The sequence below is a fragment of the Symphalangus syndactylus genome, chromosome 3, assembly GCF_028878055.3.
Source record: "Symphalangus syndactylus isolate Jambi chromosome 3, NHGRI_mSymSyn1-v2.1_pri, whole genome shotgun sequence".
In the NCBI taxonomy this organism is placed as follows: Eukaryota; Metazoa; Chordata; class Mammalia; order Primates; family Hylobatidae; genus Symphalangus; species Symphalangus syndactylus.
This window is the reverse complement of record NC_072425.2, coordinates 142,737,084-142,879,965: the sequence shown is the minus strand read 5'-3', so window position 1 is coordinate 142,879,965 and position 142,882 is coordinate 142,737,084. Positions and strand designations below refer to the sequence as shown.

Genomic DNA, 142,882 nt, shown 5'->3' with positions numbered 1-142,882 from the left:
ACACTTACATACACCAGGCATGGGTTAGGGGTTCCCAACAACCCCATGAGAAAGCATTACTATTCATATTTTATGAATGGGCTCAAACTCTCCCCTATTTTCTCCCCGTGGCTTGATTTCCTGTGCCCCAGGTTGCTCCCCATCTTTAGACATTCTCTGGTTTGTCCCCGTCCACTCTGAGACTGTGGCTCACTCAGTCTGGCCAGGGGCCTGTGGAACTGCTAAGTCCCTTCTCTTCTGACAAGAATGCTCAAAGCCTTGCTCAGTTATTTACTGAGTTTCACGGATCCCCCTCGGCTAACATTTATCATGTATCAGGGCATGTTTGCTACACCGCATCCTTGAGGCCTCCCCTGGCTCTCGAGGATGGCTGGGCACACCTGGCTCTCCTGAGAGGAAGCGGCGGCTCCCTGAGTCTCCCTGTGTCTTGGGACGAGGCAGTGGTGCGGCTGGAACAAGCACCAGGTGCCTGCAGCTGCCTCCTCTCCAGGAGGTGCATGGGCAGCAGCTACACCAGACCATGGGTACTTGGTAAACCCAGGGACAGATGATGTTTGTCTCGCACCACATCCCTGTGCCTCTGAGCCAACCGACAGGCCCCTCCTTTTGTGCTGTGGGTTTTAACCCAGCTCTCCTGCCGTGTGACCATGTTGAATCCTGACTCGGAAGTCACAGGGCTTTGGAGCAGCAGCACGTGAAAGGACAGGGACAGCTGGGCTGGGGAGGGGAGCAGATGCTCCTGCAGGAAATGGCTTCTCCATGTGTGCTTCGGGCCAGCCCGGCCCTCCGGGGCCCCAGCAGGAGACCAGCCGAGGGCTGCAGAGGAAATGGGTTAGAGGCTCCACAGGCAACGTGTCCCCGGCTGTGTTCACGGCTAAGGAAAGGAAGGAGGACAACAGGGACAGAGGACAGGCAGGGGCCACTGCCTAGTCAGTTTGTAAACTGATCCTTAGAGACTAGAGAGGAAATGAAGGAGGCCCTGGATGGAAGGGTTGGGAACAGGAGGTGAACAGATCAGGAGAGGAAGGAAGGGGAGGCAGACGCAGGCCGAGGCTGAGGCAGCGACAGTGCTGGGAGAACACCTGTTGGGGCCGCAGGGAAGGAGGCCTAGTTTCTGGCACCAGCTTCACCTGGGAGCTAACCCTCCTTCCATCTGCTTTCCATTCCCGGAGCCCTTTCTCAACCAGCCCTACTTGGGCACGTGGAGCAAAACACTCATGGCTTCTGCTTCCTGACTGGTTAAAAATGTGATTGCAGTGCTCACCCTGACACTGCTCAGGGCTGTTGTAAGAGGCTGATGGTGGATTAGTAAGAGCGTATAAGCTGCTGTGCAGATGTGTCCGGAATTGGTGGGTTCTTGGTCTCACTGACTTCAAGAATGAAGCCGCGGACCCTCGCGGTGAGTGTTACAGTTCTTAAAGGCGGCGTGTCGGGAGTTTGTTCCTTCTGATGTTCAGATGTGTTCAGAGTTTCTTCCTTCTGGTGGGTTCACGGTCTCGCTGGCTCAGGAGTGAAGCTGCGGACCTTCGTGGTGAGTGTTACAGCTCTTAAGGCGGCGCATCTGGAGTTGTTCGTTCCTCTCTGTGGGCTCGTGGTCTCGCTGGCTTCAGGAGTGAAGCTGCAGACCTTCGCGGTGAGTGTTACAGCTCATAAAGGCAGTGTGGACCCAAAGAGTGCGCAGTAGCAAGATTTATTGCAAAGAGCGAAAGAACAAAGCTTCCACAGCGTGGAAGGGGACCCCAGAGGGTTGCCACTGCTGGCTGGGGCAGCCTGCTTTTATTCTTTTATTTGGCCCCACTCACGTCCTGCTGACTGGTAGAGCCCAGTGATCTGTTTTGACAGGGCGCTGGTTGGTGCGTTTACCATCCCTGAGCTAGACATAAAGGTTCTCCACGTCCCCATCAGATCAGTGAGATACAGAGTATGGACACAAAGGTTCTCCAAGGCCCCACCAGAGCAGCTAGATACAGAGTGTCGATTGGTGCATTCACAAACCCTGAGCTAGACACAGGGTGCTGATTGGTGTGTTTACAAACCTTGAGCTAGACAAAAAGGTTTTCCAAGGCCCCACCAGAGTAGCTAGATACAGAGTGTCGATTGGTGCATTCACAGACCCTGAGCTAGACACAGGGTGCTGATTGGTGTATTTACAATCCCTGAGCTAGACATAAATGTTTTCCACGTCTCCACCAGACTCAGGAGCCCAGCTGGCTTCACCTAGTGGATCCTTCACCGGGGCTGCAGGTGTAGCTGCCTGCCAGTCCCGCGCCGTGTGCTCGCACTCCTCAGCCCTTGGGTGATCGATGGGACTGGGCGCTGTGGAGCAGGGGGTGGCGCTCGTCGGGGAGGCTCGGGCTGCTCAGGAGCCCATGGAGTGGGTGGGAGGCTCAGGCATGGCGGGCTGCAGGTCCCGAGCCCTGCCCTGTGGGAAGGCAGCTAAGGCCCAGTGAGAAATCGAGTGCAGCGCCGGTGGGCTGGCACTGCTGGGGGACCCAGTACACCCTCCGCAGCCGCTGGCCCGAGTGCTAAGCCCCTCATTGCCCGGGGCCGGCCGGCTGCTCCGAGTGCGGGGCCCGCCAAGCCCACGCCCACCGGAACTCCAGCTGGCCCGCAAGCGCCGCACGCAGCCCCGGTTCCCGCTCGCGCCTCTCCCTCCACACCTCCCTGCAAGCTGAGGGAGCCGGCTCTGGCCTTGACCAGCCCAGAAGGGGGCTCCCACAGTGCAGCGGTGGGCTGAAGGGCTCCTCAAGTGCCGCCAAAGTGGGAGCCTGGCAGAGGAGGCGCCGAGAGCCAGCGAGGGCTGTGAGGACTGCCAGCAGGCTGTCACCTCTCACAGAGATGTGAAGAAAGAGGAGAGCTGGAATTACATCAGGGTTCAGATCTTGGCTCTGTTGCCCACTACCTGAGTGACGATGAACAAGTTACTCACCCACTTCAAGTCTTAGTTTTTCCTCTGTGAAATGGGACTAATTGTTTATTAGACAATATTAGAAGCCAGGTGTGGTGGCTCTTGCCTGTAATCCCAGCACTTTGGGAGGCCGAGGCGGGCAGATCACTTGAGGTCAGGAGTTTGAGACCAGCCTGGCCAATATGGTGAAACCCTCTCTCTACTAAAAATACAAAACTTAGCCAGGTGTGGGGGCGTGTTCCTATAGTCCCAGCTACCCAGGAGGCTGAGCCACGAGAATCACTTGTACCCAGATGGTGGGGGTTGTAGTGAGCCGAGATCACGCCACTGTACTCCAGCCTGGGCAACAGAGAAAGACTCAGTCCCCCCACAAAAAATAAGTTAGAAAATTAATTTTGTTATACGTGGGAATTGTTTTTTGATTATGTGAGACAATGTTTCTATTTTTTAATGAATACTAAAACATTCAGCAATGAGATGTCCCCATGTCTTTAGCTTACCTTAAACTGCTGCACAAAAATAGACCAGATGCTGCTTTCACCAGGCCTCTAGCCCTGCATTGCCATGGGGATTCTTGCAGGGAAGAAGCTGTACCTGCTTGACATAAACATTAACATCTTCCTAATTTCATAAAAGTTGCATGAGGTGTGCCGGGTGGTGGAAGGGGTGAGATGGAGAAAGGAGAGTGCCTTTGGGGGCAGTTAGAGCAGAAAGGAAGAGATTTCCCTGAGTTTGGGGATAGGTCAGAGGTCACTAGATACCTGGGAGAAGAAGAGTCTGGAGACAGCAGGCCAGGACCCCAGAGTGTACAGGACTGGAGAGCTATTGCTGACTGCACAGGCCCACAGAAGGCTTGGACAATGAGCAGGCCAACCACCACGATGGACCAGCAGTTAGAGGGCTTCCCTTGGTTTCGTCCCTCCTAAGTTTCTTAGTCAATTTGTGTGGCTATACTAGAATACCCGAGACTGGGTAATTTATAAAGAACAGAAATTTATTTTCTCACCGTTCTGGAGGCTGGGAAGTCCAAGTCAGAACTCCAGCAGGTCCAGTGTCTGGTGAGAGCTGCTGTCTTCCAAGATGGCGCCTTGTTGCTGCATCCTCCAGAGGAGACAAAGGCCGTGTCCCCACATAGTGGAAGGCAGAAGGGCAAAAAGGGATAAACTCCCTCTGTCAAGCCCTTTTATGAGGGCAGCTACTCCCATTCACAGAGGAGGAGCCCTCATGGCCTAACCACCTCTTGGAGACCCCATCTCTTAATACTACCACATTGGCAACACCTGAATTTTGGGGACACATTTAAACCATAGCAATAAGCCCCCAGGTTCTTGTGGGACACTGGAAAAAGGCAGAAGCCCCAGGAATGAACTCAACTCCATTTGATTTTAGTGAAATAGAGAAATGGATATTTTTGTGCACGTAAGTTTGTAGAGTAAGAGTCACACCTACTACACCACTACTATTATTATTATTAGCGTTGTTGTTGTTGTTGCTGTTTCCTGGGCTGTGACACTAGGCCTCAGTGCATTTGAGTGCTGTCTGATATGAGAAAAGTGCTCAGGACAGCTGCAGTTCCTTCCCCAGGAAAGACTCCTAGCCCTTCAGTTCCGAGGCTCTTTCTGGGTTCTGCCCCATCTGGCAATGGTGCTGCTACCAGGCCGGGAATGACAATATAGGGACAGTTCTCTGTAGTTGAGGGTCTGTTGCAGGGCCCTGTCTGGACCCAGCACAGGGGATGCCCACCAGGTCGGCCCTAGCCTTCAAGGGTGGGCCAGACTTTTGAGGTCTGTTGGGGAACCCAGGGCCCAGGGAAACTTCTAGTTGCTCTCTCCATCTTCAGGCTTGTCACCTCCCTTCTATCCCCTCCCAGTGCCCTCCACCCAACCTGGCTAGATTCTCCAAGTTCCCTGGCTGGGGAGCAGGAAGGAGTGGGGAGTTTCCATAATGTCTCTGTAGAGCTCCAGGGTGAGGCTTGGCAACTGGAAATTGTCAGCCGTCTCCTTGGCGACCAGCAGCCAAATAATTCTGGGAATGGAGGAGGGAAGGGAGCTCTCAGCAGGGCGGCCAAGAGAGGCAGCCCTCACTTCCCAGAAAACTTCAATTCCTCATTACCTGTGTCAACTGGGGTTCAATCAGGAGGCAGAAACCACACCAGTTAGTTTGAAAAGAGAATTCAGCATAAGGAACTGATAATGAGGTATGAAGTTGTTAATTAGGTAAGGAGAGGGTAAGGAGAGAGAAGAGTAAGGTTTCATGGGGGTTGCACCTGCAGGAGCAGCTACCACTCCAGAGCTGGAGAACCCTAAGGAAGAGTTTTGAAGGAGGGCTCCAGAGCCTGTGACCCAGACATCTGAGGAGGGGGCTCAACTCAGCGGGAGCTGGGGTCTCTGGGTGTGAAGGAAGGACTCCTGCACCCAGACCTCTGCGGAAGGGGCACCTGCCAGCTGGTGCTGCGGTCTCTCAGGTAGGGGTGCAGGGCTGGGGGTGGGGTGGATGAAGAAGTTGCAAGTGTTGGAAACACTGCAAACTGGATCAGGTGCTGCTCCAGGAGGGGCCTGCTGTTCCTGGGGTGAAGATGTGTTGCTGGGGTGACCTCACAGGGAACACACAGATGCAAACAGGAAGGAGCCTGTCCATACTTCCTGTCCCGCCTGCAGCCTCCTTCTAGTGACTGGCAAAGCAGAAATGGAGTTGGCAGGGTCCAAGCCCAACATCACAAGACTGGCTATAGAAGACACAGGTCCAGAGCTGAGAAATAAGAACCTTGTTACCACAGTGCTGGAAGTTCTGGTCTTCCAGCCCTGTCGTTAGTGGTAAGAGCAATGCTGAATGCATAGTGGGTGCTCACCTAATATCATTGTCTGGCCACTGCCTCAGTTGATTTCTGAAAAGGCACATGGGCAGGTAAGGGACAGGCCCTTCCCTCCCCTTCTTGGCTTTATTCTGGCCTATTTTGAAGTTACTGACATTCACAGGCTCTGATAGCTGAAAGGAATTTTTATAATGGTAATGATGAAAACAGCAGCAGCAAAGAAATATTACAAGTGGCCTAAGGAAAACTATAAAATTACTGGGATCAAATCATACATTAACAGTACAGGACAAGATAGATAGCCCCATAGGGCAGAAATAGAACAAAGTTCAGAAACTTATCCCCATGTGTATGGATTATAGGGTAAAATAAAGGTGGTATTTCAAACCAGTGGATTCAAACTATGGTTTCTTTAATAAATTGTATAGGCACAGTTGGCTCTATGTCTGAATGAAAAAAAAAAAAAGGTTACGACCTCTACCTCATTAAATTATTAAAACAAAATTTCAGAGCTGAAAGATTTAAATGTAACATTTAAAACAGTTTCATGAGGAAAAATATTAGAAGAATATATGATCTAGAGTTTGAAGAGATTTTTCTAAATAAAATAGAAAATCCATAAGCTACAGAGGAAAAGAGAGACATAAGATGCTTAAGTTTTAGAAAGATAAAATATACTGCTGGGATCATGAGGTCAGGAGTTGAACACCAGCCTGGCCAACATAGTGAAACCCCATCTCTACTAAAAATACAAAAATTAGCCAGGCATGGTGCCACGTGTCTGTAGTCACAGCTACTCGGGAGGCTGAGGCAGGAGAATTGCTTGAACCCAGGAGGTGGAGGTTGCAGTGAGCCAAGATTTCACCACTGCACTCCAGCTTGGCCAACAGAGTGAGACTTTGTCTCACAAAAAAAAAAAAAAAAAAAAAAAAAGAAGATACCGCAGGGTGCAGTGGCTCATAGCTGTAATCCCAGCACTTTGGGAGACCAAGGTGGTCGGATCACTGGAGCTCAGGAGTTCGAGGCCAGCCTGGGGGACATGGCAAAACCCCATCTCTACAAAAAATTCAAAAATTAGCCAGGTGTGCTGGCACACGCCTGTAGTCCCAGCTACTGGGGAGGCTGAGGTAGGAGAATGGCTTGAACCCAAGAGATAAAGGCTGCAGTGAGCTATGATCATACCACTGCACCCTAGCCTGGGCAACAGAGTGAGACTTTGTCTCAAAGGACAAAAGACAAAAAAAAAAAAAGAAAACAGAAAGATAAAAGATACTATATGTAAAGTCAAAAGACAAACTATAGACTGGAGAAAATATTTCAATATGTACCACCAATAACAAGTTAATATCTGGTACACGAAGATCCTGTCTGTCAATAAGAGAGAGAAATAACCTAGTATAAAAATAGGCAAAAGATAGAACTAGGTGATTCATGGAAGAGAAAATCCAAGTGGATAATACATTTATGGAAAGATGCTGACCCTCACTAATAGTCAAGGAAATGCAAATTTTAGAGATGGGATACTGCTTTTCATTTATCAGAATAGCAAAACTTGATAAGAATGATCATACCTAGGGCTGGAGAAGATGAGGGGGAAACCACTCTTAATCACAGCTGGTGGATATGTGAATTACCCCAGACTTTTGAGAAAGGGACCTGGTAAAATATATGAAAACTAAAAATATACATCTCTTTGAGCTACGTAATTTTTGGAAATTATACTATGGGGGAAAAAAAGCAAGCTTTAGTATTTGAGGATATGCATACAAAAATATAGCATTTTTTTGTAGTGGCAAAACCATTAGTATTGATTGAATGATATACGTATACCCATGTAATGTAATGTTATACAACTTTTAAAACAATACATGACAGAAAGACAAATGCTCTATGATTCCACTTAGGTGAGATACCTAGAGCAGTCAAAACCACAGAGACAGAAGGTAGAAGGGTGGCTACCAGGGGCTAGAGAGGGAGGGGAAATGGGGAGTTGTTTAATGGATATAGAATTTCAGTTTTGGAAGAGAAAAGTCCTGGAGACGGGTTACACAACAATGTGAATATACTTAACACCACCGCACTGTATACTTGAAAATGGCTAAGATTGTAAATTGTATGTTATGTGCATTTTACTATGATTAAAAAAAAAGAGAATAAATTAGAGGGATTTTCACAATGTTTTGTTAGGTGAGAAAAGCAATCTGCAGAGAAATCTATGTGGTATTTGTAAAATAAATGACAATAAAGGTAAATAAACGCCTTCTGGGTAATCCAGACCTGCCTGGCCGCGCCCTGAGTCCTCCAACTCCAGAGCACTCTCCAGGCTGGTCCAGGCCTAGGGCTCCGGGCAGGGGCTGGTGTTGAATGAAGCTTACTGGCTTTGCCAGCCCTAGGTGGCAAAGCACCCTTTAAACAGACTTCTGCCCTGGTGTTCTCCATCTCCACTCTCCTCCCCCAAACGCTAGGCCCCCACAGGTTCTGGCACAGCCAGCCAAGTCCCACAGCTGTTTTTAATATTCTGCACAAACTTTATTGAAATGAGAAGCCCCGTTTATCATCCTTCAGGCCCCTGCTCCTTCTGATTAGGTACAGATGACCTGACAGTCAGCGGGGCCTGAGCCAGCAATCAAAGAGGAGATTGTTCTGAGCCAGGAGGTGAGAGGGGCAGAGGCCTGGGAAGCTGAGCAGGGTCCAAGGAGACTCGGGCCAGCCAGGAGGAGATGGGGGAGGTTCTCGGGCTGGGGGAAGGAGGGGAGGGCAGGGCTGAGTAAATTCTTCAAGGACCCCTGGTTTGCTCATCTTCTCTGGCCTCTGAGCCTCCTTCAAAAGGCTTGCATTCTATGCCAGAAACATCTCCTCATCTCCAGTCTCCAAACTCAGCCCCCATTTTGCTTTACTTCCATCTCTCAACAATACCAGGAAACCTCTCCAGATGTAATTAAAAGAAAGGGCATCTCTCTAACCCTTGGCCTCTCCGTAATTCTACTCTTCCTAGAGCTACAGAATCAAAACTGAAATATTGAAAACAACCTAGAAATCACCTAAGTGTCAATCCTGCAGCCCCCTCTACAGCATCCCTGACCAGTGGCTATTCCAGTTTATGCCTGAGCATTCTAAACTGTGCTGTCCAATATGGTAGCCTCTAGCCACATGTGGCTATTTAAAATCAAACTCAAATTTCATTTTTTTGGTCACACTAGCCACATTTAAAGTGCTCAATGCTACATGTGTTAGATGATTGTCAAGAAATATGAAGGGTCGCTTTTTTTACCACAGTTGCAAACTAACAAGTTAGTCTGACCATTTCATGGATGCTGGCAGAAGACATGAGACTCCTGGGTCAGAGACAAAGAACTTTATTATTTATAGCAATATCAGTAACCAGAGTATCAGTATTTTCTTGCTTCAGTTTCCTGAGCTCCAATTCCCACAGGGCAACATGAATGAGGCCAAATGATACCCACACATACAGTGGGCTGCTGTACAAGAAAGGAACCCTGAGTTTAGGAAACCTGGTTCTTTTGCAATGTGCAGTAAGCATCTGCCCTTTGTGCTGGAGGAAGACATTGTCTTCCAAGACTGCTGGTTACATATTAATACAAAAATCCTTGAAAGGTGTCCAGAACAAAGGCAGTGCCTCTGCTTACAAAATGTGTAGAAATGCGGCCGGGCACGGCGGCTCACACTTGTAGTCCCAGCACTTTGGGAGGCTGAGGAGGGTGGATCAATTGAGGTCAGGAGTTCAAGACCAGCCTGACCAACATGGTGAAACCTCGTCTCTACCAAAAATACAAAAATTAGCAGGGCATGGTGGCGCGCACCTGTAATCCCAGCTACTTGGAAGGCTGAGGCAGGAGAATTGCTTGAACTCAGGAGGTGAAGGTTGCAGTGAGTCAAGATTATGCCACTGCACCCCAGCCTGAACGACAGAGTGAGACTCTGTCTAAAAAAAAATAAAAAATGTGTAGAAATGCACGAGACCCATGGGGAATTGTCTCCCAACACAGTGTGAATATGAAACATTGCCATCATTGCAGAAAGTTCTACTGGACAGCAGGGTTCTAGGGAACGTGGAACTCACTTATTTGCTAGGTCCTTTCCATCATTTCTGAATCCTGGCCCAAGGAGTCACAGAAAAATAAGCAAGCACTGCCACTTTGTTACAGGAAAGAGGTTCTGATCCAGACCCCAAGAGAGGGTTCTTGGATTTCACTCAAGAAAGAAAAGCCAAGTGCAAAGCAAAAGCAAGTTTACTTAAAAAGTTAAAAGAATGGCTACTCCACAGACAGAGCAGCCCTGAGGGCTGCTGGTTGCCCATTTTTATGGTTATTGCTTGATAATATGCTAAACAAGGGGTGGATTATTCATGCCTCCCCTTTTTAGACCATATAGAGTAATTTCCTGACATCGCCATGGCATTTGTAAACTGTCATGGAGCTAACGGGAGTGTAGCAGTGAGGACGACCAGAGGTCACTCTTGTGGCCATCTTGGTTTTGGCGGGTTTTGACCAACTTCTTTACTGCAACCTGTTTTATCAGGTCTTTATGACCTGTATCTTGTGCCAACCTCCTATCTCATCCTGTGACTTAGAATGCCTTAACCATCTGGGAATGCAGCCCAGTAGGTCTCAGCCTCATTTTACCCAGTGCCTATTTGAGGCGGAGTTGCTCTGGTTCAAACACCTCTGACAACTTTGCATGCTCATGTGTAAATTTCAAGGTGTTTTCCTTGAGGCAGATGTTCATCACATTATTATCACTGTCTTTCTGAACTCAGCCATGAAAGGCTGAGTCTGATTTCACCTGCTCTGTCCTCATAATGACACTGTGAGAAGAGGAGGTCAGAGTAATCCAGGAGGGGCAAAGGGCTCTGGCAAAGGCCCAGAGGTGGGGTGAGCAGGGCATGGCTGGAGGGGCTGGGGGGCACACAGGTGAAACGACCAGGACACTCTTAAGTGGTCAAACACTCTAGCAAAGCGAACCTTTACAGGCATCAGGATCACAGAGGAGTTTGAGAGAGAGATTGCTGAGCCCCACCCCCAAGGGCTTCTGATTCACAAGGTCTGTGGTGGGGCCTGAGAATTTGCATTTCTAAGAAGTTCATAGGGGTTGCTGCGCTGCTGCTGCTGATCTGGGGACCACATCGTGGGAACCGCTGCTCTAGTGTGATAGATGCACTTTGGCCAGCATGCTAGTGACACGTGGATGGACAATTCTTTTATTTGTTTTAATGCATATTGGAAAAATGCAACTAGCACATCAAACTAGTTATATTTTTAAACAATAAGTAGATTTAAGAATATATTTACATATACATGTAGCTGTATGTAGTATGAAGACTGGCGAAGATGGTGATGGTGCTACGGGAACGATTGAGGTTTGGGCAGTGCTGACGCAGGAAAGGGCCAAGAATGGGATTCAGATAGGCCCCAGTCAAATTCCATTTCCACTGTGTGATGGCAGATCCAGCCTCTCAGCTTCCTTGTTTATAAAATGGCATTACTATGTTTCCATGAGTGTTTCTCAGGATGTGTGAGGATCAACTAACTAACAACTAACTAGCTCCTTGCCCTCCTTTCCATCCTTCCCCAGGAGGAGGGCACAATCCCTGCCCCTGGACTGTTCTCATTCTAGGCGACAGGCTCTGTCACCTTTAAATGCCAAGAAATTGGGAGGGGCTATTAGAATCCCAGGTCCCCACCCTTAAGACAGAAACCACCCCTCCCTCTGGCTGAAGCCTGAGGATTCCGGAAGGGGAAGCAGGCTTGGACTGGGGAGCAGAGGGTCCCGCAACCGTCCCCCCGGATGGGCAGGCACAGACCCTGGGCCCCCAGCTCGCCTACTTCCCCAGGCTCAGGCTGCACAGTGCAGTCCTGTGGGGCAGCAGTGCCTTTTCTAATCTTGCTGTCTTAGGTTAATATCAAAGCTGCTTGGTGAATCCTGAGCCCGTGCCCATGTGAGGTGGGTGGAACTGGGTCTGGCCTAGAGAATCCATCCAGGACCAAATACACATCCCTTTTTCAGGGGCAGTAGGCCCCGTCACAGGGCCTAGTCTTAATGGTAGTGGGGCAGCAGCAAAGAAAACAAATGACTTAACAAGGAAAATTAAAATATTCTTGGGATCGTCAGCATGGAGAAACCTCTCTGGAGGCGCCCTCCAGGAAGCTCATACTCCAAGCAACTGGTCTTGCTCCTGTCCAAAGGACTACTAATGGGAGGGGTGACAATGGGAGACAGGCAGCGTTTTAAGTGAACCCCTAAATCCATGTTTTTGGTGGAGCCATCTAGATTCTAGTGGTGTTTCCATCCCAGCATTCATTCCACAGGGCTTTCTGCTCCCTGCCCTCTTCATTTTAATGATCTCAGACAGACATAAAAATGGCTGAGCTCAGCATAAGTGACTGAGACATGACCATTGCCTCAGGGTCCCCGTGGACCCCAGCTGGGTACCATGCCGCCCTAGGTTCTACTTTGACAGGATAAAGTGAACTCATATATTCAGTTGTTTTAAGTGAGCTAACGCTAGGCAGTGCCAGAGGACGAAGACATAAATCTTTCCTAGAGCTCAGAGTCACTGCCAAACACCTTGGATAAAACTTTCTGCTTGTTCAAGATGGTTTTCCCTCCCCTCTAAAAATGAGGAGGGGAAAAGTACTAAAAAATCTAAGGGGCTAGGGGGAGGGTGTTAGCAGATTCTGGGACTGACAAACTTGTCAACGCTTTGGCCTCATAAAAATTCTTTTTGTAAGAAAGGCAAACTTTTAAATTGATTTTTCTTACTGCTCTTAGTGGGTGCCGAGGGTGTCACTGGTCACCTGGTCTGCCTGTGTGTTAGCTCTGGCTGGGGAATGAAGGCTTTTCTTATATCTCCGCAGGCTGCATTTGCATCAGAGGTGGGACAGCTTGTTACATATCACCCTTGGCTGTGATCATAGCCTCCGATGCTTCTCAACTGGAGCAAACTCAAGCAGGCTGTTTGAAAACATTTTGAAAACCTCCCAGCCAGAAAGAAACCTTGTTCCAGCAGTGCAGAGCAGCTCAGGGAAGAGGCAATGAGTGGTGTGCCCCACATGGCCTCCGTGTGGCTGAGAATGAACTGCTTTTTTCCCTTTCGCTGATTTTCTTTGCAGTTTTTATTCTTTGCAGACACTTTATAGCAACAGACACGTGAAAGAAAGTCACCCACACCCTTATCAGCCCTATAATTTGTCAAATGGCTTTGTGTTTCTAAGTTTCTTGCCTACACACATACCTTTTATTTTTATTTTTTTATTTTCTGAGACCGAGTCTCACTCTGTTGCCCAAGTTGGAGTGCAGTGGCGTGATCTTGGCTCACTGCAACCTCCGCCTCCCGGGATCAAGCAATTCTTGTGCCTCGGCCTCCCAAGTACATGGGACTACAGGTATGTGCCACCATGCCCAGCTAATTTTTGTATTTTAGTAGACAAGGGGTTTCACCATGTTGGCCAGGGTGGTCTCGAACTCCTGACCTCAGGTGATCCACCTGACTCAGCCTCCCAAAGTGTTGGGATTACAGGCATGAGCCACTGTGCCCGGCCTGTACACATACTTTTAAAGCATAACTGTGACCAGGATTCTAGCACCCCTAACTCCGCTGTTCCTTTTTTCAGCCAAGAATCCTCACTTCGATCCGTGTTCTAAAACTTTCCTCTCAAAGTGTGGTCAGGAAACTAGTAGCAGCACCACCCTAGACCTACTAAACCAGAAATCCGCAGGTTAATGAGATCCCCAGCAGATCATATTTATGTTAAAGTTTGAGATAGAGTGCTCTCAAACAGAGATCCCCAACCTTTCTGGCACCAGGGACTGGTTTTGTGGAAGACAATTTTTCCACGGACAGGGGTGTGGGGGGAATGGCTTCGGGATGATTCAGGTGCATTACATTTATTGTGCACTTTTAATTTCTATTATTACATTGTAATATATAATGAAATAATTATACAACTCATCATAATGTAGAATCAGTGGGAGCCCTGAGCTTGTTTTTTGCAACTAGATGGTCCTATCTTGGGGTGATGGGAGACAGCGACAGATCATCAGCATTAGATTCTCATAAGGAGCACGCAACCTAGATCCCTCGCATGCACAGTTCACGATAGGGTTTTGTGCTCCTATGGGAATCGAATGGCGCTGCTGATCTGACAGGAGGCAGAGCTCAGGTGGTAATGTGAGTGATGGGGAGTGGCTGTAAATACAGATGACGCTTCACTCGCTCACCTGCCACAAACCTCCTGCTGGGCAGCCCGGTACCAGTCAGTGACCTGGGGGTTGGGAACCCCTGCTGTAAAACACATTAGCTAAGACAAAACTCTACTACGAATTGGGGTTACACGATTTCCTCCTTCCCTCCCTCTTGCCATAGTTGTGGAACATCTGGGGGGTGCTAGGCACTGGGTTGGGTGCTGGGCCTGACAGACAGCCAGGTCCATTACAAATGGTCTCTACCTTCAAGCCATGTAGGCCCGTCAGAGGCTGAAGCATGATAGCTCTGTGGTGTCGGGGAGGAATAGGATTGTAGAGCTGGAAGAGTCCTGGGGAGGTGGGGCCCGGGCAGGTGATATGGCTTTGTCCACAGCCACAGAGCAGGTTCACGGGCAGGCAGGACTCGAGCCCAAGCTTCCTCCCCTCACGTGCACTCACTCTGCCAGCAGAATTTGGACCCCCGGCAGACAAGTTGGCATAAGGGGATGCACAGAAATGGAATACCCGAGCTTGCTGCCAGGCCCTCCTCCGTCAGGCACGCCCCTGGAGACCACCTCAGCGCCAACCCTCCCTGCCTCTCCCCTCGGCTGGCACAGCCTCTTGCTCAGATGTCTAAGGGGCTTTGCTCCTAGCATATCTCCTGACCTTTCTGAGACAAGAAAGATCTAGCATTTGATTCAAAACTGTAAAGAAATCTATTCTCCACAAAGTAATGTATGGACTGAATACATTACTTCTGCCAAATGGATGCCATCAAATAAAATATCAGAGGAACTTTTGGAAATTGGTTAAATGGATCTAAAACTAATCTTGAGGAATAAACTGGTAATGACATTTTTTCAAATACGAGAGATTATGAAAATAGCCAAGGGGGGGAACAAGTCCTTAAAATAAAACACATTGTATAACAATAATACATAAAACTGCGGTGTTGGCCCAAGAAGAAACTGGAATTAAGTAGATACCCAGAATCTTGTTTTATGTGTCGAGGTATATAGAAATTTAATATGATAAGGAAGATATAAGAGTAGGAAATAGAGGTTTCTCAGTGTACACCTCACACCAGAACAAATTACAGCTGGACTAAAGCTGAGTATCTTTTTAAAGATAAAAATCACAATAACTAAAAATAAAATTAAACATGTTTTCTAGAGCAGTGCTAATATTCCAGAACCAGTAGACAATCAATTATTGATATATTTCATTACAAAAAATTAAATAATTTTGTGTGAAACAACTATAACACATTTTAAAATGCAGTCAGACTGAGACAGACAATATGTTGTCAGTAAAATAGAAGGTTCGTGTCTTTATTTGGATAAATAAATTCACACATGTATTTCACACAACTTGGCAAGGACAACATTAACATCCCACAAGGCAAAGAACACTACAGATGCTTTTCAAATGATGAACCACTTTAAAAAATATAATCTTGGCCGGGCGCGGTGGCTCACGCTTGTAATCCCAGCACTTTGGGAGGCCGAGGCGGGCGGATCACGAGGTCAGGAGATTGAGACCACGGTGAAACCCCATCTCTACTAAAAATACAAAAAATTAGCCGGGCGTGGTGGCGGGCGCCTGTAGTCCCAGCTACTCGGAGAGGCTGAGGCAGGAGAATGGCGTGAACCCGGGAGGCGGAGCTTGCAGTGAGCCGAGATCGCGCCACTGCACTCCAGCCTGGGTGACAGAGTGAGACTCCGTCTCAAAAAAAAAAAAAAAAAAAAATATATATATATATATATATATATATATATATTCTTTGTATTATATATAAATATATATATATATTCTTTGTGCTAAGAGAAACATAAACCAAAAAAGTTACCAAGCAATTTTAAAATGAAAATATCCCTTGCTGGTAAGCCGAGGTAAATTTGGTGTGCAACTATATATTGATATAGCCAGTCTATTGAATGCAATGTAGCTCTAACAAAACCTGTTAAATGCTGTTAAAATGCTTCTAGTTTTTGACCTGGTACTCGCACTTAACGTCTCTAATCTTAAGAAATAATTCGGAATATTGGGCGAGAAGATATTTGCTGCAGCACGATTTATAATTAAAGCTTTGGAAAAATGGACATCCCATAAATGTTCAACAAAGTCAGCTATATGCATATTCACTAGATAGGACAATCTGGTCAATTATTATTTTGAAAATATAATCCCAAAGACTGTGTGACAACATGAAAAAAAAAAACACTTGAATGTTTCAAATAAAAAGATATAATACTATAATTAACCACAGATGTTTATATTAAGAACAGGACTATATCAAGCTGATAATTTTTATGATAAAGTCATTGGATTGTTGATATTTTGCTCTACTTTGCCGTTTCATTGTTTTTATAATATGAACATTAAATTAAAAATAATCCACATTCAGCATAAGCTTGGTATAAAGAGATGGTCACATGGGGAAGGAACCAATGCATCTGAACGCTAAGACAGGGTGCAATTAGAAGTTAATCACCCCATTTTCATTTGTGGAAAACAATCTTCTTTTGTGCAAAGCTTCTCAGACTCATGTTCCTCTACCTGTGTAGCTATTCTGTGTAGGGTCATGGAAACATGGTATCTTAGAATGGACAGAGGCTCTGAGATCATTTTATTCTAAACTCCTGGTAATTCAAGAACCAGAACTACAGCATCTATTACAAGTAACTATTCATCTTCTGATTTATTGAATGCTCTCATGAATGGGGAGTTCACCACCTCACAAAGCGGCCTGCTCAGTCTGTGCCTTCTAAATCATGCCTGAGGCCATTATACATGACTATACCTCCGAATATAACAGAAAGCAGAGATTTCAAGCCATGATCACACACTAAGGAACTGGAGTGAGGCAGTACCATTCTTTCTAGCAATAGAAAAATATTAAGCTCAAAATAGGAGACCATCCTCATTTATGAAAATTATATTCTAGAAACTAGAATAGAGAAACCCATGGTTATTCTACTGAATAGAAATAATTATGGGCAAAGGTTAATTCCCAAAGAAAAATGCTGCAGATAGTTGCCATGCTTCTCTAGAGACTTATGAAAACTTTCAGTTCTTCTGAATACAAGAGGGAGAGAGCTCCCCTTCAGAGCTCATCTTTACTGTGTCAGAGCCTCTGGCTGTTTCTAACCTCAGCAGAAGTGGAAGGCTGATAAACTGGTAAAGGAGGGCCAGGCAGTTCCAGACATGGGCCCGTGGGCCCTGCCGTGGGTTTGCCAAACGCAGTGGGACATCTCTCAGCCAAGAATCATCCCAGTTCAGGTGTGTTTTCTGTATTTCACTAGAAGAATCTAAAAGTTTAATGTTTAAAGGGGGATGGAAAATCCACATTAAAAATGGAGAATGGTGCTTCAGCCCCACCCACATTTAAAACTGATAGTTTGCAAAGCAGTAAGAGAAACCAGCCAATGGCTCAAACAGCATCTCTCCAGGCAGACACCAGGCAACACAGTGAGGGGCAGTGAAGGAGGGTGCGGGAAGTCCAGGCCCATCCTTCTGAGGGACTCAGGCGGCACAGGAGGGTGGCAAGGGATAAGGCAGAACCCCGAGGGTGAAAACATCAACCTGGGGATGTGAGCAGCAGAACCGGAAGAGGAGTCAGCAGACAGAAATGAGAAGGGGAGGCTGGGTGCCACGGCTGACGCCTGTAATCCCAGCACTTTGGGAAGCCAAGGCGTGTGGATGACCTGAGGTCAGGAGTTTGAGACCATCCTGACCAATATGGTGAAACCCCATCTCTACTAAAATAACATACAAAAATAAGCCAGGCGTGGTGGCATGGGCCTGTAGCTCCAGCTACTCGGGAGGCTGAGACAGGAGAATTGTTTGAACCGGAGAGGCAGAGGTTGCAGTGAGTCGAGATCACGCCACTGCACTCCAGCCTGGGCAACGCAGTGAGACTCCATCTCAAAAAAAAAAAAAAAAGGGGAAATGTCAAATTCTCTCAGCCACGGATTAGCAAAAGTATAGAAAATGTTGGGGTTGAGTGCCTCTTGGATTCTTTCTAGGGCAAAAAGTTGGTATTCCCTGTAGCACAGAACAAGACTGTGATGATTTCATCGTCTGTGGGTTAATATGATATGAGGGTCTTGGATATACATCATTATTCCCCAGAAGTAATGGAGAGTTGAAGTGAGAGGGTTAGGATTGAAGAGGATCTGATCTTTCTGTTACTCTCTTGGGAAAAGCAGTTATGTGCCAGATGGCTGGGCTCCTGAAGACTCTCCTGCAAAGCTGAGCATGATGGGCTGTCTGTACAATGTGGGTGAGAACATAGTAACGCCCTCTGGTTCAGAGAGCAAAGTGCAGGCCCATCCCAACAGCTGGACTGTCTCTGCATGGGTTCTCTTTCTAATCTAGGTCCTGACTTGAATCAAAAGGAAGGAGACTGAGCCTCTCAGAGGACCAGGAACCAAGGCAAGGCTTGACAAAACCAGCCTCTCTCTCTCTGGTGTCTGGAAAGGTACTGCTCACCACCCACCACCCCCATCACTCCTCTAAGATTTTCCACTGTTGGTCATATGTGCAGACACTGCCAGCAGCTTTCACGGTGACCGAGCTTTGCTGAGGAGGATCAACACTTTCTCATGACCAAAAGCAATAATGTCTCTTGAGAAGCAGCTGTCACACATCCTACCAGACTATGACCAACTTATTTGCCTTTCCTATTATTAATGGTTGCCTTAGATCCAGCACCTAACATCATAGCAGCCGTGTTCCAGGTGAGGTGTTCACTCACCCACTGGAAATCACAGTCCTGCTCTACGTAATCATGAATTTCAATATGCTAACAGTATTAAGCTGGCCAAGATAAACTTAATAGATTTGGTTTAGTATTTGGTGCCAAGAAACATACAGCTGATTAACCCAGCTTACAGTTGCACTGAAATCACCTGGTGTTTCCTTGCCTCTCTATCTACTTTGTCCTCAGGCAGGCATTGAGAGAGATGACCTTGGCCAGGCCATGCAGGAAGACAGGAAAATTGCTTACAGCTCTGACAAGGAGCTGCACCCTGCAAAAAATAGCCTTTGGATTGTTGACTCACCAAACCAGCCAGTTCGTGTTAATGCAGCTGTGATACAGGATGGCTCTGCTGCCTCCTAGGTGGCAAGACAAAGGGACGTGAGGAGGGGGCAAAGGGGAACGCAGAAAAATACCTGGTGCATGCAGACCCGTGGGAACAGCTGCCAAACAAAAATTACTGAGGACATTTGTGAGGGTAACTGGCGGAGATCTTACCAGAGATTTGAACTGGAAAGGGAAGTGGTAAGGTTTTATTAAAGATACCCTAAGGCTGAGCTGAGCACGGTGAAAAGTCCAACTCGATTCTTGAATAGTAAGAGAACAAAGTATCTGGAAACACTTCCCATGCTCATTCATCCTGTGCCATATAATTGGGGTTCAAAACTAGGATGGAAAACCTAAAAAAAAATTATTAGTGAATAAGGAAGTGGCAAAAGAAAAAAAATTTACTCAATAAAGACAAAAGTTCCTTGGGCACCTAGAATGCACTGGGCACTGTGTTAGGGGTATTGAGTAGACAAGAGTGATCACCAGCTTCCAGTCCAGAGAGGAGGGCAGATGTAGGACAAGGAGAACCAGGATGGACACCGAGCAGCGGGAGTTCCGTGTCTTACAAGTTCTGTCCCCAAGGGCCTCTCTGCCTGAGGGTCTCCCCAGGGACGGCCGTCTTCATTACCACTGCTCTACCTGCGCCTGCGGCTCCCTTATGGAAGTGGGTATTTCTGGGCCCTGCCCTCGGAGAGTCTGGTTTCATCTGCATGGGGAAGGAAATCTGTATTTTTTTCCCCGGGCTCTCCAGGTAATTATGATGAGCTGGGTCTGGAACACTTCCTCTCATAGACTCAGGTTAGAAAGTTGCTGGGTGGCACAAAGTCCATGCTGAGAAGGCACAGTTGAATACATCCTGCTCTCCTGTAGGAGATCCTGAGTGTCCTCTCCTCTGGGAGCCGGCCTAGATGGTGTTAGGGTCCCTCCTCTGTGCTACACTAGTGACCTGGGCCCGCTTGCTTTAGCACAGTCTGTTATCATGCTGGCTTATTCTAGGTCTCTGCCATTAGGCTCTGAATTCCAACATGGCTGTTGTATCCCACTCACCTCCTTTTCCCTGGTGTTTAGCATAAAGGGTATACAATAAATATCTGTTGCTAAATGAGGGAGCGTGTTTTTTTTTTGAGATAGAGTCTCACTCTGTTGCCCAGGCTGGAGTGCAGTGGCACGATCTCGGCTCACTGCAATTTTGGCCTCCCGGGTTCAAGTGGTTCTCCTGCCTCAGCCTCCTGAGTAGCTGGGATTACAGGTGTGCACACCACCACGCCCAGCTAATTTTTGTATTTTTAGTAGAGAAGGGGTTTCACCATGTTGGTAAGGCTGGTCTTGAACTCCTGACCTCGTGATCTGCCCTCGGCCTCCCAAAGTGCTAGGATTACAGGTGTGAGCCACCGTGCCCAGCCACATGATGATATTTATGTATTTCTGAGCCCTGCTCTCTGGAAGAAAACATGGGCAGGGTGACATGGAAGAGGAATATCAAAATCGATATGCCAGGAACCACCATCCCACCGATGACAGGGCCACTCACTGCAGCCGCTGGTGCAGTTTGGTGCCGTGACGGAGCTGGTATTGGCGCTCTGGCTACAAGGTCTGCTCCAGCTTTCTGGGAGACTCTCCATTTACCCGTTTTCTCAAGCTCACTACACTTTACTTTTGAGTAGGAAATATGAAAAATTAAAAAGTATCTCAATGGGACTTGTGGGAAAATGTCCAGGATTCTCAGACATACCTTTAAATTCTTAAAAGCAAAAAACTTTTGCTCTCTAAAATGTTACTTCTTTAATAGGGTATGTGGGGTTTTTTTTACCCTCCCCTGACTGCTTTTAAGAAATGCCCATAATATAGCCACACTTCTAGAGACTATGAAATAACTGATGAGGGAGTAAGTCTTCTCTAATTTGAAGAGAAGCGAAATAGAAAAATATTCTGAAGTTCTGTATGTCCCTTGAAACATTAAAGAAGCAAAATACTCTTTCTTTCAAATGGTTTCACTTTTTAAAAGTTTTAATCTGTACTTTCACTCAAGAACATGCATGTGCATGCATGGGGGAGTTTAAGGCAGGGAGCAGGGAAAGGCGTAAATGGCTGGAAAGGGCACCTGTGAGTGAGGTCTGAAGACATGGGGCTTTTTCCTACCCGCTCAGCCTCCAAAATCAGCGAAGCTCTACTGCCCTCTCGTGACACAGTAAGATGCTCCCAAGAGGCACGATCTGCTCAGATTGTATAAACCTAATCCAAAAACACCCCCATAGCCCACATTGAGACATTACATGTACAAAGATTAGAATAAGAAATAATCTTGCTTTTTTTTTTTATTCAAAAGGATCACAAGCTTCACATCAATTTGGTTTCAAAAAGACCTCATGTCTTAAAACTAAGTACCGTGACATTTATTTTGCCATCTGTGACAGTTTCACGTTGAAAAAGCCTCAACATAAAAGAATTACCTTCAAAACCCACTGAGACATTCTCACATAAACTAGGATACTGCATAAACAATAAAGTTCTTTCTTCAATAGTCAATCTTTTCAATTTCATCCATGTCTTCAGCATTGAGTTGCTTAATACTGCTGTCTAAAAGAACAAAAGAGAACAGAACTAGTCTTAGGTCAGAGTCTAAATGGAACTTCATTCCATCCATCTTTCTGAAGACAGTGATACCTTGTATAGAAAGCCTTGGTATAGGAACATAAGGAAGGAAGGGTGCCAAAATCACTGACCAATACTAACTCAAACAGCATCAAATGCACCAGACCATGGAATGTATATATCTAGATACGCTGGGGCAGAGAAGGCCAGAGTGGAAGTGAGGAGAGCCTGGGAGGGACTGAGGCTCCTCTGCTGCAGTCACTTCCTGAGACCAGGGCCTTAGGAGCTCACCATAGCAACAGTGGCCTTAATGCATCTTCCTCGCCCTGTCCTCCCCAGTTAGCCTAACACAGGGGCACTTAACCTACTTCCCCGAAAGGTCGGTGGATGTGCTACACTCAGTCTGCCAACCTGTGAAAATTATATTCCAAATGGCATGTGTGTGCCTATGTGCACTTCCCTGGGGACAGTGCTTATTGCTTTCTACAAGGTTAAGTACCACTGTCCTAGAAGGTGTTCCTTCTCCCCTGCTCCCCAGCCACATCCATGGGCTTTGGGGCACGGGACAATTTGAGCCATGGGACCTTTTGAGTTTCCATCAGAGAAATCTGCCAATCCAGAGTTCCAGCAGGCCATCATCAGAGCCTGCCTTGTTTAGATGGGGGGCTGGAGGAAAGGTCACGGACTTCAGAATTTAGGACTTTCCTGTTTGGGAGGGTGGGCAAGAGGAGGGAAAAAGGGTAAGTAAAAGAGAAGAACTGAAGAGAATCTTAAAGGATGTTACACTTTGCTTAGGGGATTTCTTTATAAGATATTAAAATCTGCTCCTGTAATCTGCTCTGCCTTCACAAGATGTGAAATTCTGACTCTAGAATGAGTTATAACACGTAAATCTGAGCTCATATTTTTTTTTTTGAGACGCAGTCTCGCTCTTTCGCTAGGCTGGAGTGCAGTTGTGCGACCTCAGCTCACTGCAACCACCGCCTCAAGGGTTCAAGCGATTCTCCTGCCTCAGCCTCCCCAGCAGCTGAGACTACAGGCATGTGCCACCACGCCCAGCTAATTTTTGTATTTTTAGCAGAGATGGGGTTTTACCATGTTGGCCAGGATGGTCTGGATTTCCTGACCTCGTGATCCGATCACCTTGGCTTCCCAAAGTGCTGGGATTACAGGTGTGAGCCACCGCACCCAGCCTGAGCTCATATTAATTCTACTTGATCAAAATAATTTTTAATTACCATATAAGCATTATTTCATCATCTGTCTCACATTAGAACCCTGGTCCTGGTGAATTAGAAGCCTTCCAGCTCATGCATTCTGCTTCCACTACTCTCATGAGCCCTTGGACTCCAGCTCTCCAGCACACATCATCACTGTCAGACTGGCAGGTCTATAGTTCATATTGTGAGGGTGGTGCTACTTACTAAAGTGATCCTGGATTTTCATGAGCGAGGGCAGCTTATCCACTTCAATCATGTTGAAGGCAAGGCCTTTTTTCCCAAAGCGCCCTGTCCGCCCTATGCGGTGGAGGTAGGTCTCATAGTCTGGCTCCTCTCCTTGTTTTACAGGGAGATCAAAGTTCACAACAATTGTGACCTGCTTCACATCAATCCCTAGAAGAAGAAAAACACTGTAGGGTCCTGCAATGCTTTCCTCAGTACACGGGCCATTCAGCTACCATGTCTGCCGAGGGAATTCCTATTTATAGAGAAAATTTAGAAATCCAACCTGGGCTTATGTAACTGAGACAGGTACTTTGGTTAGGAAGTTTGCTTGCATGCTGTGATGTCTATGATAAGAGTGTCCATAGAGAATGCTACAGAAATGTAAATATACACAAGGTGTGTGTGTGTGTGTGTGTGTGTGTGGTGGAGAGGTGCCCTCACCAAGCCCACAGAGCCACCCTCTCCTCTCTGCTCCTGCTGTGCCAAGTCCCCAGCAGGCCCTGTAGTCTCATACCCGCTACCCATCATGGGGCTCTGGCTCTGCTCCATTTCATGGCTACTGTTCTGGTCAGGTCTTTTTAAGCCCTTGCCTCAGTGGTTACAACAACTTCCAGACTGGTTTCTCACCACTCTCTTCCCTACTCCTCTCATCTCTCCTACGATGGTCACCACAGCAATGTCCAGCACACTTAGGTTCAAAACCCACTGCCCAAATTGTACAGGAAAAGTACAAGCAATTCAAGACCTCAAACCACCTAAAGTCTCATCTCTTTCTCTCCTGACTCTCAAATACAACACTCCAGTCAAGGTCTGGCCATTTCCTGAACAAACGTAAATTCTCATTCAACTGAACTGCTACCCTTCCCGCAAAACTTTTTTTTTTTTTTTTTTTTTTTTTTTGAGACGGAGTCTTGCTCTGTAACCCAGGTTGGAGTGCAGTGGCACGATCTTGGCTCACTGCAACCTCTGCCTCCTGGGTTCAAGCGATTCTCCCGTCTCAGCCCCCTGAGTAGCTGGGATTACAAGTGCCCATCACCATGGCTGGCTAATTTTTGTATTTTTAGTAGAGACTGGGTTTCACCATGTTGGTCAGGCTGGTCCTGAACTCCTGACCTTAAGCAATCCACCCACCTCGGCCTCCCAAAGTGTTGGGATTACAGGTGTGAGCCACCGCACCTACCCCTGCAAAACCGCTTTCAGATTGAAGGCTGCCTCGGAAGACTTCTGCACTTCCCCTCCCCACTGTACCTTCCTTCTCAACATTTAACAAGCTGTCCGGGTCAGGATCCTTGTACTCCTTGCACTGTGCCTTGACCTGGAGCTCTCTGTGCCTTCCTTCCTCTAGGGTCTAGAGTTACACTGTCCAATATGATAAACGTTAGCACCATGTGGCTATATTTAAGTTAAATAAAATTAAAAATTCAGTTCCTCAATCACACTAGCCACATTTCAAGTGCTCAAGAGCTGATACGGTTAGCGGAAAAATTCAGTTCCTCAATCACACTAACCACATTTCAAGTGCTCAAGAGCTGACATGGCTAGTGGCTACCAACTGAAGAGCACAGAATAGAACATTTCCATCACTGCAGAAAGCTCTATTGAATAGCGCCAGTGTAGGGAGGCAAGAGCCTAGGCTGTGAGCTCCTAAGGGATAGGGACATCATCCTTTTTTCAGGATGCCCTTCCCAAGAGCAGAGCTCAGCATCCACTCCTAGCATGGCAGGTTGTCAGTTCTGTGTGCTAAACTAAGAATGAACTAGGAAATGTGGTTTGAGTATGGGGTCCAAGCGATGATTTAGGAGGGACGAAGAAAGCAGGAAGGCCCTTCTCTTGAAAAAACAAAGGATTTTTTTCACCAGTAGTCAACACTTTTAAAATTAGAAACTCCAGAGAGATGCTCAACTTCATTAGTTATCAGAGAAGTGCAACTTAAAACCACAATGAGATTCCAGTATACAGCCACTAGAGTGGGTAAAATTAAGAGTGACATTAGCAATTGCTGGCAAGAATGCAGACCAACTGGAAGAGTTTTACAGCTTCTTATAAAGCTAAACGTACACTCATCATAGGACCCAACAACCCCACTCTTAGATATTTACCCAAGAGAAATGAAAGCATATCTCTAAATAAAGACCTGCACATGAATTTTTATTACTGCCTTGTTAAATATAGCCACAAACTGAAAGCGATCCAAATGTCCATCAACTGGTGAACAGATGAACTATCAATAGAATACTATCAGCAATTAAAAGGAAATGAACTGCTGGTGCATGTAACAATACTAATGAAATTCATTAGTATTATTATGAGCATTATGTCAGGTGGAGGAAGTTACACAAAGGCTATATATAGTATGATCTGATTCGGTGTCTCCAAAAATATGGAGACAGAAATCTGATCAGAGTTGCCAGGGGCCATGGGATGGAAAGGGAGACTGGCTGAAAAGGAGTGTGAGGAAACTGGGGAGATGGAGATGCTCTGTATTTTGATGACAGTGATAGCTGCATGATTGCATGTTTGTTGAAACTCACGAAACTGTACACTTAAAAAGAATGCATTTTATCATATGCAAATTAGAACTCAAGACCTGACTTTAAACACACACCTCGAGCACAAACATTGGTTGTTATGAGAACCTTCTCTTTCCCATCCCGAAACCTCTGAATGATGGAAGCTCGCTGCTCCACGGTCAGCTCCCCGCTTAACAAAGACACCTGGTGGCCATCCTCTATCATCTCCACGGTCAACCACTTTGCGTTTCGACGGGTCTATGTAAAAAAGCAAAAGCCACCACAGCACCCCAAGATTAAGCAAAGCAGCCTAGCTGTGCTTGTGACACCATGCATGCAGGGCGGCGGTGGGAGAGGGCTGCAGAGGAGTTGAGCTTCACCTCTCCCTCAGTCCTCGAGGGCCTTAAAATATGGCAGGGCATCCTCCCTCCGTCTGTGTTTCTAAGGCTCACATCCTCTCCACCAGTCAGACCTCTGGCTTTCTCACACATGAAATGGAGAGAAATGTGCTACATCTGCCTCACATGTGCTGTGATGACAAAATGATATCATGTAACAATGGCAACAACAGACACTCTAAGAGTACTTACTTCCCATGTGCCAGGCATCTGGCTGAAATCTTTATGTGCATTATGGTAAGGGTCATGTGTTTTCACAACAAATTAGTGAAGTAGCAACCTAATTTCGTTAAAAACATTAAAAACAGGCCAGGTGCGGTGGCTCACACCTGTAATCCCAGCACTTTGGGAGGCCAAGGCGGGTGGATCACCTGAGGTTGGGAGTTCGAGACCAGCCTGGCCAGCATGGTGAAACCCCGTCTCTACTAAAAAAATACAAAAATTAGCCAGGTGTGGTGGCAGGCGCCTGTAATCTCAGCTACTCGGGAAGCTGAGGCAGGAGAATTGCTTGAACCCAGGAGGCGAAGATTGCAGTGAGCTGCGATCACGCCATTGCACTCCAGCCTGGGCAACAGAGCGAGACTCTGTCACAGAAAAATAAAAAATAAAAAAATAAAAAATAAAACAAATTAAAAATTAAAAACAGACAAAACTCCCAAAGCTTAAAAATGTTATGTAACTTGCCCAAGGTTGCATGGTTAGCCAGCAGCAGAGCTGAGCTTTCTTTTATTGTACAAATAAGTTTTTGGTGCTGTCCGTGTGCCAGACAGGTGCTGGTCTAGTGCAGTGGATATGGCAGTGAATGGGAGAGGGGAGACCCTGCCTGTCATGAAGCTTAGAGTGTTTACAGGGTAGTGAGAAAATAAAACAGATGAACATGAGAATGTCAGAAAGCAAAAACAAACATAAAAATGGGGTGCTGTTAATAGTGAGTAACATCCTTCACCTGATAAAGGGTGTCTGTACAAGGTACAATAAACATAAGCTGAAATGGGGAAGTGCTAGAAGCAGTCCCTCTAAAAGAGGCCCCGTGTTTAACATCACTTTGAAGATCCTATTCCATTACTTAACCTTTTTACATTTCACCCATAAAATACAGGTAATTTCTGTTTAGAGCTGTTCTGAAGATTAAACTGGAGACACACAAGAAGTGCTGAACATGGTGCCTGGCTCTAGGGCACTTATTATCATCCCCCACCTCGGCCTGTAGGCATATCTGGGCTCGATGAAGACACATCCACAGAGTGTACCTGGCAGAAGATGATGGCCTGACCAATGGTGATGCTGCCATAAATGTTGCACAGGGCTTGGTATTTGTCTTTCCTGTGCTCACACAGCACGTAATATTGCCGGATGTTGTTCAGTGTCAGCTCCTCTTTGCGTAACTTGATAACATTAGGGTCAGGGATGATTCGCTCAGCAAAGTGCCACACAGAGTCCTCAAAGGTTGCTGAAAAGAGGAGCATTTGGCATTCGGAGGGTAGAGCTCTGTGACAGAGGAGAGAAGGCTGTCACCGAGCTGCCATCCCGTCACTCTTCTTCAAGCACTTCATGCCACTGCCATCAGCCACTGCATGCACCCCTGTTCCACGTGAGGCGCTGCCTGCAACGACCAGCTGTATCTCCGGGCAGATAGCCAAGGTCCTGCCCCTCCTTGCCACCAAGAATTTAGAAAAGTATATAAACAGAATGTGGAGCGTAGGGCAAAGTTTAGGTATATATTGTGGAGGGTCTGAGGTTTCTCATGCCAATTTCCTTCTTAGGAGAGGCAGACTCACACAGCCACAAGAAGGGTAGACTAGATGCTCTTTATAATCTCACACAAAGGTAAATGGAGATGAAGGAAACAGAGCCAGTTATTTGACAGCAGGCATTATATATCTTGGGAGGGAAAGAACAGCCACAACTAACTTGATTCAGAATGGGAAGAACTAGATACAAATTAAAGGGGAGCAACAGGGGAAAGTACAGTGACTAAAATGTACGCATTCTGAACCCAGAATAATACAGGGCTGACTCACATAAAGTTAAAAAACAGGTGAAATAAATTTGTGGAGTTAGCAGTTAGGATAGAGGCTAATCCTTGGGAAAAGAGAGGGACCAGTGAGCAGAAAGGGGTTATTAAGGAAATTCTAAGGTGCTGGTAAAATTTTATTCCTTCATCTGGGCTGCTGTTACAAGAGCATGGCTTCTTGTGATAAATAACTCAGTGGTACACTTATCATTGGTGTATTTCTCTCTATATATTTCATACATCAATAAAACGTTAACTTTTTAAAACAAAATAAATGAGACCAGAGGCAAATCGGCTCTTTTGAGAGGGAGGCAGAGAACTTTGAAGAATAAACTGTTAGTGCTAAAAGGGAGTGAAAGAGACCATATAGTCCAGTGATTCTCAAACTCAATTTTAAGCCTAGGGTCTCGATCATCAAACAACTATAATAGACCTCTGGTCAATGATGTCAGACTGTCTACCTGTGTTATCTTCTCAGCTGCTCAAATCCCACTAATGTGATCATAAAGAGATAAAAAGAATCCACAAAAAACGTGGAGAATGGGAGAGGAGAAACTGCTGGATAAGTTATCTAAATACATTTTTGGAAGATGGAAGGGGTGGTAAATGAGAAAGTGGATGAAGCTACACCATGAGCACTGCAGAACACAGTGTTGATGAAAACGCAGCTAACTGTTCCCTCAGAACCACTGGGAGGTCTAGGATCTGCAAGCTCCAGGAACCAGAGAATCAGGGGGAAAGAACTGAAAACGGCATATGTTAGAAAACATGAGGAAAACTCTGCATTCCACATGCTAGAGCCTCTTGGCCACCTGCTGGGTCACAATCCTGCATCTGGAGAAAGATGGCACAAGGATTTATATCCTAAGGCTTGGGCCATTTTACTGGGATAAATATTGTGGAGCAGTAGTCTAGTTTGAAGCTTAGTGAAAGTTTAAGAGTTTGGATTGTTATTCACAAAGAAAAAATTTAAACAATACATAAGGAAAGAAAACCATGGCTGTTCTGTAGAACACACTGGATTTTGAAGACTTAGTATGAAAAAATAATGTAAAATATCTCTAATAATTTTTATATTGATTACTTGTTGAAGGGATATTTTGATACAATGGGTTAAACAACATATGTATTTATTAATTTCATCTCTTTCTTTTTGGATGTGGCTATTAGAAAATTTAAAATTATACATGTGGCTTGTATTAAGTTTCTGTTGGACACCACTGGTTTAACCTGTTTTAAGCAAATGGAAGGAAGACTGTAACAATGGAGGGCTGACCAACCAACATAAATGCTCTATCTAATTATTACTTAATATTCTCTTGAGTATAAAATAAAAGAGACTTTCTTAGAAAGCCCTTTTTGGGGCCAGGCATGGTGGCTCACACCTGTGATCCCAGCACTTTGGGAGCCTGAGGCGGGTGGATCACTTGAGGCCAGGAACTGGAGACCTGGCCTTGAACTTAATGTCACCCTGATATCCAGGCTTTTGTTTATTACCGTTTTTTGGTCATAAACAAACTAGCCAACATGGAGAAACCCCATCTTTACTAAAAGTATAAAAATTAGCCGGGTGTGGTGGCGCGTGCCTGTAATCCCAGTTACAGCTACTCTTGAGGCTGCGGCAGGAGAACTGCTTGAACCCAGGAGGCAAAGGTTGCAGTAAGCCAAGGTGGCGCCACTGCACTCCAGCCTGGGTGACAGAGTGAGACTCTGTCTCAAAAAAAAAAAAAAAAAGCCCTTTTTCACTACTAAATATTTCCTGGAGTTTTGAATTTTTCATTTGCAATTATATAAAACAAACCAACTTATTGGTAAGAGGATGACAAGAAGGGAACCTCCTTTGAACTCTGCTCAAAATTATTTTAAATAGGAAGGCTGAGGCAGAAAATATGTATAAGGAGCAGGTGGATCCCCCTACTTTAGGTAGTTAGGCCTGTGGAAGCAGAAGATTAGATGTTTATTCTGTGCAGAAATTCCAGATTTGGGGATACAAGCCTTAGTAGAAAGTGGGGGCAAAACATTTGGCTGAAAAGAGGAGATCAAGTGAAAATATGCATACTAAATGGGACGGCCCTCTCAGCCTATTCCCCCGCCTTGCTCCCAGAATGTCAGCAACCAAAGGTCTATCCCCCAGAAAAGAGAACAGAGACATTACATAGTCCTAAAGACCTCCAGATGACAATCATCACACAGTAGGGCTTCCCAAGTTACAGCCCCAGCCATGCACACAGAGCTGTCCATTGGAATTTTAGCTTCTCACCCTAGATCATGAAAGGCTAGCCAAGTGTCACCACATATGAAGAGGAATGTTCTGCTATGAAAGAGGCTGTAGCAAACAAAAAGGAAACTTGGATAATTCACAATGTTAAAACAGAAAAAATTTTAAAATACTAGAATTAATGTTCTCAGAGAGACAAGAGAAGATACTGCATCTGTAACGCAAGAAGAGGAAGCTCTATAAAAAAAATCAGAGACTACCACCAGTGTGATTGAGACAGACAGAAGCGGAATGCTCAATGACTCTGTTATTTTAATGACAAGTGGAAGGAAACACACAACAAAATAATAACCCTGTGTATGATTATTTCTTCTATTTTATATCATTTTCTTTTGGATTGTTATGATTGTGCCCCAGATGGGCTCTCTAAAAAGTTGGTCACTCTGGGGAAAGAGATAACTGAAAAAATTTTCCCAGAACTGGCAGGCCCAGGTTTTGAGAATGAAAGGGTGCAGTATGTGTTTAGTATGATGAATGAAAAAAGACCTGAACCAAAGTATGTCACTGAAAAGTTTCAGAATACCATAAAGAAGACTCCAAAGGCTTCTAGCGGGAGAAAAAAAAAGGTCATAAACAAAAGCTTGGAGATCAGCGTGACATGAAACTTTTCAGTAACAACAGTGGAAGCTGAGGATATTATAAAGTTATTTTTAAAAACTTTCCTGTTTTCAATATTTCTCTGAATTTAGAGACAGAATGACATAGGATTCCTATCCGGGCAAACTATTAGTCAAAAGATCAAATTTACAGGTACAATAAGGACATTTTCAGACATGTAAGGGCTGAAAAATGAATCTCTTTTATATTATTTTTCAGGAAGGCATTAGAAAATATACTCCAGCCTACTGAGGAAGTACTCCAAGAAAAACGACCCAAGATATAGGAGATTTAAAACTTAAGTGAGCAAAGGAAAGACCCATGATGACAGCTGTACAGCAGATCTACCAGACTGAAGCTGGAGAGAGGGAACTTGGAATATTGGCAGGAAAAAAGAGAAATGGATGGATTTTTTTTTTTTGAGATGGAGTCTTGCTCTGTCACCCAGGCTGGAGTGCAGTGGTGTGATCTCGGCTCACTGCAAGCTCTGCCTCCTGGGTTCATGCCATTCTCCTGCCTCAGCCTCCTGAGTAGCTGGGACTACAGGCGCCCACCACCACACCCAGCTAGTTTTTTTGTATTTTTAGTAGAGATGGGGTTTCACCGTGTTAGCCAGGATGGTCTCGATCTCCTGGCCTTCTGATATACCCATCTCAGCCTCCCAAAGTGCTGGGACACCTGGCGTGAGCCACCGTGCCCAGCTGAGAAATGGATGGATTTTTAAATTTTATTTTACTATTTGGAGATACCACAGACATATGACACATATGATAAAATAGCTAAGGGAAAATCAAAGATCCTTACACAGTGATACTAACAAAATGAAAAAAAAAAAAGCAAAAGCAATGATTACTTCTAGAAGAAAAAGCTTTACAAGAAAAACAGCCCTTTATATTAGTGCCATCTGTATCTGTGGGCTCTGCATCTGTGGATTCAAACAACCGTGGATCAAAAATATTTGGAAAAAAATTGTGCTCGTACTGAACGTATACGGACTTTTTTCTTGCCATTACAAATAATCTAGAAATGATTTAAAGTACACAAGAGGATGTCTATAAGTTATATGCAAATACTACAACATTTTACATCAGGGACTTGAACATCCACAGATTTTGGTATGTGCAGGGGGTCCTGGAAGCAATCCCTTGTGGATATGGAGGGGCAACTGTAATTATAATAATATGCTGTTTGGCTCAGCAGTGAACAATACTTACACTGTCACATGATATCAATACTGACAGTTACTGTAACCTAATTCATGACATAATTACAGAGAGGTGATGGGGGGATAGGAAAGGTAGAATGGGTGGTGTTTTCAAACAACTCAATTCCCACTTCCTATAATGGGAAATCAGTTGACAATGACTATACATCAGGAAACAGCAGTATGAAAATATTATTTAAAGGTATGAAGGTTAATATCAGAAAAGAGAAGTATTCTCTTCAGGTTGGAGCGAGGGTTTACTGTTTTTCATTACAAGTCTTTCAATACTAATTGAATTTAACATTGAGTATGTAATACTTCATTAAAAAATACGTGATACAGATTCCTAAATCCCACTTACAGAAACTGTCATTCAGTAAGTCTGAGGCTGGGTCCGGTAATCTGTAGTTTTAAATCCCTCAGGTGATCCTGATAGAGAGGCCTAGGAAAATGACAGGGCTTTTTACAAACTAGAGGGAAAGTCAGGACTAGATTACCAGTCTCCTGATCCCACATGACTGTGTCCTCTACTTTATCTCAATTATCCATTGTATTCTCACCAGGCTTTAACAGATCCTCTTTAGAATTTTGGCCAAAATATAGAACATATTGGCAAATTTGGTGCAGATGCATATATATTAATAGAGTCCATCTGTAAGCTGTGTTGCAGAGTCAAGCACTCAGGCAAGATTACAAACTGAAGAAGCTGGAAAACTATAGCAGTCTGAGGGGCCCTTGAACTGGTGAAAACAATGTAAAAACCCACATTTATTTTAGAGGTGAAGGTGGTGAGGAGTTAAGCAATAAAGATAATGTGGAGGAGTAAACAAATGAAATTCCCCATCTGGACAGAAGGCTGAGGAAGAGAGGAGGACTCTGAAGATTACCTTTGAATACGAATGCTATGATCTGAGAATCCTTGAGTGTCAATCATCACATCTGCTTCATCCAGGACAAACACACGAATCTTAGTCAAATCAATCAATTTTAGTTTAAAACACCAATCTAGGACAGTCCCAGGAGTGCCAATTATAATCTGTTTAGTGATGTCGGTGCCTCTGGGAACTGGGGAGAAAAGGGTTTTAAGCATTCCTTCAGATGCAAACAACTCCAACAGGTCAGCGCAATATAAAGCTCATAAGCAAAAATATAGTTTGTAATAATTTTCCAAGTGGAAACCCTGAGGGTCATTGTGGTTTTTGATTCTGCAGAATTTTTAGGATAAATTTCTGACTTTTTCTAACTGTGAAAAATGGCACTTCCCCAAACAGAAAACAACCAAAATGTCCATCAATAGGTTACATTAAACAAATCATGAAATATTGGGCAGCTAGTCAAACGAACAAACAGTATGAAAAAAAGTCCTCCCATTTTTGTAAACACTCAATGAAAACAAATATAAATATGGGCATTTGTATGTGCTTGTATGAGCTCAAAAAAAAAAAAGCAAAAAACAAAGGCTTGCCTGTTTACTATGTGATCTTTGGGATTACGTTTCTGGAGGGCAATGAAGAACAACTTTCACTTTTAATCTTTTTGTCTTTTAAAGTTTTTTCCCCATTATAAGCTTATAATAGTTTAATGAAAAATCCAAAAATAAAAGCTGTCCTGCACAAAACAACCAAGTGTCGAAGCAAGGACAAAGGCATCCTCTTGCAGGATGCGGAAATGATGTGGCTAACATTTAGTGGGTCCTTACTACGTGCCAGGCATTGTGCACAATGCTTTACCAACGTCATCTCAATTCTAATAACAACTCTATGACATAAGTGGTATTATTTCCCCCATTTAGAGATGAGAATGCCAAGAAGTTATATAAAATCCTTATTAGTGGTGAAGCCAGGATTTGAAAAATCAGCCAGGACTGGCTTACTGGTACATACTTCGATTCCCTCGAATGGCATACATCACTTGAACATCCACACAGAATTTTCCCATCTGCTCAACCACACGGCCAGTTTGCAGAGCCAATTCATAAGTAGGAGCAAGGCAGAGGCACTGTGGGATAGAGACAGAAGAGGGGAGGAGAAAGGTTCTTACAGGCATCTTTCAAATTTCAACTACAGTAAAAATTTGTACAGGGAGAGGCACAGAAAGGAAATTGAAGGTTTTGGTTGAATGAAATATTTTTAATTGGATACAGTTTAATAGTTGACAGATTTGAGGTGAATGTTGAGTATGAGAAGGGGAAGGGGCCGAGGAATGGAGAAACAGCTACCTTTTACATATTCCTCTCTAAAGGGTTATTTAGAAACACAAGTTACTAGTCACCCTTTGTGGAGTTGGGGAGGCATAGAAGGGGGAAGAATGGGATGCAGGGAAGCTGGGAATCAATGAATGCAAGGCAAATTACAGTTTGAGCTCTACTCCATAGCCTCTCATTTGCTATTAAAAGTCTGTCTATTTTTGAGGCTGGGCACGGTGGCTCACACCTGTAATCCCAGCACTTTGGGAGGCTGAGGTGGGCGGATCACCTGAAGTCAGGAGTTCGAGGCCAGCCCGGCCAAAATGACAAAACCCCATCTTTACTAAAAATACAAAAAAATTAGCCATGCATGATGGCGGGCGCCTGTAATCCCAGCTACTCGGGAGGCTGAGGCAGGAGACTCACTTAAACTGGGGGGGGGCGGGCAAAGGTTGCAGTGAGCCACGATCATGCCACTGCACTCCAGCCTGGGTGACAGGGTGAGACTCCATGTCAAAAAAAAAAAAAAAAAGACTGCCTATTTCGGGAACACTCCTTGCTTGATCCAATCTGTTTATATTAGCTGTATCTTTACAATACATAATATGATATATATAACATAATATATAATAGGTAGAATATTCCCCCAAACTCTGTTATTCCATACTCCATAAAAATGGTGGTTGCTGATGAATAAAGATGCTGATGGATAAAACTGGTGATATCTAATGCACTTATATGTGTCAATTAGGAATCTGTGATAGGGAAACATAGCCAAAGGGCTAAAAATATCTTTCACACACATTTTTCAAAATATGTTCAAACATAACTTATCCTACATAATTTTTATTGATAATATCAAACCCTAAACATAAATTTCACTGAACTTGTCTAAAATGCGTAAGATTTCCTATGCCTTACCTATAGCTGACCTGGCTGATCAGAGTGGAAGCTTACTGAGAGAGCTTTGGTATTCCCCACAGCACTTAATGCATATGGGTACTCAGCTTGTCAAGCAAATAGGGAGAGATGACCAGATACTTTTCATGAGTGGAGACTACACTAGGAGAATGGTAAACCGGGCACCAGTGCCAGTCTTGACTCAGCCACTCTCTGGGGACCTCAAGAAAGACACTTCCCTCTCCAAGCATCACCCTCCTCCTCTGCTAGAGTGAGGTGGACTACATGACCTTCTGGTCCTGTAGTTAGATGGCTATAATTATTGCATGCTTAATTTATGCCAGGCACTGTGCTAAAAACGTAAATTACTTCATTAAATCCATATGATGACTTTATTCAATGTTTAATGAGTGGTTTCTACAAGCCAGGCACTGTGCTAGGTATTAGGATTTAAGGGTGAACAGATCAACTATGATACATTCCTTTACAGATGCTATCTTTACAGACAAGCATTAACAGATTCAGATTTATTAACTTGCCTAAATTATTCAGTTAGTTAGTGGGAGGCTAGCATTGAAACCACTCAAGACTATAAAGCCTGTCCTCTCCATCACTGTCCCATACTGCTGCCCAATGCTCTATGATTTTATGAAAACATGTCTTTTCTAAATATTTTATCATGGTAGTAACCATATCATTGCACAGGAATATAGCCTATTACTAAATTAGCACTGGTAGTGCAAGCATTCCCAGTCTTCTCTCAGCCTTCCCTTACCTGTGGGAACAATTCCAAGGCATTAACTCTGCTTAACATTGCCAACACAAATGCCGCTGTCTTTCCTGTTCCAGACTGACTCTGTGCTATGAGGTTCTGGGGTCTGTAGAAAAGAGAAGACCACTGGGCATAAACTGAATACAAGAGAGTGGACATAAACTGAAAATAAGAAACTAAACATAACCAAGTTAGAATACCACTACCCTGGAAACTCACGGATGTGCCAGCATCATAGGGAGAGCCATCTCTTGGATTTTGGATGGCCTATTAAATCCCATTGCATAGACTCCTTTTAGTAACTCTTTCTTTCTGTCAAAAAAAAAAAAAATCAAACATTTACAGCTTATAGTTGGTCAGTAGCATCAGAAATACATACCTGAAAGGTGCATTCTAAATTAAGTCACTTTGCAGCTGAGCTTTAAAACTAGTATTTGGAGATGGATCATTCATACCTCAAATTCCAAACATAAACAATCACACCTGTAGAGCTGGACCACTAAAATAATAAGCTACGCCATAAGCCTAGGCGAAGGACAGTGGTAAAGGCCTTAAGCCAAAGCTTCTGTTGAACAAAGCAAAAAAGGTAAAACTCATCAGATAAAAAGAATATATCCGTTTGCCAAGAGAGTTATATTTTCTGCCTAAGCAGAAAACTAAGTGACATTTACTGTTTAGTTCCTTTTCCCGAATGATATTGACGTTTTTAACAGTAATTTTCAGAGAAGACAAATTTTTATTTAGGTGATTCTTATATTCTTTTTAGGAGTAGAAGACACAATATTACTTTATCCTTCTGAGGCAATATTTTAAAATGCAGCTTTCCTGAGGGTCTTAAGAAAAATGCTAGAATGAGGATAAATCAAGTGGACTACAACACTTCAACATTTTTTTTTTTTTTTTGAGACGGAGTCTTGCTCTGTCGCCCAGGCTGCAGTGCAGTGGCGTGACCTCGGCTCACTGCAAGCTCCACCTCCCGGGTTCACGCCATTCTCCTGCCTCAGCCTCCCGAGTAGCTAGGACTACAGGTGCCTGCCACCACGCCTGGCTAATTTTTTGTATTTTTAGTAGAGATGGGGTTTCACTGTGTTAGCCAGGATGGTCTCGATCTCCTGACCTTGTGATCCGCACCCCTTGGCCTCCCAAAGTGCTGGGATTGTAGGCGTGAGCCACCGCGCCCAGCCAACACTTCAACTTTTAATGACATGCACACTTGTGTGGACTTAATTGGTAGAGGACTGGCAGCCCATCTTAAATCATGGGTAGGCTTCTTCTACCATTTAGAAAATGTCTGGGAACTAGGATTTTGGATTTTTACCCTTTACATAAGTAGGTTTTGGTGCTTTTCTCTTTCTGTAAAAATACATTTTTTAGCGTCAAATGATAAATCCCTAGGGAATGCAAACCAATTTGGGAAAGTTATTCAGTTTAATATCATTTGAAACAAAATATAATCAGGAAAGTAAAAGCTTGTAACTTATCTACAGTGGGTGAAGGAGGATGTCTGGGTCATCAGAATCTGGGTTCTGATACGGAGAGAGGCAATCTGGCTGTGCCTAGCTTAGCTATCTATCCCCCTGAGCACTGCAGGATGAAAATATCTTACTATCAAAAATGTTCTCAATTTGCCAGGCAACTTGGGTATCCTAATGTTCTTCTTTAGAATATCCTTTTTTTTTTTTTTTTGAGACGGAGTCTCACTCTGTCACCCAGGCTGGAGTGCAATGGTGTGATCTCAGCTCACTGCAACCTCTGCCTCCTGGGTTCGGGTGATTCTCCTGCCTCGGCCTCCTGAATAGCTGGGATTACAGGTGTGCATCACCATGCCCAGCTACTTTCTGTATTTTTAGTAGAGACGGGGTTTCCCCATGTCAGCCAGGCTGGTCTCAAGCTCCTGACCCTCGGGTGATCTGCCCTCCTCAGTTCCCAAGTGTTGGGATTATAGGAATGAGCCACTGTGCCTGGCCTGAGCTATATTTTGATTGCATGGAAAATGTACAAATCTCACTTTAATACTGAATATTAAAAGTTAACTGGGCGTGGTGGTGCATGCCTGTAGTCCCAGCTACTCGGGAGGCTGAGGCAGGAGAATCGCTTGAACCTGTAGGGCAGAGCAGTGAGCCGAGATCGTATCACTGCACTCCAGCCTGGGGGACAGTGTGAGACTCTGTCTCAAATAACAAAAACAACATACTGAATATCAGAAAACAAAGAGGAGATCCTGATGGTTTTTATTATAAGCAGATGCGTTTGTTCTGTGGTTCAGCATTTTTCTCATATTAAAAGAGTAAAAATACTCACAGCCGCAGCTCTTCAAATGTCTTTACTGAATAAAGTGGAGAGCTGGGATCCTTCTGTAAAACTTCCACACGGTGACTGGATTCTACTAAGGATTGACGGATTAACTTGTTTAAGAGTGAATTAGCTGCCAAATCCACTAGAAAAGCAAAAATAAAAAAGAGGACATCAAGCTTCCTGAATGACATCAAATAAGTTGCTCTTTCTCTTTCAGTGGTTGTATACCAAGCAATTGCACCTATGCTCATTTTTCCTCTAAAAGAAGGTTCCAGAAAGAATGATATAGCACTGAGAATCCGTTCTTTATGAGGATTCAGTTTCTTATGCTCTGTTACTTCACCATCCTCTAACTTCAAAGTAGCCTAAGTCCATCTCCATGAGACCAAATCCTTGACAGCTGGAAATTCTGAACCCAATCCCTGCATATTCCATTTCAACTTTCTTTAAATAAATACACCTTATTCCTAATTTAGTGTGTCTCCTGATAATCACTATAAGAAAATAGAAGCAAAGACAGGCCTTTTCCAATTGAGATTATATTATTCACTCACACTATTAAAGTTATAAATGGAAACAGAATGCTAGTAGATAGATGCAAATGAATTAATCTCCTACCTATATCTTCTTCATCATCTTCTTTGGTGTTATTAATAGAACCATCTGGAAAGGATGGAAGAGAAACAATACAAGTAAAGACAAATGCTGAACAGAAATGTAAAGCATACTATTCAATTTTTTCTTCCTGACTCTTCAGTGTCTACTGGCAAGAATAGTCATTTCATGGAGGAATGGGCGAAACGATTGGGAAGGTAATGGAGAGTGTTGAATGTCACACTAATGAACCCGCAGTGTTTCACTTGGCAGGGACGTGATGAAAGCAAAGCAATACTTTTTAATCATGGAGGTCGCTCTGCTTTGTCCTAACAGCACTCACCTATGTTTCGGACTGCAGTACTCTTAATACCCCGAAGGTTCTTCCGGGGGTGGCTGAGGTTTGAAAACTATTGAGAGACACAAATTTCAACCAATATTAGGATGCAAGCCCTCAAACAGCCCAGTGCTTCCCTACCACAGGGGCCGGGAGGGATTCAGGGAAGGACACCCGGGTGTTGTTTCCTTTGCAATATTAGGTAGCAGCAGATTCCTTTCAAGGTTGGGTTTCCTGTATGAATCATCCTAAAACTGGAGATTTTCTGTATTCCCTGTACGTGAAGTTTCTCTTTCCTAGGCCTCTAGTTTAGAGTTGGGCAGTACTTGGGGCTCACGGCACCAACAAGCGGAGGGTGGCTAGGAAAGTGAGCTGGCAAATGGATGGAAGCGAGGTGAGGCTTAATGGGCAAATGGGCAGAGTAGAAAACTCGGGGTCTAGCTGGGACTACCAGCTGCGTTCCCACCCTGGATTTCCAGGGGTAGTCATTTTTGCCCTTTCTAACCAAAGGTCTTGCCTCTCGTGGGGGTGGGGACGGGGTCTCCCGCTGTGGCCCTCTTCCAAACCCTTCCCGCATCTCCCCTCCAGCATCTGACGCCCCACTTCGAACGCTCGCGGGCTCTCCCTCCCCTCCCGGCCGATCTCCCTCTGAGAGGGGGAGCTCCACCCCCGCGGCTGTGCCCCCCCCCCCGGCTCGGTGGCGGTTACGTGGCTGTTCAGCCGCTCGCTCTCCGCCGCCCCTGCGTCGCCTCCCCACAGTAACGACGCCATGGCTGCGATTGCTGCTCCCGCCCCCAGCACGTGCTTCCACCACAGGCGCGAGGCGGTGCTGGCCCCATCTGCTGGCCAATGGGCTTCCTCAGGGGGCAGGCGTCCGCGCCGGCGACCACCGCGGTGCGGCGCGCAGGCGCTGGAAGGCTGGGTGGCGCGCAGAAGGGGCGGAGGGCATAGAGCGCAGCGCAGGGCAGAGACCTGGGCGGAGGGCAGAGAGCTGGACGGAGGGCAGAGAGCTGGACGGAGGGCAGAGAGCAGGGCGAAAGGGCGCGGACCGGAGGGCAGAGGGGGCAGCCTCCGCAGAGTGGACAGCGCCCCGCCCCCGCCCCGCGGCCCGCCGCGCACACAGGCCTCCAGGCGGGAGCTCTCCGGACTCCCAGCTGCGCTTTACGCCCCGCGTCCGTTTCCCTGGAAATTTCCGCCTCCACATCACAAGATGTCAGAAAGGTTAGCGAATTGGTTAGGACAGTGGAGACAAAATCTGATGAATTTGATATGACGAATGACCTCGAATGCCACAGTTGCGGAAAGGAAGCAGAACTGTTCAAGCTCTAACTGCTGTTCCTGCCCTAGATGCCTGTGATGTTCCACATAGGCTTTTTAAAGCTTTTATTCTGAAATGTGGTCTCTTGTTAAAAACATTTCCTTTCGGTATAACCTCTACGTCCTACATGCGTTTGCATAATCCGGATCCCTGGATCCCTAGTACTAATGATTTAATGACTGCTCAATTTGGGCGAAAGAACCAAATTCCACTCCCTCCCCCGCCCCCCAGTTTTCTAATTGTAATTTTGAGATTTTGATCAGCATTTCTGGAATTGGGGGCAAAAATACAAAAACCCACAGGAAACTGCAGTCATGATCTCTCCGTGGTGCTGAAGCAACGCTCCCCGCTCTGTTCGGTCACTCTCAGGGCACCTAGTCGTTTGTTTTGAGATTATCATATTCGTTTCAGCTTTCAATTTGAATTATAATAGTAAATGTTTTCGTCTCTTAATGGTAACTTTCTTCTCATTTAACTAGGTATAAAATCGAGCCAAGATCTTCAATCTTTTAGTTTTCGTATAAGGCTAGCAGACATTTGAAAAATTACCTTTTTTCTATTATTTTAGAGTAGCACTAGAATTCCTCCTTCTATTGCTGTCCTGCCACAGGCCCAGATTCTCCCCTGTGGGTGGAGAAACGGTAGCTGGACCAGAAAACTTGAGGTAGATTCTAGCACCAAGCTCGGTTCTCAGAACTACATTTCCCACAAACTTGGACTACACCTCCCATGAGGGCTCGGGCGCGTGCGCAGAAGACGCACAGTGACAGCTTCCTGTCTCGGAAACGCGGCGCGGCCGGCTGCGGGAAAGTAAGTGTGGGCTTTTTGGAGTGGGTTACTTTCTGGGTTCCACAGGGGAAGGGACAAATGGACACACTACTGAACGGTTGTCTGTTGTCTTCTTTTTGCCCTCTTTCACATACTTTAGTCTTTTCAGGAAAGCACTCCTGTATGGAAATGAGACCTCGCTTAAGACTATATATTTTTCTTTCGTGCCTGGTACTTTCTGGAGCTCCCGGCGGAAACTCGCCGCAGTAGGGGCGTCTTTAATTCCGTTGTGACGGGAGATTCAGTGGTCCTTGTACTGTGGAGTACAAAAGTGCTCTGCTGCCCCACTTAGAATTGGGTGCTCATAAAACCGTAGAAGTTGAGAACCCAGGAGTATGTGGGAGGCTGTAGCAGCAATTTTCAAATTATTTTGGGGATTGCCTTACATATAGACCACGATTGCTTTCTAGTGATCATAGTGCGTGTCTGCTAATCCTTTGGACAGTACTCCCGCTTCTTCCCTTTGGATTAATATAAAGTTTATCAAGAGGAATGTTATTTATGTGTTAACCCACTGGTTCCTGAGATTAGGACCTTTTTTTTTTTTTTTTTTTTGAGACTGTCGCCCAGGCTGAGTGCAGTGGCGTGATCACTGCTCACTGCAGCCTCTACCTTCTGGGCTCAAGCGATCCTTCCACCTCAGCCTCCAACTAGCTGGGACTGCAGGCGCGCGCCATCTTGGCAGCCTAGTTTTTAATTTTTTGTAGAGACAGTCTCGCTGTGTTGCCCAGGTTGGTCTCGAACTCCTGGCTTCGAGCGATCCCCCTCCCCCCTGCCCCCACCACCCCGTCTTGGCCTCTCAAAATGTTGGGATGACAGGCGTGAGCCACGGCGCCTGGCCCAATGTATGGAACCTGGTGATGGCTGTTTTAGTTTGTAATTGGTGCTTAGGGGACACACGAATTCCCTCTTTGTGGTCACTTCGCAGCCCTGGCCAGGGTGTTACCTTAAACGTCTGCTTGGGAACTACTGCACTTCACCCTGAATTCGGGTAAGATATGCTGGAAAAAGCACTGTAGCGTACCAAGCCCTGTTTTTGCCACAAATCTGCTTTATGACCAACTAGACTCACTCCCTGGCCTAGTTCTTTATTTAGCACGGGAGTTGAACTAGGTAACTTTGGAGACTGGTGATGTTGGACTTTGAGATCCAAATAATCACTGGAGTGTTTTGCATGTTAAAATCACCATGTAATTTTTGACCTCATGAAAAGTTGAGGTGTAAATACAAATTACCTTTAATCCCACTACTCGAGTTAGGTTTTGATCTTTCCCTGTGTGTACTGAGATCATCCTGTATAGTTTATGATACATTCATGTCACTTAATTTTCACCTTCCCATATTACTTTCCCAAGATTCCCAATGACTAATATTCTAATATCTTTAAAGACATTTACTATTCCACTGTTGGTGGACAGTTTGCAGTTTCTACTTATTTGCGGTGAGTATATCCTACATGTACCTGAGTCGTTGATTACTTCTTTTCCAGACAAATGCCTAACAAATAGAACTGGGAGAATGTGTGAATTATGTGGCTTTAAATGTTACAGGGAAAATGATTTTCACAGATAGTAACGGTCAAGGTCATTCATCTTTATGTTAGAGCTTTTTCTCTGTCAACAAGCAAACTGTGCCATCATTCTTCTGGCCTCTGGTGTTAAAACTGACAACTTTCAGATTTTACATGGTCCCTGTTGGGTCAGAAATATCAAGAACAGATAAATTACAATTTAAGGTGAGCAGAATTCCTATTTTGATCTGCACCCAAACAGGCTAGCTTCATATTGGTATTTATGTTTGCATCTGATTCCAGATGTTACTAGTTTGAATTTCTACTGGAGTAGGAATAGCCTGCCAAATGATGCATAATTCCTACAAAAATCTCAGGGGCAAATTATAAAAAGCATGGTATTCCAGAAATAACAGCTGGCAGGCAAAATATTAATGAAATAATTCTGAAATAAAACAAGTTTGAATCCTGTATGTTATATGGTACTGTTTTGGGGCATTTATTAACAAGTATTTTAAATAAAGCTACTTGGATGTGTTGTACACCTTTTAGTAATGAGGCTTTGTTGTTAACCTCTCCCATCCTTTAGGACTATGTAAAAGGCAGGTTTTTGTTTCTTCTTTTGAGCTCTCATCATAGCCCAGGTTCAAGATCATCTTAGGCAAGTATTTCATGAAATAATGTTCAAGTTCATGAATTTCCAAAATTCTTTAATTGGTAAGTGTAATGCCCAGCAACTTAAAAAACACACATTAAAGCACAGCAACTCATATTCATAGGTAAAAAAGGTTACAGGACACAAAGGGCCCTTACTAACTTGACAAAATAGAAAGACCAGGTCTGTTGTTCTTTCTCTGATTTATCTTGCAGTTGCTGGATTTGAGTGGCAATTTGGAAGTATTATCTGATACCAATGTGATACATAGCTAGGAAAGACTAATGATAGGTAAAGTCCTTACCGTAAAATGTTTCTAAGAGCTTTTCAAGACAGTTGTTTCTATTTAAAAGGGAAGATATGAAGAGCTAGGTTATCTCAAACAATCATGTGAAAGAAGTTTAAAAAGATTTAAGAAGGAGAAAGAGGGAAGGGAAGCTTCCTGGGTATGACACCATTTGCAAGGTCACAACGAACACCCCAACGGAGTGCAGACCTTTTCTTCTCTGTTGGTACTAGATAATTGTTTGGGACATATATGTGCTGAGGTTTGGATTGGGGTTCTGCTCGACAAAGCATCTGCTCTCGGACACCCCAGCGTAATTCCTTCCTATGATCTTCACCAGGTAAACGTATTGAGTCCCAGTCCCGTTTGTACTCAAAATAACGGGCTACCCGGTCTGTCTTGCCCCGGTTTCGGCTTAACTGATCCAGCTTTGGGAGAATAAAGGACTTGGGTTTGCTGGCAACAATCAGGTCTTGTTCGTAAGCTGGAGAGCCCATTCCTTCTCTTTGTAGAGAGCAAATGAGTTGATCTTGAGAAATTCCTTGGTATTCATGTGGTAGGTTAAATTTTTGTGAAACATCAAATGAAGATTCCTTGTCTTCCTGGAACTGTATATTCATCAGCCTTTGTCTTAAGTCCCAGAGATCCTGATCATTTTCTGTACCAGATTCTGATTCACTGATAATCGACTCATCTGTTACTAGTACTTCCCCATCTGGCTTTCTGCGCAGCACCTTTCTCTTCATCACTGGCTTTCGGAGTCTTTGGGAGGCCTCAGAGACTGTTTCTGAAGGGACATTACTTTCTATATGTGGGTACTGTAGTTGCACAGGAAGAGTAGGTCGCTTCCCTGGGGCTACTGAAGCTTTACTGTAGGGATCATATTGGATAGATTGGGCTTCTCTCCTGACATCTCCTGCACCCTCCCCTGCACAGATGTGGGTAAAAGCTGTAGCAGCTGCCAACATTCGTTCTTCTGGATCCATATTGGCCCATATTTGTCCATCAGGTAGAAGTTCTTCCATTGCTTCCTCTACACTGTAGGACCTTCTGCAAGAGATAACATTGGTCAGTTTTCTGATAATAAATTCCCAGCTCATAAATTGCTCATTCCCTTATCTCCCTTTTATAGCAGTCAAATGGAGAAAGAATGGCTAAGGCCATCATAAATTCAATACAGGGTAGTATCAGAACAGTTTAGAGGGGCATTAACTCAGTTCTAGGGAATCTTATTACCTGCTTTCATTTCCACTCTTTCTCCTGCTTTCTAGTCTTGCCACCTTCAGGTCCTAAAACAGGACGGTATAGTTCTGGCATAAGAAAAGCTTGAAACTACATGATATGGCGCATACTGCTTAATGTACATGATGTAACAGGTACTTAGGGTGTACTTTATGTGCCTGCCATTGTTCTATGTGCTTTACATTTATTAATTCATGTAATTTTCAGCTATGGGATTATCTGCTTTTCACAGATGAATAACACGAGGCACAGAGAAGTTAAATAACTTGCCCAAGGTTACTCAGCTAGTAAGTAGTGGAGCTGAAATTCTAACTCAAGCAGTTTGGCTTCAGACTGAGTCCCTGCTTTTAACCATAAAAGAGTGATTTTATCTTAAAAAAAAAAAAAAATCACAAAAGCAGTGCTGTGTTCTCACACACACATATAATGTGTATATATATGCATACATATAATTTCTATGCTTTAATAATTTTTTTTTTGAGATGGAGTCTTGCTGTCACCTAGGCTGGAGTGCAGTGGCACCATCTTGGCTCACTGCAACCTCCACCTCCTGGGTTCAAGTGATTATCCTGCCTAAGACTCCGGAGTAACTGGACTACTACGGGTGTGGGCCACCATGCCTGGCTAATTTTTGAATTTTTAGTAGAGATGGGGTTTTACCATGTTAGCCAGGCTGGTCTCAAACTCCTGACCTCAGGCAACCCGCCCGCCTCGGCCTCCCATTACAGGAGTGAGCCACCGCGCCTGGCTGTCTTAGTAGTTTTAATGCATCTTCAGTTGCCAGCTAAATCTGTTTATTCTAGTGTCTGAAATAACTTAGTACCCACATCAATCAGCCACATACCCAATGCTAGTTTCCTGACTGGATCTGAGATAGGTATCTACTGTCCACTATTTCCTGTGTACCCACTATTTTTCTTTTTAAACTGAAAAACTAATACATGCACATGATAATTTTAAGCAAGGATTTTCCCTCCCCCACCAAGTTTTACTCTCAAAGGCAATTTCTTATGATTTATCTAGAAATTTTCCATATTCACATGTACATTTTTTTTTAATACCATAAAGGACAACACTACATAACTCTTCTGAACCTTAAAGATAATCTTGGTTATCCAGCTGTATCATCACAGGCCAGCCTTCATTTTATGTTGCGTGGAATTCCAATGTATGAATGTATCATAAATTTAGTCAGCCATTCCTTTACTGTTGTAATTTAGGTTTATAGGTTTACTGATGCTAAAACGAGTATCTTGCAAGTTTTTATCTATTTGTGCAAGCATATGAATGGATTAAATTTCTAGACATGGGAGAGGTGGGCCAAAAGGTATGTGTATATTCAATTTTGACAGCTGTTGCCAAAATGTTTACCTCCAAAGAAGCTGTACTGACCATACATTAATAAAGCTTGTTTCTCTATTCCCTCTCCAAAGTGGTATACTATCAAACTTTGTCTTTGCAGTCACTTCCTTGAAAAATAGTTCATATCCTTTTGCATTTATTTCAGCTGAGTAAAATTGAGCATTTAAAATTTTTTTAAAAAATATTTTTATAAGCTTTTTTCTTTTTGTTTGAAATGCTTGGTCTTTGCCCATTTGACTCTCAGGTTGCTGGACTTTTTTTACTTTTCCATTAAAACTGATTTATATATTCATGAAATATATATTAAGGAAGGTCACACTTTACCATCACTTATTTTTTTCTTCTCAGTTTGTTGTTTGCCTTTTAGTTTTTGCTGGCAGAAATTTTTACTTTTAGGTCACATCTTTTTTCTACAGTTTCTGGGTTTCTAGACTGTTTTGCTTAGAAAGGCCTTTCCTACTCCAGAATTTGAGAAAAAAGTTATTCCATGTTTTCTTCTAGTACTTTCAGTTTCATTTTTTACAATTTAAACTTTTAATCTATTATAGATACAGAAACTCAAAGTAAAAAACTAAGCTACCTACACTTAGATAACGTAGCCTTAGAACAGATGTGGAGATGGTCTTCTCTAACTAAAGTAACCATCAGTCACAGGTTGTCTAGGACCATCCCAATTTTAAGGATGTAGTACAGTTGTCCTCAGATTATTGAAATATTACAGGAATTTCTACACTGACATCTACATTACATCAGACTGACTTTTTAAACTATTAGAGGCACGGAAATCTTTTATCAAAATATGCATTTAATTCAGCTTTAAAAAGGGGTTAGAGTGCTTAATTACCTTTTTTTCTCCCATCAAAATTGCTTAAAGTGAGACAATCTTGTCTCTAGCTTCTACTTCCAACGTGAAATACAACCATCGGTAAGCTTCTTCAGTTAGGCTAGCTTCTATTGCACCACCTAATATTCATCTAATGAATATTAGATGATGGAACATACAAGTCATTTATTTGAGATAATGGAAAGCAATAGAAACCCAGAGCAGACAGAAGTAGCCCATATAAAGAAATCTTATGACTAGCGAATTGAACAAATACAATGAGAAATCAAATGGAAATGTTTTAGAGAAAAAATATCTGTAACATCAGTCCTCAATCAATTCAGTGAAGATAGAGAAATGAAATCTATAGACATTCTTCCTGAATTTTGACTGCTTTAATGAAACCTTAATAATGACAGCTGAATAATAGTTCTTTCCCTCTGTGAACTGGCCAGACAGGATGGAAAAGAATGCTATCTGTGGATGATCAACCCACAATAAAGCTAATGCTTGTATCCCTGGAAAAGCAAAAGTATATTCTTTGGGCATTAAATTAAATCTTATATACCACTGGAACATCATCAAAGGAACTAGCATTGAAACTGTTGTATCCCTTTGCTCTCTTTTCAGACAGGGCAGACCTGTATGATTTGTTTATTCCTGGGGTTGTCGTATCATGGCTGATAATGACATAGACAGAAACCAGACTGAGAAACTCCTAAAAAGAGTACAAGAACTGGAGCAAGAGGTGCAAAGACTTAAAAAGGAACAGGCCAAAAATAAGGAGGACTCAAACATTAGAGAAAATTCATCAGGAGCTGGAAAAACTAAGCGTGCATTTGATTTCAGTGCTCATGGCCGAAGACATGTAGCCCTAAGAATAGCCTATATGGGCTGGGGATACCAGGGCTTTGCTAGTCAGGAAAACACAAATAATACCATTGAAGAGAAACTGTTTGAAGCTCTAACCAAGACTCGACTAGTAGAAAGCAGACAGACATCCAACTATCACCGATGTGGGAGAACAGATAAAGGAGTTAGTGCCTTTGGACAGGTAAGGGCCAATACACTGTTTTCTCAAAGCAAGCAATACTAGGATATTCTAGGTATACACACTGAGTACTGAGATTATTTATGTCTCTAAAACCCAGTATCTTTGTCTAACTCCACAGGTGATTTCACTTGACCTTCGCTCTCAGTTTCCAAGGGGCAGGGAGTCTGAGGACTTTAATGTAAAAGAGGAAGCTAATGCTGCTGCTGAAGAGATCCGTTATACCCACATTCTCAATCGGGTACTCCCTCCTGACATCCGTATATTGGCCTGGGCCCCTGTAGAACCAAGCTTCAGTGCTAGGTTCAGCTGTCTTGAGCGGACTTACCGCTATTTTTTCCCTCGTGCTGATTTAGATATTGTAACCATGGATTATGCAGCTCAGAAGTATGTTGGCACCCATGATTTCAGGAACTTGTGTAAAATGGATGTAGCCAACGGTGTGATTAATTTTCAGAGGACTATTCTGTCTGCTCAAGTACAGCTAGTGGGCCAGAGCCCAGGTGAGGGGAGATGGCAAGAACCTTTCCAGTTATGTCAGTTTGAAGTGACTGGCCAGGCATTCCTTTATCATCAAGTCCGATGTATGATGGCTGTCCTCTTTCTGATTGGCCAAGGAATGGAGAAGCCAGAGATTATTGATGAGCTGCTGAATATAGAGAAAAATCCCCAGAAGCCTCAATATAGGTGAGTTCAAAAAATAAGTGGCGCATGCCTGTAGTCCCAGCTACTCAGGAGGCTGAGGCACAAGAATTGCTTGAAGCCAGGAGGCAGAGGTTGCACTGAGCTGAGATTAGACCACTGCATTCCAGCATGGGTGACAGAGGGAGACTGTCTCAAAAAAAAAAAAAAAAAAAAAAAGAAAGAAATAGCATATCTTCCTCTCCACCATAACTGTCTAAATAACAAAGTCACTGATTCTGCCTTCATGAAGCTTTAATCTGAATTGTAGAACGTTATGAACATGTAAGAGGGAGCAGTATATTCTAATTTCCTCTCATTGTTCTATCCCATGAGTAAAGAGGCAGGTGTTTTGACCAGGCTCCTTAAGTAAAAAGACATTAATTTCTACATCTTTGTTGTTTCTGAATTTATGTTAAGAGGTATTATTGTTAGGATGTGGTAAAATTAAAATGAACAAACTATTCATATTAAATCTTGCTTGTTTTATATCACTGAGTAATCATCCTACTGTACTTCTGAATTTTTCCTAATTTCCTATTTCTGAAATGGTAGGAATGAAAGAATAGTTAAGATACTTCTTTTGAGAACAGGCTGAGATAGATACCAATAATATTACTCATACTATACAAAATTGCAATGCCATTAACAAATTTGGAAAAAATCCCAGCTGTTTTAATTTTATAGCAGTATGATGGAGCCATGTCTCGTTAGCACTGACATTTACCTAACATAGATCACATTGATCTATGATTTGTTGCATTTTTCATTATGGTAATAAAGGTGTTCAAAGTTAGGGATGGTGAGATATTTTCTCAGCTATTAGTCAATATTAACATCAACGGTGGCCCCCTACCCAGCTCCCTTAACGCAACTAACCCTTAGTTTTTAAAGAACTGTTAGATGGCTGCTATGTATTCTCAAACTTTCTTTTCTCTTTTTCTCTAGTATGGCTGTAGAATTTCCTCTGGTCTTATATGACTGTAAGTTTGAAAATGTCAAGTGGATCTATGACCAGGAGGCTCAGGAGTTCAATATTACCCACCTACAACAACTGTGGGCTAATCATGCTGTCAAAACTCACATGTTGTATAGTATGCTACAAGGACTGGACTCTGTTTCAGTACCCTGTGGAATAGGACCAAAGATGGATGGAATGACAGAATGGGGAAATGTGAAGTCCTCTGTCATAAAGCAGACCAGTGCCTTTGTAGAAGGAGTGAAGATGCGCACATATAAGCCCCTCATGGACCGTCCTAAATGCCAAGGACTGGAATCCCGGATCCAGCATTTTGTACGGAGGGGACGAATTGAGCGCCCACATTTATTCCATGAGGAAGAAACAAAAGCCAAAAGGGACTGTAATGACACACTAGAGGAAGAGAATACTAATTTGGAGACACCAACAAAGAGGGTCTGTGTTGACACAGAAATTAAAAGCATCATTTAACCACAGACAATTTGCCAGGACCTAGGAACCACCTAATGGTAGGTGGACAGAAAAGGAAAAAAAAAAAAATTTACTTGCAAGTACTAGGAATTCAGATGATCAGTCTTAAAAAGGAAAAAAAAGAAAAAAGACGAAAGCCCTATTAAGGAAGTTATTTAATAAGAAATTTCAAATATTCTCTTATCCCGGTCCAAAAGGATTAAGCGACTAAAGCAGCAAAAAGCAGTCGTAAAATGGAGATGTATTTACGTACACCTGGAAACCTGTGCCTTGTATTCAAATTCATTAAAGCCTAATCCTGCAAGTATCTGATTTGTTGTATTTTTCTCCCCAAAGCAGATAAGATATTCACTACTCATCTGAATTTTCATAAAGTGCTTCATCTGAGTGTCTTATTTTCTAAGACAGAATTTAAGAATATTAAATTCATTTAATTAAAGATTGGATAAATTGGTTTAATGCTAGGCACAAAGTTACCTACCTAGAATAAAGCACGGTACCTTATCTTACAAAGCATATAAATCTAGTGCAGAGGTTGGTAAGTGTTTTCTGTGAAGGATTAAAGAGTACATGTTTTAGGCTGTGTGAACCACAAATGGCCTCTATTGCATACATGTTTTTACAATCCTTTACAAATGTAAAAAGCCCTCTTAGTTCATGGGCCATGGTGTTTGCCAAGCCTTGGGCTAGTGACTATAGGCAAGTTCTTATAGAGGAGATATTGAAGCTAAATCTTGCAGAACAAGTGGGAGCCAGTTAAAGTGAGGATAAAGAACCACTTTAAGTGTGTCTAAGGCAGAAGATCCAGTTTGTGTAAAGGGTTAGAGATGACAGCATATGCATTCAGGCAACTGAATTCTTTAATATGGCTTGAGAGTGACAAGAACGTAGTTTAAAAAGGTAAGCAAAGGTCACATTTGTAGAGCAAAGGCATGCCTTAAAAAGCTTAGATTTTGCAGGGCCACTGAAAAAATTTACATGCCCGATAGAATTGTGTGGCAAAAATTTTGTTCTGAGTATTCTGTGGATGGGAAGAGGGCAAGATTGGAGGCATTGTGATCAATTAGGGGGCTGTTGGAGTAATGGAGGCAATAGATGAAGAAAATGGCCTAGAGGAGATTTTTAGTGAGGCGAATGGAGAGCAGTAGATGAATTTAAGATTAAGAAAGTAGAAACAACAGGACTCTGAATAAATATGCCGTTCAAAACTAGGGAGGCTTTCTAGATAACTCCTAAGTTTCAGATGTGAGCAAAATGAGTGGCTGGTAGTACCACATACTGAGAGAGGAAAAATGAGATGGGGCTTTGCTTGTTCTCAAAGTTAATAAGTGATCCTCAAAATATTACTTATGAACACCAGTATTTATTCAAAAGAACTCAGAGTTGTCTTAAATACATTATCCTTTGCAACCATAAAAATAATAAACATCAAAGTTTGAACTCAGACCTTCTTCCTCAATAATAATTTTCATTACTGCAGCGAGTGTTAACCACATTTGGAATTTTTACAAATGCTACCTCAGAGAATGAGTAATTTTGCAAACTTACATTTGAAGGCTTTTTGTTTATTTTACCTATGATGACTGTCTTGACTTATGTAGTCACTAAATTCTTACTCTTCTAGATTGGACGGTATAATCTAGTCAACCTTGAAAGATTTTACTTAAGATCTAAGACCCTGATCCTCTAATTTACAATTCTACCATGTTTATGAGATCCAAAGTTTTACTTACCAACCAATAATTAGTTTTTTCATACCCGTGTTCAAGACTTCAGGTATACGAATATGTTTTCTATCCTCCAGCTGCTAGTGCAAATAACACATGGGACAATTAAAACAATACTAATATATAAATCATGAACTAATGCTGCATAATTGCTACAGAAGCCCAGCAGGGGGTGGACCACAGAAATAGACTTCACTGAAACAGTTCCAGATTTAGGAAGTAAAATAGCATACAAAAGGTGAGGTGACCCTGTAGTACTAAAAAGTACATTATAATAGCTGTTATATCCTAGCAGAGAGGGAACCAGAAAATATCCCATTTTAGAGATGGAGAATTAGTGGCACAAATTACTTAAGATTTATTCAAAATTGCCCCTTGTATGATCCGAGTCTTCTGGATTTGAATCATTATCACTGCTTTTTGGGACCCAGTCTATCAACACTTCATTATGCCCTGAGTATTCTTAAAATATAATTACTTTGGCCTTTAATTTCGATTTAAAGATCTTCTTTTTCATGTAATCAATGATCATGGTAGAATAACTTAAACATGGAAGTGCAAACCAAGGTTTTTTGTTTTTTTTTTTCAATTTCTTACCTTATGTCACTGTATCTTGATTGGCATTTACATTCAAGTAAAAAAAAAAAACCTAGAAAAGAAGAATAGAGTTTAAAAAAATTAACTCTGAAGCAGTGATACATGGAACAAAATGCACTAACCAAAAGTCATTGTTAGGATACTGTGTAGAAGCAAAGGAATCAGAAGATCAGGGTCTTAGATCTGAAGTAAAATCCCTTCAAGTTTGGCTAGATTTTATTATCCAATCTAGAAGAGTAAGAATTTAGTGACTACATTTTTGGTAGTTGCCATAGAAAAAGTCAAGACAGTCATCACAGGTGGAACAAATGGGAAGCCCCCCAATGCAACTTTGCAAAATTACTTGTTCTCTTAGGCAGCGTTTATACAAATTCCGAAGTCTCTGACCCATGGTAAGGATTAAATAAATGTTAGAATGAAGGAACTATTTAGGTTGTGAAATTTAAATGACACTTTTTATATATCTATACATAATAACGATTTGTGAGACTCTGTTGGGGCCAGGAAGATTTTTGGCAGTAAAGCCAAAAGTCAGTTTTTTTTTTTTTTTAATGGCATGTGTCCTACTATACAGTGATTAATGTGTTATTTCCTCTGCATTTCAACTGTGTCACACTCCTATTTTTTTCCTTGAACGTATGAAGATGATGTTTGCAAACAATAAATAAAATAGAAACTTTAATAAGGTCCATAGGTAACTGTCAGTTCCTTCTCTTTCTAATATAAAAGATCGAACAATCCTTTCTCTTTAGAGGGAAACTTTCACATAAAAGCTAGAGCAACTTGTATTCTGTAAACACAGACAACATTGACTGAAATACCTAACAATATCTTCTCTTCAAAAATCTTAGTGACTCAGCATCCTAGGGTTAGCTAGTTACAATCAAAAGGATTTCAAGGGTAGAAGGGGCAAAGACTTTAAAATGAGATAAAGGGACTGGGTCAGTAGACTGTTACAGGAAGGCTATTGCAGTTGTAACAAATTTCTCTACCTCTGGGGAGGTAAGCAAGCAGCTTAAAGAATCATAGTATTAAAACAAAACATCCTACCACAAAGGAAACAATACCATAATGAAGGCAAAAGAGACAACAAACTGGCAGAAACACTTGTAACACGTTTAAAAATCAGTAATATGAATTCCTCTTAGAAAGCTATTAAAGGGTACACATATCAGTAAGGTAAGGGAGAAAAGATAGATGCTTTGCCAAAGAAATAATAACTAATAAACAGGCTGGGTGTAGTGGCTCATGCCTGTAATTCCAGCACTTTGGAGGCTGAAGTGGGAGGATCGCTTGAGGCTGTGAAGGAGTTCAAGACCAGCCTGTGCAGCACAGCAAGACCCCCATCTCTCAAAAAAAAAAAAAAAAAAAAAAAGATTAGCTAGGCGTGGTGGCATAAGCCTGTAGTCTCAGTACTATGGGGGCTGAAGCAGGAGGACCGCTTGAACCCTGGAGTTTGAGGCTGCACTGAGCTATGATCTGGCCACTGCACTCCAGCCTGGGCACAAAGCCAAAGTCTGTTTCTAAACAGCAACAAAAATTAATAAACAGAAAACATGTTCAATTTCAGTAATATGTATAAAAGCATTAAGACATCATTTCAGATTGATAAGATTTTTCAGTACCCAGTGCTGGCGAGTGTGTGAAGAAATAAAAACAAGCATCCTTATTATGCCTTGTGTGTTGGGGATAATCCGTTTTTCTAGAGGGCAGTTTGGCATTATTATTATTTTTTTTGAGACGAGTCTCTCTCTGTCGCCCAGGCTGGAGTGCAGTGGCCTGATCTCAGCTCACTGCAACCTCCGCCTCGAAGGTTCAAGCGATTCTCCTGCCTCAGCCTCCTGAGTAGCTGGGATTACAGGAACCTGCCACCACGCCCGGCTAATTTTTTTTCTATTTTTAGTAGAGACGTGGTTTCACCATGTTGGCCTGGCTGGTTTCAAACTCCCAATCTCAAGTGATCCGCCCGCCTCCGCCTCCCAAAGTGCTTGGGATTACAGGTGTGAGCCACCGCGCCCGGCCCAGTTTGGCATTATGAATCAGAATTTAAACTGTACCACAACTTCTAAGTCACAATCCACTTCCAGGAATTTATTCCAAGGACATAAATTGGACAAGAATGCAAACATGTATACATACAAGTGACCACTACCATACTATTTTATGATTATGAAGAGACTGGAAACAAATGTACATTAGTAGGGGACTGGTTAAATAATATATGATACAATACAGCCACAGCAAGAAACACCACGCATCCATTAAAAATGGTAATGCATATCGACACTGACAGAGAAATGTGTTCCCAATTTATTACTGACTCAATAATGTATAATCTGCTTAACTCACGTTCTTTTAAATTAACATACTTTATTATATTCGTAACATGCAATTATTTAAAATACATTTTATAAGGAAATCACATAAATATAAGGCATATATTCATTATGAATATATCTGAAGTAAACCTAAATGTGAACAGTGTTTTCTTTGATGGTTATCTGTGACTGATGAAATTTCGAGTATTTTCTTTTTTCTTTATACGTACTAAATGTTGCTCGGATTGCTAAAAACATGTACATACTATGTTTGCATTCTTGTCCGATTTATGTTCTTGGAATAAATTCCTGGAATTGGATCATGACTTAGAAGTTATGGTACAATTTGAATTCTGATTTATGTTTTTCTTTTTTGAGACACAGTCTTGCTCTGTCGCCCAGGCTGGAGTGCAGTGGTGCGATCTCGGCTCACTGCAACCTCTGCCTCCCGGGTTCAAGAGATTCTCCTGTCTCGGCCTCCCGAGGAGCTGGGACTACAGGCGCCCGCCACCACGCCCGGCCAATTTTTGTATTTTTAGTAGAGACGGGGTTTCACCATATTGGTCGGATTGGTCTCGAACTCCTGACCTCACGTGATCCGCCCGCTTCGGCCTCCCAAAGTGCTGGGATAACAGGAGTGAGGCACCGCACCCGGCCTGAATTCTTATTTATAATGCCAAACTGCCCTCTAGAAAAACGGATTATCCCTAGCACACAGGGCATAAAGGTGCTTGCTTTTATTTCTTCACTCAGCAGTACTGGGTACTGAAAAATCTTACCAATGTAAAAAGATATCTTACTGTTTTTCTTTGCCTGCTTAGTGAGATTGTATACTGTTTAGAATAAAAAAGATTTATTTCCATTTCGGGGTGGGCAAACACCTTGGAGGTTCCATGCGGCAGTCCACAAAAGGTGCAGATAGAAGGCGACAAGACACGCTCCGCCTTTCAATGGCAAAGCTCGCAGTCGCCCCGCCTGGCCGTGGGCGTGGCTAGGACCCAGGTCGCAAGCGGCCTTCGGGACTCCGCTCCAGCCCTGGGGCAGTCCCCAGCCTCCGACTGATCCCAGGGGCGCGGCCCAGGAGCTCAGAGACACCACCGGGGCAAAGACCGCGGCGGCGGCCAGCGCACACCGTGACCTCCAGGGGCCGCGGCCCGCCGCGCACATCGCCTGCAGCTCACGCTGCCCGGGCCGCCTTCCTCAGGAACGCAGAGGTTGGGGACGGCTCGTCAGGCAGGACCTGGAATCCAGGGAAGGAAGCTGCCACTCTGCACCGTCCCGACGGCGGGAAAAGGAGGGAGGGCTCCCGCCGCAGTGGGCCGGCAGCCACCAAGTCCCCGCGTCCCTCCGCTTCCGGCCTTAGCCCGGCTTACCTGCGTAGCCGAAGTCGGCTCTCTGCACCGCGTCCTGCCAGTAGCCAGCAGAGCACCGCAGATTCTGTTAGCGTTCGCGCAACTTGCGCAGGCGCACTGCCGGCCCACGCGCCGAGCCTGGCGTTAACCGCCGGCCGCTGAGGTTTAAATCCAGCGAGCGAACCGGCACCCTTGGCCCCGTCCGCCCTCCCTCTTATTGGTCCTGAGGGTAAACGTCCTCCAAGTCTGCATCCTGATTGGCGCACATTTTCTCTTGGCCTTCTCCGCCGGCGGGAGCATGCCCGGGATTTCCAATGCGGCCTTAAAAATATCCGAGTCCGCCTAGCTGAGGCGCGCAGGCAGCAGCCGTTGCTGCGACGCCTCTGGTGTACTAAATCTGGAGGGGAGGTTGGGCTGTCCAAGAGAAGAAGACCCTCGAACCTTGGCTAATGGCGACGTTTGCAGAGGCCGCCTAACGTTCTGCCACTTCATTGGAATCAGCCTCCGCCCTTCTCAACTCCTGGCTGCTGCGGGGCCAATGGTGCCGGGAGACGAGGGCGCTCAGGCACGGTTCTAACAGTCTGGGGTGAGTCCGCCTGTGCGCTGTAGACGTGCTCCTGGGGCCTGACAAAGCGGCTGTATGAAACCCCGGCGCACTGAGCTCTTCCTTTCCTCTGCATGCTGTGCAGAGCCCTGGCGTGACCCGTGGCTGCGTCTCGACAGCTCCTCCCACGTTCCTCTAACTGTGCTCCAGCCACTGACTACCTTGCTCCAGCATGCACTTGTTTTCTTTTGGAATGTGCCTGTCTCCTTCACATGGTATTACTCTAAATTTTTTTTTTTTTTTTTTGAGACGGAGTTTCCCTCTTCTTGTCCAGTTGCCCAGGCTGGAGGGTAGTGGCGCGATCTCAGCTCAGTGTAACCTCCGCCTCCCGGGTTTAAGCGGTTCTCCTGCCTCAGCCTCCCGAGCAGCTGGGATTACGGGCGTGCACCACCATGCCCGGCTAATTTTGTATTTTTAGTAGAGATGGGGTTTCACCATGTTGGCCAGGTGATTCTACCCCCTCGGCCTCCCAAAGTGCTGGGATTACAGTTGTGAGCCTCTGCGCCCAGCCACTAATTTTTTTTTAAACCCGACGTTTTAACTCTTTTTGCATCTGTACCTGTAAAAAAAAAAAAAGAAAGAAAAAAATCTAGTGCTTGGGGATTGCTGAGGATGAGATCTGTAAAAGCAAGAGGAGAGGCCCCCAGGGTTCAATATCCTAGTCAATACCAAGCAAACCTATCTCAATTGGTCCTGAGTCCTGAGCATTGCATTTTCCACCTTAAACAAATAGGTGCTAGTTGTCAAGTTCAACTTACACCATTTCTTAAATCCAGGATTCAGTGGGAGGGGAGAAATGTTTAATCCTTTTCCTCCAAACACTTCGTATTATCTCTTACTCTCCCTCTTTGCCTCAGGGCCTTTGTGCTACCTCTAAGGCACTTTGAATTTGTGGGAGGAAGAAAATGGAAGGAACAAAGGAGGGAAGATGACAGAAGTAGGTTGTGGAGAGTTGAGTGACTGCCCCTACATCTGCAATATCATAACACTCCTTTAGTGCAGCGGTCCCAACCTTTTTGGCACTAGAGACAGGTTTCATGGAAGACAATTTTTCCATGGCTCAGAGAGGGGGTATGGTTTTGGGATGATTCAAGCGCATTACATTTATTGTGCACTTTATTTCTATTATTATTACATTGTAACATATAATGAAATAATTATGCAACTCACTGTAATGTAGAATCAGTGGGAGGCCTGAGCTTGTTTTTCTGCAACTAGATGGTCCCATCTGGGGGTGATGGGAGACAATGACAGATCATCAGACATTAGATTCTCATAAGGAGCACGTAGCCTAGATCCCTGGCTTGCGCAGTTCACAATAGGGTTCACGCTCTGGTGAGACTCTAACACCCCTGTTCAACCGACGGAAGGCAGAGCTCAGGCAGTAATGCCAGATGGGGAGTGGCTGTAAAAACAGATGAAGCTCCTAAGGCTCACCCCTGCCTTGCGGCCTGGTTCCTAGGTACCTGTCCGTGGCCTGGGGGTTGGGGACCTTTGTTTTAGTGCACATATTCTTTTCTTTCCATAGGAGCAAATTTATATGCTCAGGTTTTATCTTATGCCAGCACGACTTTTTCTTTGGCTTTGAATCTCCAATCTGTCTTAGAAAGCAAAGAGTAGATGGAATCATTTTTCTTCCAGCTTTGAACATCAGCATACTCCTTATGGATCCCCCAGTTCGTTTCTTTTTCTTTTTTTTAATTTTTTTTTTGAGACAGAGTCTCTCTCTGTAGCCCAGGCTGGGGTGCAGTGGCACGATCTTGGCTCACTGCAACCTCCACCTCCCAGGTTCAAATGATTTTCATGGCTCAGTCTCTTGAGTAGCTGGGACTACAGGCGTGTGCCACCACGCCCAGCTAATCTTTGTATTTTTAGTAGAGACAGGGTTTCGTCATATTGGCCAGGCTAGTCTTGAACTCTGACCTCAAGCGATCCGCCGGCCTCCACCTCCTGAAGTGCTGGGATTTCCAGCGTGAGCCACCATGTGCAGCCCCAATTAGTTTCTTGTTATCCTTTATATTAAATTTTGATCTTTGAAAACGTTTAATACATAGCAACTTGAAGGATCTACTCCTGAATATTTCATATTTCAAGTGGTATCTTGTGTTCTACCCAACCCTGATTTTTTTGTGGATTACTTAGTCCTCCAATTTTTCTTAGATCTGATTTAATAATGCTTGTGGTTCCCAGAAATCTACTGAACCCAGGTCAAACCTTAAACAAGAAACTTTAACCAAGACCACTTAAAATACAGTATATAGAGGAAAATCCTACTCTGCAAACCAAATCTCATCTTAAAAATTTGTTATGGAAAATTTCAAACAAATGTTAAAAAACCATACATAATGAAGCCCAGTGAACTCAATACCAGATTCAGCAATGATTAACTTATGACCAGTCTTGTTGCTTCTATATCACTAACCACATACCTTGTCTTGTATTATTTTGAAGCAAATAACAAGTATCTGAAATCTACATATTTCAGTATGATCTCTGAAAAATTAAAGGACCTTTTAAAAGCATAACATAATGCTATTATCATACCTGAAGTAGTTAATATATTTTCTTACTATCATCAAATATCCAGAGTTCAATTTTCTACTTGTCTTTCTTGTTTTGAAGTTTGCTTAACTGGGTCAGGATCCAGTCAAATCCACATGATATGTCAAATCCATATGTTCTTTAAGTTTCTTTTATTCTTTAAATTTCTCCCTCATTTTTTTCCTTGCAATTTATTTGTTGAAGGAACCAGGTTATTGGTCCTGTACAATCTCCCACAATCTGGATTTTGCTGATTACATCTAAGCGGTGTAGTTGAACATGGCTTCCTTACCTTTCGATTGCAACACAGCTCTCTTCCGTATGCTTTCCCTAATTAGGTGTTGTTGGTTTATCAACTCATTAACTTCTTTATGAACTGAAATATTGCTTTCAACTGGTTATATCATCATGCTTGTTAACCACTCCTTTTTTTTTTTGAGACAGAGTCTCGCTCTTGTCACCCAGGCTGGAGTGCAATGGCACGATCTCGACTCACTGCAGCCTCCGCCTCCCGGGTTCAAGTGATTCTCCTGCCTCAGCCTCCCGAGTAGCTGGTATTACAGGTGCGTGCCACCATGCCCAGCTAATTTGGTATTTTTAATAGAGGCAGGGTTTCGCCATGTTGGCCAGGCGAAACTCCTAACCTCAGGTGATCTGCCCACCTTGGCCTCCCAAAGTGCTGGCCTCCCAAAGTGTGAGGATTACAGGCGTGAGCCACCGTGCCTGGCCAAATTAACCACTCCTTTATGATATCTTTGCTTACCTCACCTCTTTGTTGACATTTTCAGACAAACTTTTCAACTATAGTCCTCCCTTACCTGACTAATTACATCCTGTCCCTAATATTTTCAGTTCTTCTCTGTTTAAGTCTTCTCAGTATTGGAGGCAGAACAATAATGGCATAAAGAATAACACAATGAAAATAACCAGCTTTCACTTGACACTGCTGCTCCCTTCTGTCAGCCTTTTTGTCCATCCTCTCTCCCCTATTTTCTTTGCTCAGTTGCTCCTTAAGTCCCTGCATTCTGGATTCTACCCTCATCAGTATATTCAAACTGTACTTTCAAAGGTCACCAGTGATCTTGGTAGTCAGCTCCAATTGTCTTGCTCAGCCCTCATTCTTTTTTACTTCTTAAAAGTATTTGATAAACAAGCGGGGCGCATTGGCTCATGCCTGTAATCCCAGCACTTTGGGAGGCCGAGGCGGGTGGATCACGAGGTCAGGAGATCGAGACCATCCTGGCTAACACTGTGAAACCCCGTCTCTACTAAAACTACAAAAAATTAGCCAGGCATGGTGGCCGGCACCTGTAGTCCCACCTACTTGGGAGGCTGAGGCAGGAGAATGGCATGAACCTGGGAGGCGGAGCTTGCAGTGAGCTGAGGAGATGGCGCCACTGCAGTCCAGCCTGGGTGACAGAGCGAGAGTCTGTCTCCAAAATAAATCAATAAGTAAATAAAATAATAAATAAAAAATTTTTAAAAAAGTATTTGATAATCAATTCTGCAAATATTTAATGAACACCCATGGTAAGTACTGTGCTATGTCTTGGTGATTTGATAGTGAATTTAGAAAGACACAATTTCTGCCCTTATGGAGCTTTTGGTCTGATAGGAAAAATTGACATTGATCAAACAATCACAAATTACAGTTGTCCCTCAGTATAATCTGGGTATTGGTTTCAGGGTGCCTGCATATATCAAAAATCTGTGCATACTTAAGTCCTAAAATTAGACCTACAGAACCCACTTATATGAAAAGTTGGCCCTCTGTATACCCAGGTTTCACATCTCTCAAATACTGTATTGTCCATTGCCTTTTGTTGAAAAAAATTCACATACAAGTGAACCTGTGAAGTTCAAACTCGTGTTGTTCAAGAGGCAACTGTACTATGAAATTACAGTTGTGTTCAATGCTAAGGAAAGGCAAATGGTTCAATGAGAACATTTAATACTAGGGAGATTTGGCATCGTGTCACTGAACCAAGAATTGAAGGATAAGTAGGTGAAAGGACAAGGGAAGTGAAGAGGGTGAAAGGAGTTTGCTAGGTAGCGGGAAAAGCATACTCAAAGGTCTATGATAATGGAAGAGTCAAGAAACAGAAAGACCAGCAAAGAAAATATGGTAGAGATGAGGCTGAGAGATAGGCAAGGGTCAAATCATGCAGGTCCTGTAGGCCAAGGCAAGAGATTTGACAAGAGCTATAGAAACTGAAGTGTTTTAAGTAGGGTTGAGGCATGACTAATTAGTCAGATAAGGGCTACATATTCAGATTTGCATTTGAAATTATCTGTTGGCAGCACTGAGGAGAATGGATTTGAAGAGGGGAAGATTATATGTGAAGTCCAAGTGGGAGATGGTTGCATTATTCAAGGTGGAAGACTGTGGTAGCTTAGGCTAGGAGGATAATAGCCAGAGATTTCAAGAAGGGGATGGAGATAGTTGCTAGACCTCATGATGACTTGAAATGGATTGACTGGGGTTGGGATGTGAAAGAGAGGCAGGTCATGTATTATTCATAGGATTCCTGTTTGTGTAGCTGGATTCTGTTTTCTGAGATAGGGAATACAGGAAGAAAACTGTGTTTTGAGAAAGAGAGTTAGATTTTGGGCATGTAGAATTTGAGATACCCTGGGGGCCTCCAGGTGGAGATAAAAGTAGGTAGAATATAAGCTCATATTATGGTGTCATATTATCTAGGCACAAATACTGCCTCCTCTACTCCCTGCTTTGTGATAAGGACAAGTTACTTAGCCTACTTTTAAGAAGTAAAAAAGAATGAGGACTGAGCATGGAGCTTAGATGAAACATAGGGCCTGGAGATGTGGATGTATGACTCATTTGCCTATAGGTGGATGTGGTTTAAGTAAAGGGTAAGAACAAAGTCTTCCAGGGAGAAAGTACAGAATGAAAGAAGGCAGCCTGTGTGGTACGAAGTGTGTTCACTGCCCTCTCCTGAAACTCTCATTCGTGGAACTCTAAGAGTACCCTGTCCTGGCTCTCCTCCCACCTGCCTTCTGCCTCTCAACTATTGCTGCACCCCAAGTATTGACCCTTTCCGTTTTTTTTTTTTTTTTTTTTTTAACCTTGGAGAGCTTATTGGTTTTGTTGCTTCCATCATCCATTTTATGTGGAGTAATTTCAAAATCTGTATTTCCAATCCTTACCTCTTTCCTGAGTTTCTAATGTCTACCTTAGCTGTATTCTAGCATTTCCACATAGATGTCTTTTCATCTTCCCAAATGCAACATATCTGAATGTGTTTTTTTTTTTTTTTTTTTTTTTTTTGAGACAGAGTCTCGCTCTGTTGCCTAGGCTGGAGTGCAGTGGCATGATCTCAGCTCACTGCAAACTCTGCCTCCTGGGTTCACGCCATTCTCCTGCCTCAGTCTCCCAAGTAGCTGGGACTACAGGTGCCCGCCACTGCGCCTGGCTAATTTTTTTGTATTTTTAGTAGAGACGGGGTTTCACCATGTTAGCCAGGATGGTCTCAATTTCCTGACCTCATGATCCACCCGCCTTGGCCTCCCAAATATCTGAAATTTTTATTACTCATCTTTCCTCTCTGGAATCACCTTGCGATTCCTCTGTTTCTATCTGTGATATTAATCACTCCCAACACTTAAACATTTTTTTACTCTTTCTCGTCCCCATCTTTCTAATAAACATTACATTATTAAGCTTTATTTCTCTCCTTTCCATTTCCTTTTTACTACTAATTACTAGTTCAGTACTAATTATTTCATTCTTGGATTCTTTCAGTAACACATTTAATAATATGGGAGGACATGACTATCAAAAGATACAATTACAGCAAATTTAGCTTCAAGTTCAAATTGGCTTTTATTTGTGATTCCAGAATCAAGCAACACCTCATTTTATAAAATAGAATGAGTGTTCAGATGAAGTGAGCAGAGGAGTTTGGCTTCATAGGCAGAAAAGAGTAGAAGAAAGCAGAAATGGAACGGAAAGTAGATTGGTTGGTTCAAAATTTCTTTCCTTGTAGTGTTAAAACAGAGAACATCCTTATCATGCTAGCTTAGGTAATCCGTACTCCTTCTGATTGGCCGCTATGAATCTTCTGTTTTTGGAAAACTGGCCTGTTTCAGAGGTCAGTTTGATTATGTGGCACCTAATATGAACGACTTCATTCTGTTTTGTTTGGTTTCTTGGGGCCTCATGCAGGAGGCTAGTCCAAACAGTGGCCTCCCATACTTTGTTTACATGGCATAGTTAAGAATATAAGCTCATATTATGGTGTCATATTATCTAGGTACAAATTCTGTCTTCTCTGCTCCCTAGTTTGTGATAAGGACAAGTTACTTAGCCTTTCTTTGACTCAATTTTCTCACTTTTAAAATGGGGTAATATGCTTGAGCACGGGAGGTAGAGGCTGTAGTGAGCTATGATCACATCACTGCACTCTAGCCTGGGTGACATCTCACCCAGGCTAGAAATCTCACCTTTGAAATCTCTTAGATGATAAGAGTGGCTTTTGAATGCTAGTGAGATGACTGGTTGCAGGATGGGGGCTGGTCACCAGAAAGACCAAGGCATGATTAGAGTTGGGACTTTCAGCCCCATCTCCTGGCCACCAGGGAGGGGAGAGAGGCTACAGATTTAGTTGATCACCAATGACCAGTGTAATCAATCATGCCTATGTAATAAAGTTTCCATAAAAAGTTAAAAGGATAGCTTGTGGGGAGCTTCTGAATAGCTGAACATATAGAGGTTCCTTGAGGGTGGCATGCCCAGAGAGGGCATGGAAGCTTCATACCCCCTTCACGTGCCTTGCCCTATGTACCTCTTCCAGCTGGCTGCTCATCTGTATCTTTTGTAATATCCTCCATAATTAGTGAGTTGATGTGAGTAAAGTGTTTGCCTGAGTTGTATAAGCTGCTCTAGCAAGTTAACTGAATCTAAGGAGGGGGTTGTAGGGGCTCCCAATTTATTGCTGGTCAGTCAGAAGTATGGATGACAATCTACTACTTGTGACTGGCATCTGAAGCGGGGGGAATTCTTGTGGGCCTGAGCCCTCAACCTATGGGATCTGACCCTATTTCCAAGTAGATAGAATCACAATTGAACTAGAAGACACCCAGCTGATGTCTACTGCAGAGTTGATTGCTTGGTGTGTGAAGAAATAACTCCCACACATGTGGGGTTGGAAGTGTTGTGTTGAGTGGTATGTGAGAGTGGAGGGGAAAAAATGTTCACTAATTCAGTTTCCTTTATAGGGTTGTGGTGAGAATTAAATTAAAAAGTGCAGGTTAGCACAGTGTCTACCAAGTAATAATAACAAAATACATTATAGATATTGTATAATATTGTTATTCTTTATTCTTATTAGATTAATAGCTCCCTGCCTTCCCTTATATCTCTCTTGGCTCAATCCATCCTACACCATTGCCAGATGAATCTTCCTAAAACTTTAATCAAGTTATTCTGCTTAAGTACTTGCAGTGACTTCTCTTTGCCAGAGTAAATTCAGTTTCTCTGGGTTCCTGCACGATCTGGAGCTATCGTGCCTTTTCAGTCTTATTTCCCCTCTACTCAAGTCCTCTACTCTAGCAAGTTTTGTTTCTTCACTGTCCTGAAAGCCACTTGGTTTATTTAACTCTGTGCCCTATACTGCCTTCTTTATCTAAATTGTCCTCTCATCTCCTTTCAAATCCTATGGATCTCTTGAATTCTCAGCTCCAAGTTACCTCTTCTACCAAGCCATGCCTAACTACCCTTAAGCCATCAGAATCTGACCATCTTTGAAATTTCTGTAGCACTTGCTTTTGTCATTTAACATCTACAACATTTAGATTGAGACTGTTAATATTCTGTTTAATCTTATCTTTTCTTCTTGAGATGCTCATTCCTTTCCAATCTTACTTTCTGATATTTCATAATGTGAACCCTTCACCAATATGTTTACTAAACACTCAAGTGTCAGCTGTGATGATGATGGACAATCAAAAATGTCTCCAGACATCACCAGATGTCCACTGTGGGGTCAACATATCCAGGATTGAGAATCCGCATCTAGTATTCACAACGTCTAGCATTGCTACACGATGATGATGATGAAGAGATGATGTACATTTCCACTGATAGTCATACATGGCCTTCTCTGTTTATGTCTCTTTCCAGCAATCACAAAGGCAGTGTGTTATACAGGAAACAGCAACAAAGGATCAGGAATCAGGAGACTAGAGTTCTGGTCTCAGTAATTTGCTCTCATGATTTGGATAAGTTGGTCAGTCTGTGTTTCAGCTACTTCACCTACAAAATAAATAGTTAAATGAGATCTTGTTAATTGCTTCAATTCTAAAATTCTTAAGTCTAGTTTTTAAGGGCCAGCTCGTTTGTTATTCTCAATTATGCTTATTTACATATTAAGCATTTTTACTCATATTTTGCCTTACTGTTATTGCTTTTCCAAGTATATGTGTCTTATTCTCTCAAGAATATTATTAAGCTTTTTTGGGCAGCATATGTCTTATATTTGTTGTTATTCATAACATCTAGTATTGCCACATGTACAATGAAAATCAAGTTTGGTTGAATTAATTTTGCTTTATTTTCATTTTTGGTAATTTTAGACTTTATCCCTCAGGAGAAGAACATTTAGTTGCTACCTTTAACTTAGTAATTTATTTCATTTAGTTCCTGTCCTGAAATTACTAACAATCAGTGAGATTCCTCATTTGGAAGGGACACATGTTGTAAATGTTGATGCAGAGTGAAAGATATTAATGTTGTAAATAAGGGTTTCTCAACCTCAGCACTATTGACATTTTTGTCTTGATACTTCTTTTTTATTTTTTATTTTTTTATTTTTATTTTATTTTATTTTTGAGATGGAGCCTCGCTCAATCGCCCAGGCTGGAGTGCAGTGGTGCGATCTCGGCTCACTGCAAGCCCCACCTCCCGGGTTCACGCCATTCTCCTGCCTCAGCCTCCCGAGTAGCTGGGACTACAGGCGCCCGCCACCACACCTGGCTAATTTTTTGTATTTTTAGTAGAGATGGTGTTTCACTGTGTTAGCCAGGATGGTCTCGATCTCCTGATCACAGACCTCGTGATCTGCCCGCCTCGTTCTCCCAAAGTGCTGGGATTACAGGTGTGAGCCACCACGCCCGGCCTTGTCTTGATACTTCTTTGTTATGGGGGCTGTTCTGTGCATTTTGGGATGTTTGGCAGCATTCCTGGCCTCTACCCACTAGATGCAGCAGCACTCTTTCAATTGTGACCATCAAAAATGTCTCCTGACATCACCAAAAGTCTACTGTGGGAGTTACAACATCCAGGATTGAGAATCAACTATTTTAAATAAAAGGAAGACTAGACACGCCAGATTGTGAATGAGGTTTTCTTGTATTTCTTTTCTTTTCTTTTTTTTTTTTTTAATTTTACTTTAAGCTCTGGGATACATGTGCAGAACGTGCAGGTTTGTTACATAGGTATACATGTGCCATGGTGGTTTGCTGCACCTATCAACCCATCATCTAGGTTTTAAGCCCCACATGCATTAGGTATTTGTCCTAATGCTCTCCCTCCCCTTGCCCCCCACCCCCTGACAGGCCCCAGTGTGTGATGTTTCCCTCCCTGTGTCCATGTGTTCTCATTGTTCAACTCCCACTTATGAGTGAGAACATGCAGTGTTTTGTTTTCTGTTCCTGTGTTAGTTTGCTGAGGATGATGGTTTCCAGCTTCATTCATGTCCCTGCAAAGGACATGAGGTTTTCTTTACATCATATTTCTTTGTATCTGGCTTACTTCTTAAATTTTTAGAAATAAGAGATCCTCTGTCACTTTACCCAATTATCTCCACAGGTAACATCTTGCAAAACTACAGTACAATACCATAGAAAGATATTAACACTGATAAGGTCAAGATAAAGAACAAGGTTCCCTCATGTTGCCATTTTATATCCACGCCCAATGTCTTTCCACCCTGACTTCCTATTTAAATGGAATCATACAGTATAGAACTTCTTGGGATTTTTTTCACTCAAAAAATTATTTAGAGATTCATCCAGGTTGTTGTTCTTTTCCATTGTTGAGCAGTATTCCATGGCATGGATGTATCACAGTTTGTTTAAACATTTACCCGCTGGGGGACATCTGGATTATTTCCAGTTGTTTTTGCAATTGTGAACAGTATTACTATAAACATTCACATACAGGTTTTTGTGTGAGTATGTTTTCATTTCTCTGGAATAAATGTCCAAGAGTACAATTGCCTGGCTATATGGTAGTTTCGTGTTTAGTTTTAAAAGAAACTGCCAGACTAATTTATTTTCATGTACATTTTACATTCCCATCAGTGGTGTATGAATGATCCAGTTTTTGTGCATCCTCACCAGCATTTGGTATTGTCAGTTTTTAATTTCAGCCATCCCCTAGGTATGTAGAAACATTTCATTGTGGTTTTAATTTCTATTAAATTCAGTGTAGCTAATAGTGTTGAAAATCTTCTCATGCATTTGTCATCTGAATATTCTCTTTAGTGAACTGTTTCATGTCTTTTGCCCATTTGCTAACTGTATTTTTTTTAATGTTGAATTTTGAGAGTTCTTTATATATTCTAGATACTAGTCTTTTGCCAAATAGGTGGTATGAAAATATTTTCTCTTGGTCTATCGTTTGTACTTTTATGCCCTTAATAGAGCCTTTCACCAAAGTTTTAAGTCCAATTAATTAATTTTTCCTTTTATGGATCATACATTTAGTGGCAAGTCTAAGAACTCTTCACTTAGCTCTAAATCCCCCAAATTTTCTTTTTTTCTAAAAGTTTTATATAGTTTTACATTTTATATATTTAATCCTGAGATCCATCCTGAGTTAATTTTTGTATAAGGTGGATATGGTTTGGGTATGGTTTGTTTGTCCCCACCAAAACTCACGTTGAAATTTGATCCCCTATGTGGGACCTAGTGGGAAGTGTTTGGGTTATGGGGGTGGATCCCTCATGAAATGGCTTTGCATTCTCACTCTGGCAACACAGGAATGGATTAGTTCCCATAAGAGTGGGTTGTTATAAAGCCCAGATGTTCTTCAGGTTTTTTCTCTTTGTACCTGTTCTCTTCTTTGAGCTTTTCTGCCGGGTTATGACACCTTCACCAGAAGCCAGGGTGGCCATGTCCTTGAACTTCCAAGCCTGCAGAACCATGAGCTACATAAACCTCTTTTCTTTCTAAATTATCCAATCTCAGGTATTTAGAGAATGGTTTACCCTTATAGAACGATTCTGGTTAACTTCTGGACTTAAAATCTCCTTGCTAATTAAGTACTGTTTTAACTGGGGGTAGAATGGGTGCCTTAAAATAACTTAGGGACCTAATGGCGGTTTTCCTGCTGATGGGACAGTATCAGAACTAAAATTTGGCTTTGGAGGAGATTTTACTTCTAATTGTTGAAGGCAGAGTTTTCTCATTCACAGAAGTGGCATAAAGCCTGGTCTGTAGTATGAGGGTGCGGAATGGACCAACGCTGTGCCTCATGGAGAGGCTTCCTATTCCACTAGGTGGCGATGTTGACCTAGAAATACCACGTGCTTCCCAGAGGAAGGGTAGAGAAATGCTTATTGAGAGAGGCTATTTGCTCCTACAAAATCACAGAAAACAGCCTTACCTTGTGCTATATGCCCAGTTACTATGGCATTCGCTAATCTTGCCTAAGAGGACTATTTCCCTGAACTGTAAAAATTCTCAAACACTGCATACACAGAGTGGATAGGAGACATGGCATTTGCGGATAGGAAATGAGGAAATTTTGCGACAGGACAGCTGGAGATCCTGTTGCCGACACCCAGTCTGGCAGTTGGAGGCTGGGGTCAGTCCAGAAGCCTTAAGATAACACCAGGGTGTAGCCCTGGCCAGAAATCTTAAGTTGCTTCAGGACCTTTTCTAGCCCCACGCGACGGCTAGGTCCTCCGTGAAAGGAAAATGGTTCGAGAAGCATGGCCAACGTGCCCAGTGACCCGTGAGTATTGAGAAGTTCTCCCAGTTCTCCCAAGCAAGCCCAACATCCGAGACTTCCAGGATGGCGGCCGCCCTATCAGCATTGAGGTGGCTGTAGGATGCCCATTGTTTGATTTGAATTTAAGATGGAGGCCGAGAGCCTCCAAATGAAAGGACAGAGTTGAAAGTTAAGTTCTGCGCCTGTACTCACCCCTCTGATGAATATACCTTCCGTTCTGATTCTGATCCTGGGCGAGTCCCCACAATGAAGTGGTGTTGTTTGTCTGGGGAAATAACTGAGGTTCATTGTCTCGCACTAAGGGAAACAAAGATGTGGGTACACACGGAATGGGTTTAAGAGCTGAAAGTTTAATAGGTGAAAGAAACAAGAGGAAAGCCCCCTGTGTAGAGGGAGGGGGTTTTCGAAGGGATCTCCTGGGTTGCGGTGGGAAGCGGCTGGTTTTTTTTTTTTTTTTTTTTTTTTTTGAGACGGAGTCTCGCTCTGTCGCCCAGGCTGGAGTGCAGTGGCGCAGTCTGGGCTCACTGCAAGCTCCACCTCCCGGGTTCACGCCATTCTCCTGCCTCAGCCTCTCCGAGTAGCTGGGACTACAGGCGCCCGCCACCACGCCCGGCTAATTTTTTGTGTTTTTAGTAGAGACGGGGTTTCACTGTGGTCTCGATCTCTTGACCTCGTGATCCGCCCGCCTCGGCCTCCCAAAGTGCTGAGATTACAAGCGTGAGCCACCGCACCCGGCTGAAGCAGCTGGTTTTATAGAGGGCTTGAGGAGGCAGTATCTGATTTACATAGGTCGCAGGGGTTTGGTTGGACCAAGTGTGCCATTTACATAGTCCACAAAGAGGCTGGCCATCCCACCCTAATCTTTCTTTTATTAGGCAGATGTGGTTTCCACCTGGCCGGTGCCATGACACCGGCACACATGGCGACAAGGAGAAGGGAGAAGAAAACCTCTTCGTTGTATATACCTGGCTTTTGGCACAGCTGCTGGGATTCACCTGTGCAAGCTTCCAGCTTGCTTATCTATGCTTGCAGCTTGATTTTTCAGGCTACCTTCTGTTGGAAAAGAAATGATTTGGGGGCTGCTTTCTGTTAAAACAAAAACCTTACCGAGGACTCCTGTACCCTCATTATCTGCCTAAATAATTTCTTAAGCCTATATTATTCCCTTTAAATAAATTTTTTTTGTGGGGTTTGTCCTATTGTTATTAGGTTATGAGAATTCATTATACATTCAAGAAATATATAATTCATTATATATTCAAGAAATATATAATTCATTATATATATTTTTATAAATTAAATATAAGTATAAATATATAATTTATTACATAGGAAATATATTCAGTCCTTTTTGGGAAATATTTTCTCTCTGTCTATAGTTTGTCCTTTCTTATGCTTAATAGTATGTTTTTTAGAGCAGAAGGTTTTACTTTAAAAAATTACTAATATTATTTTGACTGATATCTTTGGCTAGAACATTACTGGTGTATAGAAATGGTGCTGATATCTGTACATTAATTTTGTATCCTTAAACTTTAACTGAATTCATTTATCAAATCTAAGAGATTTTTGGTGGAGTCTTTAGGGTTTTCCAAATACAAGATTATATCATCAGTGAACAGGGATAATTTGACTTCCTCTTTTTCAATTTGGATGTCTTTTATATTTTTCTCTTGTCTGATTGCTTTGGTGAGGACTTCCAGTACCATGTTGAATAAGAGTGGTGAAAGTAAGCAACTTTGTCTTGTTCCAGTTCTTAGAGGGAATGCTTTCAACTTTTTCCCATTTGGTATGATGTTGGCTATGAGTTTATTATATGTGACTCTTATTATTTTGATGTACGTTCCTTTGATGCCTAGTTTGGTGAGGGTTGTTATGATAAAGGGATGCTTAATTTTATCAAATGCTTTTTCAGCATCTATTAGATGATCATATGATTTTTGTTCTTAATTCTGTTTATGTGATGTATCTTATTTGTTGATTTGCATATGTTGAACCATTCATGCATTTCTGGTATAAAAGTCACTTGATCGTGGTGTATTATCTTTTCAGTGTGTTGTTGAATTTGGTTTGCTGATGTTAAATACAGTGAATTCTAAATTTCTCTTCAAACAATCAGTATGTCAGTATGTTCAGTTCTTTGTTCTCCATTTTAAAGTTTAACTTCCTCATTCTCCTCATCTCCTTGCCCCTAGTTTCAGTAAACAACCTTTTATACTAGTTCTAATCAGTAGTTCACATCTGTTCCCCTGCTCACCTGCTCTGCCCTGAGTCACCCCTGGTCACCTGCTCTGTCCTGAGTCACCCCCGGTCACCTGCTCTGACCTGAGTCACCTTTAGTCACCTGTTCTGCAACCATCCTTCCCGCCAAAACTGCTCACCCCACCACTCTGGTTCATACCCCTGCTCTCTTTAAAATAGCCAGTCAGAATTAGCTTAGACTGTGTGATTCAACCCTAGCCAATAGGGGAATGGCACAGCAGTAGGGGCTACCTGCATCAGGGATAAGACCCACTTCTCCTTCTTTGCTCAGGTGTGCTCTTGCCATTGCTCCATCTGTGAAATGCACCCTTCTATAGAAGTAAATTGCCTTGCTGAGAAAATTTATGCTCGAGTGCTATTTCTTTTGCATCACCAAAATACAAATACAAATTTGAGGGCTCATCCAGGATTTCCATTCTCTTCTGGGGAGGGTCTAGATCTCTCCTGTGAGGAGGCATGCCCGCTGCCTTGTTGCAGAGGCCTCAGGGGTAAAGAATCAAGACCCACCCAGCGTGACAAATAAACCCGGACTCTCAGCAACGCAGAAAGAAACCAGCTGGCGACTTGGGGGAAAGGATCCTCACATACCGCTGTGACCAGGTAACTCTGTGCACATACCAAGGTAAGAAATGTCACAGGGACAACAAAATACTTCCTTGGTGGTGGGGATATTCTGGGGGTTGAAAGTGTGTGTGAATGCAAGGAGCCTCCAGCAGGTGGGGCTAAAGGATAGGCGAGACATCTCTAATATGCGCGATTGAGTCTAATAGCCCCAGCAAGCCTCCAGAGAAGGATAGGCGAGACATCTCTAATATGAGAGATTGAGCCTAACCAGGACCCAATGTGGGAAATACCCCAAGCAAGACAGGGAGCAAGAAGGATAAAGATGGTAATAAGGATATCCCCTTGATAGCCCCCTAGGTCTCATGTTAAAATACTGGAAGGATAATGAAAGGACTAAACATAAGAAAAAACAACAAATGATAAAATATTGTTGTTTTATTTGGACTCAGGACCCCATCCTCAAACCCTCAATCTTCTGGCCAAAGTTTGGGTGGAATGGGAATGTAATGTGCTAGCTTCTAATTCAATAATGTTAATGATAAAAGTCCAGTTTCTCAAGAAGAACAGGTCTTTGTTGGAGGCAGGGACCTGTTCTTCTTTTTTCCTTAAAAACAACTAGGGAAGAGCCCAATCTTGCACCTCAAAATGAAAAGTCAGAGGAGCCAGTTCCCATGCCTAAAGACTCCAGCACATGGGACCCCCTAGACCATCTACCCCTGCTCAGTGTCCCCAATCTTTCCCCTCAGGCAGCCGCTGCTGCCTCAGATTCCATTCCAAATCCTTCCTCTCTTCACGTTATCCCTCCTTCTTATAACCCTGACTCTTGGGAATTACCATCCCAAGAGCCTGTTGCCTCCCAACCTAAATACCCCTCTCTAAAAGGACTCCAGCGTGAAGTAGAACAATGTAAAAAAGATAATCGCAATTTCCCATTTCCCTCCGCACCTAAGGAGTCAGCCTTGACTCTCTTTCCCTTAAAAGAGGTACCAAAAGGAGGGGGAGCCATTGGCTTTGTAAATGCTCCCTTAACCAGTTCAGAAGTCCAGAATTTTAAAAAAGGAGCTTAAGCCACCACTAGATGACCCTTACAGAGTGTCAGATCAAATTGATCAATTCTTAGGACCTCAGTTATACACTTGGGTCAAGTTAATATCCATCTTGGGCATCCTCTTTTCAGGGGAAGAAAGGAGTATGATTCATAGGGCTGCTATGGTAGTTTGGGAACATGAGCATCCTCCTGGTCAAAACATTCCTGCCGGGGAACAGAAATTCCATGCCCAAGACCCCTGGTGGGACAATAACAATGCAGATCACCGGGAAAACATGCAGGACCTAAGAGAGATGATAATAAAAGGAATTCGGGAATCAGTACCCTGAACCCAAAATCTTTCTAAAGCATTTGATGTACAACAGGAAAAAGATAAAGGGCCTATGAGATTCCTAGACAGACTGAAGGAGCAAATGAGACAATATGCAGGCTTCAATTTGGATGATTCCCTTGGGCAAGGAATGTTAAAACTCCAATTTGTCATTAAAAGTTGGTCAGACATTTCAAAAAAATTACAAAAGATAGAAAATTGGGTAGACCGGCCCCTAAGTGAACTTCTCAGGGAAGTTCAAAAGATATATCTGAGGAGAGACAAAGAAAAGCAGAAACAAAAGACAAATCTTATGTTATCCACCTTCCAACAGATGGCTCCAAACCCATGTACTTCTAAACAGAACTTCCAGGGAGCCAGAAACTATAAAGGGTCCAAACCCTCCTTTAAAGGACCCCAGCCTCCATCTGGAGGACTAAGACCAAGGGGTTTATCAGGCCTCCTAAATGGTGTGGGGGAGCAAGGTCAAAGAATCCCAGAACTGAGAGGGAGGAAGCGTAAGATAGGTGCTACCAATGCAGAAGAACAGGTCACTTCAAGGGAGAATGTCCCGAACTAAGAAAGGAGAAAGAAGCCCTTCCATTCATGACTTTCTAGGAAGAATAGGGGGGTGAGGGGCTCTGTTTCTTTTATCTTGAGTCCCACCAGGAGCCCTTGATAAATTTGGAGGTGGGACCTAAACATGAGCTTGTCGATTCAGGAGCTGCTCACTCCTCTGTTTTTCCATCTCCTCGATGGACAGTCTTGCCCCAAGACAGACTCCCCTAATCTTTTTGACCAAATTTTAGAACAAGTATTAGAAAAATTGGTCATCCCGAAGCAAATATGCTTGCTCCAGTACATGGATGATATTCTTATATCTGGTGAAGATATAAAGAAGGTAACTGACTTCTCTACACATATTCTTAACCATCTGCAGTTCAAGGGGCTATGAGTCTCAAAAGGAAAGCTTCAGTATGTAGAGCCTGACGTTAAATATTTAGGCCACTTAATAAGTGCAGGCAAGTGAAGAATAGGGCCTGAATGAGTTGAGTGAATCGTGTCCCTACCCTTGCCTCAAACTAAACAAAAACTCAGGAAATTTTTAGGGTTAGTTGGATACTGTTGCTTATGCATTGACACATATGCACTATACAGTAAACTGTTATATCAAAAACTTGCCCAGGAGAAGCCTGACCATCTCCTGTGGACTCTTGAGGAAGTTGATCAGGTCGAAGAGCTGAAAAAAGACTCATAACCACCCCTGTTTTTAGCCTTAACCTTCACTAGAGAAGCCATTTCACGTTTTTGTCAATGTGAGCAATGGAGTAGCATTAGGAGTGCTTACTCAAGAACACAGAGGCTGTCGGCAGCCTGTGGCCTTTCTGCCAAAAGTCTTAGATCTAGTTACTTGTGGATGGCCTCAATGCATCCAATCCATTGCTGCTACAGCAGTATTAGTTGAAGAAAGTAGAAAGTTAACCTTTGGAGGAAAATTGACAGTACGCCTCACCAAGTTAGAACTGACTTAAACCAGAAGGCAGGGAGATGGCTTACTGACTCAAGAATCTTAATGTATGAGGCCATTCTGTTAGAAAAAGATGATTTAACATTAACCACTGATAATTCACTTAACCCAGCAGGTTTCCTAACAGGGGATCCAAATCTAAAGATAGAGCACATATGTTTAGATTTAATTGATTACCATACAAAAGTCTGACCAGACCTAGGAGAAACTCCCTTCGGGACAGGATGACACTTGTTTATAGATGGTTCCTCCCAGGTGATTGAGGGAAAAAGACACAATGGGCATTCAGTAATTGATGGACAAACTCTTGTAGAAATAGAATCAGGAAAATTGCCTAGTAAGTGGTCTGCTCAAACATGTGAGCTGTTTGCACTCAGCCAAGCCTTAAAGTACTTACAGAACCAGGAAGAAACCATCTATACCAATTCTAAGTACGCCTTTGGAGTGGCTCATACATTTGGAAAAATTTGGACTGAATGAGGTCTCATTAATAGTGAAGGTCAAGACCTTGTTCACAAGGAGTTAATTACCCAAGTATTGAATAACCTTCAGTTGCTGGAAGACATAGCTATTGTCCATGTTCCCAGACACCAGAAAGGCCTTTCTTTTGGAAGTCAAAGAAATAACCTAGCAGATCACATGCCAAACAGGCTGCTGTCTCCTCTAAAATGCCTACTTTCCACTTAACTCCCTACCTTCCTTCTCCTACCGTAATCACCATTTTCTCTTCCACTGAAAAAGAAAAACTAATAAAAATAGGCACTAAAGAGAATCAGACAGAAAATGGATATTGCTAGACCAGAGAGAAATGATGAGGGAAATCTTATCCCAATTACATCAAGGGACCCACTGGGGACCCCAGGCCATGTGTGATGCAGTTCTCAGAGGTTATGGGTGTATAGGAATTTGTACCCTGGCCAAACAAGTTACAGATAGTTGCTTGGTATGTAAGAAAACTAATAAAAACAAACTTTGGCAATTGAGATAGGATATAAAGATGCGAATGCCTGGTTGGAATGGATCAAGCATTCTGTCCACACTTTTTTTAAATTTAATTATTATTATACTTTAAGTTTTAGGGTACATGTGCACAATGTGCAGGTTTGTTACATATGTATACAGGTGCCATGTTGGTGTGCTGCACCCATTAACTCGTCATTTAGCATTAGGTATATCTCCAAATGCTATCCCTCCCCCCTCCCCCCACCCCACAACAGTCCCTGGAGGGTGGTGTTCCCCTTCCTGTGTCCATGTGTTCTCATTGTTCAATTCCCACCTACAAGTGAGAACATGCGGTGTTTGGTTTTTTGTCCTTGCAATAGTTTACTGAGAATGATGGTTTCCAGTTTCATCCATGTCCCTACAAAGGACACAAGCTCATCATTTTTTATGGCTGCATAGTATTCCATGGTGTATATGTGCCACATTTTCTTAATCCAGTCTATCGTTGTTGGATATTTGGGTTGGTTCCAAGTCTTTGCTATTGTGAATAGTGCTGCAATGAATATACATGTGCATGTGTCTTTATAGCAGCATGATTTATAATCCTTTGGGTATATACCCAGTAATGGGATGGCTGGGTCAAATGGTATTTCTAGTTCTAGATCCCTGAGGAATCGCCACACTGTCTGTCCACACTTTAAACAAAAGGAATTGTTATGCTTGTGACCACGGTAGGCCAGAGGCCCGGATTATCCCCTTTCCACTAGGATGGTCCTCCAGTCGACCAGGCATGGGCTGTATGGTAGCTCTTTTCCAGGATTCCACAGCCCGGGATAACAAGTCGTGCCAAGCTCTCTCTCTGCTATATCCCAAAGTTCGACGTCCTGCGGGTCAGCCCCCGAGGGCCATCCAGCCTCCATCTCCCAAAACTAACTTCACTTCATGTCTCTCACGACAAGGAGGAAACTTAGCATTCCTTGGAGACTTCAGCCTCCCAAGTAGCTGGGATTACAGGCACCTGTCACCATGCCTGGCTAATTTTTGTATTTTTAGTAGAGATGGGGTTTCACCATATTGGCCAGGCTGTTCTTGAACTCCTGACCTTGTGATCTGTCCGCCTTGGCCTCCCAAAGTGCTGGGATTACAGGTGTGAGCCACTGCGTCCAGTCTGCCTGTTCTTAGATCTCAAGCTGCGTGCTGGGAGAACCACTACTCTCTTCAATGCTGTCAGACGGGGACATTTAAGTCTGCAGAGGTTATTGCTGTCTTTTGTTTGTCTGTGCCCTGTCCCCAGAGGTGGAGTCTACAGACACAGGCAGGCCTCCTTGAGCTGCAGTGGGCTCCACCCAGTTTGAGCTTCCCGGCCACTTTGCATACCTATTCAAGGCTCAGCAATGGCAGGCACCCCTCCCCCAACCTCGCTGCCGCCTAGCAGTTCAATCTCACTGCTGTGCTAGCAGTGAGCGAGGCTCCATGGGCATAGGACCCTCTGAGCCAGGCACGGGATATAATCTTCTGGTGTGCTGTTTGCTAAGACCATTGGAAAAGTACAGTATTAGGGTGGGAGTGACCTGATTTTCCAGGTACGGTCTGTCACGGCTTCCCTTGGCTAGGAAAGGGAGTTCCCCAACCCTTTGCACTTCCCAGGTGAGGCGATGCCTCGCCCTGCTTTGGCTTATGCTCCGTGGGCTGCACCCACTGTCCTGCACCCACTGTCGGACAAGCCCCAGTAAGATGAACCCGGTACCTCAGTTGGAAATGCAGAAATCACTCGTCTTTTGCGTCACTCATGGGGTGTGCTGTAGACTGGAGCTGTTCCTATTCAGCCATCTTGGAACCTTCTCCTAATCATGGTGAATAATTCTTTTAATGTTTTCTTGAATTCAGTCTGCTAATATTTGGTTGAGAATTTTTGCATATGCATTCATCGGGGATATTTTCTGTAATTTTCCTTTCTCCTAATGTCCTTGTCTGGATTTTGTATCAGGGTAATGCTGGCCTCATAAAGTGAATCTGGAAGTATTCTCTCCACTTTGATTTTTTGGACGAGTGTGAGAAGATGTTAGTTCTGATGTTAGTTCTTTATATATTTGGTAAAATTCAGTGGTAAACTGTCTGGTTTTGAAATTTTCTTTTATAAAATGTTTTTATTATTACTAATTTGATCTTCTTGCCCTTCTTACTTTATTTGTTCACATTTTCTATTTTTTCTTGATTCAATCTTGGTAGGTTATATTTGTCTAGGAATTTGTTCATTTCTTCTAGATTATCCCATTTGTTGGCATATGTTTGTTCATAGCAGTTTCTTATGATTCTTAGTATTTCTGTAGCATTGGTTACAGTGTCTCTTTCATTTATTATCTTATTTATTTGAATTTTTCTTTTTTTCCTGGTTAGTGATTTTCTTAATCTGCTGAAATTATGTATCTTTTTATAAAACCATCTCTTAGGCCGGGTGCAGTGGCTCACGCCTGTAATCCCAGCACTTTGGGAGGCCAAGGCAGGCAGATCACGAGGTCAGGAGATCAAGACCATCCTGGCTAACACGGTGAAACCCCATCTCTACTAAAAATACAAAAAATTAGCTGGGAGTGGTGGCACATGCCTGTAGTCCCAGCTACTCGAGAGGCTGAGGCAGGAGAATCGCTTGAACCCGGGAAGCAGAGTTTGCAGTGAGCAGAAATGGCACCACTGCACTCCAGCCTGGGAAACAGAGCAAGACTCCATCTCAAAAAACAAAAACCAAAAAGCCATCTCTTAGTCTTGTATTTTTTTTCTATTGTTTTTGTAGTCTCTACGTCATTTATTTTTGCTTTGATCTTTGTTATATACTTGCACCACCTTTGGGCTTACTTCTTCTTTCTCTAGTTCGTTGGGGTGTAACATTTGATTATCTGGATTATTCTTAAATGTAAGCATTTACCATTATATATTTTTTCTTAAGACTGTTTCTGCTGAATCCCATAAGTTTTGATACATTGTGTTTCCATTTTTGTGTTGAGGTTTTTTTTAAATTTTTTTAAAATTTCTTTTGAGATCCTTTGGTTGTTTAGGAGCATGTTGTTTAATTTCCACATAGTTGTGTTTCAATATTTCTTCTGTGATTGATTTCTATTTTATTGTTGTTGTAGTCTGAAAAGATGCTTGGTATGGTTTCAATTCTCTTAAATTTGGTAACGTTTGTTTTGTGGACTAACATATTATCATACTGAAGAAATTTCTGTGTGTGCTTGAGAAGAATGTGTATTCTGCTGCTATTAGGTGGAATGTTCTGTATGTCTGTTAGGCCCATTTAGTCTAAAGTGTAATTCAAGTCAGTTGTTTCATTATTGATTTTCTGTCTAAATGATCTGTTCATTGTTGAAAATGCAATACTAGTATAGTATTGCCATCGATCTCTCCCTTCAGATCATTTAATAATTGCTTTGTGTATTTAGGTGCCCAGATGTTGGGTTTGTAAATATTTACAACTTATCCTCTTGGCGAATGAATTCATTTATCATTATGTAATGACCTCTGTCTTTTTAGCTAATTAATTAATTCTTATCACCAGATAAGGAGAGTGTCTTTTTTAAAAACTAGTTTTTGACTTAATGTTTATTCTGTCTACATATAGCTATCCTTACCCTCTTTCATTTCCATTTTGTGTGGAATACCTTTTTCCATTCATTCTCTTTCAATCTGTGTATGTCTGTACTAGCACTGTGAATCTCTTACATGCATATAGTTGAATCTTGTTTTTTCAATCCATTCAGCCACTGTATGCCTTTTTATTGGATCATTTAATCCATTTACATTCAAGGTCATTATTGGCAGTTAACAACTTGCTACTATCATTTTAGTATTGTTTTCTGATTGTTTTGTAGGTCCTTTGGTTCTTTCTTCTTTTCTTGGTGTCTTCCTTTGCGGTTTGATGGTTTTCTGTTGTGGTATGCTTTGAATACTTTCTTTTTATATGTCATGCAACTATTACAGTTTTTTGCTTTGTGATTACCTTGCAGCTTACACAAAATATCTTATCCTTATAGCAAGCAACCTTAGGGTAATAACAACTTAACTTTAATCACATGCAAAATCTCTACATTTTCATCCTGTTCACACACCTTTTATGATTTTGATATAAAAATTCACTTTTTTGGTAATTTTTATCCCTTAAAATTTTTTTGTAGGTACAATTATTTTTAATAGTTTTGTCTCTTAACTTTCATGGTAGGGATAAAATTGCTTTACACATCTCCTTTATAGTGTGAGAGAATTCTGAGTATGGCTCTATTACTTATAGCACTGGGTTTTTTACTTTTATATTTTTTTGTTTTTAGTTAGTGGCTGTTCATTTTAGCTTAAAGAACTCCCATTAGTAATTCCTGTAAAGTAAGCCTAGTGGTGAAGAATTCTCTCAGTTTTTGTTTGTCTGGGGAAGTTTTAATTTTTCCCGTATTTTTGAAGGACAGATTTGTCAGGTAAAGTATTCTTGATTAGCAGCCTTTTTCCTTCAGCACTTTGAATATATCATTCTACTCTTTTCTAGTCTGCAGGGTTTCTGCTGAGAAATATACTGAAATCCATATTGGGGCGCTCTTGAATGTAATATGTCTCTCATCTGTTGCTGCTTTAAGTATTCTTTCTTTTCCTTTAAGTTTTGATAATTTGATTATGATATGTCTTATGATTCTCCTCTTTGGGTAGAATTTGGTGGTGATCTCCAAGTTTCCTGTACCTGAATGATATCCCCTTTCATCAGATTTGGGAAACTTTCGTCCGTTATTTTCTTAAATATGCTTTGTAAATTTTTTCTCCCTTCTTCCTTCAGGAACTCCTATTATGTCAAGATTTGTTGGGCCAGGCGCGGTGGCTCACGCCTGTAATCCCAGCACTTTGGGAGGCCGAGGCGGGTGGATCACGAGGTCAGGAGATTGAAACCATCCTGGCTAACACGGTGAAACCCCGTCTCTACTAAAAATACAAAAATTAGCCGGGCATGGTGGTGGGCGCCTGTAGTCCCATCTACTCAGGAGGCTGAGGCAGGAGAATGGCATGAACCCGGGAGGCGGAGCTTGCAGCGAGCCGAGATCGCACCACTGCACTCCAGCCTGGGAGACAGCGAGACTCCATCTCAAAAAAAAAAAAAAAAAAAAAAAAGATTTGTTAAGTTTATGGTTTCCCATAATTTCCACTGGTCTGCTTCACTGTTTTTCTTTCTCCCCCCACCCTCCCCCCCATTTCCTTCTTTGATTGGATAATTTCAAATGTTCTCTTGTCAGGCTCACCAATCCTTTTTTTTTTTTGAGATAAAATCTCACTCAGCCTCCCAGGTTCAAGTGCAGTCATGTGATCTCGGCTCACTGCAACCTTCGCCTCTTGAGTTCAAGCCATTCTCCCACCTCAGCGTCCCAAGTATCTGGGACTACAGGCTTCTGCCACCATGCCCACCTAATTTTTGTATTTTTAGTTAGCATTACCCAACCAGACAAAGACACATCAAAAACAGAAAACTCCTGGGCAACATCTCTGTTGAATATTGATGGAAAAATCTCCAACAAAATACTAGCAAACTGAATTCACCAACACATTAGAAATATCATTGATCATAACCAAGTGGGCTTTATCCCTGGGATGCAAGGGTAATTCAACATACATAAATCAATAAATGTGGTACATCACATCAATAGTATGAAGGACAAAAACCAGATGATATTTCAATTGATGCTGAAAAAGCATTTGATAAAATTCAACATCCTTTCATGACAAAACCCTAAAAAAACTGGATATCTAAGGAACACACCTCAACATAATAAAAGCTATGTATGACAGACCCACAGCTAATATCATATTGAATGGGGAAAAACTGAAAGCCTTTCCTCTAAGTACAGAAACATGACAAGGATGCTCACTTTCACCACCATAATTCAACATAGTACTGGAAGTCCTAACTAGAGCAATCAGACAATAGAAAGAAATGAAGGGCATCCAAATTGGAAAGGAGGAAGTCAAATTATCTTTGTTTGCAGATGATACAATCCTATATTTGGAAAACCTAAAGACTCTATCAAAAACCTGTTAGGACTGATAAAAAAATTCCATGAAGTTACAGGATAAAAAAATCAACACACAATAATCAGTAGCATTGCTATATGCCAACAATGAACAATCTGAAAAAGAAACCGAAAAAGAAATCCTATTTACAATAGTCACAGGAAAAATTAAATACCTAGGAATTAACAAAAGAAGTGAAAGATTTCTACAATAAAAACTATAAAACACCAATGAAAGAAATTGAAGAAGACACCAAAAACCAGAAAGATATTTCATGTTCATGGATTGCAGGAATCAATATTTTTAAAATGTCCATACTACAAAAACAATCTAAAGATTCAATGCAATTTGTATCAAAATATCAGTGATGTTCTTCACAGAAATAAAAAAATCCTAAAATTTATACAGAAGAACAAAAGATCCAGAATATCCAAAGCTATCATGCACAAAAGGAACAAAACTGGAGCAATCACATTAGCTGACTTCCAATTATACTATAGAGCTATAGTCACCAAAACAGCAAGGTACTGGTATAAAAACAGACACATACACCAATGGAACAGAATAGAGAACCCAGAAACAAATCCACACACCTACAGCAACCTCATTATTAATAAAGGTGTCAAGAACCATACACTGGGGAAAAGACAGTCTTTCAATACATGGTCTTGTGGAAATTGGATATCCATATGCAGAAAAATGAAAGTAGACCCCCATCTCGTGCCATATACAAAAATCAAATCAAAATGGATTAAAGACCTAAATCTAATATCTGAAACTGTAAAACTGCTACAAGAAAACATTGGGGAAACTCTCCAGGACATTGTATTGAGGAAATATTTCTTGAGTAATACCCCACAAGCATAGGCAATCAAAACAAAAAAAAAAATGGAGAAAAGGGGTTACATCAAGTTAAAAATCTTCTGGACAGTGAAGGACACAATCAGCAAAGTGGAGAGACAACCCACAGAATGGGAGAAAATATTTGCAAACTACCCATCTGACAAGGGATTAATAACCAGAATATACAAAGAGGTCAAACAATTTTAAAGGAAAAACAATAATCTAAAAATGGATAAAACATCTGAATAGCCATTTCTCAAAAATAAGACACACAAATGGGAAACAGACATATGAAAGGTGCTCAACATCATTGATCACCAGAGAAATGCAAATCAAAACTACAATGAGATATCATCCCATTCTGTTTAAATGACTTTTATCCAAAAGTTAGACAATAACAAATGCTGGTGAGGATATTGGGAAAAGGAAACGCTTGTACACTGTTCATGGGAATGTACAACCACTATGGAGTTTGGTGGTCTCTCAAAAAACTAAAAGTAGAACTACTATATAATCCATTTTGCCCTCATACCTATGTTTATAAATTGTTGATTATTCTCAACTAATCATAAAGACATTGGAACATTATATTTATTATTCAGCACATGAGAATAATAGGAACTTCCTTAAGTCTCCTAATCCAAGCAGAACTGGGTCAACTCCTAGGAATATATCCAAAAGAAAGGAAATCAGTATATTATCAGTATATTGAATAGATACCTGCACTCTTGTGTTTATTGAAGCACCATTGACAATAGCCAAGATTTGGAAGCTACCTAAGTGTCCATCGACAGATGAATGGGTAAAGAAAATGTGATGCCTATACACAATGGAGTACTATTCAGCCATACAAAGAATGAGATCCTGTCACTTACAACAACATGGGTGCAACTGGAGGTCATTATGTTAAGTGAAATAAGCCAGGTATGGAAAGACAAACTTCACATATTCTCATTTGTTTGTGGAAACTAAAAATTAAAACATTTGAACTTGTGGAGACAGAGAGTAGAAGAATGGTTACCAGAAGCTGGGAAGAGTAGTGAGGCAGGAGGTGGGTGTGAAGGAAGTGAAGATAGTTAATGGTACAAAAAATAGAAAGAATGAATAAGACCCACTATTTTATAGCATATCAGGATGAATATAGAAAAAAATAATGTGGCCAGGTGTGGTGGCTCATGCCTGTAATCCCAGCACTTTGGGAGGCCGAGGTGGGTGGATTACTTGAGGTCAGGAGTTTGAGACCAGCCTGGCCAACATGGTGAAACCCTGCCTTTACTAAAAGTACAAAAAAAAAAAAAAAAAAAAAGCCAGGCATGGTGATGGACACCTGAAATCCCAGCTACTTGGGAGGCTGAGGCAGGAGAATTACTTGAACCCAGAGGTGGAGGCTGCAGTGACCTGAGATTGTGCCACTGCACTCCATCCTGGGTGACAGAGTGAGATTCCATCTAAAAAAAATTAATTTTATATTTAAAAATAACCAAAACAATATAATTGGATTGTTTGCAACACAAAGGGTAATGGCTTAAGGTGATGGATATTACATTTAACCTGATGTGATTATTATAAACTGCATGTCTGTATCAAAATATCTCAGGTACCCCATAACTATATACACCTACTATGTACTCCCCAAAATAAAAATAACAAAAAAGAAAATGAAATAAGTGAAATTGAAGGGGTGCATAGAGTGCAAAACAGGAGACATGAGGCAGAACCTACACTTACAGTTTGGTGAGATTAAAGAACATGTGATGAAGGGAAAATTTCAAATGCTTTCAGAGAGGAGGAATAGGCATTTACATAGAAACACAAATCAGATTCAATTCAGAATTCTCAACAGCAACAATGGATACAAAAATACTACAATATAATTTTTCAGCATAATGAAGGAAAATAACTTTGAAAATACACAAGACCTAAGAAAAGGTGGCTTTTTTCAATGATTTTAGAAAAGAAAAAGAAATTGTGTTCTGATTAAATAGTTTCCAGATGATATAGCATTTATATGGGAAAATAAGGAGAATCCATATAGAAAGGTTGCTGGTTGTGATGGTTAATACTGAGTATCAACTTGATTGGATTGAAGGATGCAAAATATTGATCCTGGTTAAAAGAGATTAACATTTGAGTCAGTGGGCTGGGAAAGGCAGACCCACCCTTATTCTGGGTAGGCACCATCTAATCAGCTGCCAGCACAGCTAGAATGTAAAGCAGGCAGAAAAATGTGAAAAGAGTAGACTGGCTTAGCCTCCCAGCCTACATCTTTCTCCTGTGCTGGATGCTTCCTGCCCTCACACTTCAGACTCCAAGTTCTTCAGTTTTGGGACTCAGACTGGCTCTCCTTGCTCCTCAGCTTGCGGACAGCCTATTGTGGGACATTGTGATCATGTGAGTTAATATCTAATAAACTCCCCTTTATATATAAATATAATATATATATTTATATGTACCCATTAGTTCTAGAGAACCCTGACAAATACACTGGGTATAAAATCAACTTACAATGTATTTTTTTTGTTTGTTTGTTTTTTTTTTTGAGACAGAGTCTCGCTCTGTCGCCCGGGCTGGAGTGCAGTGGCGCAATCTCGGCTCACTGCAAGCTCCGCCTCCCGGGTTCACGCCATTCTCCTGCCTCAGCCTCGGAGTAGCTGGGACTGACTACAGGCGCCCGCCACCGCGCCCGGCTAATTTTTTGTATTTTTTAGTAGAGACGGGGTTTCACCGTGGTCTCGATCTCCTGACCTCGTGATCCGCCCGCCTCGGCCTCCCAAAGTGCTGGGATTACAAGCGTGAGCCACCGCGCCCGGCAACTTACAATATTTTTTGAAACTTTATTTTATTTTTATTTTAAATTCTGGGATACATGTGCAGGTTTTTTACATAGGTAAACATCTGCCATGGTGGTTTGCTGCACCTACGAACCCATGACCTAGGCTTAAGCCCAGCATGCATTAGGCATTTTTCCTAATGATCTCTCTCCCCCAGCCCCCCAACCCCTGACAGGCACCAGTGTGTGTTGTTCCCCTCCCTGAGCCCATATGTTCTCATTGTTCAGCTTCCACTTGTAAGTAAGAATATGTAATGTTTGGTTTTCTGTTCCTATATTAGTTTGCTGAGGATAATGGCTTCCAGCTGCATTCATGACCTTGATAAGGACATGATCTCATTCCTTTCTATGGCTGCATAGTATTTCATGGTGTATATGTGCCACATTTTCTTTATCCAGTCTATCATTGATGGGCATTTTGGTTGATTCCATGTCTTTGCTATTGTGAATAGTGCTGCAATGAACATATGTGTGCATGTATCTTTATGATAGAATGACTTATATTCCTTTGGGTATATAGCCAGTAATGGGTCAAATGGTATTTTTGATTCTAGATATTTGAGGAATTGCCACACTGTCTTCCACAATGGTTGAACTAATTTACATTTCCACCAACAGTGTAAAAGTGTTCCTATTTCTTTGCAACCTCTCTAGCATTTGTTGTTTCTTGACTTTTTAATAATTGCCATTCTGACTGGCATAATATGGTATCTCATTGTGGTTTTGATTAGCATTTCTCTAATGATCAGTGATGTTGAGCTTTAGTCGTATATTTGTTGGTCACATCGATGTCTTCTTTTTTTTTTTTTTTGAGACGGAGTCTTGCTCTGTCGCCCAGGCTGGAGTGCAGTGGCTCAATCTCAGCTCACTGCAAGCTCCGCCTCCCGGGTTCACGCCATTCTCCTGCCTCAGCCTCTCCGAGTAGCTGGGACTACAGGTGCCTGCCACCACGCCCAGCTAATTTTTTGTATTTTTAGTAGAGATGGGGTTTCACCGTGGTCTCGATCTCCTGACCTCGTGATCCGCCCGCCTCGGCCTCCCAAAGTGCTGGGATTACAAGCGTGAGCCACCGCGCCCTGCCCAATGTCTTCTTTTTAAAAGTGTCTGTTCATGTCCTTTGCTGAATTTTTAATGGGGTTGTTCATTTTTTTTCTTGTAAATTTGTTTAAGTTCCTTGTAGATTCTGGATATTAGACCTTTGTCAGATGGATAGATTGCAAAAATTTTCTCCCACTCTGTAAATTGTATTCATTCTGATGATGGTTTCTTTTGCTGTGCAGAAGCTCTTTAATTGGATCCCATGTTTGTCAATTTTTACTTTCATTGCAATTGCTTTTGGTGATTTTGTCATGAAATCTTTGCCTCTGGCTATGTCCTGTATGGTATTACCTAGATTTTCTTCTAGAGTTTTTAGAGTTTTGGGTTTTACATTTATGTCTTTAATCCATCTTGAGTTAACTTTTGTACAAAGTTTAAGGAAGTGGTCCAGTTTCAATTTTTTTTTTTTTTTGCATATGGCTAGCCAGTTCTTTCAGCATCATTTATTAAATAGGGAATCCTTTCCCCATTGCTTGTTTTTGTCAGGTTTGTTGAAGATCAGATGGTTGTAGATACGCAGTCTTGTTTCTGAGTTATCTATTTTGTTCCATTGGTCTATGTGTCTCTTTTTGTACCAGTACCCTGCTGTTTTGGTTACTGTAGCCCTGTAGTATAGTTTCAAGTCAAGTAGCTTAATACCTCCAACTTTGTTCTTTTTGCTTAGGATTGTCTTGGCTATATGAGGTCTTTTTAAATTTCATATGAATTTCAAAATATTTCCTTCTAATTCTGTGAAGAATGTCAATGGTAGTTTAATGAGAATAGCATTGAATCTATAAATTGCTTTGGGCAGTATGGTCATTTTCATGATATTGATTCTTCCTATCCATGAGCATGGAATGTTTTTCCATTTGTTTGTGTCCTCTCTGATTTCCTTGATCAGTGGTTTGTAGTTCCCCTTGAAGAGGTTCTTCACTTCCCTTGTTAGCTGTATTCCTAGGTATTCTATTGTCTTTGTAGCAGTTGTGGATGGGAGTTCATTCTTCATTTGGCTCTCTGCTTTGTTGTTGGTATATAGGAATGCTTGTGATTTTTGCACATTGATTTTGTATCCTGAGACTGCTGAAATTGCTTTTCAGCTTAAGAAGCTTTTAGGCTGAAACAATGGAGTTTTCTAGATACAGAATCTTGTCATCTGAAAACAAAGACAATTTGACTTCCTATTTGAATACTCTTTATTTCTCTTGCCTGATTGCCCTGGCCAGAACTTCCAATACTGTGTTGAATACGAGTGGTGAGAGAGGGCATCCTTGTCTTTTGCCAGTTTTCAAGGGGAATGATTCCAGCTTTTGCCCATTCAGTATGATATTGGCTGTGAGTTTGTCATAAATGGCTTTTATTATTTTGAGGTATGTTCCTTCAATACCTAGTTTATTGAGAGTTTTTAACATGAAGAGATGTTGAGTTTTATTGAAGGCCTTTTCTGCATCTATTGAGATAATAATGTGGTTTTTGTCTTTAGTTCTGCTTATGTGATGAATTACTTTTATTTATTTTTGTATATTGAACCAGCATTGCATCCCGGGGATAAAACCTACTTGATCATTGTGGATTAGCTTTTTGATGTGCTGCTGGATTCAGTTTGCCAGTATTTGAGGATTTTTGTATCAGTGTTTATCAGGGATATTGGCCTAAAGTTTTCTCTTTTTTTTTTTTTTTTTTGTATCTCTGCCAGGTTTCAGTATCAGGATGGTGCTGGCCTCATAAAATGAGTTAAGGAGGACTCGCTCATTTTTAATTGTTTGGAATAGTTTCAGAAGAAATGGTACCAGCTCTTCTTTTTACCTCTGGTAGAATTCAGCTGTAAATCCATCTAGTCCTGGGCTTTTTTGGTTGGTAGTCTATTATTTACTGCCTCAATTTCAGAACTTGTTATTTGTCTATTCAGGGATTCAGCTTCTTCCTGGTTCAGTCTTGGGAGAGTGTGTGTGTCCAGGAATTTATGCATTTCTTCTATATTTTCTAGTGTTTTTTGCATAGAGGTGTTTATAGTATTCTCTGATGGTTGTTTATATTTGTGTGGGGTCAGTGGTGATATTCCCTTTAACATTTTTTATTGTGTCTATTTGATTCTTCTCTCTTATTAGTCTAGCTATCGGTCTATTTTATTATTATTATTATTTTTTTGCAAAACCAGCTCCTGGACTTGTTGACTTTTGAAAAGTTTTTGTGTCTCTATCTTCTTAAATTCTACTCTAAGCTTGGTTATTTCTTGTCTTCTGCTAGCTTTGGGGTTTGTTTGCTCTTGGTTCTCTAGTTTTTATAGTTGTGATGTTAAGATGTTGATTTGAGATCTCTCCATTTTTTTTATGTTGGCATTTAGTGCTATAAACTCCCCCCATAACACTGTTTTAGCTGTGTCTCGGAGGTTCCAGTACATTCCAGTACATTGTGTCTTTTCTTTTCTTTCTTTTTTTTTTTTTTTTTTGGAGACAGAGTTTCACTCTGTCACCCAGGATGGAGTCCAGTGGCATGATCTCAGCTCACTGCAAGCTCTGCCTCCCGGGTTCACACCATTCTCCTGCCTCAGCCTCCCCAGTAGCTGGGACTACAGGCGCCTGCCACCATGCCTGGCTAATTTTTTGCATTTTTATTAGAGACGGGGTTTCACTGTGTTAGCCATGATGGTCTTGATCTCCTGACCTCGTGATCCGCCCACCTTGGCCTCCCAAAGTGCTGGGATTATAGGCGTGAGCCACTGCGCCTGGCCTCATTATGTCTTTTTTCTCATTAGTTTCAAAGAACTTCTTGATTTCTGCCTTAATTTCATTATTTACCCAGGAGTCATTCAGGAGCAGAATGTTCAATTTCCAAGTAGTTGTGTGGTTTTGAGTGAGTTTCTTAATCTTGAGTTCTAATTTGATTGTGCTGTGGTCTGAGAGACTATTATTATTTCAGTTCTTTTGCATTTGCTGAGGAGTGTTTTACTGCCAGTTATGTGATCAATTTTAGAGTAAGTGTCATGGGGTGTCTTAGAAAAATGTATATTCTGTTTGTTTTTTTGTTTTGTGTGTGTGTGTGTGTGTGTGTGTGGAGAGAGTTCTGTAGGTATCTGTCAGGACAACTTGATCCAGAACTGAGTTCAAGTCCTGAATATCTTTGTTAATTTTCTGTGTCAATGATCTGTCTACTATTGACAGTGGGGTGTCAAAGTCTCCCACTATTATTGTGTGGGAGTCTAAGTCTCTTTGTATGTCTCTAAGAACTTCTTGTATGAATCTGGGTGCTCCTATATTGAGTGCATATATATTTATGATAGTTGGCTCTTTTTGTTGAATTGAACCTTTTACCATTATGTAATGCACTTCTTTGTCCTTTTTGATCTTTGTTGATTTAAAGTCCATTTTGTCAGAAAATAAGGGATATAATTTGGCTGTGTCCCCACCCAAAGGTCATCTTGAATTGTAGTTTCCATAATTCCCATCTGTTGTGGGAGGGATCCAGTGGGAGGTAATTGAACCATGGGGGTGGTTACCCCCATGCTGGTGTTCTTGTGATAGTGAGTGAGATCTGATGGTTTTATAAGGGGTTTTTCCCTCTTTGCTCATTCTTTTTTCTCCTGCCACTATGTGAAGAAGGACATGTCTCTTCCCCTTCTGCCATGATTGTAAGTTTCCTGAGGGCTCCTCAGTCATGCTGAACTGTGGGTCAATTAAACCTCTTTTCTAATAAATTACCCAGTCTCAGGTATGCCTTTATTAGCAGCATGCAAATGGACTAATATAGTAAATTTGCAACCCCTGCTTTTTTTGTTGTTTTCTATTTGCTTGGTAAATTTTCTTCCATCCCTTTATTTTGAATCTATGTGTGTCTGTGCATGTGAGATGGGTCTCTGGAATACAGCACACCAATGAGTCTTGACTCTTTATCCAGTTTTCCATTTTGTGTCTTTTAATTGGGGGCATTTAGCCTACTTACATTTAAGGTTAATATTGTTATGAGTGAATTTGATTCTGTCATCATTATGCTAGCTGGTTATTTTGCAGACTTGTTTATGTAGTTACTTCATATTGTCATTTGTCTGCATTTTTGCAGTGGGTGGTAATGGTTTTTCCTTTCCATATTTAGTACTTCCTTCAGGAGCTCTTGCAAAGCAGGCCTAGTGGTGACAAATTCCCTCAGCATTTGGTTGTCTGAACAGGATTGTATTTCTCCTTTGCTTTTGAAGCTTAGTTTAGCTGGATATAAAATTTTGGGTTGGAAATTTTTTTTTTTTTTTTTAAGGAATGTTGAATATTGGCCCCCAGTCTCTTCTGGCTTGTAGGGTTTCTGCTGAGAGGTCTGCTGTTAGTCTGATGGACTTCCCTTTGTAGGTGACCTGGCTTTTCTCTCTGCTGCCCTTAAAATCTTTTTCTTCATTTTGACCTTGGTGAATCTGATGAGTATGTGTCTTGGGGTTAATCTTCTCATGGAATATCTTACTGGGCATCTCTGGATTTCCTGATAGAATATTGGCCTGCCTTGCTAGGCATCCAGAGAGATCTGAATGATATCCTGAATTGTGTTTTCCAACTTGTCTCTGTTCTCCCCATCTCTTTTAGGTACCCCAATCAGTCATAGGTTTGGTCTTTTTACATAATCCCATAGTTCTTAGAAGTTTTGTTCATTCTTTTTATTTTTTTTCTCTAATCTTATCTGCCTCTCTTATTTCAGCAAGATAGTCTTCAAGCTCTGATATTCTTTCTTCTGCTTGGTCTGTTCATCTATTGATACTTGTGTTTGCATTGTGAAGTTCTTGTGTTTTTCAGCTCCATCAGGTCGTTTATGTTCCTCTCTAAACTGGCTATTCTGGTTAACAGCTCCTGTAATGTTTTATCATGGTTCTTAGCTTCTTTACATTGGATTAAAACATATTCCTTTAGCTCAGTGAAGTTTGTTATTACCCACCTTCTTAAGCCTACTTCCATCAATTTATCCATCTCAGCCTCAGCCCAGGTCTGTGCTCTTGCCGGAGAGGTGTTGCAATCATTTGGAGGAGAAGAGGCTCTCTGGCTTTTTGAGTTTTCAGTGTTTTTGCATTGATTGTCATCTTCATGGGTTTATCTACCTTCAGTCTTTGAGGCTGCTGACTTTTGGCTGGGGTTTCTGTGGGGTCTTCTTCATTGATTTTGTTGTTGTTGTTGTTGTTGCTTTCTGTTTGTTTTTCTTTTAGAAGTCAGGCTTCCCTTCCCCAGGGCTGCTGCAGTTTGCTGGGGGTCCACTGCAGACCCTATTCACCTGGGCCCCACCTGCACCTGGAGGTATCACCAGTGGAGGCTGCAGAACAGCAAAGATGGCTGCCTGTTCCTTCCTCTGGAGGGGCACCAACCTGATGCCAGCTGGAATGCTCCTGTATGAGGTGTCTGGAGGCCCCTGTTGGGAGGTCTCACCCAGTCTGGAATAACAGGATTAGGGACCTGCTTAAATCAGCAGTCTGGCTGCCTCTTGGCAAAGCAGGTGTGCTGCACTGGGGGAAAACTCCCTCATCCGGGCTACCCTAACTCTTCAGAGCTAGCAGGCAGAAAAGACTAAGACAGCTGATCTGTGGAGACCGCAACGCCCCTCCCCCTAGGGGCTCATCTCAGAGAGATCAGAGTTCTGTCTATGACTCCCTGGCTGGAGATGCTGAAATTACCACAGGGAGACCCTGCCTGGTGAGGAAGGATGGGTCAGGGTCCCACTTAAAGAAGCAGCCTGGCCATGATCTGTCACAGCCACTGTACTGTGCTGTGGGGAACTCCTCCCAGTCCAAACCGCCCTGTCTCCCTGGCACTTGCAGGGGAAAATGGAGCTGCAGTGATGGTAGTTACCCCTCCCTGCCAGGAGCTCAGTAGTCTTAGGCAGTTTCCAGCCTGCTGGCCTAACTGGCAGGGATTCCAAGCCGGTGGGTCTTAACTTGTGGGGTTCTGTGAGAGTGGAGCCTGCTGAGCGAGGCCACTTGGCTCTCTGGCTTCAGCCCTTTTCCTACGGGAGTGGATAGATCTCCTGCCTCACTGGATTTCCTGGAGCTAAAATATGCAAAACTCCTGCATCTCAGTGCCTGCCCAGGTGGCTGTTGCGCTGAGCGGTTGCTGTGAGTCTGCACAGCTCTGTGCTTTGGACCCAAGGCTCTGGTGACGTGGGCTCACTAGGGAATCTCCTAATCTGTGGGTTGCAAAGATCTGCGGGAAAAGCGTGGTTTCCTGGGTGGGGTAGCACAATCACTCACTGCCTCCCTTGGCTGGAGGAAGGAGCTCCCTTTGCCCCATTCAGCTCCTGGGTGGGCCCTTGCTCCACCCTGCTTTTGCTCACTCTCCGTGGATTGTGCCAACTGCCTAGCCAGTCCTAATGAGAGAACCTGGGTGCCTCAGCTGAAGATGCAGAATTCACTCACCCTTTCGTTCTTCTTGGTGGGAGCCGCAGACTGGAGCTGTTTCTACTGGGCGATCTTGGTACCTCTCCTGCAACTTACAAAAATTAATAGCACTTCTCTGCATAAGTAATAATGAAGCATAAGATATAATGAAAAGCTAAGTTACTATTCACAACAACACATATAGAAAAGTTTCTAGAAATTAATTCAACCAAAAATACTCAAAAACTTTATGGAGAAAATCTAAAGACTAATAAAGATTTTGATTATAATATGAAAAAATGGAGAATTGTTTCATGTTCTTGAATGAAATGTCAACTCACCTCAATAAAATTTTCAATTGCACTTTTGTTGCATTTAATAAATGTATTTAAAATTTATGTGGAAGAATAAATGCACACAAATATCAAAATCAACCTTGAATAAGAAGAGTTAAGAAGAATGTATCAGAGTTCAGTTAAGAAACATTAACCTTTCTTGAAGTCATAATATCAAAAAGACACCTGTATACATATGTTTAGTTTATTACAGCCCAATTACAAAGATATGGAACCAACCTAAGTGCCCATCAACCAATGAGTGGCTAAAGAAAATGTGGTATATATACACCATGGAATACTACTCAGGCATAAAAAGGAATGAAATAATGTGTTTTGCAGTAACTTAGGTACAGCAAGAGGGCATTATTCTAAGTGAAGTAACTCAAGAATGGAAAACTAAATACCATATGTTCTCACTTATAAGTGGGAGCTAAGCTGTGGGGACACAAAGGCATACATAATGGTATAATGGACTTTGGAGATTCAGAAGAGGGGAGGGTGGGAGGTGGTATGGGATAAAACTATATATTGGGCCTGGCACGTTGGCTTACGGCTGTAATTCCAGCACTTTGGGAGGCTGAGGCAAGCTGATCACCTGAGGTCAGGAGTTCAAGACCAGCCTGGGCAACATGGTGAAACCTCATCTCTACTAAAAATACAAAAATTAGCCAGGTGTAGTGGCACACACCTGTAGTCCCAGCTACTTGGGAGGCTGAGGCAAGAGAATCACTTGAACCCAGGAGGTGGAGGTTGTGGTGAGCCAAGATTACGCCATTGCACTCCAGTCTGGGCGACAGAGTGAGACTCCATTTCAAACAAACAAACAAAAACAAAACAAAACAAAAACAACCCCAAAAACTATATATTGGGTGCAGCATACACTACTCAGGTGACAGTTACGCTAAAATCTCAGACTTCACCAATATTTGATTCATCCATGTAACCAAAAACCACTTGGACCCCAAGAGCTATGGGAGAAAAGAAAAAAAAGAAACATTCACATTTCTAGGTTTTCAAGCAAGGGGAAGTAAATACAAGAAAATGGTTACAAAAGTGTTGAGAGGTTCAAGGAGCCAAAAGGGAAACAATTCTATTCCCCAGATATCGGTACCTGTGAGAAGCTGTTATCATCCCTAGAGCTGCAGGAGCAAAGGGAACTTGGTATTATCTAGAGTCCATAAGTGCTGGGGGGTAACTGGGACGAGGGAGAGCCTGCTGCTGAAACTGCCTGTGTAATATCGTCATCACCACTTTTCAGGAAGCAGGAACCTATATTTCTGCAGAAGCAGAAGTTGCTGATGCTGTTGGATTTGCTGCCACAGCTGCCATGAATATGGTGCTATTGTGTTAGCTGGCAGTCTCCTGCAGTTGTTTGCTGCTGCCACAGCCAGAACCACAGGCTCATTTTGAATTTCCTGCAATTCAGAGAAGAGGAATAATGGGCAGTAATGGAACTGAGAGCCAACAGACAAAGAAATGGCACAATGAGGGAATTTTCCCTACTAGATTTAAAGACCTCCTACAAAACTATAGTAAAAAAAAATAGCATAGTATTCATTCGAAAACAAATTGTCTTGGTGTGTTTGGGCTGCTATCACAAAAATACCATATACTGGGTAATTTATAAACAATGTACATTTATTGCTTATAATTCTAAGGGCTGGGAAACTTAAGATTAAGGTACAAACAGATTACATGTTTGGTGAGGGCTCACCCTCTGCTTTCCAGATGATGCCTTCTTGCTGTGTCCTCACATGGTGGCAGGGGCAAACAAACTCTCTCTGGCCTCTTTCATAAGGATAGCAATCCTGTTCATTAGGGCCCCATCCTTATGACATAATCATCTCTGAAGGGCCCTACCTCTTAATGCTATTGCACTGGGGATTAGGTTTCTGCATATGAATTTTGGTGGGACACAAACATTCAGACCATGGCATGAATAGAAAGTGGAATAGAATGGAAAGTATTTTTTATTGTTTTTTTGGTTTTTTTTTTGAGATGGAGTCTTGCTCTGTCGCCCAGGCTGGAGTGCAGTGGTGCGATCTTGGCTCACTGCAAGCTCCGCCGCCTGGTTCATGCCATTCTCCTGCCTCAGCCTCCCGAGTAGCTGGGACTACAGGCGCCCGCCACCATGCCTGGCTAATTTTTTGTATTTTTAGTAGAGATGGGGTTTCACTGTGTTAGCCAGGATGGTATCAATCTCCTGACCTCATGATCTGCCTGCCTCGGCCTCCCAAAGTGCTGGGATTACAGGCATGAGCCACCGTGCCCGGTCTAGAATGGAAAGTTTTATATACACGCACACACATGGCCACACACAAACACATTTGTATGTATATGATACTTTGATATAACAAATACAAAATTGATACTGGAACAACACAGGGTTGAACTCTGTGTCTCCTTATATGTGGATTCTTCTGCCTCTGCCACCCATGGGATGGCAAGACCAACCCCTCCTCTTCCACTTCCTCTTCAGCCTAGTCAGTGTAAAGACAATGAGGATGAAGACCTCTATGAAGATGACTTCCACTTAATGAATAGTAAGTGTACTTTCTGTTTCTTACGATTTTCTTAATACTCTCTTTTCTCTAGATTACTTTATTGCAAGAACATAGTATATAATACTTATAATGTACAAAATAAGTATTAATTGGCTGTTTATGTTATCGGTAAGGCTTCCAGTCAATAGCAGGCTGTTAGTAAAGTTTTTGGGTAGTCAAAAGTTATATGTGGATTTTTGACTGTGTAGGGATTAGCACTCCTAACCCGCATGTCGTTCAAGGGTAAACTGTATATTTTTGTCCTTTTGTCCACATCCTGGCACAGAGCTCCTAAAACCCTTGGAATTTTCTAAGTGATAAGAGCAATAGGAGCATCTTGTGTTGTAATATTTGCTATTTTGTCCTTGGTTCATGAAGCATTTACATGTCTTACAAGAAATCCTTTAACCATGCCTGAGTTTATATTAGTGAGGTGATTTTTGCAAAGCCTTTAAATAATCACAGAATAAGGGCTGGTTTCCAAGGGAATCAATCATGTGATTAGAGGGTTAGAACTTTCAGCCCTGCCTCTTGACCTCTGGAGAAGGGAGGACTGGAGGCTGAATTAATCACCGGTGGCCAATCATTTATTAATAATCAATCATGTCTATGCAATGAAACCGCCATTAAAAATTACTAATTAAAAAGGTTTTTGGAGCTACTGCGTGGTGAACAAGAACACATCTGTGTGCTGGAAGGGTGGTGCATTCCAAACTCCACAAGGACAGAAGCTCCTGTGCTCAGGACCCGTCCATACCTTGCCCTATGTACCCCTTCATCTGGCTGTGCATCTGTATCCTTTAATATATCCTTTGCAATAAATCTGTAATCGTAAATTATCTCCTCAGTTTTGTGAGCTGTTCTAGCAAATTATTGAACTTGAGGAGGGGAATGTGGGAATTTCCAGTTTGGACCTAAGTTGTGCATAACCTGAGGACCCATAATTTGTGATTGGCATCTGCAGTTGGGGGGCAGTCTTGTGGTACTGAGCCCTTTGTCTGTGGGGTTTGAATTAACTCTGGACAATTAGTGTCAGAATTGAGTTAAATTTTAGAGCACTCAGTCAGTGTGCACTGGGTAATTGGATAATTTGTTGGTGTGGAAAACCCCACATATTTCATGTCAGAAGTGTTGTGTGTGAGACAGTATAGTAGAGAAAATAGTGATTTTTTTCCTTTATAATTAATGATAAAAATTGTATCACAAGTGAATGGAGAAAGGATAGACTTTGTAGTCAATGGTGTTAAAAAATCTGGCTCATTCTATGGAGAAAAATAATACTGGATCTTTACTTAACTCAGTATTACAAAGGTGACTTCACATAGGTTAAAGACTGAACATAAAAACAGTAACAAATTAAAACAAGGTCCCCAGAGACCCTCACAGAGGATTCTTCAGAGAGGTAAGAGAACTACAAATATACAGTCATAGGAGCTAAGAGAGGAGAGTTTTAAGAAGGGGACTGATATAGTTTGGCTGTGTCCTCACCCAAATTCATCTTGAATTCCCACATGTTGTGGGAGGGACTGGTGGGAGGTAATTAAATCATGGGGGCAGGTTTTTCCTGTGCTGTTCTCGTGATAGTAAGTCTCATGAGATCTGATGGTTATTATAAGGGAGAGTTTTCCTGCACAAGCTCTCTTCTCTTGTCTGTCACTATGTGAGACATGCCTTTTACCTTCTGCCATGATTGTGAGGCTTCCCCAGCCACGTGGAACTGTAAGTCTGATAAACCCCTTTCTTTTGTAAATTGCCCAGTCTTGGGTATGTCCTTATCAGCAGCGTGGAAACAGACTAATACAGGGACATTAACTGCTAAAAGAATTTCAGTGAGTACACAAGCTAATGAGGAACTGATAAATTGAGCTATTAGGACATCGTGTTTGATTGCTTCAGAACATAGCGAGGCACCATTTACCACAGATATACCTAAAGGATTATCTGCAGCATGTCATGAAGTTTAAAATCCATAAATCGATCTCCACATTCGTTCATAGCATTTGCTCTGTATTCCTCTTTTCCTGAAGGTCACCATAGGCCCTGAGCGGTGGATACTGTTGTCACGTAGACTGGCCCCTGGGTACTCAGGCTTACCAATGATTTGAATTCTTAGAAGTTTATTTGGATTGTATTAGTTTCCCATTGCTGCTATAATAAATTATTGCAAACTTAGTGGCTTAAAACAATACACACTTAGTGGCTGAAAACAACACCACCTTAAAGTTCTGGAGGCCAGACATCCAAAATGAGTCTTACAGGGCTTAAATCAAGGTGTCGGCAGGGCTGGTTTCTGGAGGCTCTGAGGGGAGAACCTATTTCTTTGACTTTTTCAGCTTCTAATGGCCTCCTAGTTTTTTGCTTATGGCTTATTCCTCCATCTTCAAAGCACATGACTCCAGTCTCTGCTTCCATTATCACATCATCTTTTCCTCTTCTGTGTGGTATCTCCCTTTATTTGCATCTTATTGCACTTTGCATTTTGATTCCACTTAGGGCCCCCCCAGATAATGCAAGATAACCTCCCTTTCTCAAGATCCTTAATCACATTTTCAAAGTCCCTTTTGCCATGTAAGGTAACATTCACAGGTTCCAGAGATTAGGATGTAGAAATATTTGGGGGTCCATTATTTAGCCTACCACAGGGATAGAAATCAGAAATCAGGAGTAGAAGACAAAAGAGTAAGCATAGCTCATGAAGGATTTTGTTTCAATGCTCATGATTTTAGGGATCTAGTGGTGGAGATTGGGTGTGGGGAGCCCCTTCATTGTAATGAGGACACGGCCCTTGCAGCTCTCTCTGGGATCTTAGGCCAATGTGGAATTTGGTGTGGGAAATAAAACAGTTCATATTGGTTGGTCTTGATTCTAGATCTTGATCAGATGATCCTCTGCAAGTTTCTAAGCTCCATTAGAAGACGTTACAGAAGTTTCTATCACAGCACAGTGTCACTCTCAACAGGCCTCTTTTGGAGGACTCCTCTTCCCGGCACTTATACTTACACGTATGTGTTGAGTACATATGTTTGTCTCCTAAAAATGAAGAAGCCTGTTACAAATGCTGGAGGAGATTGCCTCAATAGTGACTTACTAAAACTCACCACCAAGAGGAATAGCACTTAACACTGGGTCTCCTTCCCCGGCTCCTGGGTTCATGTTCCCAATCACCACCGTAACTGGCTCTGGATACCAAACCCTACAGTGTGAAGTTGGAAATTATCCCTTCTTGCCCCCTCTTTTATTCCTTGCCTTACCTTCTAGCAGGGCTAAATGATATCGAGTTCTTTATTGCAGGCACTAGCAAGAGTCATGGTTCTTTGCAGGCATTTTTGGAGTCTTCATGAGCCCCACTTACCCCTGAAATAGGCTGTTGTTGAACATAACTCATTTTCTTTTGCAATGCAAGTGCCTCGGCCTGCCATACACTTCCATCCTTCTGTGTATATGCAGGTATTACACTTCAGACCCATAACTGCAGGGTGGAGAGAATAGAATATTCAGGCTGGATTGTGGGACAATGGGAAAGTGGGTTTTCAGCATCAGTAAGAGGTTGCATATTGACTATACTGTCCACTCACTCCGTTAGCTGGTATTTGTGGAATTCCTGATTAATTTAGCTTTGTAAGTTAAGCTAGGAGGTGGATAAAAAAGATACGACACAGTGTCTGTGACCTGAATAGCGTCCATTTATATTTGAAGGCAAGATAAACATATGAAATAATAAAAGAACAGAAAAGATAATGTATAGTCAACCAGATAAATCCTGTGATGCAGATTAAGAGTATAGCAACAGGCAGATTACTGTGGGCTGGAAAAGTGGGGGAATACTTTAGCTAAAGACTTGAGCTAGCTCTTGAGAGGTAGGTTAAACTTGGGTAGGTGGGCAGGGGATGGTCAGAGAAGGTGTTCCAGATAGGTAGTCATAAAGAGGGAGAACACAGAGGTAGGAATAGAAATGGCATGTTTAGAGTGGACTGACTGAGATTACGCCCTCTAATAGCTCCATATGGCTTGGTCTGGCCTTTCTCTTTTTTCAGGGAATAACTGCAACCAGGCAGAGAGAGAGGTGATCTGGGAGTCCCTGTGACCAGGAAGTAAGAGGAGAGGAGATGCAGGGTAGGGAGAGGACATTGGAGCCTATGGGTAATTTAGATTTAAGGACTAAGTGATGGTGATGATGGGGAAAGAAAGTAGATGATTTCAATCTTCATCTCAGACGTTCCAAGGTTATAGAATCAGAATTTATATGGAGCCCAGGAGGACTTGAGTGCTATTGATTTATGTCCAATTTTGGGAATGGTCTTGTGGCATCTCTTCATTCTAAATTCCATTCTCACTATTCCATCAAGACTATCTTGCTGCTAATGACCTCTTAAAGATAAATCCAAATGCCTTTGCATAACCCTAAAGTTTATTCATTTTTCCTTCACTCAACAATGTTGAAGTTGTGAGAGTGAACATCCTTCTCTTTTCCTCTTATTTAGAGGGAAAGGATGATGTTTGTTGCCGGTTTTTGAGCATGTTCCACATTCTGGACACTTTTTTAGGTGCTGGGAATGCAAAGATAAACAAGTGTTTATATACATGCTGGGGAGGCAGGCATTAACCCCTCCAAATTATATACAGTTGTATTGTAATATCAAGAAATAGTTAAACATGCAATGAGAGCATTTAGGAGGGAAGAATTAACGTATTTTAGAGAGCCAAGGAAGGTTTCTATGGGGAGTGGGATGTAAGGTGAGGCCTGATGATAAATAAGAGTCAGCCAGGTAAGTGGGTGGTGTGGTATGGACAGAGTGAAGAACATTTCAGGCAGAGGGAACAGCAGTGAAAAGAAGCTTGTCTGCTGAGGGACAAAAATGCTAATGTAACTGGGGCACAGAATGGAGTGGGTTGTGCTATGAGACATGGCTGGTCAGGTGAGCAGAGATTCAACTTCCTGAGCCCTCCTAGGCCAAAGACATGAGTATGGTTTTTGATCCATGAGCAACGGGAATTTATTGAAAAATTTTAAGCAAGGAAGTGATCTGATCCTATTTACATTTACCTAGCAGGCCAACATGGGACTTAAAATGGGCAAACAGAAAACAATTTTATTCTTCTGCCCACTACCCATTTGAGAATTCTTTCTAAAGCTAGTTCTTCTAGTCCTGCAGGTAATTTCAGGCAAGTCTCTTAACTTGTCTATGTACTTTTAGAAAAAAAAAAAAAGTCTTGCCATCACTTTTGGGCATAAGAATAATCTGGGTTCAGTAATTTATGCATCAAGTCCCAAGCAATAATAATAAAATAGCTCTATTAAAAGCCCACGTTTCTCACCAACAACCCGCTATCCCTGTATGCATGCCCATGCACACCCACCCACATGCACACACATATGCACAGACACATAGCTCAGGCTTGCTTAGGTGTTTGTAATGGGCAGGAGGGGGTGGCTTTGACTTTTTCTCTATTTCTCTTCTTGGCTTCCTCCTACTCACCTCTGGCTTATGAGTGATAGTTTCTGACCCATTTCAGTTGGTGAGAGGGAGGGGGACAGGTAAAGGACAGGAAAGATGTCATCGGACTGGCTCTGGTGCCATCATCTTTTGTCCATGGTAGTAACTTAAAACCCAATCTCTTGGACTTTGTGTTTAATAAAAACTGACTCATTTTCTTGAGCCAGGAGAACTCACTTTCTTGAGTTCCTTGAGTCAGGGGAACATTTGTGGGTTCTTCAGGATTTCCCCCACAAAAATATTCAAGTCCACTGCTGTATTGTGAGTGGTGTATTTCCCGTAGCTGGTGGTTATATTTCCTCTCAGCTGTAAGAAGCTAGTGGCCTACACCTGGCTAGAATACCTTGTTCCTCCAGACAGCCCTCTTGGATAGAACTTTAAACAGTGCAAGCCTGACTTGCTTGATATGGCATGGCCCAGATCAGATCCAGGGGAATGTATGCACATCCTCCCTGCTTGTATGTAATGCAGCTCAGCTGTCTCTCAGTTCCACCATTTCAGGGCTGTAGCCTCAGGCTCTCTCTCACCTTTAGGTTCCTCAAGCTTACTGTGCCTTCCAAACACCAGAGGACACTATCAATTTCTCCCTGAAGCAACTTTCATGAGGCTTCTCTCTCTCATGGGGGTTGGGAGCAGGCTGCGCAGTACACTGATAATGCTTTTCGAATAATTGTCTCTTTGATTTTTAACCTCTGAGTATTTCTAATTTCAACATTTTAAAAATCCATTATTTAAAAATAGGTAACACATTGATGTGACTAAATAGTAAGTAATAGAAAAAGAATGTTGTGTAAAGTTGATCTCCCACTCTTGCCAGCTAGTTATCCAGTTTTCATCTGCCAAATAAAGGAAACCAGTTTTATTTATTTCTTTTATATCTTTCAGATTGATTTTCAGTATATTCAAGCAAATATAAATATGTACATGTATCTTTTTACCCCCTTTTCATAATTGGTAGTATGCTATACATACTTTGCACTTTGATTTTTTGAATAATGTACACTAAGTGTATAGTATTCCACTGTAGTGCTGTACCATGCTTTAATTAACCAGTCTCTTACGAGAATTTATTTGCACTTTTTGATATTATTTGCTGCAGTAAATAATGCTGAACATATTTCATTTGTGTGGGAGTATATCTGTAAGATAATTTCATACAAGCAGAATTGCTGGATAAAAAGTAAACACTTTTGTAATTTTGATAGGTATTGCTGAATTGCCCATCAGAGGAGATGTAACTATTTATCTCTTGCTATCAATGTTTGGAAAATTCTTGTCTCACCACAACTTTAATACTCAAGTATTTTATCAAACTCCTGGATGTTGCCAATCTGATAGGTCAAAAATGGTATTTCAGTGTTCTTTTGGTTTGCATTTTTCTTAGTATGAGTGAGATTGAGCACTTTTTATATGTTTAATAGCCATTTTCATTTTCTTTTGTGTGAACTGTCTACATACTTTGCCCATTTTTCTATTAGGTTGTTGGCCTTTTCCTTTTTGATTTTTTTAAAGGAGGCATTACATAGTAGGGATATTAGCCATTTGTTTGTGATGTGAGTTGCATTTTTAATTTTTGCCATGAGGAATATTTTGATTTTCTTGTGTCAAATTTGTCAGTTTTTCTTTTAAGAGCTTTGGATTTTGTGTCATAGTTAGAAAGGCCTTTCTCATTTCTAAGCTTATAAATTATGTCACATATTCTTATAATTCTTTTATGGTTTATTATTTCTTACTAAGTGTCAAAAAGTAGCAAAATAGAAATATAAGGTAGAAATATAATCATATTTGAAGCACATTTAATAGGTAGAAAGCATAGGAATCCTTCACTAATTTTCAGTGAGTGTTAAGGGAGAGAGAGATTTCAAGGGTGACTTCCAAGTGTAGGAGGTATTTGTTGACGAAAGACTGAAGCTCAGAATAGAAATCTGGCTAGGATATAAAACTGGGCATTTTCAGCATATAGATTGTAATTGAAGCCATGGAAGTGGATAAGTTGATATAGAGGAGGGTCTGAGTGGATACTATAAAGCCTTGAGGTATCCCCGTGTTTAATGATCAGGTAGAATAAAGAATCCTACAAAATACACTGAGAAGTAGCCAGAGGAAAGGGAAACTAGCAGAGTGTAGGAGAGAATAAAGGAGAAAAGTATATTAAGAAAGTAAGGGACCAAAATGAGATAAGTATGGATGAAAAGTCAATTAATATGAAGTCAGAAAATTGTCCTGTTTCCCTGCAATCAGTACATTTTCTTCTGGATTAGTGTGTTATATATGATCTCGCTACATCCTGAAATTCAGATTGTACTGAGTCTTCAGGTCTCAACTGGAGCATGTGAGTGAGACTTGGAGAGTGGAGGTTTAGAGAACAGCACCCCTAAGTTGCCTCCCTCCACCCCCATTGTTCAAACTTACCCTCTTTGAGGTAGAGAAGAGATAAGCTGACAAGGAGCAGTGTGTTCATTTTCCTTATTGGATGCTTGTTCGGGTGACAGAAGGTGTGCTGAGTGAGGTATTGGAAAGGACAGCCACTAGCTTGCTTTATAAAGCTTAGATGTTCTATCACAGCCAGTAAATAGAAAGAAGGGAGGAGTCCCTGATAAAGGCATGAGGCAGAACTGTCCTTTCCCCACTCCCTTCTCTTAAGGAGCCATAAATCTGTACTAATGTGGAAAGTGCAGGCTGGTGAGCAGTGTCAGGGAATGCTTTTGGCTAAAGTTGAGTAAGATTTCCACCCCGACTCTCCATCCTCTCTCTGCCTTCGCTGCCCCATATCTGTCTTCTCCCCACTTTTTTTTTTTTTTTTTGAGACGGAGTCTCGCTCTGTCGCCCAGGCTGGAGTGCAGTGGCGCGATCTCGGCTCACTGCAAGCTCCACCTCCCGGGTTCACGCCATTCTCCTGCCTCAGCCTCTCGGAGTAGCTGGGACTACAGGTGCCCGCCACCACGCCCGGCTAATTTTTTGTATTTTTTAGTAGAGACGGGGTTTCACCGTGGTCTCGATCTCCTGACCTCGTGATCCGCCCACCTCGGCCTCCCAAAGTGCTGAGATTACAAGCGTGAGCCACTGCGCCCGGCCCACGTTTTTTTTTTTTTAAGAGACAGGGTCTCACTCTGTTGCCCAGGCTGGAGTGTAGGGGCTCATTGCAGCCTCAAACTTTTTGGTTTAGGTGATCCTCCTGCTTCAACCTCCAGTGTAGCTGGGACTACAGTCTCTACTCACCCTTTTTTCTCTGTGTGTCTGCATGTGTGTGTGAGTGTGATTGATATGGTTTGAATGTTTGTTCCCTCCAAATCTTATGTTGAAATGTAATCCATAATGTTGGAGGTGGGATATGGCGGGAGCTGTTTGGGTCATGGGGGCAGATCCCTCATGAATTGCTTGGTGCCATCCTCATTGTAATGAGTGAGCTCTTGCTCTGGTAGTTCAAGTGAGAGCTGGTTGTTTAAAAGAGTGTGGAACCTCCCCTTCCCTTCTCTCTCTTGTTCCCTTCTCTCTCTTGCTCCCATTCTTGCCATGTAATACACCAACTCCTTTTTTGCCTTCCACCATGATTGCAAGCTCTCTGAGGCCCTCACCAGGAGCAGATGCCAGCACCATGCCTCCTGTACAGCCTGCAGAACTGTGAGCCAATTAAATCTCTCTCCTTTACAAATTACCTAGTCTCGTATTTCTTTATAGTGATGCAAAAATGCACTAACAGAAAATTGATATTGAGAAGTGGGGTGTTGCTATAAAGATACCTGAAAATGTTGAAGAAGCTTGGGAACTGGGTAATGGGCAGAGGTTGGAAGAGTTTAGAGGGCTTAGAAGACAGGAAAATGGGGGAATGTTGGAATTTCTTAGAAACTTGTTACGTGGTTGTGACCAAAATACTGATAGAAATATGGATAGCAAAGACCAGGCTGAGGAGGTCTCAGATAAAAATGAGGAAGCTATTTGGAACTGGAGCAAAGGTCACCATTGCTATGCCTCAGCAAAGAGCTTGGCTGCATTGTGTCCATGCCCTGGGAATTTGTGGAAGATTGAACTTAAGAATGATGACCTAGGGTATCTGGCAGAAGAAATTTCTAATAAGTAAAGTGTTTAGGATGTGATATGGCTGCTTCTAACAGCCTACAATTATAATTATGTATGGGAGGCAGGAAATAACTTAAAGTTGGAACTTACATTTAAAAGATAAGTAGAGGCTGGGTGCAGCAGCTCAAGCCTGTAATCCCAGCACTTTGGGAGGCCAAGGAGGGCGGATCACGAGGTCAAGAGATTGAGACCATTCTGGCCAACATGGTGAAAACCCATCTCTACTAAAAATACAAAAATTAGCTGGGTGTGGTGGTGCATGCCTGTAGTCACAGCTACTCAGGAGGCTGAGGCAGGAGAATTGCTTGAACCCAGGAGGCGGAGGTTGCAGTGGGCTGAGATCGCACCACTGCACTCCAGCCTGGTGACAGAGCGAGACTCCGTCAAAAAAAAAAAAAAAAGTAGAGCATAAAAATTTGGAAAATTCACATGTGGCAGAGAAGGAATGAATGTTTTCAGGAGAGGAATTCAAGTGGCCTATGGAGGAACTACTTGCTAGATATATTTGCATGACTAAAAGGGAGCCAAGAACTATTATCCAATAATATATTATTACATAATAATAGCTATTACTGGATAATAGCTCTTGGCTAATAATATCCAAGACAATGGGAAAAAGGCCATGAAGACATTTCAGAAATCTTCAAGACAGCCCCTCCTATCACAAGCTCAGAGGCCTAGGAGGAAAGAATGTTTTCAGGGGTCAGGCCCAGGGCCCTTCTGCCCTGTGCAGCCTTGGGACACTGCTTTCACATCCTGGCCACTCCAGTTCCAGCTTCAGCTCAAAGGGGCTCAGGTATAGCTTGGGCCATTGCTCTGAAGGGTTCAAGCTGTAAGTTTTGGCAGCTTCCACATGGTGCTAAGCCTGCAAGTGTGCAGAATGCAAGAGTGAAGGAGGCTTGGCAGCTTCCACCTCAATTTTAGAGGATGTATGGAAAAGTCTGGGTGCTCAGGAAGAAGCCTGCTTCAAGGGTATAGCCCCCACAGAGAGGCTTTACTAGGACAGTGCCAAGGGAAAATGTGGTACTGGAGCCCCTACAAGAGTCCTGAGTGGGGAACAGCCTAGTGGAGCTGTGGAAAGGGGGCCACCACCCTCCAGACCCCAGAATGGTAGAGCCACTGACAGCTTGCATCTTGAGCCTGGAAAAGCCACAGCTACTCAACTCCAATCTGTGAGAATAGCCACAGAGGCTGCATCCTGCAGAACCATAGAGGCAGAGCTTCCCAAAACCTTGGAAACCCACCTTTCACACCAGCATGCCCAGGATGTGGGACATGGAGCCAAGGGAGATTATTCCGGAACGTTAAGATTTAACGACTGCCTTGATGGATTTCAGACTTGGATAGGCCTCTTGTCCTTTCCTTTTGGCTGATTTTTTCCTTTTGGAATGGGAATGTTTACTCAATGCCTGTACCACCATTGTATCTTGGAAGTAAATAGCTTGTGTTCGATTTTATAAGCTCATAGATTGAAGGAAATTGCTTTGAGAATCAGATGAGACTTTGGACTTTAGATTTTTGAGTGATGCTGGAACAAATTAAGACTTTGGGAAACTGTTGGGAATAGATGATTGTATTTTTCAATGTGAGAAGGACATGAGATTTGAGGGGCCAGGGACAGAATGATATGTTTTGGATATTTGTCCCCTACAAATCTCATGTTGAAGTATGATTCCCAGTGTTAGAGGTGAGGCCTGGTAGGAGGCGTTGGGTCATAGGAGAGGATCCCTCATAAATGGCTTGATGTTGACCTTGTGGTAATAAGTGAATTCTTACTCTATCGGTTCATGTGAGGCCTGGTTTTTTAAGAGGCTGGAACCTCCCCTCCCTGTCTCCAGCTCCATCTCTTGCCCTGTGATGTGCTGGCTCCCCCTTTGCCTTCTTCCATGATTGTAAGCTTTCTGAGGCTTCTCCAGAAGTGGATGCTGGCACTATGTTTCATTACAGCCTGCAGAACCATGAGCCAAAATAAAACCTCTTTTCTTTATAAATTAACTAGCCTCAGGTATTTCTTTACAGCAATGCAAAATGGCCTAATACAGCAATACTATCAGATTTCTGGTTCCCTAGAAATTTCTTTTGCATACTAAGTGAAAGAGTGTCTATTCATCATTAGGACAATGACATAAATTGGGATGACATATAAATTTCAGAATTCAAAGATTTCCAGAGAGTTTTATGTAACATGAGGTGTAGTGATACAGCTTACTCCAATACTGAAAAAATTTTCCCCAGTTTAAGGCTTGGGCAAGGGTTGTTTTTTCTTTTTCTTTTTCTTTGAGATGGAGTTTTGCTCTTTCGCCCAGGCTGGAGTGAAGTGGTGCAATCTTGACTCACTGCAACCTCCACCCACCGGGTTCAAGCGATTTTCCTGCCTCAGCCTCCCGAGTAGCTGGGATTATAGGTGCCTGCCACCACGCCCAGCTAATTTTTGTATTTTTAGTACAGATGGGGTTTCGCCACGTTGGCCAGGCTTGTCTCAAACTCCTGACCCCAGGTGATCCACCTGCCTTGGCCTCCCAAAGCCACCATGCCCAGCCAAGGGTTGTTTTTTCTCCTAAGCACCACATCACAATTCCCCTAGGCTTCTAACTTCCAGCATTGTCATCTTCACCCCTTAGAAACCTTGAATATTTCCTATGCCTGGGTGTTGGGAATATCTAGATAGGCTCTTGGAGGTTCCCAGCAAATCTCTTGGAGATGAGAAGTTTAGGGATGCAGGAAGAGATGCAAGAAGGGCTTCTCCAGAGATATTTTGGGTGAGATCTTTCTTGGGATCTCCACACATTTTCTGGATATTTTCTTAATGTTAGCTCTTCTAGTATTAGAGCCAGAACTATGTCTCAACTATTCTCAGGTATGTCTCAAATAATGTCCTTTCTCTTTACTCTTTAGGGAAACAGTCCATTTCTAACCTCATCCCATATTCTTCAGTTTTATTTAGAAAAAAACTTCTAGAAGAAGGTTTCTTGATTTTTGCCCCTTAAACATTTCAATCTTCTTGGTAAAATGTAACCCTTTCAACTGCTGTCTCCCAGGTCACCCCTCCCCCCTCCTCATTCCAGTTATCGCCATTGTCTCATTGTTCTCCTTGCCCAGGTGCCCTTGTCTGTGTGTGGCACCAGCTGGATGAAGCCTTTGACATTTACCCTAGCTAACAGGTCTGGATTTCATTTCAAAATAACCATCATTAAGATCTTCCCTGTTTCCACCTCAGCCATGTCCTTCTTGGGTATTTGGTGCTTGGCACTTTCTAGGATCTTAATATGGATTGCCCACCTTTCCTCCTTTCATATCCTTTATTTTACAGAAACCCTGTGAGATATGTACCTTTGTCTCATTTTTATGGATGAGATAATAAGCTCAGAATGGTTCAGCAACTTACTCAAGGCCACACAGCTAGCAGGTAGCAGAGGGTTTGAACCCATGACAGTGTATAGCAAACTTATATTTGAGATAAAAAGGAGATATCCTTTCTAGGAGTCATCACTAAAGCAGATGGAGTGTGCTTTTTGCTATATTTCCCAACCCTTGGAGTCCTTTATTATTGATTTCCTGGAACCGCACCATAGTAATTCATAGAAATTCAATTCTGTAATCTTTGGCTTAAGTACTATTTATTAGTTTGCTATTGCTACTATAAATAAATCAGAAATTTAGTGGTTCAAAACAACACAAATTTATTCTCCCAAAGTATTGGAGGACAGAAGTCTGATGGGGCTAAAAGCAAAGTATCAGCAGAGTTGGTTCTTTCTGTAGACTCTGAAGAGAGGATCTGTTTCCTTGACTTTTTCAGCTTCTAGTGGCCTCCTGTATTCCTTGGCTTATTGCCCATTCCTCCATCTTCAAAGCATATCACTCCAGTCTCTGCTTTCATCATCACATTGCCTGTTTTTCTTCTATAATCAAATTCTCTGCTTCCTTCTTATAAGGATATTTGTGATTGCATTTAGGGCTACTGAGATAATGCAAGATAACCTCCCCAACTCAAGATTCTTAAATTAATCAGAACTTCAGAGCCCTTTTTGTGTATAAGGTAACATTCACAGGTTTCAGAAATTAAGATGTAAAAATCCTTGGGGGTCATTATTTAGCCTAATACATATTCTCAGAGGCACAATCATTGCACCATCCCCTTAAGCCCTTCTGTTTATCCATAAGCAACCACTTCCAGTAAGATATGTCTTTCTTTGCCTGGCTTTCTTGCCCATCTACATTCCTATTATCCCTTTATTTGGGCCATAGCAAACACCTGCTCTTCTAACAGTCTGTTGGATTGTTTGACAAATCTATGCTTTGATATTTTGTGTTCTCTTGGCACCCTCCCCAACTCCCTTCTTCATTTAGCTAACTCCTCACTAGCTTTCAAAGTCCTGCTCTTCTACTCCCTCTTAAGGAAGGCTTACCTGATCAGGTAGTTTAATTTGAATGCCTGTCATTTAAGCCTCTGTGGCCAGCTGTGGTTGATGTATTTGTGGTCTTTTAAACTAGATTTCAAGTTCTGTGAGGTTATCAATTAGTGTCTTAGACTAATGGAGAGTCTAGCACTTAGTATGTGATCAATGATGGTTCCTTGAATAACAAAGTTGGTAAATTAATAAGTGGAAATTATAGGGACAGAGACTTCAGCTCAACTTTGGGGAGAATTTTATAATAACTTGAACAAAAGATACAATGGAGGCCTTTGGGTAGTAAGTTTTCAGTAGCTGGAGGATTAGAGTAAGCATTGTCCTGGGAATGATGTGGGGAACTCAGGTAGGGTGGCTTGGTTTTGAGGATTATAAGTGGCCATGGGATTTCATGATTCTGTGATATTAGGTAAGTAGCCCAAGAATGATCATATGGGGAGAACAGCCAGCATCTCCCACAGGGAGCTGCACATGACAAAGCTCTCAGGATGTTTGTTTTGCACCTCTGTGCCTACTGGGCATGGTTGCTCAGCTCTGTCCACTTACAGATAACTCCTGGAAAGAGAGGGGGGCAGAGTAGTTGACTGAGAGATGAAATGATGCTTGGGGAGAGGATGCTTATTGATGTACTTGAAGACATAGCAATGGAAACTATTCAAAATGAAACAAAGAAAAAACTGGGAAAAATGAACAGCACATTGGTGAACTGCAGAAGAATTTCAAATGGAATAATACACATATAATTAGAAAAAAAGGAAAGAAAGGGAAGAACAGAAAAAAATATTTGAAGAGATAATGGCCAAAATTATTCCAAATTTGAGGAAAACAATAAGCCCACAGATTTAAGAAGTTTAGAAAACCCCAAATACAAGATACATGAAGAAAACCATATCAAGGCACATCGTAACCTAGTTACTGGAAACAATTAAGAAAAATCTTAATATCATCCAGAGGGAAAGGCACATTACATACAGTGGAATGAAGATGACAACAAATTTCTTGTTGAAAACAATGCTAGTCAGAAGACAGAAAAGCAACATCTTCAAAGTATTGAAAAAAAAATGACCTGTAAGCCTAGAATTCTTTACCCAGAGAAAATATCTTTAAAAAAATGAAGGTAAAATAAAGTTTTTTCTAATATGAAATCCAAAGGAAATTCATCATCAGTAGACCTGTTCCATAAGAAATGTTAAAGGATGTCTTTCAAGAAGAAAGAAAATGGCATCAGGCTGAAATCTGGATCTATGCAAAAGAATGAATAGCATCAGAAACAGTAACTACATGGATAAATATAACTACTATTTCTTAGTTTTAAATCTCTTTGACAGAATGTTAACTTTTCAAAACAAAAAATAATGAGGAATTATAAAATTTCTTAATATGTTTAAGTAAAATATGACAACAATAGCACAAGGCCCAGAGAAGAGAAATGGAAGTTGAATGTTGTAATGTTCTTTTACTATATTTGTGATGATTAATATAACTTGAAGTTTACTTAAAAAATATACCCAGAATTGGCCAGGCGCAGTGACTCAAGCCTGTAATCCCAGCACTTTGGGAGGCCGAGGCAGGTGGATCATGAGGTCAGGAGATCGAGACCATCCTGGCTAACACGGCGAAACCCCGTCTCTACTAAAAATACAAAAAATTAGCAGGGTGTGGTGGCGGGTGCCTGTAGTCCCAGCTACTCAGGAGGCTGAGGCAGGAGAATGGTGTGAACCTGGGAGGTGGAGCTTGCAGTAAGCCGAGATTGCACCACTGCACTCCAGCCTGAGCAATACAGCGAGACACTGTCTCAAAAAAAAAAAAAAAAAAAAATATATATATATATATATATATATATATATATATATACCCAGAATTTGTTTTACTCAGATATGGTAAGGCAGGCAGATAAAAAATTACTATCATGAGGAAAGATTTTGCTCATAGTTACCAAGAAGCAGGAGGCACAGAACACCATGCAGGGGGTGCACATAGAGGGGCACATAGAGAAGCACCAGGATTGGTCAGGAAACGAAGTGAGGGGAAACATAGACTGGAGCCTTTATTGTTTCTGTGGGAAAAGCAATTCAGGGCAGGGAAGTAGGCTTGGGATTGGCTAGTTTGCATCATTTTAGCAGGTTCTGAAGTGTAAGGGGCTGTCTCTAGCTGTCTGGTACCTGGCCCTTTGGTGATTAGGGCAAAGAAATGGTGAATCAGAGTATAAGAGGTTGATAAAGGAGGTGGTTGGGGTTATAAGCTTTGGATTGGTTGGTTTTCATATGAAAGGTGTAACTCATAGACAGGTTGTTTACTATCTCTAGACATTGGTTTGCTCTGATGGGACAATCTGTCTAAGATCAGTTAGGCCCACAGATGTCAAAGCATCAGTAAACACAGAAAATAAAAACATAATTTAATACAAAGGCAGGCCGAGGTAAGTCAAAGAAAAAACCTGTGTTTTATAAAACTTAAAGCAACCACTAAAATATAACAACAAAGAGTTATACCTAATAATCCAGTGAAGGAAATAAAATGGAATCATTAGAAATAATCAATACAAAAGAAAATATTAAAAGAAGAAAAAGAGAACAAAAACAAAAGTACAAATAGAAAATGAACAGCTAGATGATAGATTTAAATCCAACAATAGCAATAATCACATTAAATATAAATAGTCTAAACACTCCAATTAAAAGGCAGAGTTTGTCCGATTGGATAAAAACACAAGAACCAACAATATGGTGCTTATAAGAAACACACTTTAAATATAAACAGATGGATTCAAGAGTATTTACTACAATGATGAATAAAAAGAAGGGTTAAATATTTATTAAACAACCACCACCCAAAACTTCAAGTCTTGGAATAAAGGAAGGTATATAAACCAGCCATTGGTATTCTAATATTTATTGTTAATCAATTTAAAACTTTGCTTAACCCGAAGGATTTATCCGGGATATGCCACATATAATTTGTGTGGAAAAATTATAGCACCTCCTTCTTTTTAAGAATCAGTTACATTTACCAAAAGGTTAAAAAATACTTCATCTCTCTGTGTAGCAATGTTGCATAGTTGTTAAGTGCCTCAACTTTAGGAACAGACAGGCTTGATTAAAGTCCTAATTTATCACTGAATATTGCTATTCAGCCTTAGACAAATCTTTCTCTTTTTTTTTCAAAACAAAAGGTAGAAATTTTAACACAAAAAGTTTCAAACATACAAAGAAGTAAAGAGATACGATGAGCCACAATATACCCATTACCAAGATTCAACAATTATCAAGAGTTGGGCATATATGCTCTGATTTCCTTCCTTTTTTTTCCTTCCTTTCGCTTCTCATCTTTTCTTTTTCCCTTCCTTTCTTCTAAAGTTTTTAAAAGCAAATCCTCAGACATCATTTGATTTTACTCCTACATACTTCAGAATACATCTCAAAAAAATTAGATGTTTCTACATCACCACAATGCTAACATTATCCCTTACAAATTAGCAATAATTCCACTTAATATTCATTCTGTTACAGACTGAATTGTGTCCCTCCAAAATTCATGTGCTGAAGCCCTTACCCCCAACATGACTGTACTTGGAGGTAGGGCTTTTAAGCAGGTTATCAAGGTCAAATGATGTCATAAGGGTGGGGCCCTAATCTGATAGGGCTTCTGTCTTTTTTTTTTTTTACTTTAAGTTCTGGGATACATATGCAGAATGTGCAGGTTTGTTACATAGGTATACATGTGCCATGGTGGTTTGCTGCACCCATCAACCTGTCATCTAGGTTTTAAGCCATTAGGAAAAATACCTAATGCTCTCCCTCCCCTTGTGCCCCACCCCATGACAGGCCCCAGTGTGTGATGCTCCTCTCACTGTGTCCATGTGTTCTCATTTTTCACCTCCCACTTATGAGTGAGAACATGTGGTGTTTGGTTTTCTGTTCCTGTGTTAGTTTGCTGAGAATGACGGTTTCCAGCTTCATCCATGCCCCTGCAAAGAACATGAACTCATTCTTTTTTATAGCTGCATAGTATTCCATGGTGTATATGCACCACATTTTCATTATCCAGTCTATCATTGATGGGCATTTGGGTTTGTTCCAAGTCTTTGCTATTGTAAATAGTGCAGCAGTAAACATAAGTATGCATGTATCTTTACAGTAGAATGATTTATAATCCTTTGGGTATATACCCAGTAATGGGATTGCTGGGTCAAGTGGTATTTCTGGTACTAGATCCTTGAGGAATCGCCACACTGTCTTCCACAATGATTGAACTAATTTACACTCTCACCAACAGTGTAAAAGTGTTCCTATTCCTCCACAGCCTCTACAGCATCTGTTTTTTCCTGAGTTTTAAATAATCGGCATTCTAACTGGTGTGAGATGGTATCTTATCGTGGTTTTGATTTGCATTTCTCTAATGACCAGTGATAATGAGCTTTTTTTCATATGTTTGTTGGCTGCATAAATGTCTTCTTTTGAGAAGTGTCTGTTCATATCTTTTGCCCACTTTCTGATGTTTTTTTTTTTCCTGTAAATTTGTTTAAGTTCCTTGTTGATTCTGGATATTAACCATTTGTCAGATGGATAGATTGCAAAAATTTTCTCCCATTCTGTAGGTTGCCTGTTCACTCTGATGATAGTTTCTTTTGCTGTGCAGAAGCTCTTTAGTTTAATTAGATCCTATTTGTCAATTTTGGCTTTTGTTGCAATTGCTTTTAGTCATGAAGTCTTTGCCCATGCCTATGTCCTGAATGGTATCGCCTAGGTTTCCTTCTAGGGTTTTTATGGCTTTAGGTTTTATGTTTAACTCATTAATCCATCTTGAGTTAATTTTTGTATGAGGTGTAAGGAAGGGGTCCAGTTTCAGTTTTCTGCATATGGCTAGCCAGTTCTCCCAGCATCATTTATTAAATAGGGAATCCTTTCCCCATTGCTTGTTTTTGTCAGGTTTGTTGAAGATCAGATGGTTGTAGATGTGTGGTCTTGTTTCTGAGTTCTCTAATCTGTTCCATTGGTCTATGTGTCTGTTTTTGTACCAGTACCATGCTGTTTTGGATACTGTAGCCTTGTAGTATAGTTTGAAGTCCATAGCATGATGCCTCTAGCTTTACTCTTCTTGCTTAGGATTGTTTTGGCTTTACAGGCTCTTTTTTGGTTCCATATGAACTTTAAAGTAGTTTTTTCCAATTCTGTGAAGAAAGTCCATGGTAGCTTGATGGCAATAGAATTGAATCTATAAATTACTTTGGGCAGTATGGCCATTTTCACGATATTGATTTTTCCTATCCATGAGCATGGAATATTTTTCCATTTGTTTGTGTCCTCTCTTATTCCCTTGAGCAATGGTTTGTAGTTCTCCTTGAAAAGGTCCGTCACATCCCTTGTAAGTTGGATTCCTAGGTATTTTAGTCTCTTTGTAGCAACTGTGAGTGGGAGTTCACTCATGATTTAGCTGTCTGCTTGTCTATTATTGGTGTATAGGAATGCTTGTGATTTTTGCACATTGATCTTATATCCTGAGACTTTGCTGAGGTTGCTTATCAGCGTAAGGAGTTTTTGGGCTGAGACGATGGGGTTTTCTATATATACAACCATGTTATCTGCAAACAGAGACAATTTGACTTCCTCTCTTCCTATTTGAATATGCCTTATTTCTTTCTCTTGCCTGATTGCTCTGCCCAGAACTTCCAATTCTATGTTGAATAGGAGTGGTGAGAGAGGGCATCCTTGTCTTGTGCCAGTTTTCAAAAGAAATGCTTCCAACTCTTGCCCATTCAGTATGATATTGGCTATGGGTTTTTCATAAATAGCTTTTATTATTTTGAGATATGTTCCATCAGTACCTAGTTTATTGAGTGTTTTTAGCATGAAGAGGTGTCGAATTTTATGGAAGACCTTTTCTGCATCTATTGAGATAATTATGTGGTTTTTGTCATTGGTTCTGTTTATGTGATGGATTATGTTTATTGATTTGCAAATGTTGAAGCAGCCTTGCCTCCCAGGGATGAAGCTGACTTGATCGTGGTGGATAAGCTTTTTCATGTGCTGCTGGATTCAGTTTAACAGTATTTATTGAGGGTATTCACATTGATGTTTATCAGGGATGTTGGCCTGAAATTTTCTTTTTTTGTTGTGTCTCTGACAGGTTTTGGTATCAGGATGATGCTGGCTTCATAAAATGAGTTAGAGAGAAGTCCCTCTTTTTCCATTATTTGGAATAGTTTCAGAAGGAATGGTACCAGCTTCTCTTTGTAACCCTCGTAGAATTTGGCTGTGAATTTGTCTGGTCCTGGGCTTTTTTTGTTTGGTAGGCTACTAATTACTGCCTCAATTTCAGAACTTGTTATTGGTCTATTCAGGGATTTGACTTCTTGGTTTAGCCTTGGGAGGGTGTATGTGTCCAGGAATTTATCAATTTCTTCTAGATTTTCTAGTTTATTTGCCTAGAGGTTTTTATGGTATTCTCTGATGATAGTTTGTATTTCAGTGGGATCAGTGGTGATATCTCCTTTATCATTTTTTATTGTGTCTATTTGATTCTTCTCTCTTTTCTTCTTTATTAATCTAGCTAGTGGTCTGTCTATTTTGTTAATCCTTTCAAAAACCCAGCTCCTGGATTCATTGATTTTTTTGATGGGTTTTTCGTGTCTCTATCTCCTTCAGTTCTGCTCTGATCATAGTTATGTCTTGTCTTCTGCTAGCTTTTCAATTTGTTTGCTTTTGCTGCTTTAGTTCTTTTAATCATGATGTTGGGTATTGATTTAAGATCTTTCCAGCTTTCTATTGTCAGCATTTAATGCTATAAATTTTCCTCTGAACACTGCTTTAGCTGTGTCCCAGTGATTCTGGTATGTTGTCTCTTTGTTCTCATTGGTTTCAAAGAACTTCTTGAGTTCTGCCTTAATTTTATTATTTATCCAGTAGTCATTCAGGAGCAAGTTGTTCAGTTTCCATGTAGTTGTGTGGTTTTAAGTGAGTTTCTTAATCCTGAATTCTAATTTGATTGCACTTTGGTCTGAGAAACTGTTTGTTATGATTTCTATTCTTTTGCATTTACTGAGGAGTGTTTTACTTCTAATTATTTGGTCAATTTTAGAATATGTGCTCTGTGGTGCTGAGAAGAATGTATATTCTGTTGATTTGGGGTGGAGAGTTCTGTAGATGTCTATTAGATCCTCTTGGTCCAGAGCTGAGTTCAAGTCTTGAATATCCTTGTTAATTTTCTGTCTTGTTGATCTGTCTAATATTGACAATGGGGTGTTAAAGTCTCCCACTATTATGGTGTAGGAGTCTTAGGCTCTTTGTAGGTCTCTAAGAACTTGTTTTATGAATCTGGGTGCTCATGTATTGGGTGCATAGAAAACAGTGATAGATATGATAGATGAGGTTTCTACTCTCACGAAATTTATATTCAAGTAAACAAGTAAAAGAATGAAGTGTAACATATGCTATGAACAAACCAAAGAGCATACTGGCAAGGAGAACTACGAAATACAGCTGCAAGAAATCATAGATGACACAAACAAATAGAAAAACATTCGAGGCTCATGGATTGATTAGAAGAATCAATATCATTAATATGGCCATACTGTCCAAAGTGATCTACAGATTCAATCCTATTCCTGTCAAACTACCAACATTATTTTTCACGGAAATAGAAAAAACGACTCTAAAATTCAAATGGAACTAAAAAAGAGCCCAAATAGCCAAAGCAATTCTAAGCAAAAAGAACAAAGCCAGAGGTATCACATTACTCAGCTTAAAAAATACTACAAGGCTACAGTAAGCAAAGCAGCATGGTACTGTTACAAAAACAGACACATAGACCAAGGGAACAGAATAGAGAACTGAGAAATAAGCCACACAACACACCTATAGCCATCTGATCTTCAAAAACATTGACAAAAACAAGCAATGGGGAAAGGACTCCCTATTCAACAAATTATGCTGGGATAACTGGCTAGCCATATGCAGAAGAATGAAACTGGACCCCTACCTTTCACCATATACAAAAATTAATTCAAGATGGATCAAAGATTTAAATGTAAGACCTCAAACTATAAGAATTCTGGGAGAAAACCTACGAAACATCATTATGAACATCAGCCTTGGGAAAGAATTTATAACTAAGTCCTCAAAAGCAATTGCAACAAAAACAAAATTTGACAAGTGGCACCTAATTAAACTAAAGAGCTTCTGCACAGCAAAAGAAACTATCAACAGAGTAAACAGCCAACCCATAGAAGAGAAGAAAATGCTTGCAAACTATGCATTCAACAAAGGTCTAATATCCAAAATTTATGAGGACTTAAGCAAATCAACAAGCAAAAAACAAATAACCCCAATGAGCAAAGGACATAAATAGACACTTCTCAAAAGAAGACATACAAGCAGTCAACAAACATATAAAAAATGTTAAACACAACTAATCATCAGAGAAATGCAAATCAAAATCACAATGAGATACCATCTCACACCAATAAGGATGGCCATTATTAAAAAGTAAAAAAAAAAAAAAAAATAGATGCTGCTGGCAAGCCTGCAGAGAAAATGGAATCCTTATACACTATTGGTAGAAATGTAAATTAGGTCAGCCACGATGGAAAGCAGTTTGGAGATAGCTCAGATAACTCAAAACACAACTACCATTTGACCCAGCAATCCCATTAGTGAGTATATACCCAAAGGAAAAGAAATCATTCTACCAAAAAGACACATGCACTCATATGTTCATCATAGCACTATTCACAATAGCAAAGACAGAGAATCAACTTAGATGCCCCTCAGTGGTGGACTGGATAAAGAAAAATGTGGTACATACACATCATGGAATGCTACACAGCCATAAAAAAGAATGAAAACATCCTTTGCAGCAACATGAATGTAGCTGGAGGCCACCACCCTAAGTTAATTAGTGCAGGAACAGAAAACTAAATGCCACATGTTCTCACTTATAAGTGGGAGCTAAACATTGGGTACATATGGACACAAAAATGGGAACAGTAGATACTGGGGACTACTAGAAAGGGGAGCGGAAAAGGGACATGGGCTGAAAAACCACCTATTGGGTAATATGCTTACTACCTGGGTGATGGGATTATTTGTACCCTAAACCTCGGCATGACACAATATACCCATGTAACAAACCTGCACATGTACCCTCTCAATCTAAAATAAAAGTTGAGATTATTTTTAAAGTATTTGTAGAAATAATAATAAAAATATGTCAAGAAAAAAATTGTAATGGTACATTGTGAAGTGGCAATACATGAATATGGGATCGTAACAAGGAAAGTTTTTCTTTTCTTCACAGGAGGATTACTGGATGCCAATAAAGGCATAATACTTGAATAAATTTGGTCACTTTAGAAATGTTTGGGAGTAAAGAGGAATGATTTACTATGTTTCTCCTACCTTTTGAGAGGATTGTATCTTACTCCCTCACTACAAATATCTGGGTTCCCTATTTTCTCCTAATGTCTCATGACAGCATTTTCAACTGGGGTAGCCAGCTCACCTCATTCGGACTGGTTAGGCAGTGGGTGCAGCTCACAGAAGGTGAGCAGAAGCAGGGTAGGGCGTCACTTCACCCAGGAGGTGCAAGGAGCCAGGGGACCTCCCTCCCTTAGCCAAGGAGGGACTGTGCTACCCAGCCCAGATACTATGCTTTTCCCACAGTTTTTGCAATCTGCAGATCAGGAGATTCCCTCATGTGCCTACACCACCAAGGCCCTGGCTTTGAAACACAAAACTGGGTGACTGGGCAGACACCGAGCCAGCTGCAGGAGTCTTTTTCATACCCCAGTGGTGTCTGGAACCCCAGCAAGACAGAACCATTCACTCTCCTGGAAAGAGGGTTGAAGCCAGGGAGCCAAGGGGTCTTGCTCAGCAGTTCCCACTCCCACAGAGCCCAGCAAGCTAAGAACCACTGGCTTGAAATTCTCACTGCCAGCACAGCAGTCTGAAGTCGACCTGGGATGATTGAGCTTAGTATGGGGAGAGGTGTCTGCCATTGCTGAGGCTTTACTAGGCGATTTTCCTCTGACAGTACTAAGAAGAATGAGAGGTTCGGACTGGACGGAATTCACCACAGCATGGCAAAGCAGCTGTAGCCAGACTGCTTCTCTAGATTCCTCCTCATTAGGCAAACATCTCTGAAAGAAAGGCAGCAGCCCCAGTCAGGAGCTTACAGATAAAACGTCTATCTTCCCTGGGGGAAGGGGCGATGGTGGGAGCAGCTTCAGTGGACTTAAACTTTCCTGCCTGCCAGCTCTGAAGAGAGCAGCTGATCCTGACAAGGAGGATTCTCCCAGAACAGCACTCACGCTCTGCTGACAGACTACCTCCTCAAGTGGGTCCCTGACCCCCATGCCTCCTGACTGGGAGAAAGCTCCCAACAGGGATCAACACACACCTCATACAGGAGAGCTCTGGCTGGCATCAGGCTGGTGCTCCTCTGGGACAAAGCTTCCAGGGGAAGGAGCAAGCAGCAATCTTGGCTGTCCTGCAGCCTCCACTGGTAATACCCAGGCAAACATGGTGTGGAGCAGACCTCCAGCAAACTGCAGCAGACCTGCAGAAGAGGAGCTTGACTGTTAGAAGAAAAACTAGCAAACAGAAAGGAATAACATCAGGAAAGTTTAAGCAGGCAGGAAAGTTTAAGTCCACTGAAGCTGCTCCCACCACCGCCCCTTCCCCCAGGGAAGATAGACGTTTTATCTGTAAGCTCCTGACTGGGGCTGCTGCCTTTCTTTCAGAGATGTTTGCCTAATGAGGAGGAATCTAGAGAAGCAGTCTGGCTACAGCTGCTTTGCCATGCTGTGGTGAATTCTGTCCAGTCCGAACCTCTCATTCTTTTTAGTACTGTCAGGGCTCCTTGCAGGGAAAATACAAAATGAGCCTGGAATATTTAGGCTAGGGCCGAAATAAGGAAGTGTTCAAAGAATAATGGAAATGCTGAAAGGATATTGAATCAAGCTTAAAGGGACTCTCACTGGCCAAAATTGAGCATCAAAATAAATGTTATAATGATCAATATGACTCATTGAACAAAATAGGAATAATGAGTTCATACTTATGTAATCAAATAGGTAAATAAGGAGAGGAGAAAACTTTTCCTTACAGTAGATTGCCAGCTAATAAATTAGATTCCTTCTAATAAACATTGAAGGAGTATTGAAATTGGAGAATCACCATCTGACAAAAATGCTAAGAAATAATTCATTAATTCAGGCAAAAATGCTAAGATTATCACTAACTTATTAGTGTTAACAGATGATAAAACTAGTAAGTGATAAAACTTCTTGGTGAAAATGGAAAGATACTGGGACATTCACAAAGTCTGAGAACCTCACCAGAAAATAGTTAGCAATTACAAAGGGAAAATGAGTAATTTTATAGAAGAGAAATAATTTTAATTGTAATTAATTAACATCACTAGTAAAGAGATAAAATTATGTGCCCCTAGATAGAATGCACTGAGAACACAGCACCACTTCGGTGAAATTTTTGTCGAAGATCTATTATCTGTATCTAATCATGCAGACATGTTGTGCAGGCCCAAATTGAGGGGAATTATATAAAATACCAGCTTATAATTTTAAAAGTATTAAAGCCATGAAAATAAGACTGTGAACCTGTTCCAGAGTAGAGGAGACTAAAGAGACATTGCAAATAAATGCAATATCATGATCCTAGATTGAATTATTTTGCTATGAAAAATATTACTGGGAAATTGATAAAACTTGGATGGGGTCTGTAGATTACATGATAGTAATTTGTCAGTACTAATTTTGTGATTGTGATGATTGTATTGTGGTTATAAGAAAAAATATCTCTGTTTTTAGGAAACACATAGGAAAGAGTTCAGAAATAATGAAGCATTGTATTATTAACTTGTATCATTAACAAGTAGTGCAGAAAAAAGATATTCTTTGTAGTATTAGAAACAGTAACTCTTCAATCAAACTATAATCAATCTAAAGTATATGATTTAGCTTAGAATTTGGCTGGGTTAAATACAATTTGAGAAAAATATATAGAAAAGCTTAGAATGGAGATAGCTAGAAAACAAAAAAAAACACTGTAAGAGATATGTTTGAAAATACTTGTAGAAAACATTTCAGAAATTAATACTGTTATTTCTGGCTTTTGGTTATAATGTGGAGAGTTGTTGGAAACAATGAATGCCTTTGAAATAACCAGAAAGATGGATAAATTAATAGTCAAATATTTATTATTATTATGTTTTTGAGACAGAGTCTTCCTCTGTCACCCAGGCTGGAGTGCAGTGGCACAATCTCGGCTCACTGCAACCTTTGCCTCCTGTGTTCAAATGATTCTCCTGCCTCAGCCTCCTGAGTAACTGAGATTACAGGCACACGCCCCCACGCCCAGCTAATTTTTTGTATAAATAGTCAAATATTTTAAAATGATATGAGAGGTGTGTGGATTCAGAATAAAAAGAAACTCAAATTCCAGAAAGGAAGACCCTCTTCTGAGGTGAGCAGAGATGAATAGGAACTTTAAAGATATCTGCCAAGACTTTTCACAGTTGATAGAAGAACAGGTTTGCCATAGATAGAGTCTTTTTGAACTTAAACCAACCAAAGCTTCAGAATAGTCCTGACCCTGCTCAAATCTGATGTGATCTTGGTGATGAATTCCTCCATGTATCTGCTTCACAAAGAAAGGAGTGTGCTCTCTCTAGGGGAAGATAATGCTTTCTACAATGTTGGGAATATAATAAGAATTTATGTCACATAAATTCTTATTATATGACATATGAAGAAGCAGGAAAAAATAGGTAATAGAAGCAGACCAGATGTTGAAATTATGACATGATGACTTTAAAATAACTATTAAGATATATTAAATGAGAGAAAAAGATGGGCAATATGAAAATATAGATAATTTTAACAGAGAAATAGAATGTATTAAAAAGAACCTAGTGGACTAGTGACTAGCAGGATGACCATATAGGACACTCAAATGATCATCACTTGCAGAAGCATCAATTTAAACAACTATCCATCCATCAAAACACCTTGACAAGAGCTAAGGAATTCAGGTGAGAGATTATAGAACCTTAGTGGAGTACACAAATAAGAAAAGATGGATTGAAGAGAGTAGGAAGAATAGTCTCACATTACCCATATCACCCCTACCCCAAGCCCAGGCAGTACAACATGGAGAGAGATACCCTCTGCATGGGGTAAAGAGAGTGAAATAAACACCCAGTGTCACCGCAGACCCTGTATGAGCCACTCCCCCTACCCCCGTGAACCCTAGTATCAGGCTGTTCTCCATGGCTTCAGGCTCTGGGCCAGCCCCCATGGGCCTAGGCTCCAGGTTTGCACCCGCAGAGCCAACCATCAGTCTGTCCCCCAACATCCAGACTATAGACTTTCCCTTGTGGCCTCAGGACTCAGGCTACTCCCTGCAGACCCAGACTCCAGGCTACCACCTGCAACCCCATGCTCCAGATTTGCCCCAATGCCATATTAGCCCCTGTGGACTCAGGCTCTATACAAGATCCCAAAGGCTCAGGCTCCAGGTCCACTCCAATGCCAGGCTGAAGCCTATAGCCCTAGCTTCCAGTGGCACCAAGTTCCAGGCCTGCTTCAGTGGATCCAGGGCATAAGGCCACTTGAGGAGACCTCAGCACTGGACTGGGCCACATGAACCCAGTCTCCAGGATCACCCTGCCAGACCAGATTTCAAGATGATACCTTCAGATCAGAACCTAGATCCACCACTATGGGCTTAGGCTTATTGCCCACTCCAGTACTAGAATGGCCTCTGTGAACCTAGGCTCCAGTCCCATGCCTGTGGACCCAGGCACCGGGCATGCTCCAGTGGACCCTGGCATAAGGCCGGCAGACTCAGGACAAGGCCAATTCCTGTGGGTCCAGGCACCTGGCTCACCTCATTGTTAGGCCAGCCCTCTTGGACTCAGGATCTTCCACTTGGTAACCCAGGCACCAACCCAGCACCAAGATCTTCCACTTGCTAACGTAGGCACCAACCAGCTCTCCTGAGGACTCATGTAACAAGCCTGCTCATAGACCCTGCCAGGTAGCATACTTAGAATCCTTATATGTGTTAACTGGTAAAGGGCTTTACCGGACAAAGCCAGTCTGTAAAGACTGGAAGAAGTGCACACTTCTTCAAATGCACAAACACCAACATAAGGCCACAAGAATCATGAAAGATAATAATAACACCAGCAAAGGCAAAAAATAAAGTATCAGTATATGACCCTAAAGTAATGGAGATCTATGAACTGTCTGACAAATAATTTAAAATCATTATCTTTAAAAAACTGAGTTACAAGAGAACACAGAACTAAACAAAATCAGGAAAACCCAATACATGAACAAGATGAGAATTTCAACACAGATAAAAACCATTAAAAAGAACCAAACACAAATTCTAGAACTGAAGAATACAATGACTGAAATAAAAAGTTGAATGGAGAGCTTCAATAGCAGACTCAATCAAGCTTAATAAATAATTGGTAATCTTGAAGACAGGTCATTTGAAATTACCTAATCAGAAAAACAAAAAGAAAAAGGAATTGAAAAGAAAGCAGAAAGCCTACAGGACATATAGGACACTGGCAAGGAAATTAATTCACATGTTATGGGAGTCCTAGAAAGCAGAGCAGAAGAAAAAGATGGAAAGCCTTTTTTTTTTTTAAAGAAATAATGATAGAAAGCTTCACAAATCTGGAGAAGTAAATGAACATCAGATCCACAAATCCCAAAGAACTGTGATAAATTAAATACAAAAAACCTTCTATGACCACATTGTAATCAAATTCTCAAGTCAAAAACAAAAAGAAAATTTTGAAAGCATTCAGAGAAAATAAACTCATCATATAGAAGGGATCCTTTGTAAGACTATTAGTAATTTCTCAGCAGAAAACTTGCTGGCCAGGAGAGAGTGGGATGATATATTTAAAATGCTGAAAGAAAAAGAAAATACTTGTCAACCAAAGATACTATACTCAGCAAAACTGTCCTTCAGAAATGAAGGGGAGATAAAGACTTTCGCAGAAACAAAAGCTGTAGGAGTTTATCACCACTAGACCTGCCTTAGAAAAAGTGCTAAACAGAATGCCTTAAATTGAAAGAGGATACTAACATCATAAAAACATATGAGAGTATAAATCTCACTATAAAGGTAAGAATATAGTCAAATTCAGAATACTTTAATACTGTATTGGTAGTGCATAAATCAGTTTTAACTCTAGTAAAAAGTTAAAAGACAATGACATTAAAAACAACTATAAGTATAATAATTTGTTAATTAGTAAACAATATATAAAAGATGTAAATTGTGCATCAATAAAACATCATGTGAGGGAAGAAAAAGGTAAAGTGTACAGTTTTTGTATGCAGCTAATTCAGATTTCATCTGATTAAAATAGACTGTTCTAATGATAATGTGTTTTACGTAAGCCTTGTAACCAGGAAGAAAAAGTCTGTAGTAGATTCACACACACACACACACACACACACACACAGAGAGAGAGAGAGACAAAGATAAAGGGATCAAGGCATATCACTACAAAAAAATCATCACATCATGAAGAAAGATAGGAAGATTGTACAATATGATGTTTGGAGATATATATATATATAAATTGTGAAATGGTTAAATCAAATTAATTAACATATCTGCCTCATATACTTGTTATGTTTTGTCATTAGAACATTTAAGGTCTACTTTTAGCAGTTTGTAAGTATAAAATACATTATTATTAACAATAGTTAATATGCTGTACAATAGATCTCTGGAATTTATTCATCTTGTCTGACTGAAATGTTGTAACTCTTTGATGTTTCTTGAAGCCAAGATTCCCCACACAGATTGTGGTTGCACAATCCAAAGACAGAGTGTGGTCTCTATGCAAAAAAAGGACTGCAGAATTTGTGCATAGGATTTCTCTCAGATCTCCCAGTGTTTGTCTGCACTGTTTCATTTGCTGCAGTGTCTTTTATCTTTAAATAAAGACCTTATTAAGTATGCTCTATGAATTTATATGTTCCACAGAGAATAAGTGTGTTCTATGAAGTCTGGTGGTTCTTTCGAATATCTGAACTTGAGAAACCTTCACAATGCCTCAAAGAAATACTTGATAACTTCCAAAAATAGAATTAACATAAGCAATAGTCACTTACTACAGTGCAATAAACTAGATGCTAAAAACCAATCCGAAAAAGCACTGCAAGCTGGAAATGTAGCAACATACTATTTAGCAACTCTTACATCAACAGAAAAATTTAAGACAAAAATGCAGAATTTTTTAATAGCAAGTATAGGGAAACATAAAATATCAGAAATTATAAAATATAGCTAAGGCATTTTTCAGAGAAAAATTCATAGTATTAAATATACATAAAAAGAAAAAGAAACAACCAATACACCCAACTCAAAATAGTAGACAAAAAAAACACAAAGAAATCAGAAAAAAGAAAAGGTGTAGCAAAGTAGAAACTAAAATATATAAAAAGCAAGAAAGAAACTAAATCATATCACCAGAGAAAGTCACCTTCACTAGAGGAAGACAGAAAGGAAATAAAGAATAAAGAGAAGACCAAAAAAACAACCAGAAAAAAATAACAAAATGGCAGGAATAAGTCCTTACTTATCAATAATAACATTGAATGTAAATGGACTAAACTCTCTGATCAAAAGACATAGACTGGCTGAATGGATGAAAATACAAGACTCATTGCTCTGTTGCCTGCAAGAAGCATACTTCACCTACTGAGACACACATAGACTGAAAATGAAGAGATGAAAAAAGATATTCCATGCCAATGAAAACCAAAAAAAAAGCAGGAGTTGCTGTACTTACATAAGACAAAATAGATTTCAAGATAAAAACTAGAAGAGGCAAAGAAGAAGTGATATCATTATATCACTATATAATGATAAAGAGGTCAAGTCTGCAAGAGGCTATAATAACTTTAAATATGTATACACCCAACACTCAGATATATAAAGGAAATATTAGAGTTAAAAAGAGAGATAGACTTCAATACAATAATAACTGCAGACTTTAACACCCCACTTTCAGCACTGGACAGATCTCCCAAATAGAAAATCAACAAAGAAACATAAGACTTAATCTGCACTACAGGCCAACGAATCTAGTAAATATTAACAGAACACTTCATCCAAGAGTTGCAGAACACACATTGATCTTCTCAGCACATGGATCATTCTCTTCATATGTTAGGTTCTAAAACGAGCCATAAAACATTTTTAAAAAATGAAATAATAGCAAGCATCTTCTCTGACCACAATGGAATAAAACTAGAAATCAGTAAGAAGAGGAACATTGGAAACTATACAAATACATGGAGATTAAACAATATTCTCCTGAATTGCACCTAAATGACCAGTGGGTCAATGAAGAAATTAAGAAGAAAATTGAAAAATTTCTTGAGACAAATAGAATGGAAACACAATATACCAAAACTTAGGGGATATATCAAAAGCAGTACTAAGACAGAAGTTTATAGCTCTAAGTGCCTACATTTAAAAAACCTTCAAATGAACAAACTAACAATGCATCTTAAAGAATTAGAAAGACAAGAGCAAACCAAACCCAAAATTAGCAGAAGAAGAGAAATAATAAAGACCAGAGTAGAAATAAATGAAATTGAAATTAAAAAATACAAAAGATTCATGAAACAAAAAGTCGGTTTTTTTGAAAAGTTAAACAAAATTGACAAACCAGACTAAGAAAAAAGAGAAGATTCAAATAAATAAAATTGGAAGTGAAAAAGAAAACATTAGAACTGACACTGCAGAGAATGAAAGGATCACCAGTGGCTAATAGGAGGAACTATATACCAATAAATTGGAAACTCTAGAAGAAATGGACAAATTCCTAGATACATACAACCAACCAAATTGAATCAGAAGAAATACAAAACCTGAACAGACCAATAATAAGTAATGAAATCAAAGTAATAATAAAAAGTCTCCCAGTAAAGTAAGGAATGGGAGCCAACATTTTTACTACTGAATTCTACCAAACATTTAAAGAACTAATACCAATCCTACTCAAACTATTCCAAAAAATAGTGGAGGAAGGAATACGTGCAAACTCATTCTATGAGGCCAGTATTATCCTGATACCAAACCAGAGAAAGACATATCAGAAAAACAAAACTACTGGCTCACATATCTGGTGAATATTTATAAAAAAAACTTCAAGAAAATACTAGCAAACTGAATTCAACAACACATTAAAATATCATTGATCATGACTGATATGGTTTGGCTGTGTCTCCACCCAAATCTCATCTTGAATTGTAGTTGCCATAATCACCACATGTTATGGGAGGTAATTGAATCATGGGGGCAGTTACCTCCATGCTGTTCTCATGATAGTGAGTGAGTTATCCTGAGTTCTGATGGTTGTATAAGGGGCTTTTTCCCCACTTCAGTCTGCACTTCTCCTTGTTGCCACCACACGAAGAAGGAGAAGAACATGTTTGCTTCCCCTTCTGCCATGATTGTAAGTTTCCTGAGGCTGATCAGCCCTGCAGAACTGTGAGTCAATTAAATCTCTTTCCTTTGTAAATTACCCAGTCTCAGGTATGTCTTTATTAGCAGCATGAGAACAGACTAACACAGTAAATTGGTACCAGGTAGTGAGGCATTGCTGTAAAGATAACCAAAAATGTGGAAGTGACTTTGGAATTGGGTAACAGGCAGAGTTTAGAACAGTTTGGAGGGCTCAGAAGAAGGCAGGAAAATGCGGGAAAGTTTGGAACTTCCTAGAGACTTGGAGGGCTCAGAAGGCAGGAAGATGTGGGAAAGTTTGGAACTTCCTAGAGACTTGTTAAATGGCTTTGATCAAAATGCTGATAGGGATATGGACAGTAAAGTCCAGGCTGAGGTAGTCTCAGATGGAGATGAGAAACTTGTGGGAACTCGAGTAAAAGTCACTCTTGCTATGCAAAGAGACTGGCAGCATTTTGCCTCCGCCCTAGAGATCTGTGGAACTTGGAAGTTCAGAGAGATGATTTAGGGCATCTGGCTGAAGAAATTCCTAAGTGGCAAAGCATTCAAGAGGAAGCACAGCATAAAAGTTTGGAAAATTGGCAGCCTGATGATGTGATTAAAAAAAAAATTCTGGGGAGAAATTCAATCTGGCTGCAGAAATTTGCATAAGTAATGAGAAACCAAAAGGTAATCTCCAAGACAAAGGGAAAAATGTCTCTAGGGCATGTCAGAACCCTTCATGGCAGCCCCTCCCATCACAGGCCCAGAGGCTTAGGCGGGGAAAAATAGTTTCCTGGGGCGGGTCTAGGGACCCCTTCTGTGTGCACTGCATCCCAGCTGCTCCAGTTGTGGCTAAAGGGGACAAGTTACAGCTCAGGCCATGGCTTCAGAGGGTTCAAGCCCTAAGCCTTGGTAGCTTCCACGTGGTGTTGGTCTGGAAGGTGCACAGAAGTCAAGAATTGAGGTTTGGGATCCTCTGCCTAGATTTCAGAGAATATATGGAAATGCATGATGTCCAGGCAGAGGTGTATTTCAGGGGTGGAACCCTCATGGAGAACCTCTGCTAGGGCAGTGCAGAGGGGAAATATGGGGTTGGAGCCACAACACAGAGTCCCTACTGGGGCACTGCTTAACAGAGCTGTGAGAAGAAGGCCACCATCCTCCACATTCTAGAATGGTAGATCCACTGACAACTTGCACCGTGTGCCTGGAAAAGCCACAGACACTCAACACCAGCCTGTGAAAGCAGCTGGGAGGGGGGCTGTACCCTGCAAAGCCACAGGGTCAGAGCTGCCTAAGGCCTTGGGAGCCAATCTCTTGCATCAGCGTGGCCTGGATGTGAGACATGGAGTCAAAGGAGATTGTTTTGGAACTTTAAGGTTTAATGCCTGCCCTATTGGCTTTCAGACTTGCATAGGTCCTGTAGCCACTGTGTTTTGGCCAATTTCTCCCAAATAATAGTGGTTTTGAGGAAGCTCAAAGAAATTCAAGATAGCAGAGAGAAGAAATTCAAAATTCTATTAGACATCTTTAACAAAGAGACAGAAATAATTTAAAATAATCAATTAGAAGTTCTAGAGTTGAAAAATGCAATGGACATTCTAAAGAATGCATCAGAGTCTCTTAATAGCAGAATTGATCAAACAGAAGAAAGAATTAGTAATCTTGAACACAAGCTATTTGAAAATTCAGTCAGAGGAGACTTTCATGTGCATCAGTGTAAAGAGACCACCAAACAGGCTTTGTGTGAGCAACATGGCTGTTTATTTCACCTGGGTGCAGGTGGGCTGAGTCCAAAAAGAGAGTCAGCAAAGGGTGGTGGATTATCATTAGTTCTTCTAGGTTTTGGGATAGGCGGTGAAGTTAAGAACAATGTTTTGCGGGCAGGGGTGGATCTCACAAAGTACATTCTCAAGGGTGGGGAGAATTACAAAGAACCTTCTTAAGGGTGGGGGAGATTACAAAGTACATTGATCAGTTAGGGTGGGGCAGAAACAAATCACAATGGTGGAATGTCATCAGTTAAGGCTATTTTTACTTCTGTTGTGGATCTTCAGTTACTTCAGGCCATCTGGATGTATACGTGCAAGTCACAGGGAATATGATGGCGTGGCTTGGGCTCAGAAGCCTGACATTCCTGCCTTCTTATATTAATGAGAAAAATAAAATAGTGTTGAAGTCTTGGGGTTGTGAAAATTTTTGGGGGGTGGTATGGAGAAAGAATGGGCGATGTTTCTCAGGGCTGCTTCAAGTGGGATTGGGGTGGCGTGGGAACCTAGAATGGGAGAGATTAAGCTGAAGGAAGATTTTCTGGTAAGGGGTGATATTGTGGGGTTGTTAGAAGAAACATTTGTCATGTAGAATTATTGGTGATGGCCTGGATACGGTTTTGTATGAATTGAAAAACTAAATGGAATAAGAGAAGGAGAAAAACAGGTATAAAAGGTCTAAGAATTGGGAGGACATAGGACATCTGATAGAGAGTGCCTAAGGAGATTCAGCATAGTCCTGCCAGCAAAGATTATTTATTTACTTCAAGAGCTAAGAGTGGCAGTTTGGGGATAGCACGAGAAGATATCAGCTGTGATGGCCTGGAGAAACAGTGTAAACCGGCAGTGTAAACAAGAGCAGGGCATGTATGAGTAGTTGAGAATGGAGAATAGGAGTATGACTAGACAGAAAATAGTAGGGATGACAAGTTTTTTTGGGGCACAGTCTAAGTTGGTCTGGTGTCTGGAATGACACTGGGGCCTAATAAAAAGGAGCTCAAATGGGCTGTACCTTGTAGCATTCCGAGGACAGGCCTGAATTCTGAGAAGCAAAAGTGGTAAAAGTATTGTCCAGTCCTTTTTAAGTTGGTGGCTGAGCTTGGTGAGGTGTGTTTTTAAAAGACCTTTAGTCTTCCACTGAATACTAAGAGCCTGAAAAAATGCTTGGCTGATTTGATTAATAAAGGCTGGCCTGTTATCAGACTGTATAGAGATGGGAAGGCTAAACTGAGGAATTATGTCTGACAGAAGGGAATGACAAGGCTAAACTGAAGAATTATGTCTGACAGAAGGGAAGAAATGACTGTGGTGGCCTTCTCAGACCCTGTAGGAAAGGACTCTACTTATCCAGTGAAAGTGTCTACCTAGACTAAGAGGTATTTTAGTTATCTTACTCGGGGCATGTTGAGTAAAGCTAATTTGCCAGTCCTGGGTGGGGGCAAATCCTTGAGCTTGATGTGTGGGGAAGGGAGGGGGCCTGAATAATCCCTGAGGAGTAGTAGAATAGCAGATGGAACACTGAGAAGTTATTTCTTTGAGGATAGATTTCCACGATGGAAAGGAAATGAGAGGTTCTAAGAGGCAGGCTAGTGGCTTGTACTATAGTATAGCCTGCCTTTGCTGGTGTGTGGTGATTAGGCCTGGTGGAACTGCCATCAATAAACTAAGTGTGATCAGGGTGAGAAACAGGGAAGAAGGAAATGTGAGGAAATGGGATGAACGTCAGGTGGATCAGAGAGATGCAGTCATGAGGGTCAGGTGTGGTATCTGGAATAATGTGGAATGCCAGATTGAAGTCCAGGCCAGGAACAATGGTAATTGTGGAGACTTAACAAAGAGTGAGTATAGCTGGAGGATCCGGGAAGCAGAAAGTATATGAGTCAGGTGTGAGTAAGAAAATAGATTTTGGAAATTATGAGAGCTGTAGAGAGTGAGTTGAGCATAGTTTGTGATTTTTAGGGCCTCTAAAAGTATTAAAGCAGCAGCAGCTGCTGCACGCAGACATGAGGGCTAGGCTAAAACAGTAAGCTCAAGTTGTTTGGACAGAAAGGCTACAGGGTGCAGTCCTGGCTCTTGTGTAAGAATTCTGACCGCACTAACCATGCCTAGGAAGGAAAGGAGTTGTTGTTTTGTAAGGGATTGAGGTTTGGGAGATTAATTGGACATGATCAGCAGGGAGAGCATGTGTGTTTTTATGAGAATTATGCCGAGATAGGTAACAGATGAGGATGAAATTTGGGCTTGACTGAAGTAATGGGAGCTGTCTGTGAAGCCTTGCGGCAGTACAGCCCAGGTAATTTGCTGAGCCTAATGGGTGTCAGGGTCAGTCTAAGTGAAAGCAAAGAGAGGCTGGGACGAGGGGTGCAGGGGAATAGTGAAAAAAGCATCTTTTAGATCGAGAACGGAATAGTGAGTTGTGGAGGAAGGTATTGAGGACAAAAGAGTGTATGGGTTGGGCACCACAGGGTGGATAGGCAAAACAATTTGGTTGATAAGGCACAGATCCTGAACTAATCTGTAAGACTTGTCCGGTTTTTGGACAGGTAAAATGGGGCAATTGTAAGGAGAGTTATAGGTTTTAGAAGCCCATGCTGTAGCAGGCGAGTGATAACAGGCTTTAATCCTTTAAAAGCATGCTGTGGGATGGGATATTGACATTGAGCGGGGTAAGGGTGATTAGGTTTTAATGGGATGGTAACAGGCATGTGATCGGTTGCCAGGGAAGGAGTAGAGATGTTCCATACTTGTGGGTTAAGGTGGAGGGATATGAGAAGAAGATGCGAAGGAGGCTTTGGGTTGGGGAGAAGGGCAGCAATGAGATGCAGCTGTAGTCCAGGAATAGTCAGGGAAGCAGATAATTTGGTTAAAATATCTCGGCCTAATAAGGGAACTGGGTAGGTGGGGATAACTAAAAAAGAGTGCATAAAATAGTGTTGTCCCAGTTGGCACAAGAGTGGGGGAGTTTTCAGGGGTTTAGAAGCCTGGCCGTCAATACCCACAACAGTTATGGAGGCAAGGGAAACAGGCCCTTGAAAAGAAGGTAACGTAGAGTGGGTAGCCTCCGTATTGACTAAGGGGACAGACTTACCTTCCACTGTGAGAGTTACCTGAAGCTCGGCATCTGTGATGGTCTACGGGGCTTCCGAGGTGATCGGGCAGCATCAGTCTTCAGCCGCTAAGCCGAGAAGGAGTCAGTCAGAGGGCCTTGGGCCAGAGTTCCAGGGGCTCTGGGAGTGGCTGCCAGGTGAGTTGAACAGTCCAATTTCCAGTGGGGTCCTGCACAGATGGGACATGGCTTAGGAGGAATCCTGGGCTGCAGGCATTCCTTGGCCTGGTGGTCAGATTTCTGGCACTTGTAGCAAGCTCCTGGGGGAGGAGGTTCTGGAGGAACGCCTGGCCACTGCGGTTCAGGCATTTGGAAGTTCTTGTGTGCTGGAGATGTGGCTGGGGTTTGTCTCACAGTGGAGGCAAGGAATTGCAACTTCTTTCTATTATTGTACACCTTGAAGACGAGGTTAATTAAATCCTGTTGTGGGGTTTGAGGGCCGGAATTTAATTTTTAGAGTTTTATTTAATGTCGGGAGCAGATTGGGTAATAAAATGTATATTGAGAATAAGACGGCCTTTTGACCTTTTAGGGTCTAGGGCTGTAAAGTGTCTCAGCACATTGAAGAGATGTCTGCACTCTGTTGCAGCACTCTTCCCAATAGCCAAAATTTGGAAGCAAGCTAAGTTTCCATCAATAGATAAATGGATAGAGAAAATGTACATATACACAAGCGAGTACTATTTAGCCATAAAAAAAGTGAGATCCATTCATTTGCAACAATGACAACAATGAATGGAACTGGAGGTCATTATGTTAAGTCAAATAAGTCAGGCACAGAAAGACAAACATCACATGTTCTCACTTATTTGTGGGATCTAAAAATCAAAACAATTGAATTCATCATGAACATAGAGATTAGAAGGATGGTTACTAGAGGTTTGGAATGATAGTGGGGGGCTGGAGGGGAGGTCGTGATGGTTATTGGGTAAAAAAAATAGAAAGAATGAATGATATTTAGTATTTGATAGCACAATAGGCAACTATAGTTAATAATAACTTAATTGTGCATTTAAAAATAACTAAAAGAATATAATTGGCCGGGTGCGGTGGCTCACGCCTGTAATCCCAGCACTTTGGGAGGACGAGGCGGGCGGATCACAAGGTCAGGAGATCGAGACCATCCTGGCTAACACGGTGAAACCCTGTCTCTACTGAAAATAGAAAAATTAGCCAGACGTGATGGCGGGCACCTGTAGTCCCAGCTACTGGGGAGGCTAAGGCAGAAGAATGGTGTGAACCCGGGAGGTGGAGCTTGCAGTGAGCCCAGATCATGCCACTGCACTCCAGCCTTGGCGATAGAGACAGACTCCGCCCATCTCAAAGAAAAAAAAAAAAGAATATAATTAAATTGTTTGTAACACAAAGGATAAATGACATTCTCCATGATGTGATTATTGTGCTTTGCATGCCTTTGTCAGAATATCTCATGTACCCTATAAATACGTACACCAACTATGTACCTACAAAAATTAAAAATTTAAAAATTAAAACAGTATTATGGTGAGTAAAAGAAACCAGGTTTAAGTGAATAGTTTCTGTGTGATTTCATTTATAATAAGTTCCAGAACAGTCACAATTATTTCATGAATATAGAAGTGCAATGCTAATTACCAATCCCAAGCAAGGACTCCCATTTCCTGGAGAATAACAGGAATCAGCACTCTGCCTATCACCAGAAACAGGAGTCCCACTATATCTTGGGCTACTATTTAGGTCCATCATGCTTTAGTTACCTATTTGTCTGAGTTCAGTGAGACAGAACACACCGACACAAAACAAGTTATGTGAAGTCGGTTTATTACTTAAAGATGGGCAGCAAGCGACAGACAAATCTCTTTGAGCCAGGCCCCCAAGTCTCAAGAAAGCTGTACAGGGGAGATGGTATCTTGACTATGTTAGCTTCCCTTTGCTGAGGGATCCTGAAAGACAGCCCACCCTAGGTTATATGCCTCAGGTGACATCTGACACATGGGGCAAAGCTTCAAAGGACCTCCTGCCTCTACAAGGAGAGTTTGTGTGGCAATGGGGAGGTGATAATGGAGGTGGGAGGTGATAGTAAAGGTGAATGGCAAAGGGGGAAAGGAAGAGAGAAGGTTTAGGAAAGGAAGGGGAAGAAAGGAGAGTTCTCATGTACCTTGAATGTACATCTCGACAGGAGTAGTAGTGGCTGTGTGAGAGCTTGGTGAATGTCACAGAGGCCGGGAAGTCCCTTATTTGCTATCTCCAAATAACAGTGTAAGGATGTAGTTTGTAAATGCCAAGAAAATCACAATGGTTGAGTTTGAAGTGGGCACTGCCTGCTGGTAGAAATAACTTGGTGTCCGTAGAGAAAAATCTTCAGTATCCATAATCCATTTTATTGCTATTTCTGCTTAATCATTCTCCTGATACATGGGAATTTTAGATAAAAATATTGTGAATTTTTAGCTGAAGGCTTTCTAGTATACCTGAACTAGTTAAGCAAATTCAGATTCTAGAATGTTCTTGCTTTAAATTTTACTGTACAGGAAATCTTGGGGCAGGTTTCTTGGAATATGGCAATGCCAATAATCCCAATAATAGAAGAAATTCATTGTTCAGAACCACTATTCTCTGACTGAGGGAGAAGCCAAGCTGAAGACACCAGAAAGGATGACACTAGTTTAGTCTTCTTAGGTTAACGAGAGGGCAGGGGTATTGTCAGGACAGACACAGAAGGAAAGCAAGGGCCAGCAGAGTGTGAAGGATGAGCAACATTGGGGACATTCCAAAGTGAGACCTCAGGAGGGCAAATATCTTAGAGTTCGAAGTTACAGTAATTGTAGTTGCAGCATGTATGAACATAAGTCCGATTCCTGAGATCAAATGTCATGTCTCTGCAGAATTTCTGACACACCATGTATGATATCTGGAGAGTATTGCCTAAAATAGGAAAGAATCACAGAAAATAAGCATTTGATTTAAGCTCTCCAAGGTGAGCCAAACCCAGCACTAGTTCTGTTGGTGAAAATTTAATCAGGGTAGGTTGAGGAATGGCTTCTCAGCTTATACTCCCTAAAAGCACCCAGGCAGGGAGATACAGAGGTCACTGGTCAGCTGCAGGGCTTGTTTGCCTGAGGTCCCTGAAAATCCTCAACTCTATGTAGCTGCTTCATTTTTCTCTCTTGCTAGAAGATTAGCAACTAGTGATTTAGTGTCTTCAAAGTCAAAATCTGTTTGGTCATTAACCATCCTCTCTTCATCCTCTCCTTCCACCACTCTTCTCAGCCTTTGGTAACCACCACTCTAGTCTCTACCTCCATGACATTAACTTATTCTTTAGCTCCTATACATGATTGAGAACATGTGATATTTGTCTTTCTATGCCTGGCTTATTTCATTTAATATAATGAGCTCCAGGCTCACCTGTGTTTCTGCAAAGGACAGAATTTCATTTATTTTTATGGTTGATTAATATTCTATTGTATGTATATATCATATTTTCTTTGTTGTATATTTCAAAATAGCTAGAAGAGAACATATGGAATGTTCTCAATACAAAGAAATGATAAATGTTTGAGTTGATGAATATCCAATTACCCTGATTTGATCATTACACATTGAAGGCTTGTATGAAAAATCACATGTACTCATAAATATGAACAATTGTTATGTGTCAATTACCAAAAAAAATCTGTTTGGTCAGTTTTCTTGGAAATATAGAATCCCCAACTTCTCCCTCCTGTCTCATTGACCCAAATTATCTTCTGTCTGTATGCACAGGGACCTGTGCTACCACCTGTGCTCAGGGGCATTCTGCATGGGTTCCTCTCTTGAGATGTGAAATTGCTGAAGCACTATCCTAAGAATTCTAATAATCTTACAACACCTTCCCTGACCCTCTAACTTACGCTGGTAGATCCTTAAGAGCATGCATGCCTCGTCCTTCTGAGCAGTACAGACACCAAAGCCTCTTCTACAGCGGTCTGTCCGTGTGCGAAGGTGGCATGTTATGCACCGAAGTGATGTCACTGCTGGAGAGAGCATAGAGATGGTGTGAGACTAGGCAAAAGCAGGGACATGGGATGGAGGTGGAAATATTCAGATGGACGTGGGGAATGAATAGTGGAGGGGGCAGGCAGATGAAGAGCTACTGGTTGGGGTATTTAGGTGGTAAACAGTTAGAGCTCTTATCAACCCCTCATTTCAGAGTAATAAAAAGAAAATGTCACCAAAGGATTCTGATCCCAACTTTAGCCCTTTTAACCTGGAAAACTTTAAGCAAAAAGTTAGCCTCCATGTCATTGACTTCTCTAGCTTAAAAATGGTGCTGTGAATGCTATCCTGGCCTACTAGAGATATGGGTGTGATAAGGAGGGTGAGGGCTTTAAAACATTTCACGAAAGCTATTGTTACTGTTGTTAGGTGATATATTCTGTTCTTTTGAGCTTCAATCTGAATCTACATAAAGGCATCATCAATAATAGTACCATAAGTGACACTTTTATGAGGTTCTGTGGGGTGAGCTATTCAAAATACAGGTTTAATTAAAAAAAATTTCCCTAGTGCACCTGAATGAGAAAGGAAAGTAGCAATGATTGAGCATTCCATTTGGGCTGTGTTCTCTCAAGTTGCCTCTGATTTAATCCTCACAAAAGCCTTGTAAGCAGGCAGTGTTGTCCCCATTTCTTGAATGAGCAACCAAAGGTACAGAGAGTTTGAGACCATGACCACAAACCATGAAAAAAATCTGTCTGATTCCAGAGCATTCAGTACTTTCTCTCATAAAATTACTTGTTATAATATAAAGTCTCTGAAAAGGGTATCAAAAGCCATTGTTCAGTCCTAAAATAAACTGAAAATTATTCATTATAGACTGACCAGCTCCCTCAACAAATGGGATATAGGTTTATAAATAAAAAGGATGTCCTAAGGAAAATCTTGCCAGGGCTTGGGATTATGGGGAATGGTAGGGACAGAGGGAGAAAATGGGTTAAAAGGGCAAGACAGAGGCCTGCCCACCTGGAGGAGAATTGCAGGAGGCTGAAAAGGATGGAAGAGTTGGTAGGGAAGGCAGAGGAGCATTCTGGAGGCTGGCTTCCCCTGGCTCATGAAAGTGGCCAGAGCTCAGCCCTGCATGGATGCATGCTACACATGTAGTTTCCCTGGAGCTCCTTAGATCCTGTCTCTCAAGTGTACCCCTCAGGTCCGGGACTCACCCACAATGAGGCAGCAAAGGAGGAAAAGGAACAAGAAGTGTTTGTTCATCCTGACCCAGAAATCTCTTGTGCAGGAAAAAGACGCTAGGGGCTGCAAGCACAGGTCTTTAGGCTCCAGAGAGAAAACTTTCTTCTTCATCAGAGGCTTGTGATTATTCATGCCTAGAGAGAGCCTGTCACACAAGGTTTCCTCTTGGAGCTCAAGTTCATTGGCTGTCCTCCTCAAGGCAGAGAAAAAAGAAAATTAATAAATGTTGAGGTTTGCATGGAGCTAACCTTTTTAAAAACATATACTTTTGATATTATTATTCTTATCCCAATTTCAAGAGGAGGAAACTGAGGCTTGTTGAGGTTCCAGAAGCTTACCCAAGGTCACATATCCAGTGACTGATAGTGCTGGTACTCAAAGTATGACTTCCTAATTCTAGAGTCCACATGTTTCACCACCGTGATTCAATGCCTCTCTGAGATTTATTCATACATTCAACAAATATTTGTTGAGAAATTGTATATGCAATACAGTTACATGAGTAAGACCAAGCAATGAATAAGGCAGACAAGCTCACCTGGTTCCTCACATTATGGGTAAGAAACCAGAGAGTGAGAGAGGAAAAGATATATAGTCTGTGACCAAGCTTGACTTTCCACCTAGAACGTTTGATTCTCAGTCGAGAACTCTTTTACTTACAAGAAATCTGTCCTTCAAGGCCAGGAACTGTTTATTTTGTGGAGCCATTAAATCTTCTCTAGAATTATTCCATGACTTGATCTTTAGCAAATTTATATTTTGAATCTGGCTAGTTTTTTGTTCATGATTTAGATGTCTATCTTTATGAAAGCTAACTCAGTTAAGATTCACTATGTGTAAAGTACTGGAAAACCATGACCACTCCTGGAATTCTAAGTCTCCTAAACAACCAGCCCAATGGTTGATGGCACTTGGTTAGAGATACTAGAAGTATTCCATACTAAACTGATTTAACAACATGTTCTTTAGTTGTAGGAATGATGTGATCATTGAAATATATTGAGTCTGACATTTTTTAGACATCAGATGAAGATTGGGTAAAATATGATCTTATGTTAAGTGTCACAAAATTTACAATGTTTCTTCTCTATGAACAAACAATATGGAGCCCACCTTTGCCCAAGAAGAGAGCAAGAAGTCTTAGAGACTTACACATGAGGGAACTGGTTCCTTTGAAAGAATAGATTCCAGAATGGAGAGTAAGGTTGTGAGGCCTTTGGATCTAGTTTTCTACTCTGCCATATTTTAGAAGAGGGTGTTGAACACTGGATAGCATTTTTCAGAACATTCCCAGGCTTATTAAGAAGACAAACTTCTGAGCCTTTGGAGCCTGGGCTTACCAAGTTATTAGGGTATTTCATTTGTCACTTGTTTTCTCTGCTTTATCCTCTATTTAAAAATTACCTGCTGGGTATAATGTTCACTCTTCAGGTGATGGGTGCACTAGATGCCCAAACTTCACCATTTCATGATCAGTCCATATAATAAGCCTGTGTATGCACTCCCTGAATCTATAAAAATAAAAAGAAAACATAAGAAAATAGAGAGGGAACAGCACTAGAATCAGAGCAAAAGAAGCAGACATTCTAGGTTAAACTGCAGTGGATTTGCAGTTTTTTCTTCTTCCTTCAAGGTTCTCCTTGGCAGATGCTTTCTGAAAGGCCAATTGTGTTTTGAATCTCCATTGTACTGATTATTTCCAGTTAAGATTGTAGAATTTTGCAACTCTACCCAAATGTTGGAGTCCTCTGACCTACTTCTCAGCCTCCCACAGTACCTCATCCATCACATTTTCTCTTGAAAACAATTTATTTCTTCGTTTATCATGGGGTAGGAGAGAAGAAGGTGTTAGAAACTATTAATAGAGGTAGTGTGGCATAATGGAAATAGCATATTCCTGAGAGTCTGGAGACCTGTGCCTGATCACTAGATAACTCATTGTGTCTTTAGCAAATCATTTATCTGTAATATCAGATTTTAATCATTTTAAGGGCCCTTTAGAACTTTAACATTCTGTGGTTACGTGACATACGTCATGAAAAATTGGTAGCAGATTCTGTTATTGTGAAGTTCCTAGCACTCTGCTTGGCACATGATACCACTATCTGTGATGCCACTGTCATTGGCCACAGCACCCAAATTGATGTGCCCCCATTCCTAGAAAGCCCTCCACTCTGAATAGATGCTATTTGTTCTGCTCTGAGGAGGAGGAACCAGAACATCGTGTCTTCATGTTCATGGTCTTTCTTGGCTCCAGGGTGGGTGACTGAGATCTTGGTGATAGCACAGATGAGCAGTCCCATGAACTTGCCTTTCTAAGTGCTGCCTTTTATTTTAGGGGAATGGACTTTGGCATAGAGTCAGGGATCAGGCTGCTTTGTTCCTGGGTTCCCAGGGGCAGCATTAGTTTTTCAGAGTGTATATGAGGAACAGAGCAGGAGATAATGGACCTTTAAAAATATCTGGTGGAGGAGTGCCTACTTGCAGGGCCCAGGAAAAACACCTAGAGTATATATCCAGCCCTTCCTACCTCCAATTGCTGGTGGAGAGAGAGGTGAAGGAAAAAGAAACAAAACCAACATGTATTGAATGCTTACTACGTGCCATGCACAAGGCTGGGCCCTTCTATGTACATTGTCTCGTGGAGCCCTGTGACAACATGGTGGTGAAGTGTATATCAAGGAGCAAAGCTGGGGTTCAAGCCTAGGTCAGTGTCACTAAAATTCACGTTTCATTCACCATACTGCTGTTAATATGACGCTTCAGATGAAAAATCACAATGAATAATAAAAAGTTGCAAAAAGCTCTTTCAGAACATTTATGGACTGATTTTATACATGCGAGTATCAGATTTTTGTTAGCTCCTTACTTCCATTCCTGAGCAAGGTTTACCAATATGGGTCTAGTGTCCTCTTAGTTTCATGGAGTCCATGAACTCTGATAAATAAATGTATATTTTTATTTTTTATTAACTTCTAATTGATGTGAATAATTTCTTTTTCTACTGAATATTGTCAACAAACTATGAGTATTAGCAGTGCCTGAGACTTTGTTACCAACAGAAATAAGTGAAAGATTAGGAATTAAATGATTCCATTTGCATCTTTGAACTTGTTAAGACACAAAGGTCATCCTGGTTTTATTTCTGTGAAAACATTCTTGTGAGTGGAAGTGTGAGGCCAGATAAAATGAAAGAGCATCTTATTTCTGCATGTGCTAGAAATGCATCTCAGGATGTGGGTTATTTTCCTGATAAGAAAGCTCGATTTGAAAAAGAAATGGCACATTTCGAAATGCAGTCTTGCTGTTTTACAAAACCCTTTTCTTGTGGCTTCTCATACATTTTGCCAGCTTGCTAAATGAAAGATGCTCCACGTGATCAGCAAATTCTAGTAATCTATGTGAGAAATGGTTTGTGGACTGCAACAAAGGGACAATTTATTATTCACTTTCCTTCTCCAATAGAATAGTTGATTTTTTAAATTATACTTTTAAGTTCTAGGATACATGTGCACAATGTGCAGGTTTGTTACATATGTATACATGTGCCATGTATACATGTTGGTGTGCTGCACCCATTAACTTGTCATTTACATTAGGTATATCTCCTAATGCTATCCCTCCCCCCTCCCCCCACCCCACAACAGGCCCTGGTGTGTGATGTTCCCCACCCTGTGTCCAAGTGTTCTCATTGTTCAATTCCCACCTATGAGTGAGAACATACAGTGTTTGGTTTTCTGTCCTTGCGATAGTTTGCTGAGAATGATGGTTTCCAGCTTCATCCATGTCCCTACAAAGGACATGAACTCATCCTTTTTTATGTCTACATAGTATTCCATGGTGTATATGTGCCACATTTTCTTAATCCAGTCTATCATTGATGGACATTTGGGTTGGTTCCAAGTCTTTGCTATTGTGAATAGTGCCCCAATAAACATACGTATGCATGTGTCTTTATAGCAGCATGATTTATAATCCTTTGGGTATATACCCAGTAATGGGATGGCTGGGTCAAATGGTATTTCTAGTTATAGATCCTTGAGGTATCTCCACACTGTCTTCCACAATGGTTGAACTAGTTTACAGTCCTACCAACAGTGTAAAAGTGTTCCTATTTCTCCACATCCTCTCCAGCACCTGTTGTTTCCTGACTTTTTAATGATCGCCATTCTAACTGGTATGAGATGGTATCTCATTG

The 142,882-nt window shown here is 41.8% G+C and overlaps 5 protein-coding genes and 1 long non-coding RNA gene across 16 annotated transcripts; 2 read left to right on the top strand and 4 right to left on the bottom strand.

Moving 5' to 3' along the window:
- Positions 1-21,298: 21,298 nt before the first annotated feature.
- Positions 21,299-39,978, bottom strand: DDX25 (DEAD-box helicase 25). Of its 3 annotated transcripts, none has more exons than XM_055273654.2 (12): positions 39,844-39,978; positions 39,142-39,208; positions 38,823-38,867; positions 38,211-38,346; positions 36,129-36,221; positions 35,913-36,015; positions 33,936-34,050; positions 32,940-33,117; positions 27,210-27,447; positions 25,657-25,819; positions 23,031-23,219; positions 21,299-21,591 (listed from the first exon to the last, which is right to left on the bottom strand). In XM_055273654.2, exons 1-12 carry the CDS (start codon positions 39,904-39,906, stop codon positions 21,530-21,532), a joined length of 1,452 nt encoding a protein of 483 aa, XP_055129629.1. In that variant the 5' UTR covers positions 39,907-39,978; the 3' UTR covers positions 21,299-21,529. The 3 variants fall into 3 exon arrangements, with proteins under 3 accessions (XP_055129629.1, XP_055129630.2, XP_055129628.1); XM_055273655.2 differs by lacking the exon at positions 39,844-39,978 and adding an exon at positions 39,653-39,784; XM_055273653.2 differs by lacking the exon at positions 39,844-39,978 and adding an exon at positions 39,641-39,782.
- Positions 39,979-40,194: 216 nt separating this feature from the next.
- Positions 40,195-50,648, top strand: PUS3 (pseudouridine synthase 3). Of its 3 annotated transcripts, XM_055273656.2 has the most exons (5): positions 40,195-40,356; positions 41,064-41,263; positions 47,790-48,213; positions 48,332-48,897; positions 49,840-50,648. In XM_055273656.2, the coding sequence occupies exons 3-5, from the start codon at positions 47,836-47,838 to the stop codon at positions 50,339-50,341; spliced, it is 1,446 nt and encodes a 481-aa protein (XP_055129631.1). In that variant the 5' UTR covers positions 40,195-40,356; positions 41,064-41,263; positions 47,790-47,835; the 3' UTR covers positions 50,342-50,648. The 3 variants fall into 3 exon arrangements, with proteins under 3 accessions (XP_055129631.1, XP_055129632.1, XP_055129633.1); XM_055273657.2 differs by lacking the exon at positions 40,195-40,356 and having other exon boundaries at positions 41,031-41,263; XM_055273658.2 differs by lacking the exons at positions 40,195-40,356; positions 41,064-41,263 and adding an exon at positions 42,178-42,272.
- Positions 43,485-56,478, bottom strand: HYLS1 (HYLS1 centriolar and ciliogenesis associated). 7 transcript variants are annotated; one of them, XM_055273663.2, is made up of 5 exons: positions 56,357-56,478; positions 52,666-52,717; positions 52,075-52,148; positions 44,969-45,021; positions 43,485-44,782 (listed from the first exon to the last, which is right to left on the bottom strand). In XM_055273663.2, exon 5 carries the CDS (start codon positions 44,755-44,757, stop codon positions 43,858-43,860), a length of 900 nt encoding a protein of 299 aa, XP_055129638.1. In that variant the 5' UTR covers positions 44,758-44,782; positions 44,969-45,021; positions 52,075-52,148; positions 52,666-52,717; positions 56,357-56,478; the 3' UTR covers positions 43,485-43,857. The 7 variants fall into 7 exon arrangements, with proteins under 7 accessions (XP_055129638.1, XP_055129635.1, XP_055129639.1 ...); XM_055273660.2 differs by having other exon boundaries at positions 52,075-52,145; XM_055273664.2 differs by lacking the exon at positions 44,969-45,021.
- A 193-nt stretch (positions 56,479-56,671) lies between these two features.
- On the top strand, positions 56,672-96,928 carry LOC129479844 (uncharacterized). The gene is made up of 4 exons (XR_008656807.2): positions 56,672-56,921; positions 72,156-72,340; positions 96,045-96,108; positions 96,757-96,928. It is a non-coding gene; the product is annotated as an uncharacterized lncRNA (long non-coding RNA).
- A 2,013-nt stretch (positions 96,929-98,941) lies between these two features.
- PATE4 (prostate and testis expressed 4) lies at positions 98,942-123,405 on the bottom strand. Its single transcript, XM_055270105.2, has 5 exons — positions 123,346-123,405; positions 120,098-120,224; positions 104,016-104,159; positions 99,461-99,577; positions 98,942-99,138 (listed from the first exon to the last, which is right to left on the bottom strand). The coding sequence occupies exons 1-5, from the start codon at positions 123,403-123,405 to the stop codon at positions 99,017-99,019; spliced, it is 570 nt and encodes a 189-aa protein (XP_055126080.1). The 3' UTR covers positions 98,942-99,016.
- Positions 123,406-134,197: 10,792 nt separating this feature from the next.
- PATE3 (prostate and testis expressed 3) lies at positions 134,198-138,730 on the bottom strand. Its single transcript, XM_055270023.2, has 3 exons — positions 138,657-138,730; positions 137,349-137,471; positions 134,198-136,380 (listed from the first exon to the last, which is right to left on the bottom strand). The coding sequence occupies exons 1-3, from the start codon at positions 138,703-138,705 to the stop codon at positions 136,256-136,258; spliced, it is 297 nt and encodes a 98-aa protein (XP_055125998.1). The 5' UTR covers positions 138,706-138,730; the 3' UTR covers positions 134,198-136,255.
- Between the last annotated feature and the right edge of the window lie 4,152 nt (positions 138,731-142,882).

What these genes read in the sequence shown, in the direction of transcription:
- DDX25 (XM_055273653.2), bottom strand. Translation starts at nt 39,712, where the DNA reads ATGCGGGAAGGGTTTGGAAGAGGGCCACAGCGGGAGACCCCGTCCCCA. An exon ending in CACGAGAGGCAAGACCTTTG is followed by an intron (nt 39,209 to 39,640) that starts GTTAGAAAGGGC and finishes GTCTCTCAATAG; the next exon opens with TTTTCAAACCTCAGCCACCC. An exon ending in AGATGATGAAGAAGATATAG is followed by an intron (nt 38,347 to 38,822) that starts GTAGGAGATTAA and finishes TTGCTTTTCTAG; the next exon opens with TGGATTTGGCAGCTAATTCA.
- HYLS1 (XM_055273663.2), bottom strand. Translation starts at nt 44,757, where the DNA reads ATGGAAGAACTTCTACCTGATGGACAAATATGGGCCAATATGGATCCA.
- PUS3 (XM_055273656.2), top strand. Translation starts at nt 47,836, where the DNA reads ATGGCTGATAATGACATAGACAGAAACCAGACTGAGAAACTCCTAAAA. An exon ending in GAGTTAGTGCCTTTGGACAG is followed by an intron (nt 48,214 to 48,331) that starts GTAAGGGCCAAT and finishes CTAACTCCACAG; the next exon opens with GTGATTTCACTTGACCTTCG. An exon ending in CCCCAGAAGCCTCAATATAG is followed by an intron (nt 48,898 to 49,839) that starts GTGAGTTCAAAA and finishes CTTTTTCTCTAG; the next exon opens with TATGGCTGTAGAATTTCCTC.
- PATE4 (XM_055270105.2), bottom strand. Translation starts at nt 123,405, where the DNA reads ATGGGGGCTGGCCCAGAGCCTGAAGCCATGGAGAACAGCCTGATACTA. An exon ending in TCTTCTCTACCTCAAAGAGG is followed by an intron (nt 99,578 to 104,015) that starts GTAAGTTTGAAC and finishes TCCACCCTGCAG; the next exon opens with TTATGGGTCTGAAGTGTAAT. An exon ending in AACAACAGCCTATTTCAGGG is followed by an intron (nt 99,139 to 99,460) that starts GTAAGTGGGGCT and finishes CTTCATTTTTAG; the next exon opens with GAGACAAACATATGTACTCA.
- PATE3 (XM_055270023.2), bottom strand. Translation starts at nt 138,705, where the DNA reads ATGAACAAACACTTCTTGTTCCTTTTCCTCCTTTGCTGCCTCATTGTG. An exon ending in CCTTTGCTGCCTCATTGTGG is followed by an intron (nt 137,472 to 138,656) that starts GTGAGTCCCGGA and finishes TGCTCTCTCCAG; the next exon opens with CAGTGACATCACTTCGGTGC. An exon ending in GCTCTTAAGGATCTACCAGC is followed by an intron (nt 136,381 to 137,348) that starts GTAAGTTAGAGG and finishes TTCCTATTTTAG; the next exon opens with GCAATACTCTCCAGATATCA.